The sequence below is a fragment of the Carassius auratus genome, chromosome 35, assembly GCF_003368295.1.
Source record: "Carassius auratus strain Wakin chromosome 35, ASM336829v1, whole genome shotgun sequence".
Lineage (NCBI taxonomy): Eukaryota > Metazoa > Chordata > Actinopteri > Cypriniformes > Cyprinidae > Carassius > Carassius auratus.
In genome coordinates this window covers 10,467,874-10,612,052 of record NC_039277.1, presented here as the reverse complement: position 1 = coordinate 10,612,052, position 144,179 = coordinate 10,467,874, and the positions used below count along the sequence as shown (strand labels likewise).

Sequence of the window (144,179 nt, the reverse complement as noted above, 5' to 3'; positions counted from 1 at the left end):
TTGTATGTATTTTCTTCTAAATAAATAAAAAGTCAAACCAAAATGTCACATTACACTGTAAAAAAAATTCAGACCTCTCCAACTCCAATTGGCCTAACTGAATTTGTTGTGAATTAGTGATCACATCGAAATGTTTCAATTGGCAAAAGTGTGGCATTAGTGTGAATTTAATTTTATAAAATAAATTAGGCCAACTGAAACATTATGATTTAACCATTCAATAGAAAATTTTGAGTTGGAGAGGCTTTATTTTTTACAGTGTACATAGGACTTGGTGAACTCTCTACTGTCAAACCAAACTGTCACTATCTCACCCTATCTATAGGCCTGGGTAAACGTTCTTCTGTCCTGACTATGTGCTAGTTGTTTACACAAGTTACATATAATGCGTCATAGGCCTGAAACAAAATGTCCCAGTCCTGCCCGCCCTAGTGTTTGTGGTTGACATGTATCAAGACGTGATGCAAATCTTTACATCCTTTTCTTAAACTCCCAGCTAACATGTAACTGTAGGGCCGAAAATTTTCATAAATAAATGAAAATACTGCATACCTTATCATATACTGTCTTGGTGGTTGAAAATGGATCAAACAATCCTGTGTGTACGATTTAATTTGGTTCATCTTATTTGTTTCATTTAACTTGTGTTTAGTACAGAATCAGTCCTTCATTCAATGTTTTTAGTCGTTTCCTCTTTTTAAAATTTGTGATGAAATATACAAGGAATCTGATGGGATTCAAATGATGTGTTACCGTCAACTGATGATATCTGAGGCTTTACTCAAAGAGGAAATCACCGCCTAAAACCTAGTTTCACAGCATGAGACACTTCAGCAAAACATTGTGAGGCAGAAGCCACACACAGTGCTTTCCCTGGAAAGAGAGATGGTAAGTGTGTGAAGATATTTGAGCACTATTTAAATGTATGTACATATGATTCATTAACTAAGTTGAAAATACGTTTAATCGTTTGCTTTTGTCATTATGTCAGTAAAACTGCAGCTATTGTATGCAAAAAAAGTAAATAACTAATAAACTAAAAGTTTCTTAATTTAACAATACAAAATATGCAGCCCTGAACTTGTTTAAAATGGCAAATTTCGTATGACATTTCTGGTTAATGTGTAAAGGTTTTTTTTTTTTTTTTTTTTTTTTTTGGCAGTGCTTCCCTCTGATCTTTTGTGGGTGGATGATGTTTTCTTCAGTCTTTGGTAATAAAGGTTTTTGGTCTTCTATCTTTTGTTGACATGCTAATATGCTTCACTCTTTGCTTTTTGAACAATATAAAGATATGAAATTTCCTCTGACATTAAAAAATGTTATAATGATACATCAAGCACTTGTTGAATCTATCAGAAAAAAAATTACACCGGAAGCACCTCTACAAAAAGAACCTAAATGTTGCAATTCACAGCTTTACACGAGAAATTCAATTTGTTACGTTTCTTTGTGTTTTTAGCTTTTGGTGATGTGGCAGTGAATCGCACGAAACCGTTATGTGTCAATCGCGGACAGTCAGCCAAAATCAGATGCAACTACAGCCGAACAAATGACACAGAGAGTATGACAGCAGCTCTGCAAACATTAAATCTTACACTGTGTTCATATTACTTTTTTCACAATACATGGAAAGAACACCATTGCAAAGATTCTGTCAGATTCACATGGATTCCAGAGACTAAGGACATGACGTTTGAACTCCTAAATCTCCAAATTCAGGATACCGGCACATACACCTGTTCTGTGAAAAGGATTGTAAAACCACCTGAAGTGGATCTCGGAGTTCAAAGAGTTCAAGTAATTGGTAAATCATTTCTTAATAATCCAAAGGAAACAAAATGATAGTTTATGGATTGATTAGAGATAACTGGGCAGATCTGAATGATAAGTATTGTGTTTTGTGTATTAATTCTGCCTCTCAGTGCATCCCGTCTTGTTGCTGTCCTGTGTTAAGAGGCCTGATGGATCTCTCATGATTCTGTGCTCTGTGGAATTTTACCCTGATTCTCTTGAACAGATGTGGATCAGAGATGGAGATGTCCTCAACAGCTCATACTCAAACAAATCATTCAATGGATCCTTTAGTCACCAATCATACCTTATATTGCCACCACAAACTTTCAATGATACAATCTACTCCTGCTGGGTAAACCACCCGTCTTTAAACAAACCACTCGTGGCCAATGTATCGAGCTCTGTCTGTTATGAAAGTGACGGTAAGTTTGTAGTTAAGAATTAATTTTTTCAAGGACTTATATACTGTATTTATGAGGCTTTTGTGATTATTCTGTCTTGCAGGTGTAACTGTGATTGTGACAGTAGTGTTTGTCATGCTGATAGTGACACTGACTGTCTTTTTGATCGCACTAGTCATATGCAAACATTACAGTAAGTCTCAGTGTCTTTAATAATTGTTGGTTTATTCTGATTTAAATGTCATTCTGAAACCAAAACTGTTTAGATCCATTTTTTGCAAAAACAGCACTGTTAAAAGTGTCTGTTTGAGTAATATACAAGTGATGTATAATTTTATCCCATTTCAAATACAGTAAGTAACATACCTCAGCAGTCGCATTGAATCTCCCACACTAGTAAACCTTAATGACCTTGAACCTGATGTGATCAACCTTCATCATTGTGTGCATGAATCTGCTCTTATCTTCTTCCAGGAAGAACATGTCAGCAGTCTGTGAGTGTTACAGTTGAGGCTGTCCTCCCTGATCCCCTGCAGTCTGAGATACTGTACTCGACACTGGGTGACCATCATCCAGTCCGCTGCAGCCCTTCCGATGTCCGATCAATTGCATAATAAACACTGAATGAGCAAATATTACAATGTTAGATTTGTGCATATCTCATTGTTATCACAGTGGTTTTTAAGTGGTTTGTTATGGGGCTGGTTACATAAACTGCTCTGACTAGTCTTAAAGGGCACCTATTATGCAAAATCTACTTTTACATGGTGTTTCACATACATGGGGCAGTTCTGGTCTAATGGATAGACAGTCAGACTTGTAATCTGACAGTCGCGGTTTCGAGTCTCAAGTCCGTCAAGTGTGTTCACGGCATGTGTGTGTGTGTTAGTTTAATACTCACTGCTGTGTGTGTACTTGGATGGGTTACATGCAGACCCCAAGTATGGCAAACAATACTTGGCCACACGTCACATCCTTAAATGTGTGTACCCTGCAATGATAAAAATCCACCCAGTCCTTATTTTTGTAATCCCCAGTAATCCAAATCAGTCTCATTAGACATGCCGTTTTGATTCTCTGTGCATTGTGATGTCACATTGTTTATGCCCCGCCTACAGCCGTCGCACCGAGGGAGCCTGAAACCCCCTTTACATATAGAGCATTTAAAAGCAGCATTCAAGTAAGAAATGTGTTCGTATTGAAGCTGTTGAAGTTAATCGGTCAACAGCAGTGAGTGATTGTGTGTTTTTATTTATTGTTTGGGTCATATTAACAGTGTAGACAGCAGTTGGTATTGTATATTATGCTGCTGTCACTTCATAAACAGATCTAATATAAAGATGTGATTTCTTTCCCAGCTGTTTACCTTCACAAACCTAAACGGCTGTGTTTTTTAAAATGCGTTTTTTAGCATAACCTAGTGTGTATTTGACAGTTTAAGAGCAATAGGACATGAAAGAGAACTTCCTTTAGTACTCATGTGCCGCCTGACAGCTACTTCTTGTGCAGGTAACTAGACACCTGAGACTTGTATTACATCTTGTAAAAAGGGAAAAAGTCACATGACATACAGCCAACTATGGTGACTTTATGAGTAATTCATTGAATCATTCACTTAACTGGGGAGCGTTTCCAAAAACCACAGTTGCTAACTAAGTTGAAACTCATGTATTAAATAAATTCAGTGCACACAGACTGAAGTAGTTTAAGTCTTTGGTTCTTTTAATTGTGATGTTTTTGGCTCACATTTAACAAAAACTCACCAATATACTATCTCAACAAATTAGAACACTTCATAAGTCCAATAAAATAAAATAAAAACATTTAGTGAATTCAGATTCAGATTCAGATTCAACTTTATTGTCATTGCACATGTGGGCACAAGGCAACGAAATACAGTGGAATTGTTGGCCTTCTGGAAAGTATGTTAATTTACTGTACTGTATTGTACATGTACTCAATAGGCCTACTTGGTATAGGCTCCTTTTGCTTTAATTACTGCCTTAATTCGGCGTGGTATGGAGGTGATCAGTTTGTGGCACTGCTGAGGTGGTATGGAAGCCCAGGTTTCTTTGACAGTGGTCTTCAGCTCATCTGCATTGTTTGGTCTCTTGTTTCTCATTTTCCTCTTGACAATAACCCATAGATTCTCTCTGGGGTTCAGGTCTGGTGGGTTTGCTGGCCAGTCAATCACACCAACACCATGGCAATTTAACCAAAGTTTGGTGCTTTTGGCAGTGTGGGCAGGTGAACTTTTTCTTGACATTCTAATTTATTGAGAAGCACCTGTATATGCGCCTAGCATGCCTAGAATTGTAAAATATGTTCAAATGTTAAAAATAGTGTAGTTTTCCAACTTGGATAGCTTCAAAACACAAAACGAAAGTCTTAAAATAGCATTCCACTTTTTGTATAAATAAACGTGAGGAAGTCGCTTTTAAAGAGCTTCCTCTGACAACCTTGAGATGCAACTGAAACTTGTGTGCAGCAGCAGGCAGTAATTTAGGTCTGAGAAACCCATCCATGCACTGACTTTGTGGTCATGGTACAGTTTATTCTTTTTGTATCATATCTACATTTTCACACGTGACCTAAATGATAGCTTCCCTGCATCACACGTGCTTACAACCTCCCACACTGTGTGGTTAAAATAACTAGACCGGTTTTTCAGTGCATAAAAATGCTCTATAGAAGAGGTGGAGATAGTTTCAAGTAAATGAGGTATGGAGGACATTTGTTTTAACCATTTGAACTCCCTTGCAGTTTTAGTTTTTCACAGCTGAAGGCCAAGATGTTACTGCACTATTGTAGTTTAGACAATGGGTAACACCTCTTTTATATTGGTCCAATGAATGAAGCTCAAAAAAAAAAAAAAAAAAAACTTTTTTGATTGGCTAATGTCTGTGTGAACAGATAAACTTCGTTGGGTGTTTGACATGGAGTAAACGCATGAGCACATAGTGCTCTTGATTTTCATGACTTAAATTATTGGTATTTAAAAGGATTTTAAGCTTTAGTTTGCTTTTCTTTCAGTCTACAAATCTTAGTATTACGACCCTGTTTCTGAATTTCTGACTAAAATTACACCGCTACCTCAAACCATCATCACTTCTTCATTTGCACCATCATGTGTTAGAACATCAGGTCTCTGCAAAATGAAAAAGAGGATGCCGTTTCGGAAATATGCAATGGTGAGAATTTGGGAAAATTTCATTTTACATTATATAAGATCAAAAATAATGTATCTAGGCTATGTTAAAAAAAATATTTTGGTTGAATTTGGTGAATAGCTTGAATCAGCTTTTGTTTTATGACATAATCAAATATGTGAAATTTGTAGTCTTGCATTAATTGCATTAATTGTTGTGGCATTTTATTGTCAGATATATTCCATACATATCAGAGATGGACAGTAACAAAGTACATTAACTTGATTACTGTAATTATGTACACTTTTTCAGTATCTGTACTTTACCTGAGTATATTTTTTTCTGGAAACTTATGACTTTAATGTCCCTACATTTGAAAGACGATTATCATACTTTTCGCTCTTCTATGTACATTTCAATCAAGATCATCGAAGTTGAAAGTTGTTACAATGTAGCCACTTTGAAAGTCAGTGGGATATTTTTTTCTTCTCTGAAACATTAATTTTTTATTTTTTTTAGACAGCTAGCAACTTTTGAAGGTTTATGTGAAGTAATTTCCCTTGACTTGACTTGACTTGACAATTTAATAAGAAGAAATTAATATTGTGGTATATATTAGAAACACAATTGTCTGACTTTGCAAAATTGTGTAAACAAAAATATGACCTATGAAGCCACAGACAAACTGTTGTGCATCTCCTAACAAAACACAATAGGTATTTGACATGAAGCAGCCAGAGATGGGAAGTAACTAATAATTTGTTACTTTACTTAAGTAGATTTTTCTGGTATCTGTACTTTACGTCACTATTTCTTTTTAGTTTAATTTCTTACATTTTTACACAAATATCTGCAATGTCTACTTCTTACGAATTCAGGTCAGTTTCATCTGTAAACAGGCTACTGTATTTTTGTCTTTGTTAAGTTGGGCCTGAATTTCAGTGTGGGTATTCGCATTTATAATTTTAGAAATGCCCGCAAACATTTATGCACTTTAGCGTGTAGGTTGAATCTAAACCAATTATCAGAACATTTCAATCATTTTGAAACTTTCTGTGAAACGCAGTTTTACAAACAGTGGGAGTGATTCAGCAGTCTCTCTCTCTAACATGACACTAAAAAAAGTAGTAGTAATACTGTAGCTATTTTTCACTTAAGTACGTCAGAGCCGTTCCTCTTTAAACATTTGTGCTTCTACTTGAGTGAAGAATATGTGTAATTTTGCCATCTCAGGAAACAACACTGCACAGATCATTCTGTGTATGACATACATGACAAGTACAGAGTCCATTAGAGAGAATTTTTATTTGATTTAATCTTGTTTCTGTGTGAGATTACCATGCGGTTTTTCTGGGGTTGGGTAGGGGTGTTAAATAAAATTGTGTTTTCTAAATCTTTGTAACATTCAAAAAGCTTTTTATTGCAAAGATACTGCAAGCTAATCAGTGTATTCAGTATGCATAATTAATTGTTAAGTTGCTTCAGAGGCATAAGTTACTGCAATTACATTCAACAATAATAAAACATAAAAAAGGACATTTACTTTTGGTAATACAGTATTTGTACTTCTGTACTTTTGCTTATGTAAAATTCTGCCTTTACAACTTTTACTTATAATTGAGTAATATTTGACCAGCAGTATCTGTATTTAATGGAGTTGTGGACTTTGACCACCTCTTAAAATTTCTGCTGAAGCATACACTTTAAATGAGTGTTCGGCTTGGCAAACAATTTCCTATTGTGCTAGTTTCATGAATGTTGTATCCTTCGTTTCTTTCTTTTAATGTGAAATGTTGATTTGAACTGAAATTACTTTCTGTCTAAGTCATTATCTTACAAGCTAGACATTATCTCCAAACAAACCACGGCAACATGTCTATACAAATATGCATCTACTGATTACTCTTTCTGTTCTCAATAGATATTATCAAAGTGTAACGCTGTGACTACATGTGCGTGGATTCTGCTTTCTTTGTTTCCTGGTAATGATTTTGCACTTCTGTACAAATTTCAAGCACAGATTATAATCATTTTTTGCAAAATAACTGAATCAAATCTTTATACAATGACGCATCGATTACTATTATTGGCTGTCCTGTCTTTTTACGTTGTTATAGCTGGACACGGATTATTTAACAGCACCTCAGTTCAGACTGTTCATCGAGGAATGTCAGTCAATATCAGCTGTAACTATAAACCATCAAATGACACAGAAAGTTTCATAGTGGAACTGCAAACTAACAATAAACTGTGCTCAGCAAGGAAAATGAACACTTCATGGAAAGAACATCTATGCTGCAATCACTGTAGATTCATCTGGAGTCTAGAAACTGTGCAAATGGCATTTGAGGTTTCAAACTTGCAGATAAATGATACTGGCACATACAAATGCATTGTGACAAGATCCATACCACCTCCTTCTGTGACTTAAGAGAAGAAAGAACATTTGTCCAAGTGATCGGTAAGTTTATTATGACTAAATAAAAGAAATAACAATGACAAGTGATTTGAGAATTTTATTATAACAGGCTTATATTTCTTTTAGCACAACCCACTGTGTCTGTGACACATGTAAGAGCAATGAGTGGATTTCCCATGATGCTTTGTATCTCTGAGGGGTTTTACCCTTCTGGTCTAGACCAGATGTGGATTAGAAACGGAGAATTTCTGAACGGCTCTCTCACACACAGCATTAACAAAACCAACCCAGACAGCTCATTCACCGTCCATTCATACTTGAATACATCTGACTGTGTGAACTACTCGTGTTGGGTAAACCACTCATCCCTGACCCAACCAACAATACACCACATGAGTCCTAATGAATGTTACAGGAACAAAGGTATTTTATATTATTTTATTTAAAGCACATAATAACTAAAAATACAAGTGTATCTCATGGAAAAGTTGTTACAAAATTGCTGTAATTGTGTTAGTTAATTCTGCTCAATAGCCCTCTTTATAGATGAGAATGTATGGATAATTGCGGTGACCTCAGCGATGATGATTCTCACCATACTGATTCTCACAGTTGTGTGCGAGCGTTCCAGTGAGTTTAACATTTCACACAGTGTTTGTTTTATCGGTTTAAATCTCAATGCCCAGAGTTATAAGTCTTTTTATATGGAATCTTGATGGCACAATAGAATAATGATATTAGTGAAATCTAACAAACAAAAAATATATTATACAAATACTATAATAACCAGAATTACTCAGATTTTTCTCATGTTCATCCAGGAAGAGCACACCACAAGTCTCCTGTAAGAATGAATGCTGCACCTGCTTCTGATCTCCATTCTCAGGTGGAGTATGAAGTATATTCAATGTTGGGTCACCATCGTCCAGTCCCATGCAGCCCAGTCAGTGTTCGCTCATCTCCAAATGAAGACATTTTACTTTGATAGATTTCTTGACCCACTTATATCTTGTTCACCAACCTGATAACAACTTGTGTATGTAATATGGAGTTATATAATTTATACATGATTATTTAATCATGCATAAACTTGGCTGTATATATGTTGACAAAATATATGACACATACGAATTATTATTAAGTCTATGTTATTTGCCAGATTCAGCTCTAAAAATCCAGTGAAGTGGCTTCCTGAGTTTATTTTCTTTCCTGTGCTGGCTTATGAAAAAAAATATACTCTATTCATGTCACATGTTGTTTGCATGTTTTCCCTTCCATTAACCTTGCATGTAGACACTGTGTGGTTAAAATAACCACTCAACAGTTTTCTGAATACTTAGGGAATAAAATGTACATGAAATGACTTGACCACGATAAGCTGTAAAACACTGTAACATGAAATATATGATTGGACGATTATGAAGGAGAACAAATGTAGTGCAGGTAAATATATGTTTTTTGCATATAGTTCTGAGATTAAGGTTTGAAGCAGTGCTAGAAGGTCTTCTGTCCAAGGGCATTCAACTTGAGGAATCTCAGTTATATTGAATGGCTGATATATTTTAACTCAACTACATTTACAAGAGATACAAATAGAGAAAGATAAAACAAGCATGAGTGATAAAATACCTGTATAAAGTTTACTAAATAACCTTTGTTGCATCCTCTTTATGATAAGTCTTCAAGTACATGAAGTTTGGTTTTATGAAGAAATTAGATTATAAAGAAAGATCAAGTATATAAAAGAGATAAAGACTAATGTGAATTAAGACGTTAGCAATTGTCATCCAGATGACGTGCCAGTGTTTAAGTACACATATTACATGAATGTAAGTAATATAAATAAACAAATAATGTTACTAAATATATGTTACCTATATCATTTGTACAGTACTGTTGATAAATTGAAGTGCATCGGTCTTAGATAAAAAGCAACTGTGTTGTGTTTAATGTTAAGAAAAATGTTTTGTGAATTATTGAGTTGTTTAAGTGGCAAGTTATTCAGGAAGATTGTAAGAACTGTATGACAATCTGTTATGTACAGTATGTGTTAAACAGTGTTGAGCATTATTATGCCACCTACTGTCTGAGTTTTACTTTTGAGCGAGCTAATTTATTTCATTAAACTTTGGTTTTTACTTAATCGTGGCTTCAACGAGTCCTTAAAAAACCTTGAAATCCAGGGCTTCTCGCCACAACAGCAACTACCTCAACATTTAAATGTAGTTTTGAGCACATAAATCACTTAGGTAACTTGAATCTTGTCTGGCTGTTACAGGGACAGATGAGCACACCTTTATTTATCCTGTGGAGAGTGACTGCCACCACAAAAGTAATAAAGCTACAAAAACTTTTAATTCCATATAAAAATTAGCATCGAATTGTAAACATGTGAAACGAAATTTTGCAAGAAATGGAATGCCGACAACATGAATTGTGAAACATTTTAACCTGTGTTTTACGGGTAGTCATGCTCAGGGAGCGCAGGCACACATTTTTGGAGCAGACACAGCAGCAGTCAGATTGTCTTCCACTCTTGGTTCAAGGGTCTGTCCTCATGGTCTTCCTGATCCTCTGGCTCAACCCTGTACCCCACTCGGTACAGAACACAACATCGGGCACAAAGGCAGAGCCCACCTCTAAGGCCTTGAAGAAAACAGAATGCCATGTTTTCAGCATGCCAAAGGCTCTCTGTATGGGCTGATGATGTAGATGGGTGCACTCAGGCAACGACAGCCTCAATGTCCCTTTCCCATTCATGATCAGATTCCAATCTGACTGAAGACAGTGAAGACAGTGAAGGTGGGCACGGTGGTCCTCTGCTTCATCAAAATAAAGCCACAGAATTGGCACAGCTGTGTCGAGATGACAGTAGGGTGTAAATACATGATTGTTAGGGTTAGGGTATATGAACATGAAAAAGTGGCATTACGTGTAGCCAAGTATGGTGTCCCATACATGGAATTTGTGCTCTGCATTTAACCCATCCGAGTGCACACACACAGCAGTGAGTAGTGAAGATACAAACACACCCACACACACATACACATACACAGAATGTGAACCCACATATGTGGGCAGCCATGTTTTCTGTGGCACCCAGGGAGCAGTTGGGGTTTGGTGCCTGGCTCAAGGATCTCACCTCAGTCATGGTATACGCAGAAAGCAACAGGTCTGGGGAGAATATAGAGTGTGAATGAGAGCACTGGTTGATTTTAATGGAACTGTCAGGACTCAGGTTTGATCTCCCTCTTGTTTCCTTTTTTCTCTGTTTTTATTTTGGTTTTGCAGTGTTTTTTCTCAGGAGTTTCTTTCTGCTCAGCTGTGTTGTGGTTCCCTCTTTTTCTTCTGATCTCACTCATTGACTGTGTGTTGCTGACAATGTACTGTTACTGACTCTGGAGTTTGGATTTCCCCGTGGTTTCTGTTCACCTTTCTGGATTGCCTCACTGTTATGATCCTCTTCCAATTCTGGACTGTGAGTTTTAGATTGCCTGGATTGATCTGTCTGCACTTTGCTTGATCTTCTGTCACACTTTTAGTTGTCAAGAACCCCAAAGTGTCTGTGTTTTCCTGTATTTTGTTTTGTTTTAGTTCCTGTGTGCCCTTATTTGGTTATCTTCCTGGAGCCTGTACCATGAAGCTGGATTAGCTGGCTAGCCAGGTAAGTTTCAGGTTGGTTTGCACCAATACTGGGTTTTAGGTAACATGTAAGTGGCTTGGCTTTTAGCGGCATTGATTGCCATAGTAACTTACATTCCACAGCTAACCTGCTCTGGGTCAGGTTATGTTCTGGGTTAGAAATCTCAAACTGAAGGTGGACCAATCAGATGATAGAGAAGTGACACTTGTCTGACATGAAGTCACTCCAGTTTATCTTGCTCCAAGTTAAAGGTCACTAACGCAAAAAAAAAAAAAAGAAGACTGGCTTTAATGATAATTACTGAGTCATTTTATATAATTATTATGATTCATATTATTATTATTACTTATCCTTTACACACAAGCAATTTTAGTTTAACAGGTATTATAAATCGTTTATTTAGCTGAACAAATTCAGAGTTACAGGATTAGTTTTGAGTTGACAAAACCAAACCTCTCCAATTCAGCTTTGTTGGTACCATGATGCTGATCATCAACTTTCTTTGTCAACTCAGGCTTTGATCCTGAGTTTGTGGAGCGCGTGCACATGAATGTGTGACATCACTGGTGAACAGCCAATCACAAGCCTTGCAACACAAAGCAAGTTTGATTTACTTCTCGTGAGAGACCCAGCGAGCTTCAAAACTAAAGGTTAAAGGTTTTGCTAAAGGTTAAGAGATTGAAGAATATGACAAATTTAAACGTCATATGAAACACGAAGGAGGACAAATTAAATACTGTAAATGATCTTGCTCTATCAGTGCAGTGACAAGTGAAACTTATTAAGTTAGTTAATACATTTGAAAATATATAGTGATAGAGACTCGAACATGTATGCTCAGATTTTTTTTTTTAATAGTGCCATCTATTGATACTACATCTTATTTATGTTACATGTGTATATCCATATACATTAATATTTATTTAAAAAAAATATATCAATGGAAAAACATTATAATAAAGTTATACATATACACATATTTTGTGTTTATGGTGAATTTGGTAAATAAGCTGGGGAGCGTTTTGGGAGCCAAATAGTTATGTTTTCAAATGTCATGGTAACGCATTTCTGAAATTATTAACATGGTAAATTTGAAATAGGCCTAATTTACATTTATGACACTACCCAAGTTAACACTGCTACAATGAGGTTTCATTGTTTCTGAACCAAGAGAGTAACTGATATACATAGATACATATGTGTGTGTGTATTTATAGTTGCTATGGTCTTCCTTTTAGCTCTATAGATGTTTACACTGTAAATTGATATTGTCTTATTTATTATTATTATTATCATTATCTCATTAGATCAGTTCAGAATGTTCATCGAGAATTGTCAGACAATATCAGCTGCAACTATAAACCATCAAATGACAAAGAAATATTTACAGTGGAACTGCAAATAAATTGTAATAATATATAATAAATTGTGCTTGGTAATTATAAAATAACAATTAATGGATAAAACAATCATATAGAAATCATTGTAGATTAATTTGGATACAAGAAACTTAAATGGCATTTGACGTATCAAACCTGTAGATAGTTGATACTGGCACATACAAATGTGTTGTGACAAGAACAAACCTGTGCTTTTGAGGGAAGAAATAACATAGTAGAGTAACATGTATCTGCCTTTGATGTTTACGAACACTTATATTTCTGATAACACGCCCTGTAACCTGTGATGTAACCTGCTTGCCTGCAAAACACTGCTTTTCAAGCCAGAGGGCGCCATTGTCCTATTTTTAAAAATGCCTCAGTATAGTCTAGTGCTCCCTCCACCTTTATTATTTTTCCAAAATATTAGTAATAAAATAAAATAAAATAAAATATTCTCCCCGGATGACTACGGGCCCATAACCCTTGTATTTCACGTTTGCTGTGATTAATTGTTGTTTGATTTGGTAAAACACTTCCATCGTATATTTATTTATGTGTATGCTCTTCTACCCATAAACGTTTTATTTTACTTTGTCAATTACATTTTTATGTATATTGAATCTTTCGCTTCACGAATCAAAAGAATCGAGTCCTGAATCATTTCCTCTGATCATGCGCACAAGACAAAATCACGTCACCCGCAGTCGCGCGGCGCAGAGAGCAGATCTGGAAGTGTGTGCTAGGCAGCAGCAGTTGTCCACATGTGGATGAAAGGAAAACACGGTCAGTATCTCTGTTTTTAGTGATGTAGCAAGCTCTCGTAAAACTTATATATTTTATTAAATTAAAAAGTTTTCAAATTAGTGGTTTTGAAGAAAACTGTCAGAAAAGCCAACCGAAATGGAATCGAGGCCACGTTAACTTCGGCTAGGCTACAACAAGCTAATTTCGTTTTGAGTTTTTATTTATTTTTTTATTTTTTTATGTGTATTTTTAAACAATGAGTAAGGTATTAATATACGACATTAAGACAATGCCGTCGTTAGTTTGCGATACTTAAATTCATTTAGGCAACCTAATTTTTCCAGTTTGACTAACATAAACTGACCACGTTAGTTTTTGCTCATATATAAAGATAAAAAAATACTCTTCAAAATATATGAATGAACAACATTGAATTTTATTTATTTATTATTTGGGCGTCTTTTAGCTTTACGTTCTCTAATTAATTTTTTGCTAACTTGGGTATAAGCTACAACGTGTCATTTCAAAATTATGACATAATTATTAACACGTAATGTGGTTTAGGGGGAAAATGATACCTGTGCTGTTCTAGACTGCTACTGGTCATGGTCTTGTTTTTCAAACGGTCGTGACGTAATCCGCGCGCCATCCTGCTGTGCTGTCCCGCCGTCTGACCGCGCGCGCAGCTTTGTTTTGATCGCTTCATGTAGTGCACTCAAACGTTTAGTGTAGGCCAGTATCTTAGGAGCTTATATTTCTGGCGCATGATGTTTTCGAACACTATTTTTAATAAGATTAGTTTTTAGTAGTAGTAATAAACTACATGAGTGCTTTGATTGTTCATTTCATATTAATAAATTAATTTAATAAGTGCTCAACTGTTTGGAGTCTGTTTGATTTTGGTGGTATTTGTACTCACAAAAGTCTCTGTATTCACAGAAGTTGGACTTGAATTTCGGATGAACAGCTAACAATGAAGAAAGAAATCGCAGCGGTGGTATTTTTCCTGAAGCGGCTGGTAAAGAAGGCTGAGAAGTTAGATGGCGAAAAGGTGGACCTGTTTGTGGAGCGGTTAACGGTAGCATTACAGGAAAAGTACAAGGGTCACTGGTATACAGACAACCCCAGCAAGGGCCAAGCATTCAGGTACAGCACTCTGATAAGCAGAAGTGTTCACTGACACACTAATGGCATATTCTTTAGATTCACAGATAGTCACAACAGGTTGCATGTAGTGCACCTCATGTTAAAATGAGCTATATTTGTATCCTGTGCAGATGTATCAGAGTGAACCGCTTCCATAAAGAGGATGCTGAATTGCTCCGAGCGTGTGCTGAGAGTGGAGTGCAGTATAAGGACCTTGGTCTGCCTAAGGAGCTCACGCTTTGGGTCGACCCTGGAGAGGTGTGCTGTAGGTAAGTTTACGCAATAAAGCTCATGTTTTTCTGTTTATTTAGAAGTTTTCTGCTGGTTTGTTTTTCTGATGCATCTTTACCTGTGAATTGGACACAGGTATGGAGAGAGGAATCATGGATTCACTGTAGCCACCTTCTCTAGTGATGATGATGATGATAAAGAGGATGTGACAAAGAAAGTGACGAGCGCTGTGGAGAGGGTCACGTCAGATTACCACTCCGCATCCTCCTCGGATGAGGACACCAGCTGTAGAGAGGCCAAGTACACCCCACCTCTCTACAACCACACTCCATACCAGGTACAAAATGTCTTAAATGTTTTTTTATTGCTACATGTACACTACTGTTCAAAAGTTGCTACGTTTTTATGGTTTTCAAAGTCTCTTTTCCTTAAATTTATCACTTGCTTAAGTGACATTGGTTTGATCAAAAAATTGTAAAACATTTCATATTGTGAAATAATATAATTTAAAATTAAAGTAATTTATTCCTGTGATGCAAACTCCAATCTTCAGTGACATGATTTTTCAAAAAATCATTCCCATATGCTGATTTGGTACTCCACAATTTTTATCCCAGTTGAAAATATTTTATTCAATATTTAAATATGCTTAATATTTTAATGCTGCTGTTGTTTTCAGGATTTTAAATAGTTCAAAAGAGCAGCATTAATTTGAAATATAAATCTTTAGTAGTGTTATAAATGTCTTTAAGGGAATCTTTTAAACAATTTAATGATCCCTGCTGATTAAAATTTTTTATTTCTCTAAAATAAATCTTCATTCATACTTTGAATGATATTAGGTATGCTGACTAAAACACAATATTAACAATATTTATAAAGACTTTAATTTTAATGTTACTGGGCAACAGTTTTATTCAGAAATGTTCTTATTAGATGCCTTTAAAGTTAAGATTTTATTTGTCAAAAGTTTTAACTGAAAAATTTTGCCTTTATTTTTTTTTATGTTGTTAGAAATATAAAATGAATGGTCCCTTTCACACATTAATTCTTGGAAATTAACATTAAATTACTGGCATGACAGTATATGTATAGAGACACTCCTGTTCATAAAAGCAATAACGTTCCTTCTTTTTCCAGTAAGATACCAGTCATAACTCAATACCCAGACTCATTCACAAACTCTGATGTCAGTCACCAGAAATTACCTTTAAACGCTGAACTGTCTTCATGCACCTCGATTAGTAGAAGTGCTTTAGTTTCACTATCTGTCCAATCCTATAACAGCAGCACTGGTGAATAGAAAAGAAGGCAAAAAAAGCAGCAGGACTGATTTACCAGTATTGTTTTGAGTGTAGTTCATTTAAAATGGAGCTATTTGAATGAATTGTAGATTAATTTTTAAATGATAGTTTAGCAAAGTTTTACTTGTATTAGTAAGATATATGCATGACATGTATGTCGGACCATTGTTTCGAACTATTTTTACTATATCTGCTGTCCTCTTCTTGATTAATACAGCTTGTATATGCCAGTGCCCCAGTATGGCATCCTGTACCAAGGAAGAAGTTTGGCCCAGGGAAAGGGCATTACCCTCAGCGGCCACACTAAATAATCCGTCCTCCTTGCAGACCCAACCATTCCTTTAAACCGCACAGCTGGGTCCAGCAGGGGTACCGTAGCAAGCACGGCTACTGGGGCAGCACTTCAAACCTAGCACATCAGCTTCAGTAGCCACTGTTACTACAGCATGAAAGTTCATTGGTGTCAGTGAGAGGGGTGTTCCATTGGAAAGTGTTTTTTGAAGTTACCACTAAGATGACTGACCAAATTTTTTAAAGATGTATTTTTGTAGTTCTGCTGTCACTGTTTTTTGCATTTGTGACTGGTCAATTTTTTTAAAGAATGATAACCGTAACCGTTTGCACTTTAGAGTATTTGTAATAGAACGTGTATAAGGTAAACTTCGTACATATTGGATTAGTAATATTTCAAGTATTTAAATTATGGTAATGGAAATGTACTGTATTTATGTTATATGGAATCATTTGATAACACTTTTACATGGTTTTTGTCATAGTTTCAGTGACCAAATGTTTTATTTATTCACAGTAAAGTATTATGTATTGCGTAGACCACTTAAATTATGGATAACATTAAAAAACATTTACAAGAATGTAAAATCTTTGATTATTTGAGGTAGCTTATGTTTGTAGTTTTTTTTTTTTTTTAAGAAAGACACTAGGTGGCAGAACAACACTATTCCAATCATAACTTGCACACTTTAAATTAGAGCGCAGCCAACAATACTTATACTTGTTTTAAATGGTATAGAGCAGCAGTACTCTCTTTATAGTAGTTTTATTTAGCTCATTCAGAAGCAGTTATTTTGTGGTCTATGGAAGTTTTGCATGAACACAGAAGTAATACAGATGATTATTTTAGAGTCAGTTCAACAAGTTCACTATGCATGCCACACCTTCCTCTGAGCAGAGCAAACTGTTCACAAACTCTGACCAAGTTTTAGAGGAAATGGCTACAATTCATGCTATAAACCCCACCATTACAGACTCGAAAGGAATTGCCTAGCAAATTCATTTTGCTTTTTTTCCACACCCTTGTCTGTTAGACATAACTATAGTGTGCATCTTGTATGCACCACGTGCTTGGGAAAACAGGTTGCTGTTCCTGAACTGGTCATCAGTATTTGTGTTTAATTACGATAATATTTCATATAGCACAATACTCCTTAATTTCACATTAAGATGTGTTATTTTAATGCACTAACCCACTTTCTGGAATTACTCAAGATGAACTATTAGTGCTTAACCCTTTAACTAACGCTCGACCAAATGGTTGAGCACATTTTGAGTCACTATATTTTATTTAGAGGAGTACCTAACTTAATTCAAGCTGATTGAGCCATCTCTACCATCTGGTAGAGGTATGTTAAGCCAAAAAAAATCAACAGCATTTGTCACAACACTTCTTCTTTGATGGATGTCGGAGAGAAAGAAATCACTCCTGCCATGTAAACTGTTTTTGGTGAAATTTTGCAAGGTAAGCATATTTTTTTTGACATATTACACTGTAAGAGCCCTAACTTTACAAAATTATTTTACTTGCTGCCATGAAAAAACTTTAGTATGTTTTCAATAATTTTTCAAAAACGTGCTCAACCAAATGGTTGATTTGTCACTTTATGGTAAACGTAGAAAAGCTAAGCTAATGTTTTAAAAAATTATGGGAGTGTTGGAAAAAAAATACATTGAGTGTGGTAACTAATGACATAAGGAGATAAGAAATGCAAACAAAAAATGCTTTTTTCTTGGTGGGGCAGTTAAAGGGTTAAGATGATTACAGTTGCATTCAAATAAAAATCTGCAAATTCATGGTAGATTAAGGACAATTATGGGTGATCATGTGTTGCTATTTAATGGAATTTTATATACATTATACACACCAATTCATTTATTCAACTGAGGTATTAAATAGACAGCATGCTTTTTACATAATTACAGTTGCAAAAACAGATGCACATATTACAAATATTAAATAAAGTCTTGATAGGAAAGTAAATAAAACAGACCCGACACGCTCCAGCATTATTTTCTCAAAGTAGTGCTAACCGATTTGGCCATCATTCGTTTGAATCGGCTCTTTTCTATAAACTGGTCAAACCATAGACATGTCTATGGGTCAAACGAGTCAGAAATGGATCGCGAATCAGTTCAAATGAGTCTTAACAGCTCTCAGCCATTGAATCATTCGGAGAGCTTACTGAACACAAATAACAATAGCGATTTATTTTTTATCAACTGAAACCAAACCTGCACATGTATCCTATCGTTTGCTAACCACGAAGAATATCTTTATTAAGCTCAACACCAGCATTTGCCGCTTGCAAACGACTCAGTGCTGCATTTTCCTATCAACAGACAATCAAAACATTACCAATACCAACGTTACACCGACAAAACTCAAAGTACAGTTCTCCAATACCGACGGAGTAGAAATGCCCCTGTCTACAATATACGTTACAAAGGAAACATGAAATAAGGTCGGAACTGACGTCAATTCACGAGGACGAATGATGTGGCAAAAACGCAAAGGGCGATTCGCAAAGAACTAGTACCCTCAGCCTTTACGCTCAAGCTGATGTTGTTATTTTCTCCCATATTCAAATATACTTATAACACATTTGCAATATATTTATAGCCATGTTGCATCTAGGTAGTGAAAGTTTGTTGTCAAACGAACTAAAATCCCTCTTCCACACAGTACCCGTATCCCTCCGCCTCCAATGATGTGTACGTCTCTTTCCGGTGCATTTCTCCACCGGACTGGTTCCGCCGCCATTGTAGCTTTCTAGAGTTCCTCGCAGCGGCGGTTGACATTCTGGAGTTGAAGCGCCTCATTTACATTCAGCGGGCGGCTAGAGTAAGCTAACATTCCCGGTTCATCTGCCCCCCTCCCCCCCAGAAAAACACAAGACCACCTCCATTCATTCCCGGCTCTGGAGTAGTTTAGGTTGGGCAGAAATAATAGCAGGATTTAGAGAGCAAAGCGAAGAGGAACCACCGTCGTCATGGCTCAAATCCTGCCCATCAGATTCCAGGAGCACCTGCAGGTAAGCGCTTTAAAACATCTTCAAATGAGTGTCTCCTTTATTTTTTTATGAGTTTATAGTGTGTTTTCAAAAAAGCAGTTGTAGTACCCCTTCCCCGGTGTATATGACCCCCATCAGCAGCACTAGTAGTAGTAGCAGGGGAGTTAGCTTAGCTACTGTCGGTGTTAACCAGCTGAATAATAGAGATTCTGGTTGTGTCACAAATAAAACTAAGCGAGCTGACTCCCCAGACAGCATTTTCAAGCATAATTGTTCAAACATTTAGAGGGTTTGGTCAAGTTACACGGATTTAAAGGCATTGTATTGAAATTATAATGTAACGTTAACTTGAAAAATATTGATGGCTGAAAAATTGAACAGATTGTTTCGAGAATATTGAGATTTGTAGTCACAGAGCTTATCAACACTTGTCAGCTGTCTTTGCCTCAGGTTGTGTCTTTGTATTAGAAATATCAGAGGAAAATTTAGAATAAATAGTCTTTATTTCTTTAATTGAATCACTATAAATGACAGAAGGTATTCAGTTTGGTTTTATTCCCTATTCTCGGTGCTATTATAATAAAACAGATTTGTGATTGAGGTGTCGAGATTACCTGCTTCAGGTAGCAGGTGTAAAATCGCCCCACCTATAGACGCATGTATGATCCCATGATGCCTCTGCAATTTTTTTATTTGCACTGAACTCATTGCTTTCACTTTCTTCTCTATTTAGTTTGAGGCTCTCAGTTAGCTTAAAGGCTTTTAGGACTTGGTGTAACTCATTTTGGTCACCATTTAATGCATCTTGTCTTGAAAATAATCATGGACGTTTTGAGTTTTTTTTAGTGTATTGTTGCTTGTATTGTTGTATTGTCCTTGAAACGGTTCATATTATGGCAAATATAGGTAGTGCTGAATCAGTTATCTGTTGTTAAACATCATATTTGCCCAGTGTCAGGCCTGTAAAGTGACACTTTGTCCACATCACAGCTTATTGTGGACTAAAAACATCCATTTAAACACACGAGGATGTCAGTATTGTTGCAAACTTAGCTATTTTATTCATTCTTTATTTCAATATAATTGTAGTATCAAACTGATATCAAACAGGAATTTGTTTAGGCTGACTGATTGAACATTTTCTTGCAAGTTACATTTAGTAAGCCAATCAGTTTTGTTATTGTTACATAAAACTAACACTATTAAAATAGTTTCTGTTGATTGATATAAAGCTGAAATAAAATAAAATGGAAAAAAATAAAGCCTAAATCTTAATATCTTAAAATGAAAAGTAGAAGTGCTGCCTAAGTACTAAAATGACTTAATCTACAACTGAAATAAAATAAATTGAAGCTAAATATAAATATTTAAAACAGCACATGACAAAAATGTTAAACAATTGCTAAAATGTAAAATTTAAATGGAAAAGCTAATTTTAAATGTTAATAAACTACAGTAGTCTATGAATAATACTGAAATAACATTGCAAATTAGATTAGAGTTTTATAGATTGAGAGAGTCTGCAGACTGTCTGTTAATGTCTTTTTGTACTGAATGTTAAGGGTTACCGTATAATTTTTTAGGTCAGGCATGCCATATTTACTTGTATATCCTGTCAAAGTTTGTTAGATTTTGGGATACTGATCCTAGAGTAGTGCAAAAGTAAAGAGCATAATGGACCAAAAAGAGCCTGAAGCCCTCTGGTGGTATTTTAAATTAATGAAATGCAAATGTAGCACAGCACTTTTCCAGTGAAGTGCCAGGTTATGGTCAGGGTACAATAGGAATCAGTGGCATAATGCTGTAAATGGTACGTGGAAGACCGTATTATTAAGACAAAACTTGCTCATGATGTCTGATTCACATTGTAGTGCTGCTTTATTTTGGTTCTGAAACCTTTAAGGCAAAATGGATAGAATAATGAAAGGTACATTTATAAAACTGCTGTCTATAACCACCATAAGTGACTCTTGTTTCCATGTACATCATTTAGGTTTACCGTATTATAATTTACAAGATGATTTGAGTATACAAAGACAGCAGGCCTGTATTATGTTTTGCATTGGATGCTGGCTGCATGTTAGTTATGTATATTAGCGGAGCAAGATAGTTGTTTCTGAAAACCTGTAGTGCATTGATTTCATTGCAGATAACTTAAGTAAATTACTCTGGTTTTAAAAGTAACATAAGCATGATACAGATCAAGTCAGATGATCTGCAGATGGGTTTCGTTTGTTTTATGTCATGCTGTTTAATACGTTACCTTGAGGCCCTATGAATGCATTTGATCTTTGAACTCTACCCTGCTGATCACACATGACTATCTCGTGTGGATGGAGATCCATTATACATTTTGAGCTTCTCAGCGCTGAATGAACTTGGATTTCTTTGCAGAGAGCATTTTGTGCTTGTTCCTTTTTTCTTTTTCCCTTTCCTGCTCTGCTGGCCGTGCTGAACCTGCTAGGCTGGTCACTTGTCACCTATGGTCATATGGTCAGAGTTTTTAATATGTTTATTTAGCTTTCTGCACAATGGGTCCTGACTTCCTGTTATGGAGGATGGTGACATTGCAGTGCAAGCCTCAGCAAATTGTATATCCTTCCCCGAAGCCTCCTGCGATCAGGGTTTTATGCTGAGCAAGATGCCATTTTTCCCTGGACGGAGAAGGAAGAGGGTTAAATGGGCATGGGTGGTTGGAGAGAAGAATGTGCTGACAGCTTTAAAAAGTCATGAATCTAAACGATGTGCTGAATTTATCTTCACAGACCCAGAGAGGCACTTGACACTTCAAGTATTAAACGTTTCTCTCACTCGCCCAGATTTGTGGAAGCAAAGCTCAGCCATAGAAATGTGCTAAATGCATGAACACTTCAAAAGTAGTGTAGGTCAGCATAACAGAACAACCGCTCGAGTTTTAACTGGGTTAAAATAGTTATATAGTTAAAATAGGAATAGTTAACTAAAAAATGAAAATTCTGTCATCAATTACTAGGGGTGCAACGATACCATTTTTTCAGATCCGATCCGATACCGAAAATTCTGAGAGTGTGCCGATACGATCAGTTTTTTTTATTCAATGTAGAATTTCTATACTTCTCTGTGTTGACCTGATCATCATTCTTTTGAGTTAATCACAATCTACTACATATAGAAAACTTAATTTGTATGAAAAATAACAAATGAAAAAAATATGTTATCATAAACGATTACAAAAATATTATTATAAACTAGATTGGTAGATAATTAAGCAGCAAATGATACTGTAGATTCTAGAAAAATCACAGGAGCACTATAATTTTATCAAATCTATTGAAATATTTGATTTACAAATAAAAGTTAATAAGTCTAAATGTAACACATTGCTCTTTGTATTGTTGTAAAATACTTTCATGAAAAAACAAGTACATATATTTATATAGAAATCTAAAAGACGTTTCTTTTAAATCTATAGCACAGTAATAAAGGCAGCAACATATCATAGATAGAACAGAAAAAGAAAGACTATTAATAATCTTTGATTTAGCAGAAATATTATAATACTGAAAGCGCCAATATAGAGTGAAACAGAGCGCTTATGCACATTTTTTGGCTGCATTTACACTGCAGGTCTTGATGCCCAAATCCGATTTTCTGACTATATCCGATTTTTTTTGACGACCTGCTTACATCATCTTTTAAAAGTGTCCTGTATCCGATTTTTGCATTTACACTATACACTGCTGAAACTACCAAACGTAGACGTTCTGACCCGGAAAAAGAAGTAAAACAGCACAAAATACAATGGATGCAGATGTAAATAAAATTATACAGTAGGGCTGCACGATATTGGGAAAAATGACATTGCAATATTTTATTTTTCTACGATATATATTGCGAAATGAAATCTAATCAAATCTCTCGCTCTCTCGCGCTCTCTCGCTCGCACTCTCTCTCTCGCTGACCTGTCAAAACTTTTTTGAGCTGTGCAATTAATCCGCGATTTAAATTAGTCAAGGGTCGGGGAGCAGCAACAAAAAAATCAGCAAAACATTGGTCTCGTATGCCGGAGAAAAAAAGGAGAGCCCTTTATTTCTGTAACAACCCTGCATTTTTGCCTCATCTCTTCGCCCCAAAGACTGACAAGACATGAAACCTCGGCATTGCTCCACTGTGTGTATCCTTCGTCCTCCATCACGCCTATAATAAGTCATGTGATCTCAGTTGGCGGTGTCCACCTGAGTTGACGTCACTTTTTTAATGACGTATGGCTCGCATTTACTGGGGAATATCCGATTTGTCTGCTTACATGGCACACGCCAATGCAAGTATCTGATTCATATCCGATTTATTAACACATATGAATGAGGCCTGAATCCGATCTGAGAACATCGGAATCCATGCGTTTTTTTCCTGCTTACACGTACACCGGTCATATCCGATCTGTGCCACATGAGAGCAAAAAATCAGATTTGGGTCACTTGAACCATGCAGTGTAAATGGGGCCATAGAAAGCTGCTCGGCTCGTATTCATCTTCAGTTCTCTCTTCAAAGCGGTTCACTCAGTGTACTGTTTGAGTAAATGAATTACTCCGCGATATTGGTTTATTTCGACTCGGAGGGAGTGTTGGCCACGTTAAAAAAGTTAATAAATTGTGTATAATGCTAACTGGAGACTAGGGGTGCGCGATAAATATTGTGCGATAATTAATGCACATCTCGTCAGTAAAGCCGGTTCTCTAATCACCGGTAAATTCCATCAGGTGTGTGATTTCACATAGAGCAGCTGTTACTACACAGAGCTGTTGTTAACTGACTAATCCACGTTCATTATCAGCGTTTAATTGTGCAGCTAGTCAGTCACAACATCTCTGTGTATAACAGCGGTTCTATGTGAAATCACACACCTGATGGAATTTACTGCTGATTAGAGAACCGGCTTTACTGACAAGATGCGCATTAAATATCAGACGATATTTATCGTGCACCCCTACTGGAGACGCGAACCGGTTCAAAAATTCAGTCCTATTTGGTGAACTGGTTCACTAAAATCAAACGATTCATTCACGAACCAGACATCGCTAGTACAAAGGGAAGAGATCTTGATTTGTAGTCTATTAAATCTGTGAGTTAGTTTAATGAGCCTTTTCTTTGAACAGTTTTAAACCTCCGTTACTGTGTGCTCTTAAAAAGAGTCTCATTGTTTTGACTGTAGTAACTGAACGCGACACGCTGTTTGAATACTAAATGGAGGATGACAAACTGCTGCAGTGGAGAGAAGAGTTTGTCAACTTGAATTTAATCACTTCATTATTAATCTGTACCTCACATTGAACTATGAAACAGCTTCAGAACACTTGAAATATGTTCTTTAAAATGTTTTGGTGCTTTATAATGTTTTTGTGCCTTCCGTGTGGCTCAACAATAAAACAGAATAGTATGCGCACAATATCAGATTTGGATCGGTCTCGTCTGTCCGATACCTGATCCGCAGAAAATGCCAGGATCTGTATCGGCTCCGATCCTGGCATTTTCCGAGTATGGGATCGATGCATCCCTATTAATTACTCACCCTCATGTCGTTCAAAACCCATAACCCAAAACCCTTTGTTCATCTTCGGAACACAAATTAAGATATTTTTCATGAAATCCGAGAGCGTTCTGACCCTGTCACATGGACTATCTTAACAATGCTCTTGTTACTTTTCTGGGCAGGTGATAGTCAGTGAAAGTGCCAGCAGGGGGAATGTTTAATGTTTAATGGTAGCATGTACTGTGAGTGTTGTGAAGCAATATGCTAATGCTGGTTCAGCTAATGGTTGCCTTTCATTTCTTCATCTGTTGTTTATGCCATCATCTCTTGTATGTTGCCTGTAGTTTGCTTACTCACTGGTGAAGTTCACAGCACTGATCTTTATCTAACCACTGTAAAATAAACAGTCTAAAATGGGAAGTCAAATACACAGCAGACAGAGGAGAGATTGTCAATGCTTGATCTGCTTGATTATTACAGTTTGCATGCTACAGTGTCTGGTTGTAAGAATTTCTTCACAAAACAAAAATGTTATAATTATATCATAAAAAAAAAATCATACAACTCATTGAATTGGACAAGATCAAAGAATACAATATCAATGAACACACACACACATACATATATATCCCAGGGAACACATGTTAGGAAAAATTGTTAGCCTTAATGCAATGTTAGTCGCTTAGGATAAAAGCGTCTGCTAAATGCATACATTTAATTTAATTTATATATATTTATACACACAATGAACTGATATCACATCCTCCTTGCACAGACCAGAGATATCCACAGAAATCCAGGAAGAAACTGGCCCGCTCTTTTCGAGTTGATGTTTCTCAAGCCGAACAGGCTCTCTGTTGGGAAATAGGGTTTGTTTCTGGGCATGTCTGAGACGACACTGAAGCAAGCAGCAGTTACATGCTGTGGATGAATCACGCTTGGCCTAAGGCTGATGCTGCTACGGCAGTGAGAGCTTTTTCCCTTATACTTGTTTCAGTGTCTCTCTGTACCTTGTGAGAGCTAACAGGGGCAGGGTTTCCCTTCAGCCAATCGGAATGGCCTGCTCGGCAGTGATGTCATCATGTGTGATGTCATCTATGAGATGCAGTAATAAAGGTCACAGAAATGTGTATGAGCAGGTTACTCTTCTCTCAGTAACAATGTTTTTTTTTTATGATTTTGTTATTTGTGTTCTGATTTCTCATTTTATATTTCTGTGAATAATTTATCCTGTCTGTGTGAATACAAACTCAGAATTGGCCCAATTTCATTTTTTTTTATTTCCTCTTATTTCACAATTGTCTGTTAGTAGCTAGTGATGATGTGGCTTTCTGTGCAGCAGGAAAAAAGGAATGTGGGTGTGGCTTCGGGTGTGCCGACGTCCGCTCCCCATTGAGAAAGGTGCTGCTGATTCCGTTGAGTTCTTCCTAGAAAAGTTGCTTCCTGTTCCTTCCTGGTCTTTGATAAGACCTAAGAGCTAAGACCTAACCAGCATTGAAATACTTTGGGTGTTCACTGTCTAATATTTGTAGTCTCTTAGTTTAGTAATTAGCAAATTAATGTAATAAAAAAAAAGTCCTTGCCACCCTTCTCAATAATTAGTCAGCAATGTTTGTTATTTAACCTACAACCTCTATTTCGAAAATGGTAATAATTTACTAACCTTCCCGTCATCTCAAACCCGAATGCAATTCATTCTTCTGTAGAACACAAAAGCAGAAGTTCAGACGTGGTTTCACACAGTTTTCCTCCATACAATAAAAGTGTGTGGGGAACATGGGCTGTCAAATGCAAAAAAAAAAAAAAAAAAAAAAAATACTAAAACCATCAAAAGTGTAGTCCAAAGAAGTGTTTTTCCGAAGATGTGTTTTTGTAGTTGCATGACTTTGTGTTAAGCATTATAATTTCACAATTATAATGGCATCTGACTAATTTGTCCCTTATATTCTTCCTTGTACTATCAAGTCAGGTTTAAGTCAGCTTTGCTCTTTGAGACCAAAATGCAATGCAAAAACATTTGTAAAGTGGAGTTGGCTTTGCTGCATAGCTTGGAACTCCTTGGCAACTAACTGCTGAACACTGACTGCTGAATGTCACAGTGGACTCTCCCCCTGTCCAGCATTATTTAGTGCTGTAAGTGCTGTTATATAAGTCCAAGACTTCTCATCCCTGAAGCTGTCAGCTCTGATCTCTGTAATTCGTATTGTGCGGTTGCTGGCAGACTGTGCATTGGAATCGTGATTGTTTATATGTCAGTGTTGCTAACCTGACTGCCGCCTCTGGTATTTGAGATCTGTCTGGTGACTGGGTTTTGGCTGCTCTCATCAGAAATAAAGCTACAACTTCACCCTTTTAGCCATCTGACTTGGTATTAAAAGAGTCGATACAGAAGCAGCTGTCAGTTTAGTTGAAAATGCCTGAAGTCAAGATGTCTCCTACACTAAATCCTCCTCCTCTGCTCCTCTCTGAACCCATTTCAAATATAAGTCTCTTTGCAGATTTGATGTCACTGCATTTTTTTATCTACATGTGATGCTTAGTCATATGGTGTGAATCATAGAATTGGAATTAAACTAATTTACTGTATGAAGATCAGCATTTATTAATGTGCAGATCACTGTTTTCCTGTGGGGAAGTGCAGATCTTATTCTCAGTCTCAGGGTCAGTATTTCCGACTGAGTCTTTGGTGACTCAGACTTCTAAGGCAGCTGGTGTGGTGCTGCTGAGATGTTATCCCACTGGCTTTTATTTTTGTCTATAATTGACCGATATCTATTTGTGGTGGTCAGTATTGATATAGTGACGAGCCATCACAAATAACTCCATGTATAGCAAACACTGGCCACTGCTATAAGTCAAATGGCCACAGTGATAACAAAAATAAAAGATTGCACATATATTGCACTGCCTGCTGCTCCTAACTGCCTAAGAGTCCGGTGGCCACGAGCAATGACATCATGGAGTATATTGTTGGACCTACACACACATTTCATGAGTAAAGTTAATGCGCACGTTATAATCAGCGCAGAGGTTTCATCTGAAACATGTTTCTACTTTCACATGCAAAAGACTTGTTGCACTTACAGTATGAATATAACTTCTCATGACACCAAAACTAGATGTTTTGCCCTGCCATTAGCTGAAGCTGTGTGTGAACAAGCCACTGCTGCAGAGTGTAAGCTGCTCCATCTCACGCAGCCTCAGAGGGAGCTCCGCAAAAACAAAACACTTAGGCCGGCGACACACTGGATGCGTGGCGCAAGCGTCTCAGCTGCGTGGCGTGTCCATTTTTGAAGTATAGATATTGTTGTCATGAAGACAAGAGCCTGGTCAAAATGCCAAAAAGAAAGAGAACCATCGGAAAATAGGCATGTGTTATTAAAAAAGACATTAATACATGACATCAACATGCATTTACCATTCTTACAATCACCGCCAGAATGTCCAAAATTGGGTTCTTCTCACAAAAATTATTGGAAATTGGAAATATGGAAATTATTAGCAACATCAAATTTGTACAAATAGTCTATACAAATTACAACCGTTAATTTTTTTTTGTACATATTTTATAAACTTTATCATTTTTAAACTTTTGAACCAGTTCAATATAATATTCACTGGAAATTACTGGGGTGAAAAAACAGCACTTTTAACATTTTCATTGAATTGTGTTGAAAAGTGTTTTTGGCAAAATGCCAAATGTGTCTTTTAAATCAGGGACTTTTAAATCAGTATTGACTGAAAATATCAAAATAGTTAGATACATATTAATGATTGCTAGTTGTCTGTGATTCTGGAACAAAGTTCTCAGTACAACGTCTTGTTTAAAAATGAAGTCTTTCTTGTATCTGTTCTTTTTGTGTCCCTGAGATAAATTCCTTCAAGGCCTTTTCAGACAGCAAAGTTACATGCTTGGCTCACTTGGTTCAGGAAAGAGAGGTTTTGCTGGTTCCGTGGCTTTTTTTTTTTTTTTTTTTTTTTTAATTACTGTTATTGAAATGCTGATCTTATTGTAACAGACACTGCTACTGCTTAAACTTTATGATAACAAAAGAAAGTTCAAATTGGAACAGTTCTTTGCTTTTACTGTTTGGTCTGGTTGTATCCCTTGTAAATTATGCCTCAGATCCATTTTAACCTGTAGTGTGGAACACATAGTCATTGATTTTTCTTAAGATCAATTCTTAGAAAGGTTCACAGCGTCAAAGAGAAACCTGATATCATTTAGGAAGCATTACCCCTTTGAAGTTTTAAGATTTAGATTTAAGATTTGTGAAGATTGAAATGACATTGGTATATAATACATTGATTAAAATTAAAGCAAATCAAACTTTTCTCTTTTTCCCAGCTCCAAAATTTGGGGATCAACCCATCCAACATCGGGTTCAGCACCCTAACAATGGAGTCTGATAAGTTCATCTGTATCCGGGAGAAGGTTGGAGAACAGGCACAGGTGGTGATCATCGACATGGCAGACCCAAACACTCCCATCCGCAGGCCCATCTCTGCAGATAGTGCCATCATGAACCCTGCGAGCAAAGTCATCGCACTTAAAGGTAGGTTATATAAATTAATAGTTCCAGGGATACTCATATTAACCTAATTGTAATGAATACTGAATTTTTAGCTGAACTGAATTATAGAACTGATCCAATCCATTGTCGTTTAAACTAGAAATTAAGTGTGTTTTCTTAACTTCATTCAATCACACAGAGTTCCTTTTTAGTTTAAATTATACTAGACCTATTTCTATAGCATATGTTTTTTTGCATTATCCTCATTTTAGGCTACATCTTAGCTTACAGTAACATGATATGTGTTTTGTATTTTCTGTTATGCAGCCATAATTGCTTTGTCTTTTTGTTTTGTTTCCTTTTTTGTTGCTGCTTTCTCATGTGTATGCAGACGGTGAGTTAACATTTTGGTACAATGATTTGTGAAAGTTATAATCCTGTTTCTAAAATGAACATTATGTACAGTTGTTTGGCCTCATTGCTTAACCTTGTGTTGGTGTTTCTAGAGCCTCCACTTCAAAGCCAGAATATTTTATAAATTATACCTTAGGCTACACATTGTTCCTGCCATTTTGGCAAATAATTATTTATAAATTGATGACATGAGCATGAAAAAAAAATTCTGATCTTGATTCTAGTGAATTTGTTATGAGAACAATGACAGTTTAAAAATCATCAGTATTGCTGTTGTAAATATAGGAGAGGTGTGCCTCAAGGTTCGGACTTAGGCCCCATACAAATCAAGGGCAAAGTAGGCAATGTAAAGCAAACATGTCCTGGCATCCCTCTATTATTGTTTACATAGATTAAGATTGTTTAGCCAACAATGTACCACATAATTAACCCACTTTGGCTAAACAGGATTTAACTTTCACAAAATTCATAATTGAATGTTCACATCATGTTGATGTGAACCCCTCTTTCTGGGGTTTGAAATATTGTTGGCCATACATTTGCTTTTCTTCTTGTTTAATTGTAATTGTTATAATTTTAAATGCTTACCATATTGAGTCATTTTCCCCATCCTCACTATGTAATCTTAACATCAAGCATCTCCATATAAATTTCAAGTCCGTGTGAATGTACCCGGGTAAAGGTATCCTCGTAGATTTATGATTCTTGTGGTAGTTCATAGTCCATTAGGTTTTTTTATCACTATGCAGCTTGTGTTTAGATAGCAACTCTGTAACTAATGCTGTGTGAGTGTCTTAGTTGATGTTGGAATTAATATGCTTTTACAATAAACTCAATGCCTGTGTAGAGTTGAAAGATTTGTCATGCTTTATAGAAGGCTCTAGTATAGATAGTAATCTCTCCAATTCTTAGCTTGTTATTAATTGTAGTTGTTATGTTAAATGATGTTATTTGGTGGCAGGGCACCAGACTGTGCCTAGAAGAGTCAAAATTTCCAACCAAAAATGATTTAAAAACTTGTATGTGATGCCTTTTTTCATGATTGTTTTGAATTCATTATTTGTGAATGTCATAAACTGAGATGATGCACATCAACTTTTTAGTTGAAAAACAGTCCTCATCACTGCTGACCACACCTGAAAAAGCAGCTCCAATTGTGGCGACATAAAAGAGATTGAAAATGATGGTGATGTGTGAAGTAAAAGTGCAGAAAAACAGTGTATATTTTATATTGGAAAACTTGAAAAAACTACAACAGGTAAAGCTTCCAACTGTGTGGACATTAGCAATATCGTAACAATTCTCGTTTATAATCGATACTAATATGGCTTCTTGTTATCAAGATCTTTAGTCTATATGCCGCGTTTTGTTAATGCGTGAACTTCATATTATTTGTAGCGCACTTGCTGTCCAGTCTCAGTTCAAGAAGCACATGAACCCATCATTCTTTCTCTTTATTGCAGTAGTACGAAATAAACTTCAAAAGGTGCTGTATGTATATTATAAGATAGCCTACAGTAAAACTTACTGAAATGTCTCATGCAATCGCTTATTCAGTTCAAACTGCAGAAAACTTGTAAAGCATGTAAACACTGACACATAACATTTGTTAACCTCAGAATAACCATTCGGTGTCCATAAGCTCATTAGTCGGCTGGATAAGATAACTATAAAGAGGAGCGTATTGCTGAATATATGGGCTATATGGAATATTCGTATTTTTACTTAACCTGTCTAAATGATGAGTATAAAATAGCATGGAGCTAAAAAATAAAATTCAACACCTCCTATATAACTACATGCTACTAATGAAGAAAAATAGACTGGATGTGTGCAGGACATATGACAGCATTTTTAGGATGCATTGAGAAGGAGCAAATATAAACTCAAAGTCTAAGTGATGCTAACAGTTGTGGTCCATGGTATTGGCACAGATTCTGTGTAATAAACAATTCTTTGTGACTGTATATATGTCTCAAGTTGGAAAGATTTTTTTTTTTTTTTTTTAGTCTGGTGTCCTGGGTGGCAATGAATAATAAATCAGATTTTCTGATTGAACAAACTTTATTTGTAACCTCAAACCAGTTTGCTTTGCTTTTTCCATAGAGAAAAATGAGCAGCGAATGGCTTGTATTGGAGTGCCAGAACGGTCACTGTCGCGGTTTAAAATTAGATTAGCTTTTAATCGATTGCTTGATTGTGACAATATCCTGTATGAACCCCGCACATTTACTGAGCAATATTTCAAAATGATGTAATCTTGACTTGCTCAGTCCTGCTTTTTTAGCCCTTGTTCACACTGCATATAAATGGAGATGAACCAGTTAATTAAGGTCTTAAGTTGGAGCTTTGTTGGGCTGGCACTCTATATTAAGGTAGATACATTTAAGTAGGATTCTAACTCTCATTATGTTGAGAGAGCTTTGAATGTGGATTCCCTTCTATCCCTTTTTTTTTTACTTTGCTCTGCTCTGGCTCCCACATTTGTTAGAGTGTTAGGTTGTATGGGAATCTATCCACACAGGCCTGAAAAGTGGTTTTGTCAGGTTTCATAATCATTGAAAATAGTCATTAATGCTTCTGATAATGCATATAGACTAAATTCTGACCTCTGCAGTAATCAGCTTCACAACAGCCTGTAATCTCAGACTAGTTCTTCTAAGAATTTAAAGCATTTATTCGGCGTGAAATTAAAATTTACCCAATCTATGTTCCAAATGCATGTTATTGGTCTTAGTGTGAATGATTCATGCATGTTTATGTTTTTTTGTAACCTTGATCAAACTCAGTCTTTCTGTGAAAATTGCATACTTATCTCTGACAAATGCAGCACTTTTCTAATCATAGGCCACTTAAACCTGTTCTTTCAAGCTGGCATTCAGTTCTTCCTCCATTTTTAAGTGGAATGACCACATCTTACAATCCAATCAACAACCGACGAGTAAAACCTGTCCCTGCCCTATCCGTGTCTCTAAGATGTGTATCATAATACGGAAGAAACAATCTGTCACTACTTCCGTTTAATCTCCACTTCAGTAATGCCAGCACGGAGAAAATGACCTATAACGTTTCAGTGAACTTGACTTTTAGCCTCCACATCCTGGTCAAATGGCCTCCTCAAAAGCTGGTTCAGCTTTCAAACCATGTTGTAAAAGTAAAAGTGCGTGCATTTCATGTCGACTTCAGAAACCTTTATATTATACTGCAAACATTGTCTTAATTGTAGTGATTCTCAAAGTTCAGATTAACTGGAGCCTGCAGAAAGATTAGTGTTTGTATAAATACTGGGTTGGAAGTTATTCAGGTGAGTTGCCGCCAAGTTTTCCTTTCCCATAACACGCATTATTCGCAAGTCACAGTGTACACTAAGCCTCGTGCTGAGACGAAATCAGTCTCCGGTGTTTGATTTCAGTAGTCTAAATTGTTCCTTGCACAAATGATCTCTAGACCGCTTTTTGATTGCTTTGCTTCATTTGTCATAACTGCTGAATGAGCTGTCAAGGTGGGCTTGCCTGATGCACTTCCAGCCATGACTGACAATATTTCTACCCTGATGTCTTTGTAATCTAATTCAATTGTTTTATGTGTGTAAATGTAAAACGGTTTCTACTCTTTATTTCCTCTCAGCTGCCAAAACCCTTCAGATCTTTAACATCGAGATGAAGAGTAAGGTGAAAGCCCACACCATGACTGATGACGTCACTTTCTGGAAGTGGATCTCTCTTAACAGTCTTGCCCTGGTGACCGATAATGCAGTCTATCATTGGAGCATGGAGGGAGACTCTCAGCCGGTCAAAGTGTTTGACAGACATTCCAGCCTGGCCGGGTGTCAAATCATCAACTACCGCACCGATGCCAAGCAGAAGTGGCTGCTGCTCATTGGCATTTCTGCTCAGGTGCCATAAGCATTTGAAATAATCATTCTGGATTTCTGGTCTAGAATTATACACACTATTGCTCTTGTTCTAGACACACTTGTGCTTAAGTAGAGATCTTGTTTAGTTCATTTCTTCCTGTTCCTTTACATTTTTATTAACCGTTTCTTTATTTTAATTTGTTTTCTATAACTTATTTCCTTTATTATTCATTATATATTTATAATTAACTGTAGTAGTATTTTATATCCTTATGTCTTTAACCGTCTTTCTTTCAGTCAAATGAATCAAGGCTATTTTTCCAAATCGCTCAAGTATTATGTTTCTTGTTACAGCAAAACAGAGTTGTTGGTGCCATGCAGCTATACTCCGTTGACAGGAAGGTGTCTCAGCCTATCGAGGGTCACGCTGCTGCCTTTGGCCAGTTCAAAATGGAGGGAAATGCAGAAGAATCCACACTCTTCTGTTTTGCTGTGCGAGGTCAAGCAGGAGGAAAGGTGCATTTCCAGATGGTTTTTGTCACATTTAATTGCATTAACTAGAAACATTTTATATTAAGCAAAGAGGCGTAAACTAGCAGTATTCCAAACACGGTTGTCTAAATAAGAGAGGAAGTGGTCTGGAAAGTTTTTTTTGGGGTGTTAACTACAGTTTTTGAGGAAGATGCCATGTTGCTTGCTAGTTTTAGTTTCAGAGGTATGTTCATAATATTATTAAACTACATTATCTTTTGTTTATTTTATTATTGAGCTAATTATTGATGATTTCTTAATTTGTCACTTATACTTGCATTATTTTGTGTGCATTACTTCACAACATGAAATTAACAAAATAATTAATTGTTCAGCTTCACATTATTGAAGTGGGAACACCACCGACCGGCAACCAGCCATTCACCAAGAAAGCTGTGGATGTGTTCTTCCCTCCAGAAGCACAGAATGACTTCCCCGTTGCCATGCAGGTATGGGGTTTCTTGGACTGTTATCCAGTGAAAGAGACATTACTTAGTTTCTTCCTCCCTCCTTTACTGTTTGTCCGATCTTTTCAAATAAATGCTGCTCTTTTGAACTTAATTTTCATCAAAGAATCCTGAAAAAAATATTATATTAAGCCGCACAACTGTTTTTAACATTGATAACAAGAAATGTTTCTTGAGCAGCAAATCAGCATATTAGAATGATTTCTGAAGGATCATGTGACGGGAATAATGTATTCAGCTTTGATATCAGGAAGAAATTGCATTATAAAATATATTCAAAAAAAAAAAATGTAATAGTACTGATAATTCACAATATTTCATTTTTGCTGTGTGTTTTTTTTATTAAATTAATTGAGCCTTTTAAGCATAAGATAATTCTTTTAAACAAACAAAATATTCCAAACACTAATGTAAATTGATCCAGATTTGAACTGACCACCAACATATTTCTTGTCACACAGATCAGCTCCAAACAGGACGTTGTATTTCTCATCACTAAATACGGTTACATTCATCTGTATGACCTGGAGACGGGCACCTGCATCTACATGAACCGAATCAGCGGAGAGACCATTTTTGTGACTGCACCCCACGAAGCCACATCTGGAATCATCGGCGTGAACAGGAAAGGACAGGTACATGCTGAAGATTAAATTCAGATTAACCCAAGTGGTATAAATGACATGTGAATTAAACTGAGCAATCATAAAGGTGCCACAGTGTTTACAATTTCCAGGGAGATCAACCCACAGATGGCTTACTCCCTGCATATTAAGTTGGGTTAAGAGGAGATAAATTAACTCTGTAAAAAGTGACATGCTCCAGCTGTAATGAGTGGCAGTATTTCAATATTTTTAGCAGCTGTGTCACTTTGATCCTGCACGGCGGAGCTCTATATGTGTGTGTTTGGTCAGATCTCTGCTCTGTCAGAGGGAATATAAGGAGGACACAACACAAATGATTACCCCAGAGGCAGAACATTTAATACTCCCCTCTTACTGAGACATGGGAACCACCCATCCTCCCTCTGCACAGTTAATCTTTTTTAATTTCCTCTCAGCATAGCTTCAAGCATCTCTTATCCTGAAATTTCCACCTGAACTTGGAGATCAAGACCACCATAGTCAATAGAAGCATCATGATGCATATTGTAACGATATGAAACTCCACATACATCGGGAAGGAGGCGGGAACCGGCGCACAATCAAAAACATTTTAATAATCAAAAATAAACACAAAGCAGCGCGTCAGCCCCTCACGGCGACTGACGCGCACAAATAAAAAGCAAACATAAAATAATATCCCAGGCCTGGTCCTCTCTCGTCCTTCACGGTCGTCACTCCAGTTTTATATCCTTCTATCTCCTACGTGGGACTCGATACTGGCGGTGGGGCGCAGGTGTAGCTCATCTCCAATCACTACACCTGGCCTCACTCCTCGTTCCCACGCCTCTCGGCCCCGCCCCACTCGCCACACATATATAATTTCAAAATGAGACACATTTCTGCTGGATCTCAAGAATGTTATAAATAAACAGGTGTTCAGTAACTTAGGTGAGTTGATGTTCCTGTTCACAATGCTCCATTATGAGCTTGTTAATGGATCCCGCAAGCATGTAACTAGTTTTCTAGTCATGCCACAGAAAGTCTTAAATTATTCAGCGGGTGACCGAAAGCCAATCCAACCTGTGTCACGCTGAACCTGAAGAGCATTATTACCTTAGTCAATAATACAGAACCTCTGCCTGGGTCAACCAACAATGCCATGCACAACATCCCAAAGATGAAATGCATAGTTAACACATTGATCGCTTGTAGGGTTCCGCGTGTTTGTAGCTTACAGTTGTTACTTTTGTAAAGTGTTATGTAATTGGGTTACAATAAGTTTTATTTTACATGTTAGTCTTAAGATCTAGTATATTATGGATAGATCTGTGTTAGAATAAATGTCATGTCTGAATATGATTTATGTAAGTTTATGTAACGGAAAAGGAATGCAGATCTCTCTTCCTGTATTTGTTTCCCTTGTGCATACTGGCATTCTCCATCTTCCTGTCCTCTGCGCCAGTCAGCAGTGGTGTGTGATGAAAAGTCAGTTTCTAACCAGCTGCGTCTGCACTCGTGAGCGGAGTGACCTTCGCTGTAAATAGCTGGGGAGAATGTAAGAGGGAGACTGACTGAGAGAAAAAAAGTGGCAGTTATCATGTGATCTTGCCGTGGGAGGCACTGACTGGTGTCCTAAACACAGGCAGAACCTTACTGCCAGTCACAGTGCACATAGGCAGATCAACTTCTGACAAGCATTGGATACTATACATCATCAAGGCATACGATTAGCTTTGGGAGCATATAGAACATCACCAATTCAAAGTTTATATGTAGAAGCCAATGAACCTTCCTTGGAAAACAGACGATTAAAGTTGGCCTTACAATATGCAATCAAATTAAAAACAAATAAAGGAAATCCAGCACATCCGGCAGTTTTTACAGTCCAGTATTCAATAATGTATGAAAGAAAACCAAATCATATTCGTCCATTTGGTCTACGTATAAAACCTCATCTGGAAAATCTCAAAGTAGATTTAAACATCTTGGAACAAACCCCCTTGGGATATCAAAAAACCCTTTATTTTGTTGGATTTATCAAAGAATCAAAAATCGGAAACACATCCAAATGATTATCAGCTACAATTTTTAGAAATAAGAGATATGTATCCTCAGTATACTCTAATATACACAGATGGATCCAAATCTGGAAACCAGGTAGCGGCAGCTTTTGCAACGAATGAAGTACATCAAGGTATACGTATTCCAGATCAAAGTTCAATCTTCACTGCAGAAGCAAATGCTTTATTGCATGCTGGCATTAAAATTTATTGAAACTTCTTCACAAAAGAAATTCTTAATAATGACTGACTCAAAATCATGCCTGGATTCACTGGAAAGTTTGAAAACTGATCATCCAACAGTAGTCAAGATCTTCGTTAAATTATCAATGCTCAAATCAAAGGCTTTTAGCATCTACTTTTGCTGGGTACCTGGACACTCAGGAATTGCTGGAAATGAGAAAGCAGACAGTGCAGCAAAAGAAGCACTATCCGCAGAATTAGTAAATAGTTTTATACCTTTTACAGACTTAAAACAAACGATAAATGAATACATCAGAAATAAATGGCAATCAGAATGGGATCAATGTCTAAATAATAAGTTGCATGAAATAAATCCTGATGTGAAGAAAAAACTTAACCTCTGTTTTGAGAATCGTTGGAATCAAGTCATCTATACACGATGTAGAATAGGACATTCAAAAATTACACATAAATTTTTACTCTTAGGAGAAAATCCTCCAAAATGTTCATTTTGTCAGAATTCATTGTCCATTAAACATATCCTTCTAGATTGTATTACATCTGCCCCTGTGAGAAACCTTTTTTATTCCGTTGATACTTTTGGAAAAATTTTTAATCAAGTGAATCCGAACATGGTCCTAAGATTTCTAGAGGAAATAAATGTAAAACATCTTTTATAGCCTTCCTTTGATTGGTTGTATCTTATTCTCGCCATGAATATAGCCTTAGAAGCTGGTATGGCGTTTAAAAGAAAAGAAAGAAAGAAAGAAAGATCAACTTCTGTGACATCACACTTTGCCCTCCCTTTTTTCTTTAATCAGGCCTACTATACTACTGTAACATAACTCTCAGTAAATTAAATGTCTGGTCTGTTAGTACTTTAGGCCCTAGACAGCTCATACGGACTGAAAAAAAAAAAAAAAAGATTTTATGTAATAGTACCACTACACATTGTTTCATGCTAACCTATATAAATTACACATACAAGTTTTGTTCCTGTATTATGGCTAAATAAAATTTGGCATAATTAACAAATAATTACAATTATTAAATGTTTATTTATTATGCCAAAAAGCTGATTATTATTATTATTAATAACAAATACACTACTAATGATTAGTAATATTAATTAATTTATAAAAATGTTGATAAAGTATCTATTTGTTATTAGTTAATCTGTTTATAGTTATAGTAATATAATAATAATTATAGTAATATAATTAAAACGTGTTTCTGCTTTTTAACATATACATAACATAAGCAGTTCATTGCATATAAAACTGTTAAATTAATAGTTAAATTAATTTTGTTTATTATTAGTTATTGTTGTTGTCATGGTAAATACCAGTATCCAAATTATTTAGAAATGATCTTTGTACACTTTTTAATTTGAATGGTTGCATTTGTTTATTTTTATTATTATTTGAGAATGAATGGAAATTTGATTATATATATATATATATATATATATATATATATATATATATATATATATACACACACACACACTTTATTATTATTAATTGATAACAGACATGTGCACTGTGTAGATCCTCATCAAGAGTGACTCATTATTACTATCACCCTCTCCTCAGACCTTGGGCTTTTATTGACGTCAATGCAGCATTCTTCTCCCGTGGAGCACTGCAGCTTCTGTCTGTCTGTCTCGCACACACAAACAAACATATACACATGCACACACAAACAAACACATACTCACACGCACACACAAATGTAATCTCCTATTCACTTACCCTCTCCATTTCTTTCTCTCTCACTACCTCTTTGTGGAGTTAAGATTATAGACACAATGAGCTGCTCTATATTCTTTAGTGTCTCTGCCTCCCTCCCTTTCTGGGCAAGCTGACCCATATTGTTGGGGGTCTGATGGGTGGGAGTGAGATTCATCCATGCAGAATAACACCTGTGACTTTGACCAGCTGATTACAATCTAGAACAAAATGTAGCATACAAACACTTACAACATGCACTTACACCAGAGATTCAGAAAATGTACAGTGCAGTCTTGTCCACCTTGTTGCTCGCGTGCAGTCAAAATAGTCCTGGGGAAAAATGTTTAATCTTGGTTGTTTATAATAAACTGGCCTCACTTGTCTAGTCTAATCCGTGTTCACACAATTTAAGCGAGTGTTAAGCATCATAAATCTGTTTTATTGATTTGTGGATGTAAATGTTTCAACCTAGTAACTGAAGAAGCCCTTCCAGGCTTCACTATGTTCTGTAGCTCCAGAGAAATATTGCAGAACATTGTACTTTGATGGGCTTTTGGCGGCTTCAGCTGGTGTCTCTTGGCCAAACATCGACAGTTATAATGTCAAACTTTAAGCTTCTCTCAAACAAACAAACTCTCGGCTTGTCACTAATTCCTAGAGATATTAGAGTTTTATTGGAAATAAAGATACAAGATGTTTGATCAAAGCAATGACATCCTGGTTGAAAGCGGACACCCTTCACGTCTCACTGCACTCCTGCATCTGATTGTGTTACATACTACAGACAAGCTTTTGTATTAATTTTAGCTTAAGTGTGAGGAGGGCAGCTGATACAAAGTGTTACGTTTTTTCATTAAAGGTCATTGATATTATATAACCAAACACATACGCTGTGTGTGTGATGGATTTTCCAGCTGCTTTTATGCAGGTAAAAGTGGCCTAAAAACTACCAATGGAACCTTTTGGCTCCTCCTTCGCCCTGTTGAGAAAATTAGCAAAAAGATGACATTTTAAACATTGTACCATGAGAACATTTTACTAATATTATTAGTAGTATTAATATTAGTATCTATATTAACAAATAGATACCTTCTTAACAACAATAATAGTAATTACAATAAAAATAACAGCAACCGTAAGAGATTTAGAGGTTAATTTTTTTCTTCAGTAAAACAGTAAAGAAGAATTTTCGGTGAAATTCTGGCAGTAATTTTTTAATTTAGCCTTAGTCCTGTGTCAAATTTAACTTTTTTAGTTTTTAATTATATTTAATCAACTTGTCCAGTTTTAGTCAATTTTTCATCTACTAAATGTCTGAGCATTTTAGTTTAGTTTAAGAGAATGGAAACTTACACATTTTTATCATATTTTCGTCCTACTGTATAATGGTTATAATTATAAAAAATATTATTTTGCTCCGTTTTAATTGCAGTGATTGTTGTCGTTTGGGAAATGTATTTTTACATTCCATCAGAAGTTGTTCTTTCACCAGTAAGCTCAAATCAATAGAATATCAACTTTATATATCGGAATTTCTAACAGGATATTAATTAGAGGGTAATTAAACACCAAAGACTTTAGATATGCACTCGCCCTGTCTACATTATGAAGAGTAACAAAAACCCACGGCCACTCTCAAATATTATAACAGCGAAATTCCTACTAGTACTTCCAAATCGCATCAATGTTTCTCTTTTAAAACAACGGCAAAAAAGACTTATTGTCGCACAGAGGTTGTAACAGTAACGTCTGTGTTTATGTCAGTGTTTTCAGATAATGGCGCGTGTGTGAATGGATCACAGATTGCATAAAGCAAAAAACCGGTCAGAGAACATATTTAACAGAAAATCTCTGATTTGGGGATTTGGGCAAGTTCACGACTGTCTGTAGCACAAACTTCCTGCCACATAATAACATGTGTGGGCACATGCTCGCATGTCAGCTGACGCCATTGTTTACAATGGAGAGTGAGGACATTTCTCAATATGTTTAATTCAAAAAGCTAACATGTGTTAGAGTTGTATGCATTCTCCCCTCTTTTTCTCCGTATGTAATAGAAATGTGCTCTGAAAGATTAAATGTCTCCTCCTTTGACCTTCCTGTACGTCAGTCTGAAGGTATACTACTAATCGCAAACATAAATAACAATTTGATTACTTTTGTTTCGTAGGTGTTGTCAGTGTGTGTTGAGGAGGAGAACATCATCCAGTACATCACCAATGTGCTGCAGAATCCAGACCTGGCTTTACGGATGGCAGTCCGAAATAATCTGGCAGGAGCCGAGGAGCTGTTTGCCCGCAAGTTTAACAACCTCTTTGCCGCAGGAAACTACTCCGAGGCAGCTAAAGTTGCCGCTAATGCTCCAAAGGTGAGCAGGGCTGAATATACTTGTAAGATGGTGTTTAATAATATTATATAATTATATACCATATTAGAAATTTAATTAAATAGAATCATTTATTATAATTAATTGAAATAATTAGTGTCTCTTTTATCATAATTATATAATACTTAGCTTCACTTCCAATTATCTTCACTTCTTGTTTATCTCAGGGTATCCTGCGCACTCCTGACACCATCCGCCGGTTCCAGGGCGTCCCGGCCCAGCCCGGCCAGACATCCCCACTGCTGCAGTATTTCGGGATCCTGCTGGACCAAGGCCAGCTCAACAAGTTTGAGTCTCTGGAGCTGTGCAGACCCGTCCTTCAGCAGGGCCGCAAACAACTTCTGGAGAAATGGCTGAAGGAGGACAAGGTATGTGGAGGGAGGTCGCAGGGGAGATGGTTATCTCCACACACACACACACACCCACAATAGCCTCTTCCTCTGTAAGCATGAGTGTGTGTGTGTGTGTGTGTTTGAGCGAGAGGCTCAGGGAACAGGGTGTTCTCTTCACGTTTTCTTTTCTTTTTTTCACAAACAAAAAAAGAATGCATATCCATATTTTTGAGACAAAGAAGGGGTCTGTGTGAAAGACTGAGTGTGAGAACGACTGTGTTTGTGTATAAATATGTGTGTCTGTAATCTAAGATGTTTGCTTGTGATGTGATGTCATGTGTTTGTTATGTGGGGCCGAGGGTGGTGGTGTTTTTTTTTTTTTTTTTCTTCTAAAGCACAGAGGAAAGTCTTGGCTTTCATTCCTCTGTTTTTTACAATATGCATTTATTATAATGTTTTTTTCATAATGTTCTTTCTCATAGTCTCAACAGGTGACATCTCTCGACTTGGTTTATTGATTGAACTGACATGATTTGGTTTATTAAGAGAGTTGAGGACCATGATGCTATGCTCAGTCCAGAAATACTCTGAATTAGGGCTGTGCAAAAAATCGAATGCGATTTTCATGCGCATCTCATCAGTAAAGATGGTCCTGTGATTAGAAGTATATCTCCAGCTTTTTTCCAGATTTTTTGCACAGTCCTAGTTCTGAATGGAAAAAATACACACAAATCGCACTATGCCAAATAAAGTTTTCCTTGTTTTCATTTCATCCTTACAATTGGACCCTCCTTAATAACCATTCAAAACATTTGGGGTCAGTGCTATTATAAAAAAAAAAATATATATATATATATATATATATATATATATATATTCGTACAGAAATTACTGTACGAAACAAAGAAAACTTTCATGTCACAAATTATTTATTTGAAATAAATGCTTTTGAACTTTCTATTCATCAAATAATCCTGTTTCCAGTGCTCCAACACAACTGCTTTTATCTTTTTGATGATGATGATAAAAAGTTATTTCAGCACCAAATCAGCATAACAGAATGATTTCTGAAGGACCATGTGACACTTTTCATTTTCACAAAAAGAACGGGCTCTTAAGAACCAAATGTATTTAAATTCACACTCCATTCTTAAACTGTATTCAACCTTAATTGCGTATTTCTGTTGTTTCTCTTCAGCTTGAATGCTCCGAGGAGTTGGGCGACTTGGTGAAGGCTGTGGACCCCACTCTTGCTCTTAGTGTCTACCTGAGGGCCAACGTACCCAACAAAGTCATTCAGTGTTTCGCAGAAACCGGCCAGTTCCCCAAGATTGTCCTCTATGCCAAGAAGGTATGATGACTGATCAGTCAATTTTATGGTTAAAAAGGTATAATAGACATAATGGACACCAATAAAGCATACTTCATTTGGTGTTTATAGGTGGGCTACACTCCAGACTGGATCTTCCTGCTGAGGAACGTGATGCGGATCAGTCCGGATCAGGGTCTGCAGTTTGCTCAGATGCTCGTTCAGGATGAGGAACCGCTGGCTGACATCACACAGGTCAGGAGGAGATGAAAAGGGAGTGGGAGATTGAGAAGAAAGGAATAAAAGGAGCAGAGTTTTAAATGATTTGGAGAGAAACCATGTGACCCAGAGGCCGTTTGTTAAGAACCATTTAATGAGCTCAGAAAGATGTTGACTGACAAAATGTGTTTTTCTCTCAGATCGTTGATGTGTTTATGGAGTATAACCTGGTCCAGCAGTGCACATCCTTCCTTTTGGATGCGCTGAAAAACAATCGCCCATCAGAAGGTCCACTCCAGACCCGTCTGCTGGAGATGAACCTGATGCATGCACCACAGGTACACACTACACACCGAAACGTATCTGGAAACACTTACTGTCATTGTGTTAGACTCTTTTCAAACAATACGGTCTCTTGCAGGTTGCCGATGCCATTCTAGGAAATCAGATGTTCACTAACTACGATCGTGCCCACATTGCCCAGCTGTGTGAGAAGGCAGGGCTTCTGCAGAGAGCTTTAGAGCACTATACCGACCTGTACGACATCAAACGAGCTGTCGTACACACACACCTGCTCAATCCAGAGGTACACAAATAGTTCTTGATATATCATACTGAATTGAAGTCTGGCCTTTTTTTTCATTCTTTTTCACTCTGTTAATGTCTGTAGTGGCTGGTGAACTACTTCGGCTCTCTGTCAGTGGAGGACTCTCTGGAGTGTCTGAGAGCCATGCTGTCTGCTAACATCAGGCAGAACCTTCAGATCTGTGTCCAGGTGGCCTCCAAGTATCACGAGCAGCTGTCTACCCAGTCCCTCACTGAGCTTTTCGAGTCTTTCAAGAGTTTTGAGGGTAAGAACTAGATTCCTCATGATTTACTCAACCGGTGTCACTGGAAAATACAACCACTTTGACATGGGCACATCATGGTCGCGGACAACCTAGAAATATCAGGGAATATTAAAACTTGATATTTTAGACGAGAAAAGGCTTTATAAGACTTTAAGAAATGTTTTCTTTTCTTTTACATTTTTTTCTTTGTATTTTCAGCAGTTGTACTTCACTATCTTTGAGTGCTAGACTGTTTGAAAAGATAGTATGCTTTCTGAAAATGTCTGTAAATTTCACATTTTCATTCCCTTTTTATAAGCATGAACATGCAGAAGGATGTCTTTGCACATTGTGCCATTTACTTTTTGAGGTCACCAGCAGAAGTTGTTTAAAACGGCATGGCAGATTAAAAACAAATCCAATATTTTTAAAACTCATTTTGAAGTTTCATCTTGCAAATTTTGAATGCAAGAACATGTCTTGTTCTTTTGAGTCTGTTTTAACCGATTTAACGAACTGATCAACAAATTGGTTCGCTTAACCATTTCCAATAACCTTATCCAATAATCACAAACATCTGAAAGTTCATAAAGTACATTCAAAAACAATAGTACTTAATAAAAAGTAGTGGATTAACACAACATTTTCCCTGTATATGAATCCCACCTAGAGTATACATTGGCCATGTTCCCTCTGATATATCTGGCAGGCCTAACAATTCTGTTGGCAGACACTGCTAGAAAATCACTCTTGAGTGTATTTGAACTTGTACGAAAATACTCATAGTCACTCTGCTGGTTGCCTTGCATAGTGCAGACACAATTTGACTGGTATCTTTGCCATGTAATGGCTCTGTTCTCTGTGTGGAGCAGCATGTACCCTTCCGTTCTGGGTAAAGGAGGACAAAAGGTTTGGCAATCAGAGCAGGCAGTGCACAGGGCCTGCAGCCGCCCACAATCCCTCAGGCTTTTCACATGACAGCAAAAGTGCTTTTGACAAGAAGCAAAATTTTTATGGAACACAATGTTCATGCAAATGTAGCAGCCTGAATTGGTAATTTAAAGGGTTTGTGGACCCTGTCATCATGCACTCACGTCATGCACTCATGTCATCCCAAACCATTTGACTTTGACAAAAAATCCCATTAAATTATCACAAAATCTGCCTATACAAAATGTCTAGATCAAACCGTAACTGCAATCAGATGTCTGTCCAGTAACGGTCGAGCGTCATTTATTGTTCTGTGCTGGATGCAGGTCTGTTCTACTTTCTTGGTTCGATTGTGAACTTCAGCCAGGACACAGAGGTGCATTTCAAATACATCCAGGCCGCATGCAAGACGGGCCAAATCAAAGAAGTGGAGCGGATCTGTCGAGAGAGCAACTGCTATGACCCTGAACGTGTCAAGAACTTTCTCAAGGTACTGCCAAGACTCTGTCAGTGAAATCCCTCGAAATGATCCATAGCTGACCGCAAAAAGCACATTATATTCTCTAGTTTCTCATCTGTTAAAACTTTCCATCTTTTTTTCCTCATTACATTTCCTGTTTTGTTCTTTTTTACGGATCGGTCTTTTATCATTTACATACGAACCTTTTGCAATTTCAGATGCAAGTGTACAAAATCGTTTAATGCAAGTTCTGTTATCTCTATTAACACCATTTGAGACAATTATCAAAATCAGTTACCACCAAAAAAAAAAAAAGTTACAAATTCAGCACAAATTGTGATAACAGTAAATGGTTAAAATAAATATTAAATATGTATCATTTAAAAAAAACAAGCCACAAGATTTGAACCTTTATAATGATCACAAATTAAGCTCACAATTGGTGCATGAAATAATTTGAACTCATCTTTACTTGTTTTATTTAAAATATTTAAATTTTTTGTTATTGTTATTTATTTATTAATTATACAGACACGGTTAATAAGCGATTCCATCAAAATAGTCTCATGCTAAAATGTATAAAGGCTTAATTGCATCCGTACATGAAATCACTTTCTAACCTTTTTTGTGTTGTTAATTTAATATTCCAAATTTGTTTGACAAAATTGCTACAGTAATTACGTCAGACATGCATAACCAGAAATTCATCTACTTTGAAAGTATTTCTAAGTCAAAAGAGTGATTTGGAAAACTCTCCAGCTAAAATAATAATACAGTTTTTACTGAATAATTCAATAAAGTACTTCAAAAATACCAGCTTCAGATCTCTGCTTCTAAAACCCCACTGCTGCTGGAAAAATATAATAATAATAATAATAATAATAATAATAAAAAAGAAAAGTTAAATAAAATATTAAAACAAGATAAAAAAGGATGAGTTGAAATTATTTTATGTGGTAATCAACATCGTTACAAATGCTATTGAAAGAGCCTGATTTAGGTTGATTCAGTACATTGTTTTAGTGTCAGTGACAATGAATAAACATACTGCACAATAAAAAGGAACATTTAATATCTTGGAAATTTTGAGGGGAAATCCAATAAAGTTGTATTCTCTTTTTATTAAAAAATGATCCCTATTTAGATCAGACAGCCATGTGCCGGTAGTTAAAACTCTTTTATCCTGATGTTGGCTGTCGTTATCTCCTGTGCTTTACCCTGTACTTATGGGATGCTCAGGACTTGAATCAGGTAAATTAAACCCAAGTACTACAAGACTACTTTATTCCCTTTTATTTTGCCATCCCTGCTTTTCTCCTAGTGGTCAGCTGTAGGATTAATACTGGGATTGATATGTGCAAAGCACATACAGGGAGGTTTAAAAAGCATTGACTGCTGGGAACAACCCTCTCTTGGCCTGAACTTGAAATGGTAGCAAGTGATCGGGCCGAGATTGAGTTTGTGGTTTTGTGGTACTATGTTTATGTGTGTTTGACTGTGGTTGACTTGTGACCATGTTCTACATAAATGGAAGCCTCGGGTCTTTTTCAGAATCGGTTCCAACAGAGTCAGACCTTATAAAGTTGACTTCCCAGTTGAACTCTGCCAGCTTCAGAGGGTGGATCCGGAAAGCCCAGTTTTGTGGATTGATTTGTGACTTGCTCAAATGTAATATAGTGTTGTTTAAAGGTTTACTGCAAATGTTCACCCTTTATAAATATATGTAGACACGCTGAATGTGTTGAAGGTTGTGGACATGAATTGTACAATCCCAGTTCATTAATCCTATATGTGTCGTAAACTGCGTGGTGGCAAAAGAATAGTTCAATGATTTAGCCAGCAGGGAGAGCAGTACTGCCACCTCAAAAGTTTGACATGATTCAATCCTTGTTTTCAGTTATAGACCTTCTTTTAACCACTAACCATCTAATTCTTAAAAAAAACATACTTTGTTTTTAACTACGTTACGATAACGCTACGTTATCTTCGAATCCTGTTTATAACCTTCTCAATTTGTCATTTTATTATTATTTTTACATTTTTATTTTGACTATATTACTGAACATGCTTTTTGTGTGTCCGGCATCTGACGTTATCTTCTCATTTCTCTGTCGTTTGACTGTCAGGAAGCTAAACTCACCGATCAGCTGCCTCTCATTATTGTGTGCGATCGCTTCGACTTCGTCCATGATCTCGTACTCTACCTGTACCGAAACAACCTGCAGAAGTACATTGAAATCTACGTGCAGAAGGTGAGTAATACTTACTGCTCTCAAAGCCTCTGTAGTCGAGCAGTATGTGACCATTTTTGTGTATAGGTGAACCCAAGCCGTCTGCCTGTGGTAATTGGAGGGCTCCTGGATGTTGACTGCTCCGAGGACGTCATCAAAAACCTGATCCTGGTTGTGCGGGGCCAGTTTTCCACCGATGAGCTGGTGGCAGAAGTGGAGAAGAGAAACAGGTATAAACTTTGCATCTAAACGTCGATATCAAACCAAAAGTTACCGAAACAAAAAACTTGAGATGGTGATGTTATGCTATCTTGGGTTCAAAACTATTACCGGACACTTCTGTTTATTTTAGCTGATGTTAAATCATTTGTTTGTGTACACCATCAGAGTTTCCAGATGAAACTTTGATTGATCAAGTAAACAAAGAACACAAATGTCAGTAGCTGTTCTGATAGTTGAACAACAGCAATATGGTGTATATAGTCATTTTGTGAGGGGGAGTGACATTTTTTTTTTGTAACTAAACATATTTATATTGGTTGAGTTTTTCATTTCTTTCTTCTGCAGACTGAAGCTGTTGTTGCCATGGCTGGAGTCTCGTATCCATGAAGGCTGTGAGGAGCCAGCTACCCACAATGCATTGGCCAAGATCTACATCGACAGCAACAACCACCCTGAACGCTTCCTGCGGGAAAACCCATACTACGACAGCCGTGTCGTGGGGAAATACTGCGAGAAAAGAGACCCTCACCTGGCCTGTGTTGCCTATGAGAGAGGACAGTGTGACCAGGAGCTCATCAACGTTCGTATGCTTGTCCATAAATAAGCTTTTGAGGACCAAGTTCAGTACAATAAAGCATAAAATACGTATCTTTTTATTTTTTTCCCTCAGGTATGCAATGAGAACTCGCTGTTCAAGAGTTTGTCCCGTTACCTGGTGCGTCGCAGAGACGCTGAGCTCTGGGCCAGTGTGCTTTTGGAGACCAACCCTTACCGAAGGCCCCTTATTGACCAGGTACACACATAAATGGGTGTTACATTCATCGCTCACGATATATAAACATGGATCATACAGGAATTGAAAGGGCATGATTGTTGTTTTTAATAAATGTCACATTAATATGGGTTGAAATAGTCTTTTTTTAAATAAATTAATGTTATTGAATAGATGTATGCATTGCATTTCTATTTACCATTCAAGAATCTGAGATGAGTGTGTTGCAGTACATTCTGGGATTCATAATCTGATAAATATAATAATTAATATCTTAATTATTCTACCTTTACATTGGAAAGCATTCCTGTGATCCCTTAACATTTTCCCTAGATAGGCTCCACTAGGCTTTGTAACAGACAATTTTTTATAGTTTGTAGTCAGAAAGGATTTTTTTTTTTTTTTTTGAGAAATAAGTACAATTATTCAACAATGATGCATTTATTCATCAAAAGACAAATCTTTTGCAAAATTATAAATGTCTTTACTATTTCAAATAAATTAATTGTTTTTTTTTCCAGCATCCTGAAAAAAAAATTATCATGGATCTACAAAAATATTAAGCAGCACAACTGTTTCCAACATTGATAATAAGAACTGTTTCTTGAGCACGAAATCAGAATATTAGAATGGTTTCTGAAGGAACATGTGACAATGCAGACCGCTTAAAATAAATCAATTACATTTAAATATTGAAAACATTTTAAACTCAAACTATAAATAATATGTCTTACAATCTCTGATTCTCTTTAGGTCTTCCTATATGTTTTTTGAATATCACGTTGTTTGTTGTCTTTAGGTGGTGCAGACTGCCCTGTCAGAGACTCAGGACCCAGAGGAGGTGTCAGTCACAGTGAAAGCCTTCATGACTGCTGACCTGCCCAATGAACTCATTGAGCTCCTGGAAAAGATCGTCCTGGACAACTCAGTGTTTAGTGAACACAGGTGCATACGCTCAAAAAGATTCCAACCTATGAAAATTTGGAACAGGCCATTTTTATCTGTTTTCTGACTTTTACAGACATAAGATTTCTGGCCCAAACAGTCTTTTAATGCACTTTTATTGAGTTTAATCTAAATCTAATCTTCGTCCTGTTCCTAGAAACCTGCAGAACTTGCTCATCCTTACAGCCATCAAAGCAGACCGCACCCGCGTCATGGAATACATCAACCGCCTGGACAATTACGATGCCCCAGACATCGCCAACATCGCCATCAGCAGCGAGCTGTTCGAGGAGGCCTTTGCTATCTTCAGGAAGTTTGATGTCAACACCTCTGCAGTGCAGGTATATAGTTCAGCCATACTTTCAGTAGCCTTCACTTTCAAATGTAGGCTTTCTGAAGTGATCTATTGAATAGCAGACAATGAAAGAGCTGATGTTTCCTGTCCTCCTCAGGTTCTGATTGAGCACATCAGTAATCTGGACCGGGCGTATGAGTTTGCAGAGCGCTGTAATGAACCTGCAGTGTGGAGTCAGCTGGCTAAGGCTCAGCTGCAAAAGGGTCTCGTCAAAGAGTCCATTGATTCCTACATTAAAGCTGATGACCCCTCGGCTTACATGGAAGTGGTTCAGGTTTCTTCCCAGAGTGGTATGTCCTCTTCTTTTCTAGTACTAGATGATAAATTATTGCACTTAATGAAATATTTCCTCTAATTCTGTATTCCTATCTCAGGTAACTGGGAGGACCTGGTGAAGTTTTTGCAGATGGCCAGAAAGAAGGCCAGAGAGTCATACGTGGAGACCGAGCTGATCTTCGCACTGGCCAAAACCAATCGTCTTGCTGAACTGGAGGAGTTTATAAATGGACCAAATAATGCACACATCCAGCAGGTAGTGCACAATTACTTTTTATGAAATCCCTTGTAATTGTTTGTGCTTTTGTCATTTTCATTTCTCGGTGTATGTATTATGTATATATATTAGTGGTCAACCGATATATCGGCCGATATTTGCCATTTTTTAAATATCGGCATCAGTAAATACATTTTTCTTCTTTGCCAATGTGTTCGAGGTGGGGAATTACATTTTTTTTTTTTTTTTTTTCAGATTTATTTTTAAATAATAATAAATAAATAAATAAAGAGTTTGTTTCACTTAACCGTACCAACAGTTTATTAAAGAGTAATTTACTATATAAGTAGAACAAACATATTATATAACACTGCTTTATTGTTGGACACAGGTTGGAGATCGCTGCTATGATGAGAAGATGTACGAGGCGGCCAAACTTCTGTACAATAATGTCTCCAACTTCGGCCGCTTGGCTTCTACACTGGTCCACTTGGGCGAGTATCAAGCTGCGGTCGATGGTGCCCGCAAGGCTAACAGCACTCGCACTTGGAAGGAGGTGTGCTTTGCTTGTGTGGATGGGAAGGAGTTCAGATTGGCTCAGATGTGTGGCCTTCACATCGTAGTTCATGCAGATGAACTAGAAGAGCTCATCAACTATTACCAGGCAAGTTGTGATCCTCCAAGAATAATCTGCAACAAACAGATTAAAATGGAATTGAGTTATAATGTTATAAAATGCTCTCTATAGGACCGTGGCTACTTTGAGGAGCTGATCACCATGCTGGAGGCAGCCTTGGGGCTGGAACGTGCTCACATGGGCATGTTCACAGAGCTGGCCATCCTCTACTCTAAATTTAAACCACAGAAGATGAGGGAACACCTGGAACTCTTCTGGTCCAGAGTCAACATCCCAAAGGTACACAGCACTACTAAAGATGATTGTTATTTCAGATGATGGTTTGTTAACACTCCTCTTTTTTTATTGTCCTTTGCTCAGTTTTGTTTAAACAGCAGTTCATTGATTTCTTCTTCCATCATCCCCCTACAGCTATAATTTAATTCAACATGTAATTTGATATTCTCCTAAGGGAAGATCTTAGTATCATCATCTGCAATGCACAGATGTTACGAAGTCTGTCTCCTCCACTTCTTATCGTCTGTTATTTTTCTTTCTCTTTCAGGTCCTGAGGGCCGCAGAGCAGGCTCACCTGTGGGGAGAGCTTGTTTTCCTCTACGACAAGTATGAAGAATTCGACAACGCCATCATCACCATGATGAGCCATCCCACAGATGCCTGGAAAGAGGGACAGTTCAAGGACATCATCACCAAGGTAAAGTTCAACTGCTTTTCCAGTGTAGATAAATATACTTCCAATGAACTTCTTTTGAGTTTAAACTCCAATAATCTTTTACAGAATTGCTATTGTTTCCAAAAATTAAAACAATCAGCATTTGCTAACAGAAATATATTAAAAAAGAAAATCGAAACATGCTCTATACAATTTCTAAATATCTATGTATTTGTCCATTTGAAAGTGACTTGTTAACATTTACATATTGTCAATTATATAATTATTTTTAATTGTAATTGTAGAACTGTAGCATTAAAATTATAATTATTAAATATAGTAATTATCAATATAATTATAATTATTAGTATAAATTATTAGTATAATTATCAATATAGACATTTAAAAAAAACGAAACAGGGAAATATTTAAAATGAAAAATGACCAAGTACATAACAAAAAATGAATACTGATCATATAAAAATACAAATGAATTAAAAATATTTATAAATAATAATAGTATATATGCAATATAACAATGGTATAAGCAATATAACAACACCAGTGATCGTGTTTCTTGTCTTGTTTAGGTGGCTAACGTGGAACTGTACTACAAAGCAATCCAGTTTTATCTGGACTTCAAGCCCTTGTTACTGAATGACCTGCTCATAGTTCTTTCCCCAAGACTGGATCACTCACGTGCGGTCAACTTCTTCAGCAAGGTAGAGAAAGCAAGCACAGGGCGGCCTTGCCTGTGTGTTGAGCCTTTGAGCTATGAACTCATTGCTGGTTTAAAATCAACTAAAATGACTTGTTTGTTTCTTCAGGTTAAACAGCTTCAACTCATCAAGCCTTACCTGCGGTCAGTACAAAACCATAACAACAAGTCTGTCAATGAAGCACTTAACAACCTCTTCATCTCAGAGGAAGACTATCAGGTACAAACAACACTGTAAAGTATTTTTCAGAAAAACTACAAACATAGTAGCTTTTTACAGTAGCTGCTGTCTGCCAACTCATCCGTTCAACTGTCCCGTCCGCAGGCACTCAGGACATCTATAGATGCATACGATAACTTTGACAACATCTCACTGGCCCAGCGTCTGGAGAAACACGAGCTGATTGAGTTCAGGAGAATTGCTGCTTACCTCTTCAAAGGCAACAACCGATGGAAGCAGAGCGTGGAGCTGTGCAAGAAAGACAAACTTTACAAGGTGAAGTGAACGACACGGATTTCTTGTCATGCTTTTTTAAAATGAAATGTAGCTGATCTGATTCATGACAGCAATGCATATTCTTCTACCCAGGATGCTATGCTGTATGCATCAGAGTCGAAGGACACAGAGCTGGCCGAGGAGCTGCTGCAGTGGTTCCTTCGGGAAGATAAAAAGGAGTGTTTTGCTGCCTGCCTCTTCAGCTGCTACGACCTGCTCCGGCCTGATGTGGTGCTGGAGACGGCGTGGAGGCACAACATTATGGACTTTGCCATGCCTTACTTCATCCAGGTGATGAGGGAGTACCTCAGCAAGGTAAGGACGGGCTGCTACTCTAAAATAAGGTACAAATGTACGGAGGACTAGGAATGCAACTTAGAAAATAAAAAGAGCATTAGTAATTGTGAATTAATACAAAACGATGACCTTTTTACTAACGCTTTAAGCTAAAATTAAATAATTTATAACATGGACATACAGTAAACTATATTTGTATCATAAAAAATTATAATTATTAGTATAACATTGATAATTGATGTCTTCACTTTATTAACTTGAAAATAAAAAATATGAAATAGAAAATAAAACATGAAACAAATGGGCTAACATTTTAAACATCAATTAAACAATTTGAAAAAATTTGTGTGATTTAAGTTACATATAAATTGTATAATTATGTAAATAATTTTGATAATACATCAAATAACAGAATACTAATTTAAAACTAGTAATGATAAAGTTTTAAATCATTTCAAATTTGTCCATTTGAAGTTATGAACATTTACATTTGTTAAAATTAGATGTAAAATGTAGACATTAATATATTAACATGAATTAATACATTTCATTATAATACATTTCAAATTTTTTACATGAATTAAAAGTATTTATTTTAAATATAAATATATTAATATATGTTTATTGATTTGAAAAGTTAAAAAACATTTTTATATTAGCATCCATATTTATTATAGGAATTAGTATAATTATATACAGGTGCTGGTCATATAATTAGAATATCATCAAAAAGTTGATTTATTTCACTAATTCCATTCAAAAAGTGAAACTTGTATATTATATTCATTCATTACACACAGGCTGATATATTTCAAATGTTTATTCCTTTTCATTTTGATGATTATAACTGATAACTAAGCAAAATCCCAAATTCAGTGTATCAGAAAATCTAAATATTACGTAAGACCAATACAAAAAAAGGATTTTTAGAAATCTTGGCCAACTGAAAAGTATGAACATTAAAAGTATGAGCATGTACAGCACTCAATACTTAGTTGGGGCTCCTTTTGCCTGAATTACTGCAGCATTGCGGTGTGGCATGGAGTCGATCAGTCTGTGGTACTGCTCAGGTGTTATGAGAGCCCAGGTTGCTCTGATAGTGGCCTTCAGCTCTTCTGCATTGTTGGGTCTGGCATATCACATCTTCCTCTTCACAATATCACATAGATTTCCTATGAGTTTGCTGGCCAATTAAGAACAGGGATACCATGGTCCTTAAACCAGGTACTGGTAGCTTTGGCACTGTGTGCAGTTGCCAAGTCCTGTTGGAAAATGAAATCTGCATCTCCATAAAGTTGGTTAGCAGCAGGAAGCATGAAATGCTCTAAAAGTTCCTGGTATATGGCTATGTTGACCTTCGACCCCAGAAAACACAGTGGACCAACACCAGCAGATGACATGGCACCCCAAACCATCACTGACTGTGGAAACTTTACACTGGACCTCAAGCAACATGGATTCTGTGGCTCTCCTCTCTTCCTCCAGGCTCTGGGACCCTGATTTTACTTTCATCAAAAATTTACTTTCATCAGAGAACATAACTTTGGACCACTCAGCAGCAGTCCAGTTCTTTTTGAAGCAAGACGCTTCTGACGCTGTCTGTTGTTCAAGAGTGGCTTGACACAAGGAAAGCGACAGCTGAAACCCATGTCTTGCATACATATGTGTGTAGTGGTTCTTGAAGCACTGACTCCAGCTGCAGTCCACTCTTTGTGAATCTCCCCCACATTTTTGAATGGGTTTTGTTTCACAATCCTCTCCAGGGTGCAGTTATCCCTATTGCTTGTATACCTTTTGTATACATCTTTTCCTTCCCTTTGCCTCTCTATTAATGTGCTTGGACACAGAGCTCTGTGAACAGCCAGCCTCCTTTGCAATGACTGTTTGTGTCTTGCCCTCATTTTACAAGTTTTCAATGGTCTTCTCTTCGACAACTGTCAGGTCAGCAGTCTTCCCCATGATTGTGTAGCCTACAGAACTAGACTGAGAGACCATTTAAAGGCTTTGCAGGTGTTTTGAGTTAATTAGCTGATTAGAATGTGGCACCAGGTGTCTTCAAAATTGAACCTTTTCACAATATTCTAATTTTCTGATACTGAATTTGAGATTTTCCTTAGTTGTCAGTTATAAACATCAAAATGAAAAGAAATAAACATGTGAAATATCAGTCTGTGTAATGAATGAATAGAATATACAAGTTTCACTTTTTGAATGGAATTGGTGAAATCAACTTTTTACTTATATACTTGTATTATTTTCACTTAAATTTAATTGACAATAAACCGGAATATTTTAAGATAGATTCCTAGTACTTAACATAATTATGATATATACACAGACTGAAAACTTGTTTTCCCTCATGTATTTAGGTGGACAAGCTAGAGACCTCAGAGTCCTTGAGGAAAGAGGAGGAGCAGGCGACAGAGACTCAACCCATTGTTTATGGTAAAGTGATGAAAGTGTATTGCGATTTAAATTTGAATAGTGTATATATATATATATATATATATATTATTTATTTATTTATTTATTTATTTTAATACTAATCAAACATAATCTCTCATTAATCAGGCACGCCTCAGCTCATGCTGACAGCAGGCCCCAGTGTGCCTGTCCCCCCGCAGCAGGCTTATGGCTACGGTTACGCAGCAGCTCCTGGCTACCCCCAGGCTCCTCAGGCCCAACCTGGTTTTGGTTATGGCATGTAATGACCTCCCGGTTTCCTGCTCACTCCTCTTCCTGCTGCCGCTTGGTTCAGTCCAGAATCCCCATAGATCTCTCTCCCTCAATCCTCCACCTGTCCGACTTTACCACTTTGTGCTCACAACGGGGGATTTGAGCTAAAAATATTATTTTACTGTACCTTTTTTTTTTTAAATGATTGCTTTTTGTTTATTGTGTTTTCTTTATACCATCATGAAGGACTTTATTTCTATATTGTCAAAGATTATCAAAAAAAAAATTCACATTCCAAATACTTACTAGATTTTATTTCCTGTCAATAAAAGGGGAATGGTGTCTGTAATGAGGAGGCTTGTGGAAGAACCAAGTCAGCGTTATGAAAATTACAAAACAAAATCAGATTTGCACTCTGCAGTCAGAGAAAAACAACTAATGTATCATTTTGATGTGTGTGAACAGCTTGTCCAGTCTGTCAACATTTAATATTGTATATTCCAGGAAAGAAAAGAAAATCGAGAAAAAACATACCACTACCGTCTCCACAAACAAACACTACTCAATACCGGTAATTCAATGGGGGTGTGTAGCTCTCGAAATATATAAAAAAAAGGTTATTTTAAATGCATAAAGATGTATTAATATGTTAACTTCAAACCTTTTCCCTGACCTATGCAGGTTTTCCATGTTTTGTTTTCTTTATGAAAAACAAACTTCTGTTGTGCAGTAACCTGTGCTCTTTGTGTGGGATTATCCATTTGAGGAGGGATACTGATTAAAATATATCCAAATATGTATGCAGCTCTCCACACCTGTGTTTTACTAACCTTACCCTTCTGTGCTGCAGTGTGTATGTTAGTTGTTGTGGTCAACCTACGGCACCGAAGTGAGACTAGAAAGCCAGTTTATCCTGCCAGTTGTTCCTATACCCAGTTTACCCTTTATTTGTAAGAGAAAAAAAATTACAATACAAAAAAAAAATCACATAGTAATTTGGATTAAGAACGATTAAACTCTGTGTGTCTTGTACTCAGTATTAACTGAGTTGACATAAATCATACATATATTGTAGTGATCTGATGTGCACAAAGAGAATGAGATTTTTCCCCCAGATTACAATATAAATAAAGGTTTCTTGTTTGTCAAGACAAATCTGGTTAAACAGATCGCGCCATGTATTCTTTTCCCAACAATCTATGTAATGTCTCCCCCTTCATACTCACTGGATGGTTTCTTTCTGATATTCATAACATAAACAAAGCTTTAAGGTTGGAATTTATGGCTTAATCACTCGTGTAAATAAAAATGTTAATACTCAAGCCTGATTTAAGAAGCCAGTTTGACAAAAATCCGGTGTTTTAGATCTATATGTTCACAGAATTTATCATACAAGCATTGTGGTGTGATTAAAAAGGGAACAGGAGGTGGGTTTTGCACCAAAGTCAAAGTTTTACCAAACAAAAGTCATTTATTCCATTGGGTATGAGGGGGGTTATTGAAATATGATAGAATTGAGATTCCCAAATAACTAATTTTCTGTACATAAGACTGACAAAAATGTATTCATGTTCAATGATGGAATGGTTGAACTGTTTACTTAAAATAAATGGTTAAACCTATAAATCAATGTGTCTTTTAAACCATTTTAATTCAACTTAACTCTTCCTGGTTGTATAAAAATGATAATTATTGGTCAAACTGCCCCAGTTAAGTCCCATCTTAAAACAATTTTAGGTGTCCAGTCACTTTATCAACAAGATCAGCAGGTCCTGGTCCCACGCCAAGAACCGTCCGAGACCCTGGTGCAATTTGGGTTCTTCCAGCATCTTGGATTAAACTGACCGGCAGTCCGACTTCTTTGGCGTGGGACAGCAGCTCCAGCAGACAGTCCTCGTCTGGAGCCTTGACCACCACTTTGGGCTGACCACAGTACTCCCACTGTTTCAGGAGCTCTGGGTTTCTGCGCTGGACCTGCTTATAAGCAGACACAGCAGCGTGGGAGCACTGGGCCGCCACTTTACCTTTGCCCATCTTTAAATCGTTTCGGACCACCAGGATCATTTTGAACTCTCCGCTCTCGCCCATCACGCTGGCTTCACTGTTTCCTAAAGCTGCCATCATGCTGTGGGGCGATCTGCCAAAACGCCCACTGAAGTGCCATCCGAGCCAGAGCCCACAGCCTACACCTGCCAGTATACCCAGAGCGACAGGCCCATACTGAGAATCCATCCTGTATCTGATGAAACACAAGAGTTCCCTATCTTTACACACACACAAAAACATAGTACAAAGTTTAATGTTACTACAATAAAACTGGTACTATCTGCTACTGGCATATAAAGTGAAACTGAATGACCGAAAGATTTGTATCACATATTCATTTACTATGTTTATATTAATAACAAAAACTGTTACTATAGTGTTTTAACCACGAGAAACTTTGGTTAGCACTTTTTTTTTTATCATATTAGTCTGCCTGTGTAATTGGAAAAGGAAAAATAGCATATAAAATTTTACAAAATGATTAAATGATGGACCGTGTGGAGGGAATCTGATGTTTATTATGTTCTATATTAGTAACAATAAATAATAAACTAGTTTATAAACGATGTATATTTGTAGTAAAAGTGTGGTAATACACAAGGTAATCAATATGCCAAAAAAACATTGCTACTACACTTTTACTATGGTTAATTTCAGTAATACTGTCAGTGCAGCTGGCTGGATTAAATCTAATTAAAATGTGTTCGATCAAACGAGCATTTATTAAGTATACTAACAAGTGCTGGCGAGACAATAGAGCATAAATGTACTTCTGAACATATGAAAACGGACTCACCATCAATCAAAATGATTCTGAAACCTGAAAGAACTTTCCCGCAAACTCCACGAGCGAGAAGGGTCTGGCTGCAGACCATGGGCGAGTGGAGCTCCACTCTCAAACCGGAAGTACGTCACCTCCACTTGAAAACATCAAGATGGCGTCGCCGGGAGTACTTCAAACTTAAAATCAGGTAATTTTATCTCTGCATCGCTAAAATGGTGAACTGACGCTGTTGTAACGTGCAGTGTAATAAAAACGCACAGGGCTTACGTGAAATTACTCACAAAATGATTAATAAACACTATGGATTTATAGATTTATATCGCGAGCAATGTCAATGTCAATCCTGTAATGAAGAGACTTTGCAAATATCTTTAGTTCATTCTTCCATCCGCTGAAGTGAGGTTTAACCTTTAAAAAATTTACATCTATGAATCTAGTATTTGCACAAAGTAATTAAGTTATTTATCAAAAAGTCTAGGATCTTTTCCTTCAACAATACTCCAACCTTAACTGAGATCACAGTCAAAGGGTGTATTGATATCTGTTTGAAATGAAGCCAGTTTTGAAATTCCAGCCAAAAAGTCTGTACAGATTCACATTGGAAAAACATATGATCTACAGTTTCAATATCTTTCTCACAGAACCTGCATGACTTGTTCTCCCAATTAAATCTTTCTTGTAGGAAGTTATTAGATGGATAAATGTCCTTTAGGATTTTAAATGTTACTTCTTTGGCTTTAGGAAAACTGGATAAGTAAAATAACACTTCCTTATTTTCTTTGCCTCTTCTTCACTAAATTCTTGAAGAACATACTTTCTTTTCAGTTGACTGGGGAAGTACAGTTTGGATAATACATTTCTGAAAAACTTATTTGTTAATTGTTTGCTCTTTAAATTTTTACCTTCAGTACATGATGGATAGCATAGATGTAACTTAGTTTTTGGTGGCTTGTGGTAAAATAATGTAGTAAATAATGAAAGGACACGATTGTTTTGTATGTGTATGCCTTTAGCATTTGTTATATAATGTTAAAAAGGTCATATGAGGTGGTTGTTTTCATATTTAATTTTTCATTCACTTCCAGGGATAGGATTGGCATGGAAGATGCAGCACTCTTTACATTTTAAATTTATGTTGCCACCCTAGAAGTCAAAGTCTTTTTACATGTGACATTAACATGTACATATTTATTTTTTCTATTTTGTTGTTCTGTTATTCTATTGTTTTACTTTTTGTTTCAGATCAAATGTATATCAAGTGTTATCCATCCTCATAACACCTCCACAAATAGAGAGTGGAACTTCTGAGCACCATCACCTTGTCTGCTTTGGGACTGTCATAGGAGAATGATGCAGTACTATTCTGTGTTGCATTTACAAAACGTCAGTACACAGACATAGTTTTGTTCCAGTTTTGCTGTGCTCATGTCTTCTTTGTGTCCCCAGCCCAGCAATCAGATGCATCAGAACAACAAAGCACAACTGTGGTGCCCCAGGCACCTTCAGCAACAAGTAAATTGCTTTAACTTTAATGATAATGAAATGTCAGTATTGTAATTAAACTTGACCCATCTGACGTAATTGTTCATGCCAGAGATTTAACAACACTGTCAGTCATGAGCATATTTAACAGGAGCCACACTCAACTGGCTTGATGGTGACTTCAGTAAGTGTGGTTGACCCTCTTGTTTTTGTGGCTATAATAATTAGGCTAAGTAAACTCACTCTCTTCCATTTCCCTAACATGAAACTTGACTGAAACATGAAAATGATACTTAACCGGTGCAGTGAAGATATTTAAAGAAACACTATCACTATCTAAAGTACAGAAAGCCTTACATCATCTCTAGGTGCAGTCACCTACAGCGCAGCCAGCTTCACAAAGACTGTGGGGCTGGTCACCAGGAAAATGGACAACAGGGAGTGCTTTTGGGGTTTTACTCCTCAGATGATCACCCTGGCTACTGTAGCTGGGATTGCTTCACAGACGATGGAGGTCTTGAAGAGTAAAGTGTGCGTGCGTGCGCACACATTGTGTTTTTACTGTAACAATTATGGTCACTTGCAGTTAATTTGTTTTTAGTGTAGTGTAAGATGTGTTAATTATTATTATTACTCAAAAACCATTAAAACTTCTAAATTGTGGAAGTTATTCTTCATTATGTTACTGTGGTTATTTTGTATATGTTATTATTTCGATTAAAATACAAAATTCAACACACAAATTCTGGTTGAGGTATTATTTTAATAATTTATTTAATATTTCATTATTTTTTCACTGCTAAATATTACAAACATAGGGTTAACTTTCTAAAATGTATGGAATGTTACATTGTCAGTTGTACATTGGTAAAACAAACATGAACAAAAGGCAGAAGCCCTAAAAATATGGATTGTGGATGTCGGTAGTGCAAATTGCTGAGGGGAAATAAAAAAAAAATTGCTGTCGTGTCATAAACCGTGAAAGATTAGTATATTATTATTTTTATTATTTCTACTAGGTAAAAGTAACAACGATAAAAGTACAGGACATATGAACATTACGTACAAAGAGGTGACATAACTTGCAAAGCACCCCTTATACATGTATATAACAAGTAATAATATAAAACGAAAGTTTGGTGGAGTTGACGTATTTTCGCTCTTGAATGGAGCTCCACTCGCCGCCATGGAGGTGACGTAATTCTACGGAAAGTGTTGCCCGGTCCAACATGGCGGCCGCATCATTAGTGGAGGCGACGTAATTCCACGGAAAGTATGGCCCGGTCCAACATGGCGGCGGCGTCGCTAGTGGAGGTGACGTATTTCCGCTCTTGAGTGGAGCTCCACTCGCCCATATGTCTGCAGCCAGACCCTCTTGGCCACGAGCCGCTTCCTCCAAGCCGACGCCGGGTGATGACGTCACGTGATTAAAGCAGCAGCCGCATCGAAAACCAGAAAAATATTCAGCAAAAAACGAGTCAGGTTTCTATGTCTATTTTGTCCTTATGAATTAATATATTAACGTGTTCACCTTCCTTTCACACCTCCATTGTGAAATATGAAGGAAGGAAATTGCCCACCATCATTTCAATTGGCGCTTCTTTTTCTTTTTGCCTTATAATGCCCATGACATTTGAAACCGTAAGTGTGAGGTCTCAAAATCTAGCTACCTTCCTAGATGACATTTTGAGCATCCTTAGGACATGGCTTAAACAGGTCATATATAGACAGGTGTATGTGTTAACAGCAGCAGCCTATCTATTCTTACGATTAGGGCCCAAACTCTTATCTGTGCACTTTTAATTCTTTACTATTTTGAACCCCAGAGACCAAGCCTAATTTAAGACAGTGTAAAGAAGCTTTGAAACCATGAGGCGTGACACTCACGCTTTCAGCATCAATCTCACGCTGAATTCCAAGTGTGAGTGTCACGCCTCATGCATGAGAGTTGGCAACCCTGCATTACATTATATTAACTGTGTATTTCAAAATCTGAGAATTTGTAGGTTGTTTTGTTATTTTGTTTTCTTGATATCATTGTGTTGCTGCAAAGTGAAACTAGAGAAGCGAGAACAAGTACTGAACGTTTTGACAAACAAAAGAGAGAGGTGAAAAGATTGCATAGATAAAGATAAAAGGTGCACACTCGCATGCTGTTTTCACAGCAACGTAGTGTACCTTCAACAGTGATGATAATGTAAAAAGCTTTTGTATGCCTGTTGTCAAAGCTCTGCTGTCCTTAGGGTTATTTTTGGTGCATTTTCAGTGGGCCTCAGGGTTTTTTGTGTGGTTGGTAACTGGAATGAAAGTCTTTATATAGACTGACATGTCACTGGCCTATTTAGTGTACGTGAGATCTCATTAAGGTATTGTAAAGTGCACAAATACTCATCCTTTGATTGAGTTTGTCACATATCTTAAAGGGATAATTCAACCAAGAATGAAAGAATGTCATAATTTACATAATTTGTAGCCACCAGAATGATCAGGCTCAGAGAAGAGAGAAACCAGACAAGAAGGTAAATGCAGACTCTGTATTGCTCTCTTCCCCCTCTCTGTCTTCCTCTGTGTGGGTCTAAAGACATTTTAAACATTGTGATTATCTGTCCCACAGGTGTATGATTGTCTATAATGAGACGACTGAAAATGGGACAGATTTGAAGTTTCCTTGAAGAACGGTGGGACTGTGGGACCATCATAATCAGAGCTCTGGAAATACAGGTCAGCCCTACAGGCTTTCTTCTAATGTACTCATTAACCTTACTAGAACAGAGATGTGCAGAAACCTAATGCTTGTTCTTTTGCAAAGACAATTTTCAGAAATAAATACATTATATTACTGCATTCTAGGGTTATTATAGTTACATTTGAAACTAAAAATAAAACCATAAAAACATTGTTACTTGAAATAAAATAAATGTTAACTGATAATAAAAACAATTAAACATTTGGCAAGGCAACATTTCTCATTTGCATTTAATTTTACTGGAGTACTAAAAATAATGACATAAACACATGACGACAAAAATTTTTAACCACAATGAAAATGGAAAACAACTGAAATAAAAGTATCTCAGTGATACTAAAATAACACTGGATCCAGCAGATTCACATTTATCAACACTCTTACTGACCATGCTGAGTCTTGGCAAGCACTGTATTTCTCTATGTGATACTGTACAACTATGTTTTATGCTCACAAAGCTGCATTTACTCAGTCAAATATAAAGTAATATAACAGTGATATTGTAAAATATTATTAAAATTAAAAATTACTTTTCAATTTTAATGTATTAAAATGTAATGTATTTCTATGATGGTAAACTGAATTTTTCAACAGTCATCACTCCAGTCACATTATCCTTCAGAAATCATTCTAATATCTTATACTAAAAAAATTTTCAGGACTTTTTGATGAAAACCTTAATTTGAAAGTCACTTTTGATTCATAGTGTGTGTGTATGTGTATATATATATATATATATATATATATATATATATATATATATATATATATATATATATATATATATATATAAATCCCCTATATATGTGCATATATGCGTGCATGTAAATGTACATGATAAACAGTAGTAACAAATGGATGCTAGAGACACTTCATATTGAGGAAGTTCATCAAGAAATAGGAAGAATTCTCAATATTAAATCTAAATGCATCAGACAGAAAAAAACTTGATTCTTTCTGCCTCAAAAAGATTTAAGAATCTCAATTAACAGTGACATTTACATCTAAAGCCTCATCTTAATCCAATAAAAGCACTCGCAGCGGTTCTTACAAATGAAGACTGACATCTAACTGCAAGTTGGAGTCTTTGCCAAGTTAGTCTGGGTTTGTTAAAACCCCCTGAGATTATTTTAATAGATTTTGTTTCAGTTCTGCGGAAGAGGCTTGAAAAGGGTGAGTAAGGCTGTTCTTACGAAACAGCCGCGGGTATGTAATACCAGTAGTTAAACACTTAGAACCAGGGGCCTCTGCATGGTTTCCTCCCACACAGCTGAATGTGATAGAGTGTGTGCTCTACGTGTGCTTCAAGAGTACATACCGTTCAAGAAGGCCACTTTAATGGTTATATAGTGTGATGCACATGACATATTTGTAAATATTGCATTGTATGCACTGTATATATGAGATAATACAGAAACTTGCTTCTTTCAGCCTTCTATCTTCTTACTGACTGACTCCTTTTTGCTCAGGGGCTGATAATGTGCAGCTTTAATTGTGCTTTAACTGGCAAGTTTACATGGAAAAACAGATCTTTCATGTGGAGTAATTGGAGTCGTCTCTCAGCATGTGTGGGAGCGTTTAATCAGGCGAACTGCTCAGACTCGTAAGACTGACGTAGGAATTATTCTAATATGACTAAGTCTGACATTCCCGGACCAGGAGTCTGACTTTGGCTTTCCCAACACTGACGCAAATGACTGCATCAAAATAAGCCAACGGATGCTCCACTCCCCTCAGCAAGTTCCCATTTGTTCACAGCTCATTTTTAACACGAGAGGTAAATAGATAGTTCATGAAATTGTGTCTCCAGTGATATTGTGTCATTGTTGCCTAAAAAGTGTTGTTCACCCAAAAATTTGCTGGAAATTCACTCACCTTCATGCCATCCTAGATGTAGGTGAGTTTATTTCTTCAACGAAAGAGAAATGTAGCATTACCTCACTTGCTCACCAACGGATCCTCTGTAGTAAATGGGTGCCGTCAGAATGAGTCCAGACAGCTGATAAAAACATCACAATAATCCAAAAGTAATCCACACAACTCCGGTACATCAGTTAAAGTCTTATGAAAAGCTGTTTGTTTGTTAGAAACAAATCCATAAGGTGTTTTAACCTCAAGCGTGATTGAGTCCTCTATACATAATTTTGTTTTTTCCAGTGAAAACATTCCAAAACAGTTCTAAAAAATTCTAACAGTGTATTCTGATGTGGGAGAACAACAGGAAATTGACTTTTACATTGGAGCAAGTGTTATTATTGATGATTTTTTTGTTTTGTTTATAAGACTGGAGTCTTGTGGATTACTTGTGAATTATAGTGATACTTTTATGTACTGTTTGGACTCCTATTCTGACGGCACCCATTAACTGCAGAAAATCATTCACTGAGCAAGTGATGTAATGCTATATTTCTCCAAACCTGTTCTGATTAAAAATTATAAACTCATCTACATTTTGAAAGGCCTGAGTAAATTTTCATGCACATTTTAATTTCTGGGTGATCTGCTCCTTTAAGAACCTTTTTCTACCTGATCAGACTTTTGAAATGACTTACTGGTAACCTAATTTGGTTAATATATAGGTTTTACCACATGAAGGACATTTGTACGATGTCCAGACAAGATATTTTTACAATGACTTAAGCTTCTTCCCCTTTTTTGTTTTTTTGTTTATTGATATGAGATAGAGGGGTTGGACTCAAACCAGTGTCTTTCTCCTTGGCCTAATGTTTTGTTATTTACTGGTAAGCCACAGCTCCGACCTAAAGACTCTAGCTGTCAGTTTAATTTGCTTTGCTGCTTTTGTATATTAGCAAATCAACAGTTTATTTAATTGTGTACATGGGGACAATTTATGGCCTTGTTTCCTCCTCATCTTGCTGGCGTCTCTATTCATGCAGCACATCAGAAGGTAAAGCTGAGCCTGCTGTTATGTAACAATAATAAAAAAAAATCTTTCTATTTTTAGACTCCAATATTGTCAGGTTTTTTAAACGATGATGAGCTTGGTTATGATCTTGGATCACTTTGTGCACTGATTCGATTGCATTAAAACCCTAATTTATGATGCTGTTATTTTAAAGATTTATTGTAGTTTTTGTGAATGTGGTTGCATAACACTTTCTCTAGCTCAGCACAAAAACATGCCTTGACAAATCCATCTCTTCACAACAACAAGCTCTCATTATTGCTAAACCTGACACCAGTGATTTATGAACGATGATTTTGCAGATTTTATATCAGACTTATATAAACAGTTTCTATGTGCAACTGGAAAATAAATCACATATAAAACCCCTATTAAATCAAATGCTTAAAGATAGTTCAATAAAAAAATACATTCAATCATCATTCATAGATCCTCATGTCTTTCCAGACCTGTGTAACTTTCTTTACTCTGAAAATAGCATATTTTGAACTGTTTTGTCTATATAATGGAAGTCGTTATAGGGTCCAAAACAACATTGGACCCCAGTGACCTTCATTGTACAGACAAAAAACACTAAATGTGTTTCATAATATCTTTTGTGTTCCTCCGAAGAAAGTCATGCAGGTTTGGAACAACACAAGGATGAGTAAATGATGACAGAATTGTCATTTTTGGGCAGACTATCCCTTTAAATGCAAATTCAGTAGTGATTAAACACCTTAACCCAGCTGTGACCTTACATCTAAACCCAGTCCTCATCAAAATCTTAATTCACATGCTAAACTTAATCTCTTACATTCATGCTAGCTATTAAAGCAATCCAGTATGCTTTCATAATGGCATTGAAAGTTCTACACTGACAAAGTATTTGTCATATAAAGCGGGGAACGAGATTTACTGTTTTGCTTTCCTGGAATTCCAGTGATGCAGATCTCTCTTCCAGAAAACCTTCAATGTCTCCATAATAATCTCAACCCACAAGTTCCACAGCAAAACAGCCTGCCCTTTTCACCAACAGGAGATGGAGGGACCCAGAGGAACATTTTACAGCTCAGATCATCCTCTTTCATAGTCACTTAATGGATGTTTCTTCCTAATATTCCTTAAGAGCAATAAAAATAGACAGGAATTTGCACAATTGCTGACATGTTGCAAGAACGTAAAGCTATAAAATGAAGGTGGATTGTGATTGTTCTATAGGAAGAATCTAGTTTGGGATTTTTTTCTCTTCTTAAACTCAAAGGAGATAAATTTTGAAAAAAAAATGAAAAAGCTGTCATCACTCACTCAATGTCAATCTATAACTGTATGAATTTCCTCTGCGGAATATGATTTTTGAGAAATATCAGTGGGCTCCAGTGTTGTTTGGTTCTCAGTGTTCTTCAAAATATCTTCTTTTTTTTTCTTCTTCCACAGAAGAGAGTCATTAGGGTTTGAATGAAACGAGGCTGAATAAATGATGACAGAATATTCATTTATGGGTAAACTATCTCTATAAGCAATTTGCTCTGTATGTAATTTGAAGAGAGATTAAATGGATTTCAGTTGTGTTTTCATAGGGAGTGATGAAGAGAAATCGAAGGGAAAGAGTAACCACACAAGTGAAACAGAAACAGATGAAATGGAAAGAATAGGGAATCTGTAAGTGAGGAAACAAGACAGTGAGCGAGCTGGTGAATGAGAGCGAGGGAGGGAGAGATAGGCAGAAGGAACTTGTTGCCCCTGGTTGGTGTTGTGTAAGACTTGGCTGGCTGTAGCAGAATAACACTCTTATTCTCTCAGTGCTTTCTCTCAGTGCTTTGAACTCTGGTACCCTACAGCTCCGACCACCCTTCTTTGCAACAGCAAGAACTCACACTGAGGTGCCTCTCTCTCTCTCTCTCTCTCTCTCTCTTCTCTCTCTCTCTCTCTCTCTCTTTCTCTCTCTCTCTGTCTATTTCACTCTCCCCTTTCCTGCTGTGTCGCACTTCTCTTTCTCTTCCCTTAAGTCGTACCTCTGCTCCCTTCTCATTTGTGTTTCACTTTCTCTCACATGTGCTTGTCTGCTTCGGATGTGCTGCTGTATCCTTTTGCATTTGTAGAAAGTTTATATTTATTCTGTCCTGTTGGACTCAGAAAAGGAGTGTACAGCTTCATCAGCTGGTAAGAACCACCTGCATCATGTCTGTACCATGCAAATCTGTTTTATTATAGTTTTATAGACTGTAGGAGGCAGCTGCATGCAGTTGTGCATGCATAAATGTTCTGCATGCATTTCAGGCTGCTCTTTCTAAAATCGTGTGTAATAGTGTTTTTCTTGAATAAGTGGTTGTGTAACCCACACATTACTTCCTTGTTGCATTATGTGTGTGTAAACAATGTATGTTGTTCAGGGTGAAAGTAAATCCACGTGCGTTTGATGGTCACACAGCAGTGTCTGGGGTCTGCAGGTGCGTGTGTGTGTGTTAATGTGTGTCGATAACAGGTGGTGTTTGGGTCTGTGCTGTGTGTGTGTCAGAACTGCACATCGTGTTTGGCATCGGTTGTCATTTCACGAGGCTATTGGAATGAACAAACCCTTTGACCCGTGGTGTAGCTGAGGACACGCCCCTCCCTTTACGCACTCACGTACGTCTTGTTCTTACTGAGCCCTCTTGTGTTATCCATTCATCTCGCTCTGGTGCTTCCTTTTTTTTTTTTTTTTTAAACCCTATATAGCGAAGTCATTTACTTTAAGCTTCAGTTTTAATATGCAGGTGTTGGCACGGCCACAGAAAGAGCCTTCAACAGCTGGTAGGTTTTAGAAAGGGCTCACTAACTGAATGTGAATGTACTTCTGCGTCACACGCGCGCTGCGCAGTTGCTGTGTTTCAGTTGGCACCGTCACTGGATTCACTGGAAGTGCAGAAAGAATGAACTAGAAACGTCCTCTAAAGAGAACTTTCCTGCCCTAGATGTAATTTGAGAAGGTTTAGTGAGTTGTTTTTTACGGGTTGACATGTTGTTATTTTTCTCTTGTTATCTGCTAGAGCTGCAGCGACATCGTGTGGTTGACTGTGTAACAGACGAACCCAGTGACCCTCTCGAACTCACTGAGGTTTACTAGGAACTGATCTATTTAAGTTAGTCATGCGTCGCAGGCTTTAATTAGCTGTTAGCTTAGGGTTGATTTTAGTTATAAAATGTTTTTTATTATTTAAAGAGAGTTGACGAGTAACAGTTTGATGCTGTTTTGTAATCAGTGAAAACGTTAGCGATATTAAATAAACACTATAGTGCCTGTGATTGATTGCTTGATACTTTGTTTGTTATTTCCGATATTTTATTTTGTCCGAAATTCGATATTTAGTTCTATATTTATATAAAGTTTCAAATTATTTTAAGATTACTATTATAATAATAATAACAATTTATATATATATATACTCACACACACACGTGAAGTGTTTATTATAATGTTCAGATTCCTAAATCTATTTGTAGCATACAAACTGTTTATTTATTTATTTATCTGTTGTTTTATCTAGCTGTTGTGTACTTTTTTGTTGTTGTTGTTGTTTTTTTTTTTTTTTTTTTTTTTTTGTGAAAGTAGATTTTTTTTAATAGATTTATAAAATCATCCTTTTAATTTGTCCTTGTTCTCATGAAAATTCTCATTATCCGTATTTGCCAGGATTTCAGTATTAAAGGATACCTAATCTATATGATTTATTTGTAATTCTTTGTTTTGCTGTGGGGCCTATAAATCAATTATATATTAATAATATATATATTATTAATAAGATTACAAATTTAGATATTGTAAAAACAGAAATGTTTGGGACTAATACTGGCATAATACATCATACGTAGAATTTATCCTAGAACTTCCTTATGTTGTGATGTTTTCCTTCAAATCCACACAGTGTCCAGAAGATGGCGCCATAAGCCTGTGTTAGGTCTTTGCCCTGCTGTTACAAAAAAGTCCAGATGTTACTGTGTCTGAGATCCACACGTTTTTGCCCCACATAGTGTTTAAGAAACGAATAGGCTTGTTACCTGTAGTGTCATTAAACTATTAAAGGGCGATTGTTTGTTCGTTGAACATATGAATTTCTCTTATCTAGAAAGATAATTGGAGTCTGTATTTCAGCCTGTGTAGTTGTCGCATGACCTGCATTCAGCAGTCATGTTTCACTGTTGGTCTTCTGCGATACAGAACAAAGGTACTTTGTTGGATGATGTAATGGCACGCCTCAGTCATATAATACACTGTGTGTGTGTGTGTATATAAAATATGCCATCTCCATGTAATTTTCTGTGAACAGAATTCAATACAGTTTCATATTTGTACTTGAACCTATACAATGCTGGAAGAAAAAATACAGTTGTAGTTGTTCTGTTGGTTCTGGCATATCCAGGTGTTAACTATCATGAAATCTTTTTCTTCTCAAAAAGAAAAGAATAATAGATTATAAAATTTGCCACAAAAGTGATGATAATAATACATTATTTTCATCTTTTAACTTTAGGTGCTTGTAGATTGTAGAGTCACTAACATAATTATTGGTGTACAGTCTTTTCTTAAAAAAAAAAAATTTGCGATCAAACAATAAATGCCCCTGATATAATGGAGAAAAATAATGTTATCTAAATTATCGAATAGACTTAAGTACACATAATGGTTGCATTTGTTACGTTGAACTTATTTCCTCCTGATCAGTCATTTCTGTTTTATACAGTATTAAGAATTTGAAGGGAAATGAGCTTAATCTTTGTTTAAATAATGTCATAAGGTAAAACCTCCAAAGATCATCATATAGGCTTTACTGTCTTTATGCAAAAGTTAATGTCTTTATCTTTCTTTTTTTTTAAGGTGGCTTGAACATTTTGCCCATTCACCCTCACCACTCATTTAGTGCTATTTCACAAATTTACTTTAACAATTGATCTTTTTGGGTCCTTTCTGATGTTATCTGAGCATCGGTTTTGATTTAGTGATTGAGGATGCATGTTTAGTTCTCGTTGTTGTCGAGCAGAGAGTGAAGGGTAGAATTATTTAATTATTTGACGTTACTTCAGTCCCACTCTTTCCTAATGGAGCAGTCAGTCCAGCAGGGATCTGGAAAGGACACGTAAAACTGTGATGAAAATATTCAATATAAATTTATGGAGTTATAACTTTTTACTGGCCTCTAATGAATGACAGGTGACCCTATCGCTAGCTTATCCCGAGCTACAAAAGACCTTTACTTACTAAACAAGCCTTGTCTTTATGAAGTTCTTGTGATTTGTTTCTGATGGCTGTTTTTTCTAGTATCTCTCAGACTTGTGTGAGTCACACTTCGACCCCAGCATCTCTCTTTGTGTCTCTCTCGGTGGGAGGCAGGACCACGTGTACTCTACCCCCTCGCAGGAAAGTCAGTTGTTATAACTTCAACCGGCGGGCACTTTTATGGACCTTTGAATCGGTCCGCTAACCACTATTTTATTCGTGTTGTAAAATATCATACTTTGAACTCCTTACTTTTTATCTCAGAGGTACTGACTCAACTTTAAGTAAATTGGACTGTTTTGTAAATCACTGGATGTCTACGATGTGTGTGTATGTATTAAAATATACAAAATATGCTATATCTATATATCTATATATATATATATATATATATATATATATATATATATATATATATATATATAAAAATATCATATACAATAGTATTTAAATGATTTTTTGAGGGGACATTATGCAGCACCATGGTATTACAATAGTCTTTTCCAGAAAACATGGTATTATCAGTAGTACTTGCATTATTAGACAGTCATTTCTGTGAATATATTGCTGTCAGTAATGGTTGTTTCCATTGCTGTTTTATTGACCGTTTGGAATTTACCACATCTGATTATAAGTCAACTATTTATGTTCAATTTGAGCATGAAAACATGATGGGCTTTGTATTTCAGCGTTTACACTCGAATAAAAGCCGTCATTTAGACGATCCGTCATACAAGTGTGTGTGTGGCGGTTTTCCTGCAGCTATTTACACAGCCAGTGTGTTCCTACAATATCGTTTTGTCGTAATCAGCTTTGAAACACGTCTGTGGAGGATGTGAGGGAAAGGACTATTAGTGTATTTAATCAGTGGGATTTCTAGTGCATTTGAAATAACACACCTGGCTTCCATCAGTAAAAGACGTACACTGCATTTCTCTATATGAAGCTTTACAACCATTGCAGAAAGTGCTAAATGTGTTTGAGGGATTGTGCAGTGTGCACAAGTTGAACAGATCCTGAAATAAAATAGCATTTGCTGCCCTGAAGCTGTAGGCAGCTATGACAGTATAAATGTCAGGGTTGGGTCAGTGTACAGCGACGTTATGTTTCATATCATCTTCCAATAGTTTTGGGGTGTCGCCATCTATCCACAAACTTTCAAATGCACTCAGCCAAAAAATGAATAAGATGTATAATTCTGGTACATTAAAATGAATTAGTTTTATTGTCTGTGTTTATAACATTTTGACATATTGTCATAAAAGAAAATGTTCAAGAGACTGTATTTTTTTCTTCTGTGTGTTACGTTCAGTGCTTTATTACGTTATTGTTCCCTGTCTCTTCATTGCCATTCTCAGATTGGTTTATATGATAAACAATTTTATTTTAGATTCTTGTTATTTTATTGATTTTATTGTTAAAATTGAAATCTAATTAAAACAAATCCACAGGACTTGTAAAAATCCAAATGCAAAAAAAAAATTCCACAGGTTGCTTTAAACGTTTTACTGAGCAATTTCCTCTTTGTTTTTTAAACAGTTAGTCTAACCGTCCGTTAACGTGCACAGAAACACAAATTTTTCTTGCTATCCAAATGTTTTGCATGCCATGAAACAATTTAATTGCTTTCGCATGGCTATAGAGAAATTTGAACACACCTAACTCTACACCTTAAGTAAACGTATAATTTGTATTATTAAGAAAAAAAAGATGTTTGTTGAATTTGTGAACTTTTTTTCATTTTTTTTTCAGGATATCCTCAAAAAGAGTTTTGGGCCAAGTTTGCTAACTTCTGGGCATATGCTCGGTAAATTTGTCTATGTTAGATAAACACACACACACACACACATGCAAATACACAAACTATTAACTGTCATCCAGATTCTGAAGCCCCCCTCACAAATTTGGGAAATTCTTTATGTCTAACATGAACTTAAGTATAATAAACTATACCGAATCCACTTAGAATCATAAATGTGAACAGCATTGCCCAGGTGCACACGAGTACACCTTCACATACCTCACCCTGCCCTGTCCCCTCGATCGCCACACAATGGCATTGTAATTGTGCACGTCATTCATGATTGGGCGGGTTTGAACTGTGAGTCAGACCTGTACCCGCTCAGGGCCGTGAAACCGCACTTGAGACACACGAAAGGAAACGGCCAGTTAATACAGGTGATGTGACAGGTGTAAATGTGTGCAGACGTGCCTGTTTATGTGAAAGGTGAAGCAGTACTGATATTCAACACCAGGTCTTAAGATCCCAGTATCATTTTCGCTTCATTTTAATTCAACATTTTTTTCATTATTTGGATAAATATCCTCTTTGTGCTAAATCACGGACAAAAGCTCTTTTTATTTCTGGAGAAACTTGTTTGTGGGATGAATGACACCAGCCGTTTTCATTGATTCATTTCACCAGAAGGACACTGACGTGACACTCATCCCATGACTTACTTGCTGCTAATAAAACAAAACAGCTGCTGAAAAAACGAACGGCTCAGCTTTTGATTTAGGCATAGCATTAATATCTTAAGAAAAGCTCTTGATTATGTAGAACAAGAAAGTCTGCAACATTTCTGATTGATAAAGGTGCCCTAGGATTCTGTAAGAGGATTTTGCATGTTGCATGACACAACATTGCGATCTTCCATCGAAAATAAATGTTCAATTGCAAAGATTATTTTTATTTTGAGAGGATTTTTTTAAGAAATATGTTAGAATGGTCTGTATTATAGATTTACATCCTGTGGTTTTTTAAAAACATTTTTCATTAACTACATTTAATGTTTCACTTTAAAGTTCACATGAACGATACTTCTACAGTCTTTGTTAAATCTTTGTTAATGCAAAATTTCAACCTTTGCTTAAATGTTTATTAATATGTAATATGTGTAATCAAAATATTTACATTAACATTGAAACAGTCATTAGTTGTATTTCATTTAAGTAGCATTAACCAATTTTAACAGATGCTTTAAAAATATTACTCCTTGTTAGTTTGTTAGATAATGCATTTTCTTATGTTAACAAATAATACCTTGTTGTAAAGTGTTATTGCAGTTCTGTCAATTTCTGATGTCACCTGCAGGCGGTGTCTTGAAATATTTGTAAAAACATAAACTCCAATATCTAGAGAAGCTGTCTGTTGCAGTTCTGAATAAGAGAGTTGGCAGTTTTGTTCATGTGGAGGCCAATAAATGATTAATTAGAAAGGCGTTGGTGTTTGTGCCGCTTGATGTCTTTCTAGAGCGGGATACTCCCTTCCCTCCTGACAGATCAAAACAATTTAGGGCATAAATGTCTGGGCTTTTAATTGTTTTGAAATGTTTCGATCAGCCTATGTCATCAGTGATGGATGCAAGACAAATGTGTCTGCAACCAGTCAGTCAATTCTCTTTTGTCTTATTTTGAGCCAAGAATGGTCGTAATAATTGTTTGAGGCCAGTCTCCCCATAGCCTCACCTCATTGTCTTTGGGCCGGACAGCATGTGTGTGTTCCGGTGGCATTGCAGTGGGTGGAGGAACTAGAATGAGCTCATATTGAAAATCCCACATTGATAAATCATGAGCAAACCCCCACGCATGCACACACACCCAACCACACATTATTTCAACCCAGGGGACGCTGTCTCATAGTCACCAAAACGCACACTCCAGATTGCAAACTGAACATTCCCTGTTACCTCCAAAGTGAACTGCGTGAAGTTTTGTGCACATGTGAAAATGAGTTTCACAGAAGCTTTGTGGGAGCCACAGATGAAGTGATCGCCCAAGCATGATATAGAATTTAAGTAATGTAAGAGAACAGCATAATCAAATAAAATAAAATAAAATTTAAAGTGCGTATACACTGGGGAGAAAAAACTGGTTAGAAAAAATAATTTGATAATAATTTTCACTAGCTATTACAAAGCAAGAGCAAGTGACACGCTGAATTAAATGTGAAATTTTGAAGTAAAAAACTTAATTATTATATATGAGTGTTGTGTTTTCTTGGACATCACTATCCATTCATCGTTGTTTTATTTTTAAAGAATCTGGAAAAAAATATATAATAAATTTAATGATATATTTATGTGTGTGTGTGTGTGTGTATTTGTGTGTGTTTAATTGTATTCAATAATGTAAATGTAAATAATCAATATACATGACTCCTCTGAAATACAATAAAATTATGTTTTTTCAGTTATTGTGTATTGTCTGTTACATCACCATGTTTTAGCAGTTGTAGCAGTCTACTTTGAAAACAGCAGACTGATCCAGTTACAGTAAATATGTTATAATACATCAAATATTTAATTATAGAACATCATTTTTTATATATATGTGGTATACAAATAGTTTTTGTTGATTTGGGCTGTTTTATAGGACAGCTAAGTGTAGACAGGAGGGTGAGTGGGAGTGGGACATGACCCAAGTCGGACTCGAACCCGAGTCTCTGAGCCAAACACTCTTATGCATGAGCATGTGCCCCACAGCTATGACATTAAGTAATGTTTTTTAATTTGAATAAAAGAGGGATGTTAAGCATTATATAATGCAAATTTGTTAATGACATGTTTGTTTTTCTTGTTATTATACATGTCCTGTACAAAGAAATTTGAAATTGCACATGTGGGCAGGCATTTTCTTCTCCTGTTTCCTCTGTGATTAAAAACAAACATTAGGGAAAAATAAATCTGATGGGCTTAATGCAGAAAATGATTTGCAGATTAGTAATTATTCATCACTTTCATCATTCATAGCTAAACATCAGTTGAGAACAGCCGGTTGCCAGTTCACAGATCATAAGGGACGGTTGCCAGATCCCAGGTCCTTCCCTCCCATGTGGCGAAGTTGGCTGCTTCTGTCCACTGTTTGAATGTGTGTACACTTTACTAGTGATCTCGTCTGTCTTTATTGCACGGTCCGGGTTTCTGTGGGCCGCCACAAGAATGTCCGCTATTTTCTTTCCATTATCCCATGGCTTAGACCGGTGTTCAGTACAGACAGACTATTGTGGGGGAAAAAAGACAAGTATTAGGCCATTTTGTAGACTTCACAGCTGCTGACATAATTCAAGTTTAGTTGTTTTGTTTTTTCCTGCTGTGGAACGTCAGGGAGGGTAAACGGCTCCCTGTGTGGAGGCCGTTATCTGTACACCCCTTTTGTCTCTTTTTTTCCTCACATCGACTCTCATTCACTCCCCTTTTATTCACTCATCTCCTCCTCTTCTCCTCCTCTTGTCTTTTTTATTGCAAGACGATTACAAACTCCCAGTCAAATTAAGAGCCAAGTGCAGGATTCTCAATTTCTCAGTCTAATTTAATCTGTAAACTGTAAATGCGCTGTGGAACTTTTTACACCCCACTTAGAATCACAACATAGTTGATGTGACATTTAATCATTATTTTCTTGCCAGTAAAGTGGGAAACATTTATTTAGACATGCAGCTTATTTAGAAAACACACACACACACACACACACATGCACACATATATATTCTTTATTTCTCTAAATATCCTTGATAACAAGATACATTTACTTACAAAATTGTGTAAGATGTTTCGCTCCATTGCTATAGTTCATATTTATTTAAAAAACTTTTGTATTCTTTTTAAATGATTTATGATTATCTAATTATTTTTCTAATTATTATGCATTTTTATAATGTCTCATATTATCACCCATTTTTACAATGTTGTCATATATTCAGAAAAGTTGATTTATCATTCAGAATGCAAAGAAAAAAAACTATATATTTGTGTAATTGGTCAGCTGCAAAAGTCTACTTGTGAAAATGCTTGTAATTAGCTTTTTTATTTAATATAAAGGTTTACATTACAAATGATATAATTGATAATAATTAGTATTTTCAATTATTCACTGATCAGTGTTGCAATGTAAGTGAAATGTTTAACTGAAAAGTGCACATGCATTTCACAGTGTATTAGGGTTTTCCTTTTTTCCTTTATTTGACTGGAGTCATGAAATCATGCACTCGGGTTGCAGGAAAAATTTGTGTAAAACCTTAGATCATCAGTGGAAGCAAGAACATCTGATCCTTTGACAAATAATCACGTGATCAGTCACAAATTTACATACTTCATTACTAGCCTAAAAATTAAACAGAAGGCATTTTCTTAGTTGTAAATCTTTTTAAATTCTAACAGTTTATAGAACTCACTGTATCTAAATTTGAACCTAAGGTCTTGATAATGAAACAAGTTTTTCATCAACTAGCCTGCTGCCTACCTTTAAACAGTTAAAGCGTCTGATCTTCATGTTAAGATGTTTTAAAGCGTAAAGAAAGATATCTATTATTATTGCTAGAATTTATGCGTTCATTTAAGCAAGCACCCATATCTTCTAGTCACAACCCTCAGTGCCAGAAAAAAACCTTTCATTTAATACATACTGATCTATTTGCTCATCTGCCCACTTACAGTATCTTGTTTCTACACACAGAGAGCATTTCAAGACGACGTGAAGCTGAAAAGAACACCGGGTCAGAGGTGAGCATTTCTAATGCACGCAAGATGCTCATCATTTCTCACAATCACTCACCTACAGCTTTTGGGAGTTGTCTCACATTTACATAGACTGCTGTAGGCAAAATCACCTAAGTCTTACTGTAATTTCTTTTTTTTGTTATTTTTAAACAATTACAACATCTTCTCTTTGTTTAGTGTATTAGTGCGTTGCGACAAATCCTCTCTAAGGTAGAAACTGCACCTCAGAATCGCTCGCATTTTTGTGTAATCCTCGAAAACACATTAGTTTGGAGGAAGCTCTCACCTTTGCTCTCTCTCAGGAATACTCTGACTCATTAAAGCCTATATGCAAACCCTGGAAAATGAGTGACAGTTTGGTATGATAACTTCGATGATTCAGACTCCTAGAAGCATTCCTGACATGAGACACATACCCGCCGGTGATAGTGCCGTATTTAAAGGATATGTTTCTCTGGCCTGGTTTAATTCTTACGGTTTTGCCCTACTTGTTACCGGAAGTCAGGTCCCCACCCTGTTGCAAAAGTCCTTTTCAGTGTCCAGTTGCATAATCCTCCTCTGTTTGTAGAATGTGCGTCAGCAAGCACTCCTGTCATTCATAAACACACTATCTCAAAGGGCCACGTTTGTTTACACAATGAAAAGGCCGGTGGTGTCGTGTGTGTGTGTGTGTGTGTGTGTACAAGTAGAAGCATGTGAATGCCGTGTCAGAGAATTCAATCGTGATCTTCAGTTCAAATGTGCTCTTCCTGATTTGTCGGGACAGGCTGGATGTTGGTCATCAGCTGTGCGTGTGCATGAAAAGATGTGTTGAAACAAGCTTAGTAATTTTCATCAGAATTCCGTTCTTTCCTTCATGTGCTAAGTCATACTGATCCTTGCACTTGCTCTGAGAATTAGTTTTTTTCTGCCTGCTTTCGGGAAAAATCCCGGCAGAATAAAAACAAACATGGTCTGCTTCAGCTGAGCTCATATAAAAGATGAGAATTTAACCATCACCGTACCTCTTGGCCATCTTCTTCTCTGTGGTACATATCCTAATAGAGTTTTTGAAACTTTTGGATGGCAGTGACCTCAGATATGATGAATATGAGAGGACTCCACCACCCAAAAATATTTTTATATAGTATGAAAAAATATATATTTAGTGACGTTGTAAAGAAAAGACTTAAATCATGGTTTCCATAATTAATAATAAAATAATAATTCAAATTGCTAAATTATTACCAAAGAAAACAATTACTTTTCATTAAGTTGACAGTATGGCTAATGTTTCCTTTTAAGAACTAGTTTATGTAAAAATAGTTATGTTAATTACATTGTGCACATCAGCTTTTGTAAATTACATTTCTTGACAGCATGTCTAAAATTAAAAATGTTCACATTATATCCTGATATTTTTTCCTTTCTGTTAAAAACTAGTTAATTCAAAAATAGTTGTTAGTTAGGTAAATATACAGTATTTCTTTATTGTTATTTTAAATGTACACATCAACTGTAATGTAAATCACATTTTTGACAGCATGCACATTATAAAGTTTTCACAAATCAATAATATTAGTGTGCTCATCAACTTTTGTAAAGTACATTTTGTACATGTTTTGTACATAACTGTATATGTTTATGTCATTCTTTTCACAATTTTATTTAGGTCACCTAGCACCCCTTTGTTGGTTATCAATTCTATTAAAGAAAAAAAAGAAAAATAATAACCCTATCTCAAAGTACCATTAAAAAAACTCTTGTGTGTGTGTATGTTGGAAACCAGTAACTCCTTAAAACGAGATCATGTGCATGAAAAGGAAAAATCTATTATGCAAAAATTAGATTGTTACAACATTAACAAGAGCCTTCTTTGAGTGTGTTATGAAATTATAATTGTTTAAGTCATTTAAAGTCGACAGTTAACAGTATCCCAGTGTTGAAGATCAAGGCCATTCATTAGTGAACTAGGTGGTAATGAGAGCTCTGTTTCTGATTAAGGTCACAGGATCACTCTGCTCTATCTCTCCTCCCACTCTCCCACAATGCATATCTATCTCCCTATATGGAGCAAAAGTTGGCTGGTGACACATCATTCATGTATTTGTGATATGAATGATTGCAGAGAAGCAGTGAGTATGTGTTCCTGTGTGTTTTTTTGTTGTGTGTGTGTGTGTATAATGGAAAGCTCTGTGATGCTCATTCATGCTTCTTTTTGTCAGAGTGTGTGTGGCACAGGTGCAGGGCTCACCCTTAGTAACGGCCGTTTCTTCCCCAGAGTTTCTTTACCTCCTTTGATCCAGGGCCCCTGGGTTTCCGATTATCACCACCCTCTATTTCTTCTCCCACTCATTTCTTACAAGGGTCAATGATGTGACGCTTATTTTTTATTTAAATGTTTTGTCTCAATCTAATATGTAATTCAAATGCTATTCATGCAAAATCATGACTGGAGTATACCAAGTCTATTATGTGACAAGTTTTGGATTTCAAGATTAAATGTTGTTTGTTGTCTCATTTAAAGGCTGAAAAATTTGAAAAATAAATATATATGTCTTATGAAACATTTTTGAACATCTTTAGTGTGAAAAGTAACATGAAAAGAGGACTCCTGTATACCCTTATGATTTCATCAATTTACTAACAATATTTTGTAAATGTTTAAATAATGACATGTTATGTATTCAGTGTGCAAGGAAAGTATTTTAGTACTTTAATAGTTAAACTTGAGAGATAAATGGCAAAAGAAGGGATAGATAATGGGGGGAAATATTGCTTATTTAAAAAAATAATAATATGTAAAACATTAATTGGTGATATCAATACTATAATGTATTTAGGGACAAGTTCACATAAAAAACAATTTTATCCTTATGTCTTTATAAACCCATGTAGCACAGAAGGAGTTGTTTACAACAAAAAGTCCATACAGTTATTTTTCAAACAATGAAAGCGAATGGTGACCACAAATGTCAAGCAAGATTTTAAGCAAGATTCTAATATTAATATTAACAACTTCCTTGACTTTATCAGACTTGGAAAATTCAAAATGCTTTGGAGCTCACTGGGAGCTATTCACTTTCACCATATTTGTTTGGTATTGATGTAAAATAGACATCAGTCATCATGCTCGTACATTCTTAAAATCATCATTCAAAAATCATTGTCTTGCATCACATGTGATGCTTCCGGCTCATGAATGTAAAACTCCATCGAATCACTCTAAACTGACCGGATCTGGACTGCACATGAATCACATAGCTGGAGGCAAAGGAGAGCTGACCTCTTGTTCAAAGGAGTTTGCATGGTCAATGCCACAACATTAGTGACCTACAAATAGTCCATGATCTTAAATATTTCTTACTCATTTTATGCCACAGTGTTACTTTATCTGCCACCCTGCAATTTCTTTATTTCCAGATTTAAATTCCATGTTTTCACTGTAGCCTCAGATGTTTGGACCCGACAATGCTCGATAATGCTTTTAGTTATTCTCAGCCTTTTGACCATGTTTAAATTCACACACCAGATTCGAACCTGCAAAGAACTTCCAAAAAAGTCTGCAGATTCTGTCTGGGCCTTTTAATGATTAATGCCTCCGTTTTATGTTAGTAATATTAAGTGCTGATTTCATTGAGGTCTTTTATTTTCTGAATGGTAAGTGCATGGTGGGGAAAGAACCCGTCAATGTTTGTGAATTTCCATGCTACTGCTTACTAGCGGTTTGACACTTCACAAAGCAGACATGTGGTTTAGCATTTTTTTTTTTTTTTACTATGAGTAGTACAGCCTGTTCCTTAAAACACACGCTTCTCCGATTGCACACGCACATGCATGACCTGATGAGGAAGTGATTCTATTGACAAGGCAAAGATGGTACAGACTGATCTAGAAATGTTCTTACCGTCTTCCTGTCATACACCACATTAATTATGTGCGTATGCAGAGCTGGTTGCTTACGCTGTTCACTGTTGTGGCTACAGGGTCACGCAGGTTGTCCTGTTATCATTTCCGACTCATTGCATCTTTATATATTAAAAATCCATATTTTTAAATCTAAAATAATGCCCTTCCCCAAACTCAGACCATTGTTTGAGCCAGTGTTGCGGTGTTGGGGCGCTCTGCACATTAACCCAAATTGTTTCGAGGAAAACACTGAAGAAAGATTATGATCTTTTGTACCACAAGTTTTTAACCTTTGCAAACAGTGATTGGCTGATTATGAACCCACTTAGGTCTGGCTTCAGTTTGATCGTACAGTACAATCTGAATCACTTCTGCAGATGTCTTAAAAAAACTTTTCTGGGGTCATCATCCAGAAGCTTTCTTAGAAAATTCGGGCGAAGGTTTGGTTACAGAGAAAAACAGCACTTTACTTGCTAATGTAAGAAGAAATAATGAGAAGCCTCCAGTAAATGATGCTCATGGGCTATTTTTCCACTCAGAAATGGGAAGTGCACTTGAATATCTGTGATGTCATTAACGGCTCATGTCTGTCAACACGTCATGTGCAGAAGATTTCTAGAAATGCTAAAGGAACAGCGATGACCTTCTGCTTGTCGAAATGTTGTTGCTATTTATTAACAGTCATAGTCCAAAGCATGTGTACATAAGTGTGTGTGTGTGTGTGGAGTCACCGGCGGCGCCAGGGGGGGTCTTGGGGGGTCTCAAGACCCTGCCAAAAAATGCCTTGACCCCCCATTTGACCCCCCAGCCTCTTCCTGATTAAAAAATATATATATTCGGGATAAAGATCCAAAAATGTTTCTCTTCAAACGACGCAGAACAATAATAAATAATAATTATTTCGACATTTATTCATACACTGAACCGAGAACCGTTTCTGTCGGACGCGTCCGATTCGAGAACAGATGAGCTGATGATAACTGCGCATGCGTGATTCAGCGTGAAGCAGACTGACACAGAGCGCATCTGAACCGAACTGATTCTTTTGGTGATTGATTCTGAACTGATTCTGTGCTAATGTTATAAGTGCGGGTAAACCAAAGGCTTGAATGAAGGGCAATCATCGCCAATGACGGCATTACATCGAGCGCAAAAGAACCGGTGAACCATTTTTTTTTTCAGCTGGTTTATTTGATCGAATTGTCCGAAAGAACCGGTTCACTTGAGCACCTGCTCCTTTGCCCCTTAAGTGCCCTTTTGTCAAAGCAAAATTTCCTCAATTTTTTTTGTAATAACATACACTTTTGTGAATGCCTGCCCACGCCCAATCATAATATTAGTACAATTTATTAATAATAATTTAGCCGTAAATAAAATGACTAACATGATGACCGTTCACCTGACTACGACCTCATCCAACCGGGAAAGATTCCTCATGCTGCACGCGCATTTTTTAATTGCTAGAGGATATTTTCAACATCGTGGCAGCTGGTAAGTGGTGTTTCATTCTCAGCGAAGTGATTTTGATGTTTATTTACTTATTATTATTTTACAAGAACGATGTGAGAACATGCAGATACGTTGTTTATATTGCTGTGTGTAGCCTGTAGTGTAGAAGTAACACTAGCGTGCTGTTTGAGGGAGAAAAGTTTCACAGGCATCGAGGGGTCTGGTCTTTTTTATGTTATTTGAATAAACTTTTATTATATTACAGTACTTATTTATTTTTAACTCGTAAAAATAATTATCACAACACTGGTAAGGCTTATTCAGATTTTCTCATTCTCTGAATTATCATTATAAAAATAAAAACAATTCAGATTTTAAATGTGATGCAAATATTTTTTCTACAATAGCAACAGTGTTTACAACAGCAAGACCACTTTAGCCTGTAAACTCAATAATATCTATCTGGAAATAAATGTAAAAATATCAATGTCAATAAAAATGCATAATATACCTGACATGAAAGTGCAGTGTGAAGGATATGAATAACAAATGTAGCCTGTCATTTGTTTACATTGCAAAGGTGTTTTTGTAGTTTAGTAGCAGAAATATGCAGTTATTAGCCGTGTCCACTGTATTTTTTGTTGGTTTTCATGAGACCCCCCTTGAAAAGACCAGGACCCCCCCATTGCCCCCCCAATCAAAATTGTCTGGAGCCGCCACTGTGTGGAGTGCTTGTGTGGATACAGGTTTGAGTCTGGTCCACTTCATATTCCAGTCTGCCTCTCTATACCCCATCATTTATTTTGTATTTTTTTTATATATATTTCCTGGTTTTATTCTATACTGTCCTGTCTAACAAATGCAAAAATAGTATAACAGACAAAATAAAACAAAAAAAGGTGAAATATGTAACTTTTCAAATATGTTTCAAATGCTCCATGTGTCTGCCATTGGTCAGATAATCTGGTAGTTTTGCCCTAAATTCACATCGTTGGTCAAAAAAGTGTTATTGTGTCAATTTTTTTAATTAAATGTATTTTTATAAATATATATTGTTATATTTAACAAATACTTTTTCAAATCTGGGTAACACTTTATTTTAAGGTGTCCTTGTCACATGTTACATGTACTTACTATTATAATAACAATTAATTATGCAGAATTACATTGAACCCTAAGCCAAATCCTAACCTTATCATGTGTACATGTAGTTAATTAATATTACTCAGTACTTATATGTGTAATTACACTGTTACAAGGACACCTTAAAATAAAATGTAACCCAAATCTGTTTCAGGTTGTCTAATATTAAATACTAATGGATGAAGCAATGGAATAGCATTTCAAAGCTCCAGTTTCCTTGTTTTACTAATTTTTTTTCAGTGAGTAAAAAACTCAATTTTCAACCTGTAGGAGAATGAACATTTGATGCACTTTGAGGTTACAAAAAGAATTGTGTACATTCAGTTTATGTTAATACATTGAGATTTTTATCCTACAAAGGATAATGTAGATATTGACATTACAATTTCAATTTATATTTAGTGTAAAGTATAAAGCATGTGTTTTCCTACTATTTTTGTTGGTTTTATTTCATTCACCCCGAATAATCTGGTCTTCTCTATTCTGAGTCTATGCTTAACCTTTGTTAGTTTCATTTCAGTAAAGCAAACAGAGAGTGAAGGTGTCAATATAGGTCTCAAAACACCTGGCAATGCCAGACTGTCTACCTGGCTGCACCCAGTCCCAGGACACAATGTCATCACTCTTTTTCTTAGCGCTGGCATTGGCAGAAAAGACATTAATGACACATTCATGTGTGTATCCTCAGGGCTTTCTACGGTCAAGGGGGCAGGACTCATGCTGCACATATACACACAAACATGTGTTCCAGTCCATTCAAAGGTGAGAATTCTCAGGGCACACACACAGACACAACACACCCATCCATGTTGGTGGTGGTTTATCAGGGAAAATGGAGCTCTTCTCTCCTGCAGAGCTCATCTGTTCCTGTGCCATCCTGCAAACCCCCTGTAGACATAAGTGGGCTTTCTACACTCCCCACCCAAGGGGCAGGTGGAACACACACACACTCACACTAACCAAACACCTCCTACTGAGTGGCATTGAATAGGACAGCTGCCCAGGAGATTAGGGCCAACTGCTTTGTGAGTAATGCACTGTCAGCCACCATCAAAGCCAGTTGTTTTGAAGAGACAGGATGTGAGGCAGGATGTCCAGATTAAATAACAGACCTATTAATGTCAGCCTCACAACAGCACAAGAGAGGAGAAAACTTCTCTGAACTTTAGCTGTCATAATTCGATATGCCACCACAGAACAATGCTTTTTGATTTCAGATAAAATGATCCTGAAGTCATGCGGTTCTGTGAAGAATTCATTGGCTTTTTATGCACAGTCATATATACAGTGTCAACGTTCATGTGTGGTGTGTGTTCACAGGGTGTATGGTGTGGGAATGGAGATGGGGGATGTCCCTGTATTCTTCACATCCTGGACAGCCAGGCTGTCAGGGACAGGCCCGGGTGGAGAAGCCTGTGAGGAGTTTGCAGAGATGGCACAGTGGTAAGAACTGTCAGGTGGGTCATATCACATTCAGTCATCCCTCCCTCTCTCTCAACTTTCCAGTTGACCTGCTTATTCTCTTGCTATCTTTTATTTCAGGCTTCTTTTTATTCCTCTTTTCTATCCTGCATTCAATCCACAGCCACACCCCCACGTTTCACATGATGCCTGTTTCTTGTTCTCTTTTCTCAAAAACCTGTTATTAGAAGGAACTGCTAAGACAAGCATCACTGTTAGTACTAATACTTATGGTTAGGGATTTAAACAAACCCCTCACACTAAATATTGAACCTTTTGCTGAATAAATGAATGAAACCTTAAATATATCACAATCTCATAATACTCCAGGAACAATTGGTGGCTTTTTGCCATCATTTACAGGTCTATCACATGGTTTAGTCCTATGATTAATCTGCAACCAATAGGCCCATCATCATGGCAGCTGTGATAATGACTAAGAGGAGTTTAACCACAATATCCTCATCCACTTGTAAACACAACAAACTGTTCTGGAGACTGGTGTCACACATTGATTTAACACACTAACAATGAAATAGCAACATGCTATGCATTTACAATATGCTTGAAATGGCATAACGACTTACTTAGGACCATTCAGAACACCTTAGCAATGGCATAGCCACATGCTAACCCCTAACAAGGTAGCAATAGAACAGCAACATGCTAACCATTCAGAACACCCTAGAAATGGCATAATATCTTACTAAAATCCATGCAAAACACCCTAGAAATTACATAACTTACTAACAACCATTCAGAAAGCCCTAGCAATGGAATAGCAACATGCTAACCATTTAGAACACCCTAGAAATGGCATAGCCACATGCTAATCCCTAGTATGGAAGTAATGGCACAGCAACAGGCTAACCAGTCAGAACACCCTAGAAATGGCATAACATCTTACTAAATCCATTCAAAACACTTTAGCAATGGCATAGCAAATTGTAAACTATTCATAACACCTTAAAAATGGCATAACAACTTACTAACAACCATTCAGAACACCCTACAAATGGAATATCATCTTATTAACAACCATACAGAACAAACTAGCAATTGCATAGCAAATAAATTGCTAATAACCATTTAGAACAACTTAAATGGCATAACAACATGCAAACCTTTCATAACACTTTAGCGACTGCATAACACAACCCTGACAATCATCCTGGCATTATTTTGCTCAGTCAGTATTTCCTCAGAAGTGTTCTGCAGCCATCTTAAAACGTTATCTTGAAGCAGCCTTGAAGCAGCAGATCTCTTAACACATTTTGAATTTATTTGTGTGCGTGTGTTCTGACATATGTTATGACAGATCTAGGTCTTTCTCAACAGTTTTTCGTGTGAATGGGAAGTTTCTGGTCATGTCAGACTTACGGGGAACCTTTATCTTGGTTGTTCACCTCAAACTGTCACTGATGGAAGAATGCATCATTCATGACTCATTTGTCATGTGGTCATTTTGTTTCTGAATTACTCTGCACCTCAACAGCCAATCATTTCACTAAAAATATATCCTCTGTGATTACACAACCGCATTGCTGCATTTCAATTATATATATAATGTTTGTTTTGTATGTTTTTTTTTACATTTTGCTTGGTACTCTGACTTATTATAATGTATATTATCTAAAAAATCACAGTTCTCTACTGGTTTTGCATTAGATATTAAGATACCCAATGCAGTACAGTGAAACAAAAAACAACAACAGCAGCATCAACAACAACAACAACAATAATTCTGGCATTTAATGTCAGCTAACCTTTAACAGATTAATTTGCACCAAAATAGCATAGCTTCGATTAAACACACAGCCTGTGATGTCAACAATATAACATATGGGATAATGTTTGATTATTTGTTGTTCCCCAAAGTTTCCCCTGTATTCCATAACCTCATAAAAACAGTTGTGATCCACTGACATATTTGTATAAATGTATTTATTTTGTTTATTAATGTTTATATGTGTGTGTGTGTCTGTTATTTTGTCCTGTCCTCACATTTCTCCACAGTACCGAAAGAGGGAGTGGGGATAGAGAGGGAGGGATAGCAAAATTAAAGGGAGTTCATAACAGAAATGAGAGAATGAAAGCCATAGTTGAAAACCCACATGTTGTGTCTATTGCCTTTTCTACCTCTCCTATCTGTTTCTCTCCTGCACTCTCTCTCTTTCTATCTCTCACTCTCTCTCTGTCACTGTTAGGTCATTCTGACGTCCGCTTCTCAGCATCTCTCACTGGTGCTGCAAGAGAGTTTCCCTGTGCAGTCTGAAGCCTGATTCCCCCCAAATCTCACCTTTTGCTCCTCATGTGCTCTGAGACTGAAGACGACCCGCTTTCTACTTCTGTGACTTTATTCTTTAAATCTACTGAAATCTTCTGCCACTTTGAATCCGAAATCATCCACCAGTATCGTTGCACACGAAGACGAAGTGGGTACCTTTTTCCGGAACGGATTTGAAACACTGTAGCTTGCTTTTTGTAAACTGCACTTTGGCCAGGACAGTATCCGCAATAGCACTGCAAATACTGAGTAGTTCTACTTTCTTGCACATTTTTCAGCTTTGACAGAGCGCAGGAAGTGATTCATGGGTATTTGTGTGTTGTACTAATATGTTTATGTGTTTCTAGGTGTGTTTCTGTACTTGTATGACGTCTAACAACATGACAGAATGGTTCCAGACGTCCTTTTCCAAAAGGGTCAAGGGCATGGGATTATATGTCAAGTGTCTGTGTCGTCATGTTGGTTTTTAGAGATCACCAGGCATATCGCACACACACGCGCAAGGCTGGCACAAAGCAGCTCAACAGAAGAGACCTCATCAGCTGCATCCATTCACAGTTATCAACAGCTGTTTCAGTCACCGAAACACCATCCTTTTTCTCTAATTGATATTTGTGTGTGCTTTCATTTGATTTAAAACAAGTGTTAGACAAGCCAAAATGTGGACTTGGACTAGCACTTTAAAAAAATGCTAATTTTGTTTTCTGAATCATTGTTCCTGGCGCTGAAAGGGTTAGTTAGTCTGTGAATTCTCCCCTGCCAACTCCCAGGCAGTTGAATAAGTAACCCAATTGGGAGGCATCTGCTCGGGGAAGGGCGTGTATCTGCCTCCCCCTCACCCTGATTCCTCTCCTCCTCCCGGAGCTGTGGTTAGCCCTGCCCTTACAGATCATGTGACTTCTCTGAAACTCCCTCCTCCCCCCTCCTCCCCCCTCCTCGTGTTTCCAGTAAACTGCTGAAAGGAGGGGCTGAGTCAGTCTTCAACCAGCTTCCCTCTGACCACAGCTTGTTAAAGAATTTGTCAACGTGGACTCCAGGGTGTACATTTTTTTTCGTCCTCGTGATAGATAGATTTGAATTTTTTCATCTCTCCCTCCCTGGACCGGTCCGATTACGTCAGACACCCATAATCACTTCCTGCGCTTTTGCTGTAGAAAGAGAGTGTGTGCGTGTGAAAGAGAGAGAGGGCGGCTCATATAATGGACTTTGATATTTGGCGGCATGTGTGCCAGAGACGTTTGTCTTTGTGCCTGTCTGAAAGGGTTTCATTCAGAAAAAAGACGGGAATAACAATCCAAGAAAGGGGGGTGCGGGTGGGGGGGGTACAATTGAGTTTTTTAACTTGATTATGATCTTCCTGTGATTCTCCCAGGTGGCGATCTGATTTTCCGGTATTAGATCATGCTGAATATTTGCTTTTGCAAACTCACTTGCTCCATAGACAGAAAAATTTACTTTTTGTGTAAATGAAACGGAAACGGATGCAAATAAACTGTAAGATACCACAGAAATCTTTTTACCTAGCCAATTTATAAAATAAATAAATAAATTATATATATATATTCCAATGTGTTTTGGACCATGTTGACTTTCATTATATGCACAAAAAAAGTTGTGATCCAAAGAAAAGAGAAAGTTCATAAATTTTAGTTTTAGGGTGAACTATTCCTTTAAATAACTCTATTAGTATTAGCTGGGTTCGGGTAAATGTTGTGTATGTATAGTGTTGCTATTGCTACCAGGGTGCCATTGACGTAAGGGGAAGCTGTAACTGTAGAATTTGGCATGGAAAGAGGAATATTATTAGGTGTGAATGTGGATTAGGGAAGTTTTTCATCTCTATGCATCAATCTTTGTCGAAGTCATTTCTTCTCTCATCATTTTTCTAAGTCGGTCATGACTTATGATGCTTCACTAAATATAAGTATAGGATTTTTGGGGTAAAACCATTCAGAAGTTTGTACAAAAATATATTCTGGTAAATCCATGTCATGCCAAAAACTGCTTCCAAAAAATGACATGCCCTCTGAACTTATGAACTTAAAAACCAGGAAAAAAAAAAAACAAGTAATGATGACCAACATCAAAAGCTTAAAAAATGCTGAATAGTGCTGGAAACATAATCAGATAGCCGAAACTGTGTGCTATGGTTTTACTGAAGGCGCACCTTTGATGAGATCTCTCAGATGTAATTGCTGGTAAACCCTGCCCTGAGGGATGCATGCTGAGGTTGTGGTGGCTGAGCGCTTTGCCAAATGGTAATTTTCCATGTGCATGAGAAAAAGTTTGAAATAGATTGAAATAAAAAAGAACAACCAGCCTGGTTATTCATTCATCGTGTCAGATGGCCACCATTGTGGTTAGAGAGGGAAACTTCCCACTAAAATAATGAATACGTCACATAACGCCATGATTACATGTGAATCCCGCAATAAAACTCTTGAAATAGCTGCTCGATCTCATCAGTTTTCTGCATTGTTTTCAGAGTTAAAGTTAGGCTGTGCAGCCAAATAAATGACTAAGAGGAATTAGTCAGTGGCACAAGCAATACAAAACATTCTGAGAATAACATTCAGTCCGTCGTATGGGGTCCGTTCTGTTGCTAATATTGGGAATAAACACATTTAGCTGCATCTGGTCGGTGTGGGGTAGATATGGGTGATGTCTGGAGATAAAAAGATACCTTTGAAGACAGATGAGAGGCTTGTGACTGGACCTGAATGCAGTGATTTAGTCTTGACATTACTCAGCAGTTTCTTATGCCCGTTTGAAAGTGACTCACTGCTCGGAGCAGAATGATTTGTTTGTAACGGGGATAGGCATGAAAGTCTCTTTAATCAACCGCTTTCATCTTGCGGTTTAAAGCTGATCCAGAGTGTTCAACCTCTGAACAAATAACATTCCTCTCTTACCAACCTGACATGTTCGAAAGCCATTTTTATGTCTGGTTTACTTAAAAAATTAACAGAAGAATCTATTGAAATAAAGAGAGAATGGAATTGAATGAAACGTGCTGTTGCTATGTGTCCAAACAGTCTTTGTGATTGGACAGAACAAATTCGGAATTTTCAAGTTCATCCAATCAAAACACAGCTGTTCTGCCTGTTCCCCATCACCCCTCCTTTCTCTCCCCTGCCAGCTTTTCTTGGACCGATTTGATGTCCATATTAGGTTTGATTCAGTAAAAATCCCCTCCCATGCCCTTCGACCATTATATCGAGTGCTAATGTCCTTTTATCTCTAGCAGCAAAAAGCATTCTCAGTCTATGTACAGTAAATGAATTAAATATGATCTCATTGGCCCATGTCATCAATATATTAATTGTATTTGCCACCTGTCAGCGATTCTCGCTGCGCCCCCTTCTCATTTTATGATCAGAGGATGTTAAAACGTTTATTTTTCGATCATATGAGATAAATTGAGAATTATACGTGTATGCATTGAGCTGCAAAACATTTTTTGATTGAAAAACATGTAAATGCATTAATCCTGAGATAAATGGTGATTGTTTAATATTTGCAGAATGGTTTTGAAATGCATTTATAGAAGAGACAACAAACTCAATTTTAATAGGAAGCATGAATAGGTGAAATATTGTTTTGAACAATTTGTTGCCTTTTTTTTAACACCGTAATCCTCTATTTAATAGGCTAATAATTGTTCTCTTAGTATGATGATAATAATACTTTAAAATGCTCTAAAATCTATAATTCTATAATTATAATTTCATTATAAGATATACCTAAATATATGATTAATGAAACTTTAAAATAAGTGCAAATCCAGCTACTACAAATTTCTTCCTTCTTAAAAAAATATTAATCTGGTTTGCTTGTGAATCTTAACCTGTCATTGCACTTAGATTGAATCTGGTCCAGTCAGTTAGACTAAACAAAATCAAAATCAAATAAAAAATCTGTATATTTGTCAATCTGTTACGTAAAGCTATTAAAATGCCTGCTAAACATTAATGCTGGTGCTTATGCAAACATCTCAGACTTTTCTCTTAGAATCGGCTGTTATTATCTTTTTCTCTTCCCAGAAAGGGTATCAGCAGGAAGGTCCATGTCATTTTTGTTAAATAGCCTTTTGTGAGGAATAAAGCCTTAGATATTTCAAACTTTCAGTGACTCACTGGAAGCACCTAGGCGTCTGGTCTTGTCCCCCATTCCAAATGGAAATTTTTAAAATGTGTCATTCAAAGATTCATGGATCTTTCTGGTAAGGGTTAAACATTTGGACATATTTGTAGATTCATTTTAAGTATAAGAATGTGAGAAATGAATGTGCTAGGTAAGATACATATGCATTTTCCTGAATGTAATGTTTTTGGAGGAAATCTTGCAAAAAATTATGCATTTGTAAAATAAGAATATGTAGTATTACACCAGTTTCGTTTCCTTTCTTTTTTTTTTATGATATAGACACAGAACTGTAAGTTAATGTAATTAGTGTAGTTTAACTACTTGCTCTTAGGTGAACACACCTTCTTTCTCTTTGGTTTTCTTCTAATAATTTAGGAATCCCTTCTAAATTAAGGAGGAGATTAAAAAAATGAAAAAACAGCAAAGTCAAAAAATACACTATTCCAAAACTTTTGTGTGTGTGCACTTAAAAAACTAAAATTGCCAATAGAAAATAAGAAGTGTTCTTTGTTCTCTAATCTATTCTCCTTCTGCTTTATCAGTTTGTATGCTGGCTAGAATCTACTTCAATCTTTCCTATGATACCTTATTCTTAAGAGGTTTTGATTTTGTTCTAATTGTTTCATCAAGATCAGTTCATTCTGACATACGTTTGCACAGAAATTTATGGTGTAAGATATTCTTAGAATATGTGGTAATGTTTTGTCCTGTGTTTGTTAACAGACCCTTTCCAAATCATGTTGAATAATTAAAAATAGACAAATAAAAATCCCAAAAAATGACTGTGATGTGAACAATTACAGGGTGTTTTTAGAATAGTTTAGAGCAAGAGTTGAGGTTTATTTTAAACTGGTAATGTCTAACTAAACTACGCAGATGATTTAATAAATTTAGCTCATTGGCAGGATGACTCAGGATGAAACACTCTGCAGAAGTGTTTATTAAATAAAAACATGAAGCATGACAGATGCATGAAATAATAATTATTTTTAAAGTGTATTAAAATCTCACTTTTCCCAGTGCGTTTTGGTGAAATAGGTTATTTGACTAAAAACCAAGTGTGACATGACTTTTTAATCAGTTCAATTATTCTTCTGAATCAACGGTTAATATTTTAAACTGAAATGAAAATATATTTTTCATTACTGTCTTTGTATTATCATAACATTTCTGTTTGTCTGTTGAAGTAGTATTCAAATAATTTTGACTAAAAGTTCATTCATTTTTTGAGCTCTGTAAAACCTTGGAAAGCTACAAATAAATTTTGCTCTGCAAAGAGCACAAATAGAAAGTGATTTAAAAAAAATTTAATATGAGTAACGTCAGCTTTTAAGCCTTTTAAAAAATGATACAATTATTTTACTGAGCTCTAAATAATAATGTTTTGATAAATTGTGACAGCTCCGTTTTTATAAATGCTTTTCCTCCTTTTCATGTACAGTGTGTTTGTTGAATCATTTCAAGTGTTTGAATATAACATTGCATGTTAAACACATTAAATTAATACAAGTTTAATTCTTAAAAATGTTCAAATATAAATAGTTATAGCTCTCATGTTTTCCTTAAGTTAAAAATTTAGATCACAGTTTAAAAAAAGAGTTTTTCGTTCATAAGGGTAAACACTTCATTTTCAGCAGTCCTTTGTGTTCATCTGTGTCTGACTCATTTTTCTAATAATACTTATTTCTTACACTTTTATTGTTTAGATCTTTGCAAGAAGAACAGACTTTGCAATCCGAGAGATTCCTCGGGAATTCTCACCCGTCTTTCTGTAAGTGTTCTGACGAATAAAAGTCCTTTCAAGATTATTAGTAATAGCATGAATATGTCACTGTTTGACACTGATGCATAGTTTTATTCAGAGCTTCTACTTCAAAAAAATCAGCTTTATTAAGGAATCCAAGTGAAGGATTCTTGTTCTCCTCTGTCTTTATGATCTTACTTTAATAAAGAAAAAAGTAGATTGCATTGCATTCATTCAAAATGTATATTTATAACAAAAGAATTCCGAATTCCGTGTTTCTTTTTCTTCTGCTTCCCTAGACCTTTCCTAGAATCTTTTTGTGTATTTCAGATCTCATATCTTTGTCATGGATCACCTCTGGACGTTTTCCCAAACCCTTTCTGGAATTTATTTTCAGCGCTGTAAGAAAAACATTGATAAAGACACACGCTGAGGTGAGGGAAGACATTACAAAAGTGATGCTGATGCCCTGATAGAAAATAAGAAATGATTTTATTCATGCCGTTTTTATGAGATGTATGTGTTCACGGGCTTATTTTCTTTATAAGTTGTGTATCTGATTCATATCACCTAACAAGAAGCTGACAGCAAAGAATTTGAATGAGCAGTTGCTGACATACAGACTTTTGAAAATGTGCTAAGATAATGGGCTCTTTAGTTCTTAATTACTTTAATGCGAGCAAAGACAAATAAATAGGTAAAAAAAATTGTACAATACATAGCTATATATATATCAAATTATGTACAATATATGTTTCCATATGTAGCCTATGTATATTATAAAAATATGCATACAAATTCAAAAGTGTAATGTTTCCATAACTTCATATTTGTGGAGTTTGGATGCCAGCAGGATCATTCAGATCAACTATGAGTCTAAAGTCAAATCAGAGGCGGCCATTTTGTGTTTTATCCACCTCCATTTTGTGAAAGTTGCAGCTTTAGCCTCTCAATTGAGACGCCCTGACATCCATTCCATACTCAGATGTATTAAATTATGGTGGAAATTCTCCAAATATGCTGTAATGCATGCTTTCAGTTTTTCTTCATTTTTACTAAATGATGTCGTGTAGGTTTAGGAAGTCAGACTCAATCTGAATATATTTCAAACACGCTATCAAAAAGTTTTATATCGCACCAGTGCATTTCAATATTTCTACATTTTAATTTAAATACCTGCGCAGCAAATGGCTATGGATCCAAATGGGGAACAAAAAGTTAATTCATTATTAATTTCATCATGATGAAGTCAGCCTGAAATATATGAACAGAAATTTAGCGTCTAGTAATTTCAGCAGAGTTTACTCACAGCCTGTTAGCATAACCGTTATGACAAAACACTCAAAGTGAAAAAGCTGCCTTCGTATCAGTGTTTCAAATCAACCCACTGTGACAAAATAACATTCTCTTACACACATTAATTAAATTCCTCGCATGTAGTTCTTGGTTAGAATTAAATGCTTAGACACAATTCCTTTATTCTCTTATACTGTATACAATAATTATTTTTTTAAAGATAAATGAAAGTTTGTGTGTACACATTATTTTCTCAAGCCCTCTTAATATGTAATTAATACTCATGTCTCATAATAATTGTATTCTTATGTAAAACTGCACATTTAGAATAACAACAACAAAAACAATGCTCTGATAAGTTTGGACTGTTACAGTAAAGTTGTGTTTGTGTGTGTGTGTGTGTGTGTGTGTGTGAGGTTTAGGAAGGGAGAAGTGACAGAGATGTAGGAGTTTGTGTATTGATATGTATGTAAGTTAACGGATGAAGACAGACTGAGACTGTGAATCATGAGAAAGACAGAAAGTGTGTGATTAGTGTCAGTGTTAGTCAAACATCTACAATGTCTGAGTGGCCTCATCTGTGCATCAGGTGTATTTCAGATTCAGTATGGTTTTGTATATAACATGACACACTCGTCTCAAATGTGCTCTTTTATTTAATTGGGATTAATGTGCACCTATTCTGACAAGTTCTTACGGAGATCTACTGCTCTACTCGTGTTTTAGTATTAGCGTGTTTTGCACATTTGACTCTTATTGGTGTATAATGATGAAAAAAGAAATATGAGCATTTATTCTGTTGTACTAAAACAAAACCACACATCATGTGTCTCTTGTTATTAAGAGTTATTATCTGTAATGGCTTTAAAATAATTGTATAGAATTTATTTGCATATGAAGTGTTTGTAGAACTTCTGTGTGTGTGTGTGTGTAATATGTATTTTTTATTTCCACAAACCCCTCGTAAAAAAAAAAAAAACATTATATAACAAAATATCTAAAAAAAAAAACATTAAACAAAGATCATTATTGATGTTGGGAACAATGGAAACAAGAAAACACATATTACGTACAGTTAAAAAATTCCATAAACCCCCTTGTATAAAAAAAAAGGAAAATGACAAATTGAAAACATTTATTTAAAAACATTAAATAAAAATCATTGATGATGTAACAATGGAAACGAGGAAACATCAGTTACATACAGATCAAAATTTCCACAAATTTCTCATATAAAAAAAGAATTCTTCAACAAATTGAAACCATTTATTTAAAAACATTAAATAAAAACCAGTATTTTTAATGGAACAATGGAAAGAAGGAAAAACAGTTACATATAATTAAACACCATTATTATAAAAATACATTCAATTAAAAGTAAAAATGAGTAAACTATACATACAGCATGTATACATATATACATGTGCTGTATGCATATAACAAAATACTAGATTTAACTGCACAAATGATGACACAACAACCTTAAAAACTGACACAGCTAATTGAAAGTACATCCAGATGTGATCATGCAGGCCCGAGACATTGAGGAGTGTGTTTGTGTAACTCAGTCATGACAGCCGTGACAAACACCGAAGCAGAAAAACATAATGAGTAAGTCCCGACTGATTGAGTAGCACCAGCCCCCCCCCCGACCCCCAACAGCCACACCACCCATCCTGCCTTTTATCATGGCTGAACTCGTCTAGACTGGACAGGAGCCATCTTTGATCCTGCTTTACTTCCAGTCAGCTTTTCAGACATGTTTTTGTTTCTTATTCTTTTTTTTTTTCACAGTCCCCCTCCCTCGAGTGTAGCCCTAGGCCTTGTGAGGCTCACGCTATCTGTATAAGGCCTTTTCCGTGTCTGTCTGCTCAAAGATGTGTCATGTTGTGTTTTAACCTCTGTTCACAGAAAGAAATCCTTTCTGCTGACCACTGCCTGCTCATTTGCTGTGTTAGAGGGTCCATGGGTGTTATCTGATGTGCTTATGAGTGTGATCACATGGATAACTAATGTAGTGACTCTGTAATTCTCTCTCTCGTACAGAAAGTCTTTGTGATAACTTCAACAAGCATATATAGTGGAGCAGATGGGGGCCCTTATTGGGTGAGTAATTCAAGACATTGACTTATATCTGGGGGCTCATGAGCAAATGGAAAGCCAAAATGATGTGTGTGAACATGGACATGTGTGTGAGTGTGTGTGGTTTCGGTATGTCAGAGAGGGTGGGCGTACTGCTTAGATGTATAGCGGAAAGTGAAAGGGTTAAATGAAAGCAAGGAGAGAAAGTCACCAACAGATTTGCCACTGAGCTCCTTTGTTGTGTACGCTGGGGAAACCCTGGACAAAAGTCTGCAAGGTGTCTACCTACAGTTCCCATAAGACATCAGCTTGACAGTTTGACTGCGGAAATTCGTATAGAGGCTGCGCCACTGGTAAATTACAGGCCGATATGAGATCATGGGGTCCAGACTTTGTCCGTTGCTCTGAAATTCCCATCATCTTGTTTTCAGAGCTGAATGTTGATGCTTTACGCCCACGTTGCTTGTTGTTGTTTTACCTACTATGAGATCGCTTTCACAAACATAGACTAAGCTTAGTTTGTACGCTTGATATGTGTTTGAAAAGCGTATATGCTTTCTGGAAAGCATGAAATGGCATGTTGATGTAGCTTTGGGGTTAAGGCAGGTGCTTAGGGTCAAATTATTAATCAATAGAAATCACCATACTTTCCCCTGTTGATTAATCGCAGTATATTACGTCAATTGTTTTCTGAAATGTCGCAAAATAAACATTACATAATTAAACCAATAAATGCACATCTCCATACATTTCCAGAACAGAAATCTGAGCGTTATATTAAGCCAAGTTCAAAATTCATGTTTGATTTTTGTTGACACATTAAAGGTTTTTACAGAGGGGGGTTTGGATGTCTCTGTTTAGCTCTCCATAAATCAGAAAAAAAAATCATGATTTGAAATATAAAATTATATAAACTTCACAAATTGTAATGTCCTCTATTTAATTTCTTTTTTTTAAATGTACACTTTACAGTTTGGTGTATTTAGGTTTTACTGCACTTCAAAAATTATTATTATTATTATTATTTTCCAGTTCAAATATCTTTATATACTCAAATCAAGATACACTTGCTTGATAGGCAAAATAACATATGATAAAAAGTGTTCTTAAAAATGTATTAAAATTAAGTGACTCAATTCTTAAAGGGTAAGGAAAAAAAGTTAATAATTTAAAGTTTAAACATGTTTATTTTTCTTACTGCATTGGCAGATATTTTTCTTTGTTTTAAGCATAAAGTCACTTAATTTTGATTAAAAAAAAAAAAATCTGAAATGAAGCCAAATATATTAAATGATTTTGCTTCTCAAGCTGAAAATAGCTTTCAGATATGTTGTAATTGCAATCCACAGTAGATAAATAGATCAACTGTAATGAAATAAACATTTAAATGTCTGTTTTTCTTTCCATTAGTCTGAAAGACAAAGAAAAATTGCTCAAAATCTCAAAATGGACCAGTGCGCGAAAAAAAAAACTAGGGTTTTGCCTGCAGTCCTGCCTTAATTTTTCTTGTGTTAGTTGCTGTTTTCCCACAGGGATGATTAGTTGTGCATCAGATCTGAAGGCATAGCTCAGGTTGGTCCTGGTTTGTGGATGGAGTTTTGTTGAAAGTGCAGGATGATGATTTGGCTCGGTCGTGTGTGTGTGTGTGTGTGTGTGTGTGTGAGAGAGAGAGAGAGAGAGAGAGAGAGAGAGAGTGAGAGAGAGAGAGAGAGAAAGAAGGAGAGCGGGATATGGAGACAAACACTGAGAGAGACATGCAATCTAATGCATCTTATGACAAGTCCTAGACACTTCCAGTCTAGAGCACATAAATACCCCCCCCCCCCCAATTATTTGGATGGACACTGAACCAAAAGTTAAGGCCCAGCAAGATTTGTAATATTTCTAAACGAAGTACTTTATGCTTACCAAAGCTGCACATTTTTTCAAAAATACAGTAAAAGCAGCAATATTGTTGAATATTATTATAATTTTACTATATTCTAAAATGTAATATATTTCTGTAATGGCAAAGCTGAGTATTCAGCAGTCATTACTTCAGTTTTCAGTGTCGTGGTCCTTCAGAAATCAATATACTCTGCTTACTAATTTATACTGCTTAATGTTTTTGTGGAAACCATGATACAGTTTTTTCGTAACAAAGCAAAACAGTAAAAAATGTCTCTACTGTCACTTCTGATCAAGGTAATTAATTCTTGCATATTAAATGTCCTGATTAGCTTTACAAACTGTAGTGAATGTTAGTGTGCATAAATATAGTAAAACACTACTCTAAGCTAAGCTAATAAAAGAAAAGAAATGAAAAACATGTTTTACACGATGATTTAAATCAATGCATGAATGTTACACATACAGTAACTATAGACACTGTTTGATATTAAAAGGTGTATTTGTAAATTTTTCAGTTGTCAAATGTTAGTGGGTTATGTTCATAGTTAATATGATGAACACCTGTGAGAACTCGAACGGAAATCGCTTCATAGATCCACTAAAAATCAACTTTAAGCCTTAAAATGCTTGAAAAGGGTTATATATTTTGTTTTGTAATTCCATGAAATTCAGTGTAGTGTAGCTTAAGTAACGCATGTTGTGCCTTTACAATACAGACTTTTGTATTGTATTGCTTTACTGCCATGGTTGTGCCTTTATTTATTTATTTTTGGATAGACAAAATGACAGGAAGTAGAGTTATATATATATATTGAGCTGTTAAGATCAACATTAATACCATCTGCTGTATGGTGATCCTCAAACACATGCTGTGTTGTGTTAAACCCCAGACTCTTTAAGCACCTGTGCTGTGCCAGTAGTGTTGCAACAGGGTAATAGGATGCTATAGGTGGGGATCAGCCCCGCAGTTTTTGGCTTGTGAACACCTGTCTTCGGGGCAGCCCCATCTGACAATGCAAAGTGTCAATCGCCCTGGCCATAACTGCAACGGCACATGTAGATTGCATCAGCTCTTCGCTTTGAAAAGAGCTTGTTGCCCTCTCACTTTCCAAAAATTGCTGATGCTATAGGGAATTTCTTACAAATCTGTTTCCAATGAAGAACAAAAAACCAAAACAAAAACATTATTTTCCTAACTTTTTATCCACATGATGTTTTTAACTCAAAATTAAGTGGAGGGAATATCAGCAGATTTGGGTTATTTATGGACTTGTTTTTCTCAAGACGTTGTGAGGAGAACATGAAGATGTGATTTGAGAGGTGCGTTTACCGTGTCAATAGTGTTTATCTCTCCGTGTCCTTTTGTGGTTTTACCAAGTACACACGCAGATATGATAGGAGTGTGTGTGTGTGGGTGTGTGTGTGTGCATCTGTTGTGAGAGGTGCACAGAGGGTTGTTGTGGGATTGTGTTTGTGTGTGTAAGAGAAAGTGTAAAACTGCAGAAATGTGAAGTTTACAATAGATCAGTGTTTAATTGTTCAGGTCTTTTGTAGATGTGTGTCTGTGTGTCTAGGTCAGGTTTGGTTTACTTTGTGGGTCACCAAATGTCCCCACAGGCAGAGTGAAAAGTGAAAGCACCAGCATTGTGGCCAGCTAACAGATGAACACACATACTAAATATCACAATCATTTTTTTTTTTTTTTGGTGAAAAAAAAAAAAAGGTGTGTGTAAGGGTTAAGGTTAGGGTTGGCTGATAGAAAATATTCTTTAATAAATGGAAAGTCCCCACCGTGATAGAAAATCCAAGGTGTGTGTGTGTGTGTGTTTGAGAACTAACTTGTGAATAGATATTAAGATAAAAACAGCAAAACCAAAGCTCTGAGAGCAAAGTGAATTTCTTGGATAAATATCTACATTTCTCAGAAACCCCCTCAGATATAGATATATAGATTGTACCCAGAATTCCCTATGAAAGATCTTTCCTCCCTTCTTCATTTGTTCTCAAGGCATAAAAAAATATTTTTATTTACTTCCATTTAAAGTCGTTTTTCTCTGTCTGTGAAACGAGTTAAATGGTCTTTCTCTGACCTCCTCGCTCCAGATTTCACATTTTTGGCAGAACATTGTAAGCTATACGTTCAGCTCTCTACATGAGAATTGACATGTTTTACACTCAGCTCATAAATATCCCTTATAGAGCATTTAGATTTGCTCAACTATTATCCAAACATCACACAATCAAATAGAAATAAAATGCTGTTATTTCTGAAATATCCATGTCGTCGCTCTAAACCTTCTGGAGCAATAATTTTTTAGTCGTAAGCCAGTAAAAAGTCATGCAGACCTTCCTGTTACTGCGCTGTATCCTGGGCTTTATGACACAAATGTTAATGTTTACCTCTTTTACTACCTTCCACTTATGAACTCTTCTTCCTCTACATTTATGGTCCTGCCCTGCTCCTGTTATAGCCTCCTCTTTGATTTTATAGGTGTGAAAATATCCATCAATAATCACTGAACTTGGCTGGACTTAATTATATTACTTAAGTGGTTTAAAAGTGTGATTTCATTTATCAGTATCTGATTTTAATCATATAATATCCATTCAGGAAAAGCAGATCCACGGTTAGATTGATTCAATTCTGCAAAGGGAAGATTTAGTGATTCTCTTGAATTATAAAACAGTAGCGAAACAGTATTTTGTACACTAAGGGTGAAATCAAGGACATATCATTGATTTATGGCGTTTTGAGACCCGTACCTTTTAAATATATGGCTCTGGTTTTTTGTATATGACTCTTGCATGTGATTTTAAAATATGTTCTTGTGCTGTTTTGACAAGCAGGGTGTGCAAGTAGAACTGTTTTACTGTTGTGTATAAATAAACTATTTTTATTTATTTTATTGGTTTGCTTTCTTGAAACAATGGCCACATATTGTTATTGGCATTGAAGGAGGATGTTATGAAAGTTATGATTGGCCTGTGAACTAGTGTTAATATTGCTCTAGAAATTATAGGAGTTGCTATGTGCGCAAATAGACTATTTTAAAGGCTTATTTTAGTCCTGTTTATCATTCAGACTTTTGTATGTATAGACACTGTGGTCATGACCTTTTGAAACATCATTGAAAAGTAATGAAATATGTACACATTCAGTGATGTGAAGTCTAAAATAACTTTCTGATTTATTTTATTTATTTATTATTTTTTTCATTTTTTAAATGTATCAGGACTTTTATGGCTGATGCAAATATGGGAAATGCTTTCAGTTCTCTTACCCTCAAAGTGAAACTTGGTAAATTCTTCATTTCTTATTTATAAGGTTGCTGTTTTAGCAGGGCAAATGTGGCTTATTTCTCATACGTGACACATGGCTAAACTTTAGGTTTGAATGTATAACTAACTGTTGACCCTGAATTGTGAGGAAAAATATTTTCATGACAAGAAACGTGCAAGCAATAGATAAAAGTGAATCTACATGTGTAATTCTGACCCCTAGAATCAGGTGAAAATATTTTTTTTCTTTGCTGGTATTTTGTTTTATTTATTTATTTAGGTTTGTGTTCATTTGCTAGCTCTGTAGCTGATATTATATTTCACAGATTTTATGAATTCTAATTACATTTTAAAGCACTCATTTATGTTTGTACATAAAGTCTCTTGACTCGTGAAAAAAAATAATTCAACTGTTTGTTATGTAGTGTATGGTCATGTAATGATACGTGCACAAACAAGAAATGACTTTTTACTCATTTTTTATTTCAGGACAAAGTTCTATGAGAATATATTACAGATAGGAATATAACATAAATATTTGTCTAAAGAAAAAAAAAGGGAATAAGCAAAACAGCTCGATTTGATCCGTGAGACATAGACATGGATATTACCTTTTTAAGATTAATATCAGTGAAATGCATTTTTGTATTGTCTGCCAAGAATTTTAAATATATACATACATGTAGGCTACAGTGTCTGCATGTATTGTATTTCATGACCAGGTCAATGGCTTTGGCCAGGGTGGCCCTAAAGAATTGTTTAAATGAAGAACAAACATACGATTGGATGATGGATGTCTGTTTTCAGTCAGGTCAGAGTGTGTTCTATTATTTCTATATGGATCTTCCTGTCTTAAAGTGGGATGTCTATAAATTACAATAATGTTGATAATGGACAACAGTTTTATCTTTGCAGTTAAGAGTTATTTTATGCATTACGTTTTGGCAGTTTCTGACAAGTTCAGCTGATTTGTAAAGGGCCCGTGCGGCTAAATAACTGTGATGTGTGTGGAGATATCAGGGTCCTAAAGCGGCTTTTTACAGGATCTTGGAGAAGAAGCAGAATTTAAAAGACAGAGCAAAACGTGAAAACAAGCAATTACTGGAATGGAACCGTGTCCTTGTTCACAGCAAATTATCTTCAGACTATGCATGATTTGACATTACTGTAGTCTAGTAGTCCTGAACGGTTTTGATTTCCTGTTCAAGCCTTTTCCTTTGTCTCAGATGGAGTGTGGCTTATTGTTCTGTCTTACATTAATGCTACTTACTGTGGTTATTTCCTGATTTGCAGGCTAATCGTAAGTGAGATCTTAGAACTAATGCTTTGCCAACGGCAGGCTTGCTCGTAGATATTAAACCACTCAATCTGTATAGACTTGCTTTCAGGTTGTGTTAACAAAAAGGATGGATTGAACAGTGCACGCAAAAATTCAAATTTATTTTTTTTATTCCATGCAACAAAAAATGACATATTTAGTAGATGGTCCAAGCTGCCCTTTTCCATACAATGGAAGTGAATGGTGACCGAGTCTGCAAAGTAACATTTTCAGTTAATAATGACTTCAAATGCTTCAGATGAAGGGAATATACCACATCAGCTGTAAAAAAAAATAATAATACTTTTATGGTGTTTTTAATTTTTAACTTACAGCCTCTGGTCCCTATCCACTTAAATTGTATAGAAGAAAGCAGCTCATATAATCTGCTAAACATCTCCTTTTTGGAAAAAGAAAGAATATGGGCAAGTAAATGATAACTGAATATTCATTTTTGGGTGAGTTATCCCTTTAAGTGTTGGCCTAGTGTATACCCATGTGTAATGTGTAGTTAGTTAAATCATACTCAGCTTAGTTAACACATCAGTTAAACCCTCCCATCGATGATATCATTACCGTTGATTGGAGAAGACATGTGGTTGTTTTCATTTAAAAACTGCTGTTGTTTGTGGCTTATTTTGTGCCTATTCAAATACAACTAAATAAAAAAGCACGCCGCCTGTATTGATAGTCATGGGCTCAGTGAATGAGCTCAAAGTGAATGGCAGCGAACTGCTAAACAGAGGATGCATTCTTTCTACATTCATTTCCATCTGACAGTATCTCCTGCTGATCCTTAAGAACAGTTGTGAATGGTCACATTATCAAAACAAAGAATATGCAGATTATGCTGTTTTTTTTATATTCTTTGAGTACTTTATATGTGACTGATGACGACAGGCCGAAACAGATAAGAGAAGTAGGGTATATAGCAGACAGATGGAGAAAAACAGATACTCCTAACAGGAGAAATCAAATCAAAGACAACTAATCGGAACTCATTCCGGTGCTAATAGGGGACATTACTAACTGACCACCGTGGCTATTTTTGTAACACTCATAGGCTTAAAATTGTGATCATAAATAACTAATTTGGTGTTGAATTCCTGGCAAGGAGGAGTTCAATTCTTGCTCTTTTCTGGAAAGCACGGAAGGCAAAGTCACCTGTTTGTGAGGCATCGCTGGACAAAGGCAGCATTGAGTTGAAGGTCTCAGGGTTGAGTCCCCATGGAGGGTGACTGGGTGGTGACCAAGCTGTTCACTGGAATTTTAGTATGAGTTATCTTCCTAATACTGACCGTAATAGTACGCAAGACAATAATCAGCCCTTTATTCTCAGTATTTGTGAGTAGACAGATACCGGATCAGAGTCACAAGGGGGTGAATGGATTGCAAATCAAGTTACACCATACTTTACTACAGAAAGTGTTGAACAGTGAACAAAGTCTTTAATTGTCTTATTAAGGCTTTAAGCAGCAAGACAGAACAGAATTGATCAATGACTTATTTCATTAGATGTGAGCGAGGTGACAGCTTTGTCTCCAGCTATTGTTTTCATGTTGTGAGGTAAGCCGTGCGAGTCCTTGCAGCCCCATCCAGCCGGGAATCTGAGTCATGGGCCTGTTTTACTGCCTTTTTCAGGTAGACATGTTTAAACTGCACTGGGGACAACTGCAGTGAAAATGGTCCCTGTTTAGTGCATAAAAAGGGATTTTTTTTAACGCACAGCAGTTAAAGATCAGAGGTGTGCCACCCACCTCATGCAAGAATTTTTTTTTGCATTTGCATAGCAGTGTAAAGGTGCTTTTTTATGAGTTTTTCTTGAAGTCTGAGATAAAACAGAACCATACCATTGACCGTGTGTTTTAAACATTTTAAGGGGAAAATTAGGGGCATTTTGTTGAATTGTTCAAAACTCTAGATACATGCAAGTGTGAATGAGTTCTTTGTTTTCTGCAGTACATAGATTATTAAACTGTTTTTGTAACAAATCCCTTCTTGTTGCAAGACCCCACAACAGCTGTAATTCCCTTTTCTATTTTCAATAAACAAATAAATAAATATCAAAAATTTACACAGTTGTAAAAATAATAATAATAATAATAATTCACATGCAAGTTTTATAAATAAACATGATTTTTTTTTACAACTGTGTAAAATATTTATTTGTATTTTAAAATATGTATTTGTTGTAATTCACTTTTCTATTTTCAATAAACAAATAAATAAATATCAATAATTTAGACACTGGAAAAAAATAAATAATAATAATTCACATGCAAGTTTTATAAATAAACATGTTTTTTTTTTTTTTTTACAACCTTGTAAAATATTTATTTGTATTTATTTATTGTATTATTTATTTATCATAATGACAGGAATTTGACCACAAAGTTGAGTGTTGAATGGATTCGGAAAATGTATGATGATGCAAAGTTTCTATTCAAATGCATATTGTAATTTTAATGCTAATCATTGAATGCATCTGAAATTACAAAATAGATGTGAATAAACTAAATTAAATAAATAATAAAGCAAACTACTGTAATAACTGTCAATAAATTGATATTGTAAATTAAATGTAGAAATGGTAACATAATCTATAACAGATATTTCATAACTATATTCAAATTATACTGAAATGTGCTTTGAAAAATCTTAATAGGACTGTGATTTCTTGATATTATTTTTGGTTTAAAAAAATGTAAATGATAGTTATCAGCTTTGATTTCTGTAGTCTGTTCTGCTGGGACTCTTTGGGTAATGGGTGATTGGTTAAGTGACATCCTGTTGAAGGTGAGCACGGTTTACCCGCAGACCTGGAGCTCTCCGGATAACTCAACCTACAGCTGCCTCACTGTATGACTGTACAGAGAGCATAGTCTCTGTGCGGTTACAGTTCTGTAGGTGTGTGAATGCATTCACCTTGTATTGCTTTTCTTTAGCAATCCTTTAGTGTTTTCTCAGTATAGTCCCATGATATGCCACAACATATAAACAGCATATATGCAACATCTTGTGTTGACATATGTACGTAAGCGCAGCTTTATTGCCGCTATGTGTGTTTCCGTTTCAAAACTCATGTTCTTAATCATCACTCCCGTCAAAATGTGTCTCGTTGCACGATTTCTCATGTCTGTTGGTAAGTTAGACTGGCAGTGCAGCCGCAAGTGCGTCAATATTGGATGTCATAGAGTGTGTTGCTTTAGGTTAGGCTGCATATTGAGGTTTAAATATCCTGTTTACTTGTTTGCACACTTTTCTTTATCACAAAATTGATCACCAGTGATCGTAATGGTTATTTATTGTTTATTTATAATAGTCTGTGTAACCTCATTGGTGACCTCTTTTCTAATTGGAATGTCTTTCAGTGTATTTAAAGCTATGCAGAGGGTCTCCAGTGCAGTGGTCACATAAAATAGGCAGATTGCAGACTCACCAGAAGTGTTTTAAAAATCGGGGCTGTGCCGTTTCATGATTAAGAGGAAGGGAAGGGCATTTCAGGGTGGACTGTGGCAACACCAACTTTCACCCTCTCAGCTTCCTGAACCAGACACCCCAGCTTTCCTTCCTCCTCTGGCCCAGCCGTAAGCAGCCCTGCCTGGCCTTGCCCAAACAGTCATCCTGGACATGTTTGGTCCTCCAGTGAGTGAGCAAGTAGTCCACCCATAGTGATTTTGTGAATTGTGTTGCTGTATAATCAGAGTTCACTTTGAGGATGGGTGATTTCTGACTGATCTCTCGTGCCTAAGCTTGTTGCTTGGTACATAGGAATGATTTGTTTACGTCAATAGGAATTTTCAGCTGATATTTTAGCAGAAGTGTCTTTGATCACTGGTGCTGTGTTCCTATTTAGGCAGTGTTTTAGGCCTCATTAGCCGCTTTTCCACTTTCGGGCCAGTGCGAGTCAGTGCTTTAAATGGGCTGTGCAGGGCTAATAGCCTCGGCCCTGTAGCACCGAAGCCAAAATAGCGCTGCGTTTACACCGTCCAGCCATAAGATCCACTGCACTTCACTAAAACATGCCCTTCAGACCCCTCTCAGGAACAACGTCATGCAACCCCATCATTTCACCAACAAAGAGAAATAATAAGAAATAAGTCACTGGAACTAGCGTGATCACAAAATGAACATGATAAAAGCATCCGTTTGTTTGCATGCTTTGTTAAATATTTAAATCCAAAAGCATTGATGTTTTACCTTAATAAGTGATATTCTAAGTAATATTGTTCATAATGAATTAATTTATCAGGATTGAAAATTAGTCATGCAGAAGTGTTATGAACATAGCCTGCTTATTCAATCGAGTCTGTTTCTGTTTATTTGGAGTCACAGTAGCCTATATACACATCACATTTAGAAATAATTATCATTTCTATATTTTTATAAAAACTCCTGAACAAAATACATTATTATATATTATGACATAGGCTACGCAGAGCTAAACTCTCAAGATGAGACTTATGATGGATAAAATGTTACTTAATAAATGCACGTTTGTGATAGAAAATAAGAAGCTGACGTGTGATTCTGGTCGCATTACCATGTTTACTATGGTAACATTAATGGCTAGCGTACATAGTCTTTTGCATCGATTATAAATATTTCTGCCTTGTATTGTGATTATAATCCACATCCGATCAAGTTATTTCAAAGACTCGCTGCTGACTGAAAGTGAGTTTTGAGCTCAGTTTATTTTAAAAAGTTTTTAATGCTGGTGTCATAGCTGTTAGCTTTCTGAAATGATCCGCGTCTCTGACGCTCGCCAGACGTGGAAAACTTCCTGCCTTGTTCCATAACCACTCCATCTGACCCCAGCTGGGCGCTTTGGCCCAAAGTTTTCATCTGGCCAAAAAATCTATCTATCTGTTTCTGTCTTCTGTCTATCTCTAGTGTCTTTATATCTATCTATTCATATTATCTATCTATACTATCTATATCTATATATCTATAATATATCTGTATCTATTATTATGATTCTATCTTTATTATCATATATATATATGTACTGTCTATGTATATATATCTATCTGATCTATACTTCTGTCTGTCTGTGTGTGTGTATGTATCTGTCATGTCTGTACTATTTTATTAATATATGATATATATTTCATATATAATAATATCATGTGTGTGTATATGTAATATATATATATATTATAGTATTATTATAAAATGAACGTTTATTAAAAATCAGATATCTTAAAAAATTAGCATTTTACACAATATTTTAATGTGGTTTGTATTTATTCTTATTAGAGTATCACATTTTTAACTTAGCAGTTTGTTAATGCCAATCTCTACTGAAACTTAACTGCAAGTTGAGTCTCATTGTACCATTTTTGTGGTGCATGTAATTGCTGCATATTTACACTAAAACACAAATAGTGGTGAAAAAGAAAAATTCACTCAGAAATTGATAGTAAATTTCACACATAATTACAAAGAAACGGCAAGTAACACTGAAGTATGTGTGAAATTCTGAAGTACTAATGAGTACTAATTTAGAAAAAAAAACATTTACGTGACAATGTTCCTCTAATGAGGTTCCATGACTGCTATACCGCTGACTATGTATGCAGCAGGTAGAATGGTTGCTCACTAGGTTTTGGATCTTTGGTCTGGTTTTAAATGTAAATGGTTGGCTCTCTACTGGAGGTGTGTGAATTTGTATGAGCACTTGTTTTATGTATGCATGTTTGTGCGTGCGAGGTGACGAGTGTCTGGCCAGTGTGGTGGGAAGTGACACTTGTATGAGTGTGCTATAATTACTCATTTTTTTCTTCTCCTCTGAGCCAACATCGAGACCCAGAAGGGAAGAGATCAGTATTCCCTGTCTCCCAGTCCCATTCTGATAACTCTTTTCCAAAATAGGAGTGATCTCACCCTTCTCTTTCAGTCTTCCTCTTCTCCTTTGTTTAGTCTGTTTTTTTTTTGTTTTGTTTTGTTTTTTACTTCATTCTTACTGTTTAAACATGGGACTGGCGCAGCTGGTGGAGAAAACAGGAATGGATGTGAGCACGTAAAGCTGTGTGTGTGTGTGTGTGTGTGTGTGTGTGTGTGTGTGTGTGTGTGAGAGAGAGAGTGATTAATACCCTGAGTTCGGGGATCTCCATTCAGGACACGTCCTCATGGTTTGCTCATGAGGTCATTGGGAAAGATCCTCATGTAACATGGAGCTAGTTTTAACCGACACTAAGAACCAGAGCAGAGGTTATCTGCAGTGCGGTTATCAATCCCTCCACAGAGCATGACCTTTGTTTGTATTAAAATACCTGCACTGTAAATGATTAGGAACAAACTCACCAAGGCCTCTTTTTTTGTTTTTTAAACCTCTCACATCGTTAGTGTGTACAGATGTGTATCTGTGTGTGAGAAGCTGTAGATATCTGTACTTAATCTACACTTTTGTATGACCTCCACTCTTCAGTTAAAGATGGCCGTCTTCATCAGTTGGCGGCAATGTTCCCTCTCATTTTTGTTCGTGCTGACCACAACCTATTTTTATTGGCCATGTTCTTCATCCACCTGAAGAGAAATATATATAATATATATTATAAATAAAAATAATTTTAATCAGACTTAAAATATACATTTATAATTGTTAACGATTTACATTTATAGACTTTGTTTATAACTTTTACATTTATACATATGGATTCCTGTGTTGGTATGTGTGTGTATTACAAACACAATTAGTGTTTAATTTAAGTTTAATTTAAGTTATTATTCTGACTTTTTAAATTTGATTTATTATATTTTTATTATGTGTGTGTGTGTGTGTGTGTGTGTGTGTGTGTTTGGGGGAGAAGGGGGCTGTGTTTAGATACATTTTTATGATTACATTTATAATTATAGCCTGAGAAATAAATAATTCAATATGCATTATGAATTTATAAAAATTCTGACTTAATTTTATTATTAATTTTTACTCATTGAGAAATACATATGTACTGGTGGTGGTTGAAGAGAGACCCCCCACATGAATGCAAAGCGCTTTGGGAGTACAACAATACACAATAAAGCGCTATATAAATGCATCATTCATTCATTCAAATAAAATATTTTTCCTCAGGAAAATTCATGATAACTTAATTTGTCAAGATAGCTTTTGTTAGTCTCATAAAAGACAATGATGTATTCTCAGTGATGCGTCTCTGGATGACAGCCATGAATATGTACTGTACACACTCATAGCTTCAGTTCCGTAACTAAAAATCAGTTGGCTTGAGTTTGAAATGCCATCCATTATTTACTTCTGAATTATGAAATATCAAGGTTATTCCCAAATTGTCTTTTAGTTCCCCATTTGCACTGGTGCGACATCAGAAGTGCGTGACCGTGCACATGCACAGTTTAGAGGGAACATTGGCTGGCAGCTTTAGAGGGGACCTGAGGTCAGAGGTCACCTGTGACTCAAAGCTTGAGGAATTCAGTCTCAAGGAAATGAATAGCATGGGGAAAAATAAGAGACAGAAATTGTAATGGCTACAGGAAATGATAGCTCATTAGAATGTTGTCAGATGGTGACTGAGAATTATTAACTGTTTTATAGAGGGACAAGAAGGAAAGGGAAGCTGGAACCTGTTTACCTCTTTAAAAAAAATCCCCATGTTGTTCGCTTGGGAACACAGAGCCATGAATGTTTTCACCTTCCTGCATGCTGATCCCATGGTTCTTCTTGCATGATGTTGCTTCTGGGTAAGGTTTAGTCACCTTTCCAAAGATTACAGTTTGTAAAACACAAGTGTTGACAGGTTATTCAGTTAATGGTGTTACAAGGCCTCTTTCTGGTCTTTGCATCTGTTATACTGTTTCAACTTATACTCCAAAATGGATTTTTGCTGCTTCCTCCATTAATAGTTAATATCCATACATTTATATAAAATTACTTAATCTGTTTGAAACACGACCACATGGATAATTTATATCCACTCAGGCAGGGGATTTCCAGTTCCCAGCATTCTTTGCATGAGACCGAATGGGAAGATTAAATGTTGAATTAAGTGTTCGGCCTATTTTAAGTTTTTGAGCAAGATAAAGAAAGGAGGGAAGCTTTGTTTGTGTTTAATGTTCTGTTATGTTGGGATTTAAAGGAGTTTTTATTATATTGTACCTATATTGTAGCTTTGTGTTGAGGTTGGATGTACAGTAAGTGAACATTGTTCGAGTTAGTTTGAGGTATTTACAGCTTAGTTCATTGTTAAGAAACCCTATTTCCTACTGTCCACAACAGAATTCATTTTAGCGGAAGAATTGTTGTTTTGAGTGTACTCGCATGCTAACCTGTTGAGCTAATCACAGTCTTCCTCTCCTCTCCTCTGCCCTGCCTCGCTCCTCAAGTGTGTCAGCCTGTTATCTGTGCTTGCCTGGATAGCTTCTGTTGCTCCCTTTGTCTCTTAATTTTTCACGCCGGATCTTGTTGACATTAGCAAAGACTTCAAGCTCACTGAGTCAGAAGCTTGTACGCTCAAACAGGCCGTGAGCAGAGGGAGCCTGTGCTGTCGTGCTCTTGATTTCATATCGCCGATGACCGGCATCTTCATCACCCTGTTCTTGAGGATCATCATCCTTCCCTGCATGTGTTTGAATCATCTCCCATTTCCTGTTTCTGATGTCACTCAGCAGGGAGATGGACAGACACATAGGAGCCAGCACCGTAATGAAATGACCTCAGATACCCCTGTCCACTCACCTGTTCTTTATCACTGGACGTAACGTATCCTCGGCATCACTTAAATGTGACTAATCAATACTATCAATATGGCAAACCTTGATAACTTTGTTAGCTTGCTGCACTCATCCTAGCTGTGAGTTAAACAAGCATTATGGCAAGACTTGGGTCTTGATCTGCTCATATATGCTCATTAGGTGTATTTGTCTTTGTGTATTTGCACACTATTTATTAGTGTGGATTCAGAGTCTTGCCAGTTTTTTTTATTTTAACTGATACAATAAAAATAGTAAGATACAATATGATATGAAATATAAATAAATTGGTGCTTGAATTAAAAAATGTATAGAGCGAAAAATACTAATTAATTCACTCTAGATTTTTTTTGTAATGCAAGTAATGGATATATAACTTATATATAATTAATATATATAAAAAATGTATTTGTTTAATACAAAAGGTATTTTATTTTAATTTTTTACTTGCTTTTTCCTCATTGCAAGAAAACCGTTATGTGATGGGATTTGATGACACGTGGCTTTCTTGTAAATCCTGCTTAACTGAAATAACTGATATGACACAAAGAAAATCTTTTATTGTTTAATTGACTCATCATTGACTCCCTGGGAGCTGAAAATAAATAACATGCAGGTTTTTTTTAACAATAGTTAATTATTGATCTGTTAATCCAATATTTTAATGAATGCACATTCAAGATTCAAGATTCAAGATTTTTAATCGTCTCACACACATTTATAGAGAGCATGTTTAACCAGCAGTGAAATGTGAGTCAGGTACGCACCATGGACAGTGCAATTATTAAAGAATACAACACAGATGAAAATATACATAAATATAGCTATGAACGAATGAAGTAAAAATAAAGATATAAGAATAAAATATAAAAAAAGATATCACTTGTATGTTGTGCATTGTTATTTAAGCCTTTTACTTTCATAAAAAAACTCAAAAATGGGTTTTCATACAATGAAAGTTTTATAGAAAGTTAAAAATTTTAATTATGATCCAATTACAGCAAAATAAATCAACACTGTAGAGTAAACACAACACAGTGTTATACACTTTACTTTTAATACAAACATTTGGGAAAATTACATGTATTTACAATATACATAGTGTGCACTGTACAGTAGAGGTGTGTTTGCACATTATTTATTTCACAGTTTAAAAAAAAATCTAATCAAACCTTGATTTAGAGATTTTCTCCTTATTAACACACATTTAACAGTTTCAACAAAGCGGACAGTAAGCAGTTGACTTATTTGCAAAAAATACACAATTTGGGTTGTCAAGGTGGTAATTTGACTTCAAATTTGAATTTACATTTTTGTAATCTTCTGAGTGTTACACAGTTGCAGCCATTTTTTTGTTTTACTCCCAAACAGGGAAAAGACTATAGCATTAGTTATGTAAAATACATTTTTATAATTACTTGCATGAACAATTAATTTCAAATGTTCTTATACAGTTAGTGATGGAAATATCTGGAAAAAGGTTTTGGAGTGTCTATTCATTTATAGAATTTAAGTTAACAAGATATACATTTTTAACACATTTCATACAGATTTTTTTTATCTAATTTTATATAGATTTTATCAGTTTTTTCTTCATAATTATTAGCAAACACATGCAACTGAAAAACAAATGCATTCCTTTTCTCTGCAGCATTTACATGTCGTAACATCTCAAAATTGACTTTTCTTCCTACTCAGATATGCACAATATTTCTGGTTGTGACTCTATATGTTGTTTTTCTTCTGATAATTTCATGATTTACACTTTCAGCAGAAATAATACTTTCCCAAAATAAAAGATCACTCCCAAACCATGTCAGATATATTTTTGGTACTCACTTTTATTGCCCCTCATTGTACAAATCGCATGGCTTCCATCGTGAACAAATATGCTCTTAGCAAGCATTTTCCAAGACATATCAAAACACATTTTGTCATCTAAAAATTTAAATATGACCAGATCATGCAATGTTGACAGGGAATATATATCTTTTAGTCCAGCATGTTTTTCCAAAGAGATCCCTGGCCCAGAACATTCCAGAAGTAAAGTGAAACTCCTTGTTTTACGGACATGGAGATACTCCACATGTTTTAGTAGCATGCTTCTGACGGTTGGTAGGAGTGTAAATGTCTGACTCGTACAGGCACTGACTCACCATGGCTCATCGGACAGGGCTCGATTGGAGCCCGCCAATTTCTCAAACACAAAGACAAGTTTTTGATCTGACTCTTTGTTCTAGCACATCAGCGTTTCACTATACCTGTGCTGCAAAACCCCGCTGATAGAAAAAAAAAAAAAACTAATGAAGGTTTAGATCTGAGATTAGGCTTCAAATGTGCTAATGCTAGCTTCTGCGTGTGTTTACAGTTGGTTGGATTTCGGTATGTTCTCCTCTCAGGTGTGTGGGTGTTGGTTTTGATGGTGGATTTTCAGTAACGTCCTTATAAGCCTGCATCATTTTCTTTCTCCTTTTGTGCTTTTTTTGGTCTTGATGTGTTTTGCATTTAGTTAACCCACATCACGGATGGATGATGACAGTGTGTTTGGTTAATGATTTAACAAAATAACCGGTATGAGCTCATCTATTGTCTCTCCGTGAGGTTGCACTTTCAGCAACTCAAGTGGGCTTGAGTTTGCGTCTTAGAAATGTGCAGTTCAAAGAGACCGTTATCGGCCACATGACTGTGTAAAGTGATAAAACAAAAGTCCAAATGTGTCAGAGAGCATCAGGTCATGTAAAAAAAATTCTATATTAAATGCCATTTTATTTAAAAACGCCTTAAAGAATCTTGCTTTAAGTTTAATATATATATATATATATATATATATATATATATATATATATATATATATATATATATATATATACACATACACACACAATATTTTTTATTAATCTTGTCTACTTGTTTGGGAGGGGCCATGCCAGGGCAATCTCCTTTTCTTTTCCTTTCCATCCATGTGATATGGGGTGGGGGTGGGGGGATGGGGGGTGTAGGTAGTGGCTAAATCTCATAAAAAAGAGTTTCCAAATATGGGCTGTCTCTCGTAGAGCCCCGCCTTCCTGCTTCAAGTAGGCGGGGTTTACACACTCTCTCAACCAGTAAAGAAACAGCATGGACTCACTTCCTCATTTAATTGGCTGAAACCAGTTCTAACAGGAACCGCCAGTGATAAATGTGAGAGTTCTGAGAAATCATTCATTTCTTCCTTCAGCCTGGCTGAAGAACATTACAGGGGAGTGTGGATGGCTCCCTGTGTGATCATGCCTTCAGGACAAGCTTTTTTTTTCTTCTCGTGTGCGTCTCTTCTGTTTGTTTTTTTTCCTCCATCATTTTTAAAGTGCTTAGGATATGTAGTTCCCAGAACAAGCTTTACTTTAACAGTTTTTCCCCCCCTCCCTTATTCGAGTTTCTGTCTTTTGGGATAACAGAGCTCGGTCTCTATCTCCCTCTCTCTGCGAGCGGAGAGAGGAGAAGCGGGGTAAAGGAAACTCACTGACCTTTTGGAGTCGGTAAGTGAAATTTATGTGACCTCTCACTCTTTCACTCTCCCTCCCTTTCTTTTTCTTGTCCCGTCCCCTCCTCCTCCTCTTCTCCTTTTCTGTCACAGAGCTTTTCCCCTGTTTGGCGCCTCTCTACAGAAGCCTTTCAGGGAGTACCTTGAGGCCCAGAGGGCAAAATTACAACACCGGGCAGGCGGGCGGCATGCATAAGAGGCCACCCCAATAGTAAGTCTCATCACTCATACAGAATATCTCTTTCGTTCAACCTTTAAATTTACCTCAATCCCAGATGTGGCTTTTGTATTTTTGTATATTTATCCTTCATTCCTCCTTTTAATTTATTACGCGCACCCCCATTTCTTTTTTGTTCCACATCCTAATTACCTCCCTGCACTAATTACTGCTTTGAGACTGGTTTTATTCTACCATGTGATTCTGTTGAGGTGTTATTGTTTGCATGTGGCAGACTGTAGTGTCAGGGGCTTTGCGTGGGCCATGCGGTGGTTGGTCGCGGGGGCCCGAGCGAGGTCTGGCTGAGGAGGGATGCTGAGTCATACTCAGAGTGAACCGGACACTCCCCCGCGTCACACTAATCCATCCCCCTACCCCCCCCCCCCCCCCCCCAACAACTCCGGCAGCCGAACCCTGTTGAACCCGGCGCAGGCTGCTGGAGACGGGAGGGGCCCCTAGGAGTAAAAGAAGAAGGAGGAGGAGGGATGGGGGAAGTTGGGAAGGGAAGCAGCAGGGGGAGGGCGGGGGGAGGCTGAAGCTGTACTCTCGATTTCTGCCACTGCCGATCCCTCGCAAGTGCGCACGGAAACAAAGAGCTACACTTTTTTTTTTTTATACCTTCGTCTGCCGTGTGCAAATCGTTCGTTTCATCTCAAGCACTTTTCCAGCTCGTGTACATGCATGCGTATGTGTGGGAGGAGGAAATGAAAGAGAGAGAAAGAAAGCAATGAAGTTGCACAATAAGAGATTACGGATGTTTCTGGAACAATGTTCCTTTTTCTGGTAACTTGAACCTCCTGCTGTTACTTAAGGAAAGCTGCGGGCTTGTTCAACCGACAGGAAGAAACTATGCCACTGTGCGCGTGTCACTAACATAAATCTTGTTTTAAAGAAACAGGGAGAGATTAAATGGAAATGCATGTGGAGATGATGTTTTTGATGAGTTAATGCATTACAGATTAGGCATAATTGACTTGAAAATCTTTTCTCTCTCTCTCTCTCCCCTTACAGGTTTAAGAAGATGGTGATCAGCATGGTTTGTTGCATCATAAACTTATGGCATCCAACAAACGTAGAGTAAAACTAAATCAAGGAACCTATTTTAACCCAAAATCGAATAGCTTCCTCAACCTGATGAGAGCTACTGCTAGAATAATTTTTCATTGAGGTTTCTTTTGTGACATGGATATCGGTTAACATTTTTAATGTGCTTGCTTAGCTGGTGGTTTGTGCTGAGATACTCGTGTTCTCAGCTCTGTGTCTTGCACAGGTTATCTGATCCCAGTGGTTGAGATGTTAAGGTGCACTCTGGCTTATATTGTGTGTGGTCTATAACATTTAGACTGCATTAATTTTGTTTTAAAATAAGTTGTTAGACCATTTATGTGCTTTGCAATTCAGCCTATACCAGTCAATGGCGCTCATCTAATTCTAGATTCAGAATTTGACTGAATTTACTATAACAGGAAGTTAAAGTAATGCTGACTCAAAAGTACCTGATTCTAAAGTTGCTATAAGATGTTATGCACATTGACTAGTGCTTGTATTACATTACTTTTTCTGAGCAGAGACCGTCTTGAGTTCCGAAACCTTTCGTCTAGAGTTATTGTTTTGTTTCCAGAGATCCAAAGAGGAGAGGGAGAAGGAGTGTGTGTGTGTGTGTGCGTGTGTGTAACCACATGACTCACTACAGGGCCACTTCACCAGATGCAATAACGCATTCAATCAGATTAAGAAGCGCTTGTGTGTTAGGGCACATATGTGTGTGGGCGGCTGCCACGTTTCCTTATCACTTATATTCTATACATCTGAAGAGCATCCGGTCTTACTGGAGCGTGCTCACTGCTGTGAGAGCTGCTGGACTGGATTGTCAGTCAGTTTGAAAGGTTAGTATCTTGACTCGTTTATAGTGACGACTAGTTTTATATTTACATGCAGGTATCCATCTTAAAACGAATGCATTTTTTAGTCGCTAGTACAGTGGTGGTCCAGCAAAACGTCACATTTTGGGCGACTCCCTAATCTAACATACCTGATTCAACTCATTATTAGAGGCTCCGTTTCCTGAAATGGGTGTGTCATATCCAAAATCTGGAGTATTGGGGGGCCACCGGGACCAGATTGAGAACCACTGCACTGGTGGTAGCTAGGCAAACGTCTCCGTGCGTCGCTTCCTTTTGTGTCTTTTTTTCTTTTAATTGCTTGTAAAAAGTTTTTTTCTGCGCTTTTTTGTAACGCTGCCCTGGTATGTGAGTCTGGAAGCTGCTGGCGTATAAAAAAATGGAACAGTGTGGAGTTTCTTTTGCTGTTACCTTAAATGAACCCTCTACTGAACTCAATGCACTGGCCGCTGCTGGCGTAGACGATGAGAGGAATGTTGCCAGATCTCCTGAGAAAAGCAAGCGAATGGAAACGCTCAATTTTATGGATCACCATGAAACATTTAGATTACAGAAATAATAATACCAATAGCAATAATAATAATAAAAAAACAGATTGAGCAATTATGACTGCATTGACTTACAAAATAATGTAAGATTATATACTTCAATTATACTCCAAAAATAAATATTTATCATATACAATTGCATATCTAAATTAAAAATAAATAAAACATCTTAGTAAAAATGTATACAAAAGTAATATTAATTAAAAAAAAAAAATCTGGTGGTTAAGTAGGAAAAAGGAATTAATGCTGGTAAATATAAAATTTTTTATGTCTTATACAGTTCTACAGTCCTCTAAATTAGAAATCCCGAAACATGCGTGTTTGTTCTGCCAATAAATCCAAAAAAGAGCAACGCGCGATTGCAAGTATTTATAAACGTTTTGATGAAAAGTGGCTTATAATACGCGGATATGGCAACATTGCTGAGAGAGAGGGAGCGAGCGAAGGGGAGCGCGAGAGAGGCTGTGTCTCAAAATCTTGTAGCGAGACAGTCTTTCGAACGTTCGAGCGCGACGATGATGCCCCCAAAAGCGCTGTCTAGTTAGGAGCTTCACTAGGAATAGAAACACAGCCAGGGTGAGACAGAAAGGAGAAGCTGTGTTCGATTATCTCACACAGCGCTCCGTTGAAAATAAGCTTTCGGTTCTTCCATAACGGGATCTAAATCATTATATCGTTAGAATTGATGACCACGCCCCTCTTTCAGTCCCACCCTCTCGTCTTATCATTGGTAAGTGAGTTAATTCTTCATTATGTGTCTTGATTGGTGTGGAGAAGTCTCTCCCAGTGTGTCAGATAGCTTATCAGACTGGTGTTGGCTGTTACATTCGTCCGGCGACAACAGTCTGTAGGCTGTCTGACATTTTGGGCTTTTCATCCCCTCTAAAAATCTTCTATTTATAATCGATGTCGATTAAATTGTTATTAGTAGTTGTCTTTTTTTATAACCATATATTTTTTTCAAAACTGATTTTTTTCTTCTTCTCGATATTGGTGTCTAATTTTATTTATTTATTTTTTGGTGGGCTTATTAGATAAATATTTCCGATGTGTGTGTGTGTGTGTGTGTGTGTGTGTGTGTTTACAGAGAGCGTGATTGACGTGTTTCTGCGTAGCCGTTCTTGTTAAAGGGCGTGTGTGTGCGCGCACGTTCAGCACTAGGTTTTGTCCACTTAAATTTCTTGGGAATCCAGAAAGAACACACCTTATTGCAACACTCTGTGACAGATCTTTTTGCCCACCCCTTCATTTGCATTTGCTTTACAGTTTTTTTTTTTTTCTGTCATCTATCTGCTTAATCGGTATCTTACATGTGCAACTGATATTTGTAATTAAATTAAAAACATGTCCATTCAGCAGTTCCCCCCTCTGTTTTTCTCCATTGTAAAACCACAGGGTGATCTGCTTGGCTTTCACAATCAAGTCGTCTCATTTCCTCTTTAACTGTTCAGAACATCATGTACTTTAGGGAACCCCCTCTGCCATTCATGTGCGTCTGTATGTCCTGTGTGTAAATCAATAAAGATGAATGAGGCAAATGTCAATCCGTCTCCTGGTTTTTGAATTGAGTTTTATATTCTTTATATATTGTAACTTACATGCAGTGTAGTAATAGTAATTGCATGCCTATAAATCCAATTCTGCAAGCTGAAGAAATTAAAATGTTATGTATATATTTAGATAAAATAAGAGCAGCTAAAAGAAGAATACAATAAATGCATTTCTATTAAAACGCTTCAGAAATGTAAAGTTCAGATCAAACTTAAAAATATAGGTTGAGATAAAATATGAAATGTTATGAGTTTTATATAGTCTATTTTTCAGACATCGAAGATTGTTTAATGCACAGCAATACGACATAACTGCAGACATTTAAATATAATTTCTGCAAGCTTCAGACATTTTAAGATCACATTTGACATTTTTCAATTAACAGTAAGTTATTAAATGAGAGCAGTTATTTTGTTATTTGAGTTTTATTGTGTTTAATGCAGAGCAATACACCATGCAACCGTAATTGCAAATAATTAAATTAGATTTCTGCCAGCTTCAGAAATTTAAAGTTAAGATAATTTTTTAAGTAAAATATTTAAGTTAAGCAGTTAAAATAAAACTAATTATTATATATACATGAAAATAGAGATAACATTTTTTAAATGTTTAAACAGTCTAAAGCTGCAGTAACAAATAGCCTTCTGCAAATGACATTCCTTATGGCCAAATAAGAAGCCATTACAAAAAAAAAAAAAAAACACTATGAAAATATGTGTAGTGTATTATATTATGTATAATATCATATTCATCCTGTAAGAATGAAAGAGTTGTTTGGTGATGTGATTAATTGAGGAACGATCACGCCCATTACAGTTAAGAGCCTGAGGGTTCGCCATCATGCAAATCTTTCGTTCAAACAGGTTTTAATATTCAAATAAGGCTTGACATGTTCAGCTGTAGTTTCTTAATAATCCCCTCCATTTTATGACCAATCTTTTGTGTAGGTTGCACGATAAGGTCAGGTGTTTTTGCTTAGCATGTGGCCAAATAACACTTTGATGGTTTAGTTTTTAATTTTCAACGTGCACGCATAGGCTACTGTGCACTACCTTTAGCAACCAGTGGGGTTGAACATTTTTGGATATTTATTTTCAGTATTTAATTGCATATTAACAGTTTTGTAGGCCTTAATTAAATTGTCCTCACGTTTTTCTGTTTTGTGACAATAATCTATATAATTAAGAACATGCTGATCATTTGAGACATCTTGGGAAAATCTGGGTGAGGGTAAAACTAGTTAACCATGTCCCTACAGTTTACGGCTCTCTAAAGCAAGTGTATTCATGATTATGTTGCTAAAGTCCAGGTGAGTCAGGGGCTTTAACCCCTCACATGAATCAATGATGTGCTGTCGCCTAACTGGACAACACTGGGACACCCAAGCTGACTCAGAAACAGGTGTAAACGTTACCTGACGCAGGGTATCTTTACCTCTCTCGAAACCCACAGGTATGTATCATTAAAACTAACAGAAGAACAGAGAGTCTGATAAACTGTTAGCTTCCTTCTCATTCTCAACAGGTAGCCTACATATTTGTTCTTTGTCTTTTTTTCTTTTTTTTTATTTTTCTACAACAAGAGACCCATTTTTATAACAAACAATTTAGCTTCAAATAGCTTGATTTATTATATCAGTCAAATCAAAAGCCATAGATGCATCGTTGTGTGTCAGATTGTGTAAAGTATATGAAAGGGTTTATGCCTCTTTTTCAGAAACATAAACTTTGGAAAATCCCTGTAACTATAATTTGCATATATATTTTTTTCTTCCTGTTTAAAGCATATGTGACACACAAAGTGCCCATTGTGATCCATTCATGGGGAACAGAGAATTGTGGCTACCCTGCACTTTGTAACAATGTATATTGTGAGCTCGCATCTTTCTTCCAGTCAACGCTTTTAGCGAGCTCACTGACTTCTGAACGTCAAGACCGTGTAGAACAGAATAAAAGGTTTAAACAGAATTACACTTCATGAATAATCAAATAGTGGCCAAATGACATCAATCTCCTCCCAAACCTATACAGTATAGGCCTACACCTAGCTATTCTACACCAAATCAAATATGCCCAGGCAACACAAAATAGTTTAAGGATACCATAACACCGAAATATAAATGTATACTGCAAAAAAAAAACTTTAGAGGAAAAAGAAACGGCAAACAACACCGAATTAAATACAAACCTTCAAAGAAAGACTGAACTATTATTTACCTGTATTTTTGTGTGTGTACAACTTGGGGGAAGGGGGTGATTTAAACCCGAAGAAGAAAGAAACATAAAGAAAGTTTTTTTTTAATCATTATTATTATTAAATCATGCACTGATTATGCAGTAGCACTGATTATACCGTTGCTTTATCCGTGAGGTTTAACAGCGCGAAAGCAGAAGCTCTATACAGAAGCACAACATCGGCAGGTCTTTTGTCGACATCTGTTGGCAGTGCGGCGGTACTACAAGTTAAAACCAGCTGCCAATACACACAGAATGACGCGTTTTTGTATCCGTAAATACACCCACTTACCTCAGCTACAACCTTCCGGAGTAAAATTATTCGTTTGTTTAACTAAACAAAAACGTTAATTCAGTTGTTGACAGTTGTTGTACACATTCCGGAGCATGCGCACTTACTCTCTGTGAAATTCGCTATTCGTTGTTTATCTTTTACCGGTAGTTAATCTCTGTAGTGATACGTAGTGTACCGCTGGTTATGGCGGCGGTGATTCTTGCGGCACCATGAGATGTCCTTATTCACTGTTATTCCGGTATTGGAGTGTGTAAAGAGACAGTGACAATGGCTGGTGTTTTTGATATCGACCTGGAGGACAACGTGTCAGACGAGGAGCTCGCCGACGGGGTATGTATCTAGACGGTAACCGAGATTTTCCGCATCGTCTGGACCGGCCTGAGGATCGATCCGGTGCACCTTACACGATTCAGAAACACGGCATGAAAGTACCATGGCTGTACAGTAGTAAACTATCAGATGACAATACCACGGTACTTTAATATTTACCATGGTACTGTATGATTCTACATGGTTTAAAATGTAGAAAGTACTTATCGTAATATATAAAGTATGACAAAACATGGCAATTCCACTATTATATGTGCAAACCTTTAAAAAAAAAGTTGTGTAGTGTAGTTGTGTATATATATATATATTACCTGGATATAATAGCTAATGGTCAACCCAGACCAGCTAGAAACACATCTAGCATTAACTGTTACCTGCTTAGACTGCATATTTGGATACCTAGCATCACTAAAGGTGCATGAAGATGTCTGTATTAATATACTGTCAGACTTTTATGACTAAACAGACTTCACAGTCATACGAAATATGAGAGAAAGAAAAAGTTTGGCAGAGGTTAAACTGAGTCTTGTAATGTGATCAGAGACCTTTAAAACTCCGGTCGAGAAGAGCTAGTGTGCATCAGTCACTGCTATAGATTGAGCGTTAACACACACTGTGCATTTGGTGGAAAACCTGCAGGGATACAAAAAACTGCAGTCCACTCCACACCTCCAACACTCTGTAAACCTGCCATAAACACCAAAAGTTTGTGTCTGTCCACAGGCCAGGGGCAGTGAATGCCTGGACCAGTGCAGTGGCTTTGAATTGTGAGTATGTCAAAAAGATACTTGCCGTTCAAAAATAATTCTATTTGTTTAAATTTGATGATATCATTTTAATTTTGAAGTGAAATGTCTTCTCTTTGATTAACATGTTGATATTTTATGTTAAACGTATATACATTTTGATGTTTTGGAGCAGTATGGAAGACTGCGAGAAGTTCGAAATCTCCGAGAACAGTGTGAATCCAGGCACAGAGCAGATTCGTCCTGAATGTTTTGAGTTGCTTCGTGTTTTGGGTAAAGGAGGATATGGGAAGGTAAGGAAGACTAGCAGTGCTACCCAGTGTTTCCTCCCTGCATGTGGTGTAGTGTCAACACATAATATGGGCTTTAAAATAATGTACACTACTGTTCAAAAGTTTGGGGTCAGAAGAGTTTTTGAAAGAAGCTTCTTATGCTGCATTTATTTGATTACAATAAATACATGAATATTGTGATATTATTATAATTCAAAATAAATGATTTGTATTTTAATACAGTTTAAAATGTAATTTTAAATATTTGAAATTGGCTGAATTTTTAGCAAATATATGTGCTGTTTACATATATTTTTTCCAGGGGACTTTGATGGTTGGAGCGCTCAAAAGAGCAGAATTCATTTAAAATATAAATCTTTTGTATCACTTTAAATGGCATTAGTGTCACATTTGATCAATTTAATGCATCCTTGCTAAATAGTGTCCATTCATTTTTGTCTCAATGCTTTTAGTTTCATTTGCAGATTTTTATTGTAGATCTTACCATGCCCAGTTCTGTATTTTGCAGCTTGTTTACATTCACATGTAATCGCCACATTACACTCTGCATGAAAGGCAATAATCAAAATGGCATAATAGGGGCACTTAAACAGTCCTTTTCTGTTTAACAAACAGGTTTTTCAAGTTCGCAAGGTAACTGGGGCAGATTCTGGGAAGATATTTGCCATGAAGGTCTTGAAAAAGGTATGGCACCCCAAAATTCACAATTATTGGTTTTTCCCTGAGACTCAGTTTGGGGGTTCCATCATGCCTGGTCCGGCTGGTTAACAGGTTTTATTGGTGTGGTTTGCTGCAGGCCTGTCAATAATGTTAAAGGAATGTTTCGTCATTACCTATAAACAGTTTGCGTAATGATTGTTTAATTGTTTGTATAGTTTAAGTGTGTGTGTTCCTTTTCACAACAACTAGTAAAATGGTTTAATAGTAGAATCCCTTATTCTGACATCTGCAAACATGTAGATCATAACAGAAACAAACAGTAGCATTCAATAGGAATTCTACTTTTTTTTTTTCAAAATGCTTAGTTAGTTTAACATATTTAAAACACATGGGCTTATAATAATAGCATGATTTGCTTCACAGGGTCTATTTTAGCAAGACCACAGATGAGTGGCAGATTTGGTCATTTATCAGCTTGGTAGAAAGATATGATGTGGTCACAATATAATGCAATCTCAGCTGGCCAGATTTGCATACCAACAGAATATGGCTCTGTTTTTATCAGTACTTACTCAGTGTACTCTTCATTGTACACTGTAGCTGTTTTAGCTAAATTATCTTTAATCAGCGTTTCTACGCAGTTTGGAAAAGTATGGAATTTGATTTGAGTAATTTCCAGGTCTGGAAAAGAATGGAAAAAAAGAAAGCATTTCCAGATCTTTACCCCTATTTAGTTTTCTATAATGGTGTTTTTTTTTTGGCTGCCACAGAGTATGTGTTAATGCAAACTTAAGTCTTTGAAAATTGACGTACTGCCCTAAAGAAAGACAAATTTTGAACACTTTTTTTTTTTAACAGTACCAGTTTTTTGAAAGACCTTTGAACTTGGCAAACAGGACAATGCACACCGCTCTACTGTACCGTCAGCCCATTTCGTTTTCTCTGCCGCCTTAGAGGATGTGTTAAATTGGACATTAGGCCTTGACATTAGACGTACTACCCTAAGAAAAGCCAAATTTTCAGCAAGCATACCCATATTTATTCATTTGCATCCATGCTCTCGTTTTCCCCATAGTGAGATGGCATTGATGAATAAAGAAAATAGGTTATAGGATATATAAAACTAGAAACTGTTATGTGTTAGCACACAAAAAATTACCATGTGCTTGTCAATAGTTTCTTGAAAAAAACGTTTATTTTGTGCATGCAAAAGTCTGTGAGATTTTTTTTTGTAGGAGCTCTATATGTTGTCACTTTGAAAAAATCAATAAATAAACCCCTGAGAAAAGAAAATATTATATACTAAATACTATATAGCAAATGTAAAGCTAAAAATAATGATCTATGAACCATTTATGTTAAAGATGGCCTGAACATCTACTTAGAGGTTTGGAAATTTGAGTCTGGAATTTTGAACATGTGTAGGAACCCTGTTTAAACCATTCTAGAACAGAAGAAGAGCAAGCGATGGCTGTGTACAGAGGCCATGGACGCAGTTTAATCATTTTGAGACTGATGCTGCATTGTTCTCTGTGGTTTGCATGATTGAAATGCTCCGGATTCCATTCCCAAATTAGATTTGCACACGTCTGTTTATTGCAACAACAATAAAAGCATTAATGACCCCCGCCTGATGAGTTCACAGCTGTGATTAGGGGTGTTTCAACCCTCCAGTACATAGATGTTCACAGGAAGATGTACAGGCAGTGCTTGTGTGCTTTCTTACATTTACTTAAAAACACCACATTTCTTAATGTATTCTGTTGCTATTGTCTGTTTTAACAGGCCATGATTGCTCGCAATGCAAAGGACACCGCTCATACTAAAGCAGAGAGGAGCATCCTAGAGGAAGTGAAGCATCCCTTCATTGTGGACCTCATATACGCCTTTCAGACAGGAGGGAAACTTTATCTCATCCTCGAGTACCTAAGCGGTGAGTTCAAAACAGCTACCGGTGCTTTTCAATCAGTAGTTTTGGTTTAGAGAAAAAAAATGAAAACAAGAAAACGGATCTGGAATCAAGTTTATGTTTCTGTAACAGGTGGAGAGCTGTTCATGCAGCTGGAGAGGGAGGGGATCTTTTTGGAGGACACAGCCTGGTCAGTGGATGTTATCGAAAATAGGACATGAACTTGTTCTTAATTAATTTGCTTGGTTAAAGGTTAAATAAAAGTGGAGCTTTATTAGTCTTATCAGGATATAGGTCATTCTCATGTCAAGATGACCTGTCTGCTATGTGGATGAAACGCCTCTGTTTTGTGTAAACGTTGATCTCGTGCGGGAGGCTTTCACAATTCACTGGCTTCACAACGGTAGTTTGTACAACCAACCCGAATGCTGATTTGATGGTTTGATCGACCAAATATTAGACATTTGTAAATCTGTGATCACCCTCATGTTATTCCAAACCCATATGCTGTTCGTTTTTCTGTTTAACTTCCACATATTTAATTATTTTTAAATACTTTAATGAGAGTGTACTGTACATAGGTATTTATCATACAATGACAATTCATGGTCTCAAGCTGTTAAGCTCCAAAAAGAAATGCATCACATTAAAAGCGGTCTATATGACTGTAGCACTATATATTATGATTGGTTTGACCTCTAATAAATAATATAACATTTTTCGTTTGGGGTGAATGATTTGTTTAACAAAATATTTACAAATCAATGGGTTGTGAAAGCATTTACATTTTTAATATTCATTTATTTATTTATAATTTTATTTACTTCTAGCTTTTACCTGGCAGAGATTTCCATGGCCTTGGGTCATCTTCATCAGAAAGGCATTATTTACAGAGATCTGAAGCCAGAGAACATCATGCTCCGTAACAATGGTAATAACACACACACACACACACACACACACACATACTCACCTGTGTCTTTTTATCCCAGATAGTCGTCAGTCTTGCACCACTGCCTGTTCAATAAAGACTGTTCTCCTCTGGATGTGCTCATTTTATTCTCATCTCAGGTCACGTGAAGCTGACAGACTTTGGACTCTGTAAGGAGTCGATCCACGATGGTACCGTCACTCACACCTTCTGCGGAACCATAGAGTACATGTATGTACAATGTCACATTTTACCCAATTAAACAATCTTTTTTCATGCTCATGTTACTTCTTGATGTAAATGGACAGTGTAAAAACGTAGCAGGAGAATTTGAATCTTTTTCTCAAATAAATGGTCCGTGTAGACTATAAAGGGTGTGTTGTGTTTAACAACTTGAACTTCAGTCTTAAAAGAGTCATGTTATGATAAAAAATCATGTTTTTTGATGATGTGGCCTCTTAAACGTTCATACAGAGCAGTTCATGGAGGTCAGAGCCTTCATCAATCACGTCAGCTGAAGGCTTATTTGGGGCCTCTGGTGTCAGTTAGGTCAAAGTAAAAAAGACCGCAGCACAAAAAATGGTTGGTGTGCTGGCATTTTCTCTCTTACTCATTCATTCTGTCTTTCTCTCTTTGTTTCTCTTGTCCTCTCCCTTTTTCAGGGCACCAGAAATTCTCATGAGAAGCGGCCATAACCGAGCTGTGGATTGGTGGAGTCTGGGAGCCCTGATGTATGACATGCTAACAGGAGCTGTGAGTGTCCATGGCCTCAGTCACCTCTCGGATATCTTGCTTCTCCATTAATGTTTTACATAAAATTAGAGACAGATTAAGTCAATAAGCTGTATATAAATATATTAGAACAGATGTACATTTACACATACCAATGATTTATAAATGCTAGTGATCGACCGATATTTGGCATTGAAACAACATTTTGGCCAATATTTGGCATTTTTCAAATATCTGGGTTAGCCGATAAGTTTTTCTGTTTGGTGCAAATAAGCATTTATATCATTGACTAATAAACAATGTCTAATAAACATTTAATTCCACAAACCTTGCAGAGATACGCTAATTTGTGCCGCAAGTCGTTGCTATGATTGACAGTGATAACGATATCAAGGAACAAAACATCCGACAAGCTGATGTCAAAAATAGACCTGTGCATTAAGTGATTCAGACTAAATTCAGAGTAACAAAACTACAGCAGTAGCAGTGACTTCCTGCACTTGCTGTACTTTATACTTTAGCACTGTACAAGTACTACAAATTTGTTATTAAATCCATTTTAAAATAAATCCAAAGCAACTGAGCAAATGATTGATCATCTGCTGCCATCTACTGGTTATGATGGTCATTTCACATCATTTTTATCTTATAAGTCTTGGTTTCTGCCAGGGGACACATTTTTGTCTTATTTGTCATGTGATCTTCATGAACAAAAAGTGAATCTTTTAAAGTGAATTTCACTGCACAGCTGTGGAGTTGAGAAATAATAAGCACTTTAAAATATTGTGTTCTTGACTATAAAGATTATCAGATTATCTTATCAAGATTATGATGTCGTTTACGAGATGGCATCGCTAGCTAGCCAACGTTAGCCTAAACCAGGGGTCTCCTGGTCTCACCCTTCAGTTTTCATATGATTACACAGAGGACAGGGTGACGCTTTATTTTGATTGTCCACTTTAGGCATTCTACTACCTATAAACAACTTTTCAACTACATGTCAACTAGCAGCCATTGGAGTATTAGTAGTCTGCCTGATTAATATCTGCTAACACTTTATTTTGATGGTCACTCAACAGATGTTCTACTGACTTTTTTCAAGAACGGTAACTTATTTTACTAACCTTAACCTAACAGTCTACAAATGCTCTAATGGGAGTTAGTTGACATCTAATTGCAAAGTTACTTGCAGTTACTTGAATGTCTGAAGTGGACTTTTGAAATAAAGTGTAACTGGACTGACCTCGAGTCTTATCACTAGAACTGGATAAGAATTACAAACACGTGTGTGCATTCACTATTGATAATCACTGGTGAGGTGTTCTTTTGCTAGACAGAGATTCTGTTGACCTGTAGTTTGTGAACTCTTTAGACACTTGTTTTGATTGTGTGAAGCCAAAAATAACAATGATAGAACCTTATTCGAACGGTTTGTTAATGTAAATGAATGTAGATACAAACTGAAGCCTACACAACTACATGACTAGTGTATTTGTATGCTTTTGTTTGATGTTTAATTCCACAACTATTGGCATTAATACAGAGTTGCTTCTACCAAACAGCTTCCACTTTTCTAGGTGGACTTAAATCAAGAAAGCATTATTGTGAAGATATCAAGTGTTTCATGAATTTGTGCACAGAGTACAATCTAAGCTTACCCAGACTGCTCTTTAACTTTTTAAATCTCACCTCCAGCCGCCATTCACCGCAGAAAATCGGAAGAAAACCATAGACAAAATCCTAAAGTGCAAACTGAGCCTTCCACCATACCTCACCCAAGAAGCACGGGACCTTCTCAAAAAGGTAAAGGTCTTAAGGTGGAACAGGTTTCATGCCACTGTGGAATTCTCCCATTGCTTAACTTACAGGGTTGTGTATGTATGTTTCACACCCAGCTGCTGAGAAGAAATGCATCAACGAGGATGGGAGCAGGTCCTAGAGATGTTTTAGATGTCCAGGTATCTGGCCTTATGATATGTTGAACCCATTATCATAAAAGCTGGAGATGACATATATTGTGGAGTTTTATATATTTTATTTTTTAGGCCCATTCCTTCTTCAGACACATGAACTGGGATGATCTGCTGGCTTTTAAAGTTGAACCTCCCTTTAAGCCTTTTTTGGTACGAGACTGTCTTCTTTCTCAACTCAGTCAACTTTTTGTTTCTCTCTCATGGCGTGTTTAAGTTTATTATTATAGAACACATGATGTGGTATCTCACAAATCTTTATTTCTGCAGCAATCAGCAGATGACGTTAGCCAGTTTGACTCCAAGTTCACTAGTCAGACTCCTGTGGACAGTCCCGACGACTCGACGCTCAGCGAAAGCGCCAACCAAGTCTTCCTGGTCAGTTTGATGTCTTCGTCACTTTTTAGGCTAAAGTGATTTCTTTACTCTTTAAATATACTGCATGGTCTTTGCAAAAACACTATACTGCTGTGAGGACTCTAACTGCATCACATTTATCCAAAATGCATCAGTAAAATGCCTTTTTTTAATGTTTATTAGCCAATAACCAATAAATAGAAAATATTGCAAGTCTGATATTACCAAAATTATGGGCTACTGATGTCATAGGGTACTATTTTATATACACTGTCATTCATGAGTTGTAAGATTTTTGTCTTTTAAGCTCACCGAGGCTGCATTTATTTAATCAAAAATTTAGTAAAACAGTAATATTGTGAAATGGTATAACTATTAAAAAAAATTATATTTAAATGTATTTTCAACTGTGATTTATTCCTGTAGTGGCAAAGCTGAATTTTCAAACGAACAGCATTTATTTACAATAGAAATATTTTAGCCTTTTAATACATCGTTGCTGAATAAAAGTATTAATTTCTCAAAAAAAAAAAACTTACGAACCCGAAACGTTTGAATGGTTGTGTAGATAAATAAATCAAATATTAAACTGATTTTTATTATAAACAAAGATGTCCTTGAGACAAATAGAGTAATATTATGCACTTCCAAGGCCTTGTAGTATTTGACACCATAGCCCAAACATAAAAGAACCCGACTGAAGCCTCAAAAATTAGTTTATACTCCATTTGATCTTAATTACCATCAGCATGCCGTGTAAGGCACTCAAGAATGTGTACGAGATTAGTTTCTGACTCCCGATCTACATTGTGAGTGTGTGCTAGCATTGTGTGTGTGTAGGAAATTAGTTCTTTTTGTGGACAAACTTACGAGAAAGGGATAATATCTCTCATCTGGTCTGTATTATTACTGTTTAACTGGTTTTTCCAGCTCTTAGCGTGACATGTTCTTTTTTGGGGTTCATCATAATTGCACATCCTCTACACTCATCAGTTTTTTTCCCCCTTTTATTTTGTCTACCCAAACTTTTTTGTTTTGTTTTTGTTTTTTTCATTTAATCTTTTCTCGGATGTCGTCTCTCCTCAGGGCTTTACGTACATCGCTCCATCTGTGCTCGAAAACATCAAGGAGAAGTTCACTTTTGAACCAAAATACCGTTCACCTCGCAAGCTTCTGGGAAGCCCAAGAACACCAGTGAGGTAATGTTTCTCATTCCACGGAGATCCGCACAGTTTTATGATGTTGTAGGGCTGGGTAAAAAAAAACAGATTTATTCCTCCAAGATTAATCTTGATCTGCATTCAGAAAAACATTAATTTATAAGAAAGAATTGTTAAAAATAAGCTCACATGCTGTGTCTGAATAGGCCTGCTTACATACTATATAGCAGGTGAAAAACAGTATGTGGAAGGAGTAGTATGTCTGAATTAATAGTATTCAAACAGTAGGTGAAAATACCCAAATGCCTTACTACTTCCTGTGTGTGTGTGTGTGTGTACACTAACTAACTAAAATGTGTATTGCTTCCCAGCCCTGTGATATTGTAGGGAATGATATTGATTTCATTTATTTGGTTGTGTACATGCTGTAACATGTCATGTTTATCCCGGTTTTGCATTTATAACTTAACATGAATCGAGATCCGTTACCCATGATGCCATACTTGCATTTTCCAGCCCTATGAAGGGTGAAGGGGAAGACGGTTGGTCTCGGGGCCCACCCTTCCCAGAAGTGCCCACAACCACCGCCTCTCTCCTGCCGCCCACTGATGCACCCATGGAGGTGTCTAATGTTGAGCAGATGGACAATTGCAGCAACATGGAGGTGTCAGCCCCTCTCAACATCAAAAAACCACTGGGATCCAACACGGGGTCCTTCATGAAACCAGCGGGCGGCAGGAGACCCAAGAATCTGAGGATGAATCATTGATGAGTGCCTTAAGTTTTGTACTTCAGGGATTTACCAAAAAGGCCTTTCTGCTCCCAGTTTCTGTCACTGAAACACTTACAGCATTAGTGTACATCACGCAAGCTTGTCCTCTCTCTGCTCTGAAACAGACAGACCACCTTACAATTTAGGTGACTCTGAGCATGAATTTCACAGATTATATTTTATAGGCCATGCTCATGCAAAACATGAGGGAGAATTCATAGTATCTTCTGTTGTATATTTGAAGTTGAGTTTGAGTCGAATAACTGTATGAGGCTGGGATAGCTATAAAAGTATTGAAATGGATAGTTCACCCAAGAAATATCAATTCTGTCATGAACTCACCCTTATGTCATTCCAAACCTGTATAACTTGCTTCCTTTTTTCTGTCAAACACAAAATATGATTTTCTTTAGCAATTTTCACAGATTGACTTCTGTGGATAAAAACAATTGAATTATGCTTCAAAATGTCTTCTGTTGTGTTTCACAGAAAGTCATCCAGGTTTGAAACCGCATGAGGGTAAATAATGACAGAATATGAATTGTTGGGTGGATTGTCTTTTTAAAATGGTGAGAGAAGATTAAGGTCTACATTCTTGAGGAGTCTGTCTGATTTATGAAATATTTGATTCCTAATTCATAGTTGTTAGGACTCGTAGAATCACTGGTGTAGGGCACTCTACAGTCGTTTTAGTGAAACCTACCAATGATAAACTATGAAGTAAAAAATATAAGCTGATTTTTTTTTCATGTTAGTTCATTTGCTGTATATTCATGAGACAGTATTAGATTACTTCAAGAAATGATTCTCTTATTTTGGTTTGGTCTTGATTACATTTAATATTCATACATTCAGGTATGCATCTACCTGTGTTCTGGGCATCAAATCACTGTTTTTCTTTTTGACGGTAACAAGCTATTTTCCAAACAAACTGTCTGACCAAAGAATATAAAAAATTTAGATTACTGGATAAAACCTGTTAATCCAGAGTACAGTTACTTATTTCTAAGACACAGCCACAAATGCCATTAATACTAATATGCTGTCACCCATCAGCGACCACTATTGATTTTAAACCGAATGTTTATTTAATTTTACTTTTGACCCTAGAGAGCAAAGTGAGTTTCACGTCCCTTATCAGAAATTGATTTTCTTTTTTTTCCTGAATTTGTTTTGATTTTTTTTTTTTACATATTTATTTTTCAGGTGCCATATAGTTCTAAACTATGCAAATTATTTATTCTTTATAGTCAAGAATGCTGTTCTGGATTTAGCCTGATTAGTTACATGAACACAAAGACATGCCAACCCCTTTCATTTCTGTATTGGTGTTGGGGTAATTTCTAATCTCAAGGACATTAAAAATGTTGGGATTTCAAGTATGTTTTCAGGATGTGTACTGTGCACCAGATGAGGGGAAAACCACTGGATCATTTATCGTTCTATTGAATCTTTATGAAATAAGCTTGGGTATATGTGGTTAAGGGAAAAGAAGATCTCTATTCTAGATGAATCCAGAATGATGGAAGAGTCATAAAGTATAAAAAACTTATCTGTATCTATTTCATTGCTGTGCATAAACAAGATTCTTCATGAATATTGGTACTCTTTTCTTGTATATTAGTTCTTATGCAATCAATATTTATGATGATGTGACGCCTTGAACTGGTGAACACCGAATCTGCATCTTGTTAAGATTTGCTGTATGTAAGCAGGGGTTATTTAGATGGTTTCATGTATCGTATTTCACAGGCATTCCTGTGTTATTAACTGAATGTCCGCGTGTGAGCCTGCGATTGCATCTCTGTGACCACATTTAAACAATTTCTGAACGGCACACTTTTTTTCCCATGGGAATGTAAAAAAAGCTTGTTTTCTGCTTGAGAACATGGTTCTATTGCGACTTTGTAACTCACTGATTGAATGTGATGTTAACTTCAGTCCTCAAGCTCTAATTTCTGTAATGTAGATTGTAATTGTGGTTGGACATTAGGAGGCCATTGCTCTGATTGAACTGTCTGGACTTTGCAGCAGTTTCCATCAAGCCAATAATTGGCTGTACTCACTATGCACAGGAAGCATGATTGTGAATATCTTAATCTGTCAGATACACTGCCGACTGATAAACAACAGCCTGCTGTGCCGTGGCAGTTAACAGCCCATAATGAACTCATATGTGAATTTGCCCTCACATACACAAATATTGACCATTTATTCAATGTAATGTTGTCTGAGAGAGAGAGAGAGGGGTCTGTAATGTTGCATAAATGGTGTTATGTATCACTTGTGTGTCTGACGAGTTGGATATTGACCATGAGCCCAGTTCATATAATCACTAGACTGTGGGTTTAAAACCTCACCAACCATCTTCCACTGATTATTGCAGTCATTTTGGAGTATTAAGATATAACTTGGTGCCAAATGTTAATGGTATGTTTTGTGTGTGTGTGTGTGTGTGTGTTCCTTATAAAAATGAGTGGTGTATAATTGGAATTTCAAAAAAGTTGACACGAAGCTGGTTTCGAAAATCTGTAGTACTACATTACATTAGAATTGAAACCAATTCTAAAAACCTCCTGGATTATAAAGTGAAACAAAAATGAGATTTTAAATGCAAATGCTTGAAGTGCCGTGTTTATTAGACAGTGCCACGTTTGGTTTAAAAAATGAATGTATACAAAGTACAGAATGACGTGAATGTTGTTTCAAATCCGGTGTTTTGTGATGGCTTGTTTATTTTAAAAATATTTTTATTGAATTTTACGAAATAAAGCTTGCTTTGCCAAGCAAAGAATTACAGTGATACATCTTAACAGTTTGAAAAATTTATTTGTTGAAATATACTGCATAAAAATTCAATTATAACTGCATACTGTATGATGGTACTAAAATAGATATTTCTTATTCAAGGCTTTGGTTTATTACAATGTAAGTGCAACATGATTAGAAAAATACCATGTATCTGTGAAGGGCCTGAATTATAAATACATTTAGCAGGTACAGTAACAGCCACTGTATGTTGTTCATTCACAAAATCCACATGGTTCCACAATTCTAATGCTACATCATTTGATAGATCAAGTTCATGTGCAATTACCTCACATTCAGATTATTACCAAAGAAACCACAATACTTCAAATGTAACACCAAATCCAGAATTTTTCAAAACTCCTTTCATAAATGTGTTTACGAAAAGTTTAGTTACAAAAAACACACTATCTGACTACGGATCAAAAAGACCAGTATCTATGAAAAATGAAAGGATTATTATTATTTTTTTAAATACATTTAGGGAGTCAACAAATACATTTCTGCTACATCATTTGTTATTGTTTTCTCGACAAATACAATTTGAAGAAATCCATTTGCCTCCACTCAATTCTTCTGCTTACATCCAGAAGGTAATTAGTAAAATCAGAGATGGCATGCAAAAACACAGAGGAATATAAATTATAAACACTAAGAAATAGGGGTGCTCCACATGCAACAATAATAGTAGTAGTAGTACTAATAATAATAATAATAATAATAATACAAGAGCTGCACTTGTCCTTTTGACAAGATATCTATACATATATTAAAAAAAACTCAAACTGGAGCTTATTCTAGAGCCTTTTGTCTTATAACAAGTGCTGTTTGCTCAGCAGAGATGTCTGGGAGGAGAAAACAATCCATATTCAGTGGATCCACTGCTGGTCACACACTGTCTCCATCCTTTCAGTGAGTTTTCAGTAGATTTGAAAATAAGCTGATGTTGCACCATCTTTCCACTTATGCACCTTGTCTGTGATGACAGTGCGGCACAGGGGGCAGGTCCTCTCCTGGTTAAGCCACTGGGCGATGCACTCCTCACAGAAGATATGCTAGAGACAGTCAAACAGTAAATTGATGACATTTATGCACATGCATTATGTGACATGCATTACTAATTTCTATTTGCCGATTTATCATTTTCATCTGGGCTGAGATTAGTTCTGTAATACATTTTGCCTTCAAGAAGCATTGTGGTTTAGTCTGGGAATGTGGAATTTAAGGGGGGTTGACACTGGAGGTCAAACTCCAGGACCACATTCTCACCTGACAGACGAGGAACCGAGGCTGCTTAAAATCAGCCTGACAGATCGGACAAATGTCACCTGCCTCTCTAACCTGAGCAGGACTGGCTGGAGCTCCGTTCACCTTTACACACAGTAAAAACAACATTTTACAATATATAGAAAACGAGACATTTGTGTATAAGCAATCTTTCATACCTCAGAACTGAAAAAAGTCCGTAATGTTTTTTGCAATGATCCTGACAGCCCATACAAGGCCAAAAGCTAAAAAAAGAAACATAATCAGATTAGACTGATGTGTTCTAGTAATGTATTCGTTTCAAATACTAGTTATTGTAATGATTGTGCACACCTTCATTATGAGGTAGAGCAAGGCTAGCAGGATTCCCAGAGTCAGACCGGCTGAGGTGTCCATCTCATTGTAGCTGACTAGATAACGGAACCAAAGCGGGACAGGAGCTATCACCTGATACAACTGACCCACCTCTTCTATGAGCATGTACCACTGACCCTATGGAAAGCAGGGTGGATAAGGTGAATCGAACGTTTATTGTTACTCAAAACAGCTAAATAAATTATGTTACGAATCATGCTCACCCTTCGCCGGTATGTCATGAGCGTGGAGGGGATGAGGAGAATTAGACACTTAAGTCCCATGAAGAAAAACTTCAAAATGAAGTTAGTCACACCGACGCACCACAAAACCTCCCAAAAGTTCTGCGTATCTATTGTAGCATTAGCAAAAAAGAGGCTGAGGGATGAAACAAGAAAGAGAGAGCCAATTAGATATACATGCTATTTATTTATCATTTAGAAGAGATCTGGTCATTTGTGACCCAGGACAACAAAACCAGTCCTAAGTAGCACAGGTTTTTTGTAGCAATAGCCCAAAACATATTGTGTGGGTCAAAATGATCGATTTTTCTTTTATGCCAAAAATAATTAGGATACATTACATTACACTTCATTTTCCATGAAGATATTTTGTACATTTTCTACCGGAAATATATCAAAAATGTATTATCATTAATAATATGCATGGCTAAGGACTTCATTTGGACAACTTGAAATTAGTTTTTTTTTGCTCCCTCAGATTCCAAGCTGTATCTCGGCCAAATATTGTCCTAACAAACCATACATCAATGGAAAGCTTATTTATTCAGCTTTCAGATGATCTATACATTTATGACTGGTTTTCTGGTCCAGGGTCACATTTAGTTTTTTAGTTATTACACTAAACCTAGTACGTCACAGTTTGTGGTGAAGTGAGGTTTGGTGATACAATGTAGAGCACCTTACCAGCGATAAAGTGACTGAGTGGGAAAAGTGTAGAACACGAGGAGACTGGAGGATGTGAGGAACAGCAAGAGCCAGGCACAATGCAACTTAGTCCTTCGGTCCTTTACACAGGAGAAAACAAAAGAGCCTTCAGATAACCATACTAAGGAACTCACAAGCACTGATCTTCAACTCCCATGGTAAATATGAAATAATATGGTGGACTTACGTGGAGAAAGACTTGCGTTTGAATGCTTTTGTTGACATACATAAAGGTGGTAAACAAACCCACTGCAACAGCCAGACCTACAGAAAAACAACACCACCGAAGTGTGACAGGGGACATGAACTTTACAGATCATAACCACTGCATTAACAGTAGTTCTAGCTAACACGTACCCAGGGCGTGCTGGATGACTAGTTTCGCACAGAGAATAACTATGAAAGGAAGGCCTTTCTTGAGCCAGCGCAGGAGGTAGCGAAGCTCTGATAACGAGCTGCTGGATTCTCCGGACTCCAGGTCAGACTCGCCGCTGTCCGACTCGTGCTCGCGCTCGTGGCTGTGCGTGTGTCCGTGAGAATGGGCGTGGCTGTGGCTCGCTGCTCTCAGCCTGCGCGAGGTCGCGCCACGTCCATTTGTAGACCCCGATGAGCTGCCTATAGGAACCCGGACATCCTCGTCTGTTTCCGGCCCGTTGGAGCTCTCAGCTCCAGGCATTCGGGCGAGCAGCTCCGGCTGCAGGGTTAACGACAGCCCGTTCCCTCCCTGCGGGCTGTGATCGGTTTGCATCGGATCAGGTGAATCCCTCAGTCTAAACGCTCTTCTGGACTCGCTATATGTTCCTCTGTTGAAAAATAAACCAAATCAGTGCATCAGAAGGCAAACATAAAACAGACAAACAACTCCATATAAATATAAAAGTTTTTATTATAATTTTATTATTACTCCACTGTAAAATTATGGCCACCCCCAACTTTTTATGGCCCACCCAAAATGGAAATCCTCGCAGCGCTCCCGTTCGAAACAACAGCAGTCTTAACGTTACACATCTGTTTACATGATTATTCAAGTGCATAATGTAACACATATGTGAACTGAACTAAACTTCGGGGTTAGACAACAAATTCGATAGAACTGCATTAAATGATGGATAATATATAATCACTAACGGTGTATATCTAAGATTCTTGATGTTTTTCATGAAAGCCCTGAAAATGCTGTTAGAGTAAAGGTATTAATAAATAAATACCTGTCATACTGCGCGCGGAGTTTCATGATAAATCACCGATCTCCATTCTACAGGCCACGGTGTTGTTTGAACGAGCAAAACAAAATTACTCAAAGAGATAGTAATCAAAACAGCTTATCGGCTAAAGGAGTTTAGTTTCAGCTTGACATTGTTCCGGGAGCCATAAAGGAACCGGTGGCTCTCCTGGAAACCAAAATAAAAGTACTCAATAAGGCTGTGTCCTTTCTTCAAAATAAAAGCCCAATTTAGAAATAAACTCAGTAAAAAAAAAAATAATAATAATAAAAGAAATGTTGTTCCAAATTCGTATTACTTGTTTAGTTTTTTGTTTTGAAAAAAAAAAAAGATAGGTTAAGCACAATGACAGAATCCGATGCGTCTTTTTCATTATAAGCAAAGTGAATGGACACTTAGAGGCTCTTTGATGTATGCTGGTGCAACCAACTCTTTAACTCACCTGAATTCAGGTTTGTTGTTAATGTTCTGGTTGGTTGTTACCCCTGCACACATAGCAGCACTGCGCCAGCTCAACTTTCTATTTCTTTTGTGTGTGTGTGTGTGTGTGTGTGTGTGTGTGTGTGTGTGTGTGTGTCTGTCTGTCTGTTATCTAACGATAAACATAAATTATAACACATAAAATAAAAATTTCATAAAATACCCCTACTGGCCAAATTTCTGAGAGGTCAACTAATTTGTTAAAAAATATCTTCAGTGCTGGAACTTTTGGTTGTTTGGAACTATTGGCTGCTCCATGACACACTTTACTTCCACATTCCTCAGTTCTTACGGAAGCCTATGGGAGTGTCGCAACACTCTGGTGTTTATCAAATAATGCCAAATACTTTGGTTATTACCACAAAAAATCCTCCTTATAAATAATATTAAGGATACATCATATAAATTAATTCATAGAGTTTATTCTACAAATGAATTTCAACAAAAATGTAAAAATGATATTGATTTCAATTGCTCTTTCTGTGAATGTTCCGCTGAAACAATTACTCATATGTTTTGGTCCTGCCAACATACCCAGCATTTTTGGAATAATGTACAGTTTTTATTATTATTATTATTGTTGACAATGTTTTAAAAGCATTTTCCTTATCTTATAAACATGATTTTGGGTTATTATATCAAGGATCATTCTTTAAAGGATGTTGGTTTTAATATAAATTGTATTTTATTTTTCTGTAAATTTCACATGCATAAATGCAAGTTTATAAAGGGCAAACCTCTTTTTACAGTGCTTGAAAAAAATTAAAATGTAAATGTATATAGATGTGATGTCAAAGTCTAAAGCAATTTAAAAAGTTGCTATGCTCCTCCTTTAACATTTTCACATCAAAACAGTTTAAAATTGCATTTAATATACTATGTAAATGTTAAATATGTAAAGTATACATGTTTTTTATATAACTGATGTTTATGTTTTCTCTCTACCTTTTTTCTCCTTGTTCTTTATTGCTGCATGTGAAATGTTTTCATATTATACAGTGGGATGTGCAATTATAAATGATATTTGTTGACAATAAATAATAATTTTTTTTTATATATATATATATATATATATATAAACATTTTCGTTACTTTAAATGAATTACATGTTAATATTATACTTGACCTGACCTCTAGACATGACCTTCATGTTACAGGAGAATTGGATCAATTTTCCCTTCAATTCTTTTTCCATGAAACTATACAGTGGGGTCCAAAAGTCAGAGTCTGTATTGAATACGTGAGATTGGAAATCAAATTTTAACCCAGAAAGTAGGATTTTAAAAGGTAGAGAGGAAACAAAAAACCACCACAATCTAGAAATTTGGGTTAATTCTTCTGTTCATACTGATAATATAGCATGCCATTTAAACACTTAAATTAAAAAAGAAATACAATTTATACATTTTCAGTAGTTTTTTTGTTTGTTTGTTTGTTTGTTTTACTTTTACTTTTGGATCACATTGTGTAAACTTTTTAATTGATGTAAATGTCTTCATATCTGATTTTGCAAAAAGGTGACATGTTAAGCTAAATTTAATTTTTGTATTAAAAGGTTTGATGCAATCATATGCCATTATTTATGATACTGAAACATTCACATCTACACATAAAGGTAAGTAAACAGTGAACAGTATAATCATCATCTACCCTGGACTGTACTTACACAGACACTGTGTCCAGACAAGGATAAAATCATGTAATTAAAAAACCTATTACAGCCTCCTACTAATCTAAATGTATGAGTTATTCTGTGTAACTGAGAATGTTAAAATTATGCTTTAAGGATAATGCAGCTTAATTTGTGAAGGAATGGACATAAGTAACTTGTTTAAATGATGATAATACGACTGAGCTGGGAGTGTATCTTTTTTTGCAGGGGCTGCTATTTTCTGGCACTAGAAATACTGTACTAAATTAAACAGTAATATCTACTTAAAGCTGCAGTAGGGAACTTTTGTAAAAATATATTTTTTACATATTTGTTAAACCTGTCATTATGTCCTGACAGTAGAATATGAGACAGATAATCTGTGAAAAAAATCAAGCTCCTCTGGCTCCTCCCAGTGGTCCTATTGCCATTTGCAGAAAGCCATCCGCTCCCGGTAAAAAACAACCAATCAGAGCTGCGGTCCGTAACTTTGTTTGTGTTCAAAATGTAGAAAAATGTATATAATAAGTGAGTACACCATGAATCCATTTTCCAAACCGTGTTTTTAGCTTGTCCTGAATCAGGGTGCACCTATAATAAGTGTTTATATTCTGACTATTTTAGATTGCTTCGGGGATACCGCGGCGGAGTAATCCAGTACCTTTGTGATTCTTCATAGACATAAACAGAGAGAAGTAGTTCCAGCTACGATGTTCTTCCGCAAGACGCAAGCAGTTCTGTTTATTAACCGCTAGAAAAGTTCCCTACCGCAGCTTTAAAGGGGGGGTGAAATGCTCGTTTTCACTCAATATCCTGTTAATCTTGAGTACCTATAGAGTAGTACTGCATCCTTCATAACTTCAAAAAGTCTTTAGTTTTATTATATTCATAAGAGAAAGATAGTCTGTACCGATTTTTCCCGGAAAAACACGAGCGCCTAGAGGCGTGACGTGTGGGCGGAGCTAAAGAATCACGAGCGGCAGTAGGCTTTTGCGTTGAGAGCGTTTGGAAGCTGTGACATTACGTGAGGACAAAACCAACCAAAACAAACCATTGCTAACAGTCAGATTCAGCGTATATTTATGATCCAGAATCAGATCCAGAGGCTGAAATTTAACAAGAGCAGCATCAGCAACGACGTCTCTATTTGGTATGTACTGAAACTGTATATATTTGCTTAGCGGTTTTGGAAAATGACTAAGTTCCACTTTGTCCTCTTTTTTTTTTTTTTTTTTTTTAAGCTGTACACGTGGAAAGTGCAGTTTGATGATAACATCGCATGTTGTTTACTTGATGTGCTTACGCGCCGATAGCTAAGTTAACAACACAGAGATATTTGAAGCAGTTTTACTCACCGCATGCGGTTCCAACACACGATCGTGACCCTTTTTCGTTGGGACTGCATTATCCTTAAGAAATAAACGATGTGCAAATCCGGCGTCAAACTAGGCCTTGTTTGTAAACAAGCATCTTCGAAATGCAGGGAACAAACAAAAACACTTGCACAACTCCATTGATGCTCTGTAAAAATAAACTACATCCACTGGTCCCTTAATGCTGTTTCTCTTTTGGTAATCTGTGCAGGGTTGTCTTGCCCTGGCAACCAAAAACACACTCCTTTTGTGACATTTCGCGACGCTCTCGCTCTGATCAGTGAAATGTCTGTGCTCTGCCTCGCTATACGGGAGCTTGCGCTCTTCCGGCAGACGTGCCCTTAGGAACCATATAAGGAAATTCTGCTCCATCTAACGTCACACAGAGCCATACTCGAAAAAAACTTTCCGAAACTTGTGACAAACCAGAAGGAGTATTTTTGGAACAGAAATACTCCTTCAAACAAACAACTTAATTTTTGAAACTTTGTCCATGTTTAGCATGGGAATCCAACTCTTTAACAGTGTAAAAAACTCAGTATGCATGAAATAGCATTTCACCCCCCCTTTAACTGAAATTATGTTTTCCCTAAACACAGGGTTTTTCTGGCCTTAAAGGATGCTTCAATTATTCGACCTCTCACAATTAAATGCCTTAAAAACAGATAAAGCTGATAAAGTCATGACATTAAATGTGTCATGCATTGCAAAATATGAATTCTTCCTCAGTGTCTTGCTTTAAGAATCTTTAGGCATATGCACTGGAAAAAATCTTTAATTTAGCTTCATAAAAGCTACAGAAATTCTGTAAAGAGTTGCATGATAGATGGCTTCAGATGATCTCTCTCTCTCTCTCTCTCTCTCTCTCTCTCTGTCTGTCTGTCTATCTGTCTTTCTTTCTTTCTTTGCAACAGTCATCAAGGAGTCAAGCCCAAAAACAAGGTTTATGAGGTCACTCCCTCTCCTTCACTACCATGTAATCATGTTACTCAACACAGAGACTGGAAGTTATCGTCTGAGTGAATACAGTAAGCGTAGCTCATAGAGCTTAACTTGACACATAAATTGCTACCTGTCAGAAATGATTGGACATTTCAGGAGTAAGATGTGGATATAGTGAGGAGTGACAGACAAACTCTCTCTCTCTCTCTCTCTCTCTCTCTCTCTCTCTCTCTCTCTCTCGTCTCTCATTTTT

General features: G+C 36.4%; 7 protein-coding genes across 33 annotated transcripts; 5 read left to right on the top strand and 2 right to left on the bottom strand.

The window, feature by feature from the left end:
* The first annotated feature begins 524 nt into the window (after nt 1-524).
* LOC113054357 (uncharacterized) lies at nt 525-3,884 on the top strand. Of its 2 annotated transcripts, none has more exons than XR_003277370.1 (6): nt 525-888; nt 1,163-1,211; nt 1,460-1,804; nt 2,018-2,216; nt 2,299-2,388; nt 2,670-3,884. XR_003277370.1 is itself a non-coding variant. In XM_026219865.1 (6 exons), exons 1-6 carry the CDS (start codon nt 886-888, stop codon nt 2,807-2,809), a joined length of 921 nt encoding a protein of 306 aa, XP_026075650.1. In that variant the 5' UTR covers nt 529-885; the 3' UTR covers nt 2,810-3,884. The 2 variants fall into 2 exon arrangements, 1 of the variants encoding a protein (XP_026075650.1); XM_026219865.1 differs by having other exon boundaries at nt 529-888; nt 1,923-2,216.
* A 1,241-nt stretch (nt 3,885-5,125) lies between these two features.
* LOC113054356 (DLA class II histocompatibility antigen, DR-1 beta chain-like) lies at nt 5,126-9,865 on the top strand. 3 transcript variants are annotated; one of them, XR_003277369.1, is made up of 6 exons: nt 5,126-5,386; nt 7,266-7,326; nt 7,462-7,805; nt 7,890-8,186; nt 8,310-8,393; nt 8,585-9,865. XR_003277369.1 is itself a non-coding variant. In XM_026219864.1 (5 exons), exons 2-5 carry the CDS (start codon nt 7,733-7,735, stop codon nt 8,746-8,748), a joined length of 630 nt encoding a protein of 209 aa, XP_026075649.1. In that variant the 5' UTR covers nt 5,126-5,386; nt 7,462-7,732; the 3' UTR covers nt 8,749-9,865. The 3 variants fall into 3 exon arrangements, 1 of the variants encoding a protein (XP_026075649.1); XR_003277368.1 differs by having other exon boundaries at nt 8,298-8,393; XM_026219864.1 differs by lacking the exon at nt 7,266-7,326 and having other exon boundaries at nt 8,298-8,393.
* A 3,605-nt stretch (nt 9,866-13,470) lies between these two features.
* LOC113054355 (protein BTG3-like) lies at nt 13,471-17,085 on the top strand. Its single transcript, XM_026219863.1, has 5 exons — nt 13,471-13,571; nt 14,472-14,678; nt 14,810-14,947; nt 15,045-15,246; nt 16,431-17,085. The coding sequence occupies exons 2-5, from the start codon at nt 14,506-14,508 to the stop codon at nt 16,518-16,520; spliced, it is 603 nt and encodes a 200-aa protein (XP_026075648.1). The 5' UTR covers nt 13,471-13,571; nt 14,472-14,505; the 3' UTR covers nt 16,521-17,085.
* Nucleotides 17,086-19,235: 2,150 nt separating this feature from the next.
* LOC113054353 (clathrin heavy chain 1-like) lies at nt 19,236-57,517 on the top strand. Of its 2 annotated transcripts, XM_026219859.1 has the most exons (32): nt 19,236-19,539; nt 29,376-29,583; nt 29,933-29,935; nt 33,583-33,851; nt 34,166-34,327; nt 34,678-34,791; nt 35,271-35,444; nt 41,561-41,758; nt 41,944-42,144; nt 43,307-43,459; nt 43,550-43,672; nt 43,837-43,974; nt 44,058-44,222; nt 44,307-44,487; nt 45,723-45,886; nt 47,983-48,108; nt 48,175-48,317; nt 48,655-48,889; nt 48,980-49,102; nt 49,881-50,026; nt 50,184-50,367; nt 50,479-50,671; nt 50,756-50,913; nt 51,266-51,538; nt 51,623-51,790; nt 52,056-52,205; nt 52,754-52,885; nt 52,991-53,101; nt 53,207-53,377; nt 53,471-53,692; nt 56,044-56,119; nt 56,246-57,517. In XM_026219859.1, the coding sequence occupies exons 1-32, from the start codon at nt 19,498-19,500 to the stop codon at nt 56,380-56,382; spliced, it is 5,043 nt and encodes a 1,680-aa protein (XP_026075644.1). In that variant the 5' UTR covers nt 19,236-19,497; the 3' UTR covers nt 56,383-57,517. The 2 variants fall into 2 exon arrangements, with proteins under 2 accessions (XP_026075644.1, XP_026075645.1); XM_026219860.1 differs by lacking the exon at nt 29,933-29,935 and having other exon boundaries at nt 19,237-19,539.
* Nucleotides 57,518-57,801: 284 nt separating this feature from the next.
* LOC113054354 (peptidyl-tRNA hydrolase 2, mitochondrial-like) lies at nt 57,802-59,267 on the bottom strand. 2 transcript variants are annotated; one of them, XM_026219861.1, is made up of 2 exons: nt 59,193-59,267; nt 57,802-58,589 (listed from the first exon to the last, which is right to left on the bottom strand). In XM_026219861.1, the coding sequence occupies exon 2, from the start codon at nt 58,580-58,582 to the stop codon at nt 58,073-58,075; it is 510 nt and encodes a 169-aa protein (XP_026075646.1). In that variant the 5' UTR covers nt 58,583-58,589; nt 59,193-59,267; the 3' UTR covers nt 57,802-58,072. The 2 variants fall into 2 exon arrangements, with proteins under 2 accessions (XP_026075646.1, XP_026075647.1); XM_026219862.1 differs by having other exon boundaries at nt 57,802-58,614; nt 59,193-59,237.
* Nucleotides 59,268-67,989: 8,722 nt separating this feature from the next.
* Nucleotides 67,990-135,162, top strand: LOC113054349 (ribosomal protein S6 kinase beta-1). 22 transcript variants are annotated; one of them, XM_026219848.1, is made up of 25 exons: nt 67,990-68,196; nt 68,416-68,476; nt 68,707-69,106; nt 78,021-78,067; nt 85,233-85,306; nt 85,865-86,001; nt 88,213-88,440; nt 94,145-94,209; nt 94,513-94,616; nt 97,525-97,584; nt 116,370-123,352; nt 124,076-124,119; nt 124,274-124,391; nt 125,007-125,075; nt 126,837-126,984; nt 127,093-127,150; nt 127,791-127,891; nt 128,032-128,122; nt 128,554-128,644; nt 130,319-130,426; nt 130,519-130,581; nt 130,669-130,746; nt 130,864-130,971; nt 132,037-132,149; nt 132,627-135,162. In XM_026219848.1, the coding sequence occupies exons 11-25, from the start codon at nt 123,290-123,292 to the stop codon at nt 132,877-132,879; spliced, it is 1,506 nt and encodes a 501-aa protein (XP_026075633.1). In that variant the 5' UTR covers nt 67,990-68,196; nt 68,416-68,476; nt 68,707-69,106; nt 78,021-78,067; nt 85,233-85,306; nt 85,865-86,001; nt 88,213-88,440; nt 94,145-94,209; nt 94,513-94,616; nt 97,525-97,584; nt 116,370-123,289; the 3' UTR covers nt 132,880-135,162. The 22 variants fall into 22 exon arrangements, with proteins under 22 accessions (XP_026075633.1, XP_026075625.1, XP_026075632.1 ...); XM_026219844.1 differs by lacking the exon at nt 67,990-68,196 and adding an exon at nt 80,048-80,178 and having other exon boundaries at nt 68,222-68,476; nt 68,707-68,763; XM_026219843.1 differs by lacking the exon at nt 67,990-68,196 and adding an exon at nt 80,048-80,178 and having other exon boundaries at nt 68,222-68,476.
* Nucleotides 135,163-135,614: 452 nt separating this feature from the next.
* LOC113054352 (E3 ubiquitin-protein ligase RNFT1-like) lies at nt 135,615-139,665 on the bottom strand. Its single transcript, XM_026219858.1, has 9 exons — nt 139,466-139,665; nt 138,615-139,060; nt 138,445-138,521; nt 138,237-138,337; nt 137,535-137,688; nt 137,290-137,448; nt 137,136-137,201; nt 136,960-137,061; nt 135,615-136,745 (listed from the first exon to the last, which is right to left on the bottom strand). The coding sequence occupies exons 1-9, from the start codon at nt 139,489-139,491 to the stop codon at nt 136,611-136,613; spliced, it is 1,266 nt and encodes a 421-aa protein (XP_026075643.1). The 5' UTR covers nt 139,492-139,665; the 3' UTR covers nt 135,615-136,610.
* Nucleotides 139,666-144,179: the final 4,514 nt, after the last annotated feature.

Bases quoted from the DNA above. Each gene is read 5' to 3' on its own strand.
- LOC113054357 (XM_026219865.1), top strand. The intron at 1,805-1,922 runs GTAAATCATTTC...TCTGCCTCTCAG, and splicing joins TCAAAGAGTTCAAGTAATTG to TGCATCCCGTCTTGTTGCTG. The intron at 2,217-2,298 runs GTAAGTTTGTAG...TCTGTCTTGCAG, and splicing joins TGTCTGTTATGAAAGTGACG to GTGTAACTGTGATTGTGACA.
- LOC113054356 (XM_026219864.1), top strand. From the start codon at position 7,733: ATGCATTGTGACAAGATCCATACCACCTCCTTCTGTGACTTAAGAGAA. The intron at 7,806-7,889 runs GTAAGTTTATTA...TATTTCTTTTAG, and splicing joins AACATTTGTCCAAGTGATCG to CACAACCCACTGTGTCTGTG. The intron at 8,187-8,297 runs GTATTTTATATT...TCTGCTCAATAG, and splicing joins TGAATGTTACAGGAACAAAG to CCCTCTTTATAGATGAGAAT.
- LOC113054355 (XM_026219863.1), top strand. From the start codon at position 14,506: ATGAAGAAAGAAATCGCAGCGGTGGTATTTTTCCTGAAGCGGCTGGTA. The intron at 14,679-14,809 runs GTACAGCACTCT...TATCCTGTGCAG, and splicing joins AGCAAGGGCCAAGCATTCAG to ATGTATCAGAGTGAACCGCT. The intron at 14,948-15,044 runs GTAAGTTTACGC...AATTGGACACAG, and splicing joins CCTGGAGAGGTGTGCTGTAG to GTATGGAGAGAGGAATCATG.
- LOC113054353 (XM_026219859.1), top strand. From the start codon at position 19,498: ATGGCTCAAATCCTGCCCATCAGATTCCAGGAGCACCTGCAG. The intron at 42,145-43,306 runs GTATGTGGAGGG...GTTTCTCTTCAG, and splicing joins AATGGCTGAAGGAGGACAAG to CTTGAATGCTCCGAGGAGTT. The intron at 56,120-56,245 runs GTAAAGTGATGA...CTCATTAATCAG, and splicing joins GACTCAACCCATTGTTTATG to GCACGCCTCAGCTCATGCTG.
- LOC113054354 (XM_026219861.1), bottom strand. From the start codon at position 58,582: ATGGATTCTCAGTATGGGCCTGTCGCTCTGGGTATACTGGCAGGTGTA.
- LOC113054349 (XM_026219855.1), top strand. From the start codon at position 123,290: ATGGCTGGTGTTTTTGATATCGACCTGGAGGACAACGTGTCAGACGAG. The intron at 125,076-126,836 runs GTATGGCACCCC...CTGTTTTAACAG, and splicing joins CCATGAAGGTCTTGAAAAAG to GCCATGATTGCTCGCAATGC. The intron at 128,123-128,553 runs GTATGTACAATG...TCCCTTTTTCAG, and splicing joins TGCGGAACCATAGAGTACAT to GGCACCAGAAATTCTCATGA.
- LOC113054352 (XM_026219858.1), bottom strand. From the start codon at position 139,491: ATGAAACTCCGCGCGCAGTATGACAG. The intron at 137,449-137,534 runs GTGAGCATGATT...TGCTTTCCATAG, and splicing joins TCATGACATACCGGCGAAGG to GGTCAGTGGTACATGCTCAT. The intron at 137,202-137,289 runs GTGTGCACAATC...TTCTTTTTTTAG, and splicing joins TGCTCTACCTCATAATGAAG to CTTTTGGCCTTGTATGGGCT.